Source organism: Colius striatus, chromosome 5, assembly GCF_028858725.1.
Source record: "Colius striatus isolate bColStr4 chromosome 5, bColStr4.1.hap1, whole genome shotgun sequence".
Taxonomy (NCBI): Eukaryota; Metazoa; Chordata; class Aves; order Coliiformes; family Coliidae; genus Colius; species Colius striatus.
In genome coordinates, this window is record NC_084763.1 from 52,987,910 (window position 1) to 53,132,088 (window position 144,179).

General features: G+C 37.4%; 1 protein-coding gene across 1 annotated transcript; it reads left to right on the plus strand.

Annotated features, from left to right (window-relative positions):
- Positions 1–24,418: 24,418 nt before the first annotated feature.
- On the plus strand, positions 24,419–120,797 carry NEBL (nebulette). The gene is given in 28 exon segments (XM_061997097.1): positions 24,419–24,499; positions 24,580–24,651; positions 30,695–30,799; positions 32,888–32,998; positions 39,707–39,817; positions 46,756–46,857; positions 48,750–48,851; positions 56,260–56,367; positions 57,874–57,978; positions 61,186–61,263; positions 61,266–61,292; positions 62,291–62,398; positions 63,125–63,235; positions 66,115–66,225; positions 68,200–68,310; positions 68,715–68,825; positions 69,108–69,218; positions 69,950–70,054; positions 73,171–73,263; positions 78,632–78,724; positions 79,193–79,284; positions 80,667–80,760; positions 83,049–83,153; positions 84,092–84,263; positions 88,502–88,594; positions 89,550–89,678; positions 109,920–110,035; positions 115,548–120,797. Coding segments are annotated over 28 exon segments (2,934 nt in total). The 3' UTR covers positions 115,725–120,797.
- The last annotated feature ends 23,382 nt before the right edge of the window (positions 120,798–144,179 follow it).

Genomic DNA, 144,179 nt, shown 5'->3' on the forward strand with positions numbered 1-144,179 from the left:
TTCTGCAGCCTTTCCTCATAAGAAAGATGCTCCGGTTAGTTTATCATCCTGGTGGCCCTGCACTGGACTCTATGTCTAAAAGTTCCCTGTCTCTTGAGGTGGGGAGCCCAAAACTGGACACGGTGCTCCAGTTGAGGCCTCACCAGGGCAGAGTAGAGTGGGAGGAGAACCTCCCTTAGCCCTGTTGAACAAATGCTTATGTTTCTTGGAGCAAAAGCTCATCTTTACAGCAGTTTTGAGTTTCATGGTGAGAAAATTAGTCAAAATGTTGTAGAGCAGGTAGATTCAAGAAGGGTTTGCCTACATTTCCCAGGAGTTAGGGATGGCAAAGAACAAACTTTATGGAAGTGAAATAGAGATTGTTGTGTATACATGACTGATGATTGACCCAAAGGGTGCAGTTCAGCCTATGATCTGACAGCTATCTTGAGCTGATCTATCTTCACATTGCTGTGTAAAGAGGTGCTACTGCTGTCTTCTGTGACAGTGCCAGTTAGATAGATTCCTATATGTCTGTACTGGAAGGTAACACTTGGGAGTTATGTGGGAAAATGGAGAGGACAGAATTGCCCTTTTAGGTGACAATGAAGTTCTGAGTTGGTTTAAGGAAATCACTCATGTGAAGGAGGAACTAGGAAGATAATGAAGGTGGGTAGCAATGGTACTCATACTGCTTAAAGTGATTTAAGAACCTTCATGCAAAAACTTTTAGTGATCTAACTAAATTAAGTTTTAATTCAGTTCAAGCTAATACAATTGCTGTGTGTCTGGAGACAATTTCACCACAGATGAGGCTGAAGATAATCTAATCCCTTTCTGTAGATGCTGGAAGGCCCAAGAGTCATATCAGACAAATAATTAAAAGTTTACAGCCATTAGTGCTCTTCCACACTTAATGTTCATCCTTGATTCTTTTGTTGCAAGAAATTGTATTAGTGCCTTGAGAATTGTGATTCAAGCTCTGCCAAAGGTGTGGTGCATTTCTGTGTGCAGAATTACTGCTGAAAGAAAAGCACAGCCTCGTGTATGGTATTCATCAAATTCTCCTGAAATATGGTGGGGTCCATTTTTCATTGGTCTGTACACAGGCTAAATGTAGATCCTGCTTATAAGGACTGTGAATTCGTAAGAGTTTTCTTGTGACCTGTCTCCTGTCCTTCTCATGTAGGCAAAATTCTGCCTTAGTGTGACATTGGAGTTCTCTGGTACATGTACCAAAAGCATGTGGAAGTAAAAGAAAACTTCCAGTTTTTGACATTTCTGCAACTTCAAGGGGCTTTATGGCTTCCCAGCACCTGCTTTATAGTGGGCATGATCAGTAGGTCAGTGAAATTGCTTCTCATGGTTACAGGAGATACATTGCTGTACAGGAGTTTGAGGTTGGAGTTCTTCAGGCAATGGAGAGTGGGTCATGGGACAGTAAAGGTAGGGCACTTAGAAGAAAATTGTCATCTGTAGCAAAGTCATTAAAGATTTCAGAGGATGTTAAAGGTGTGAGTACATTTTCAAAACAATTCAGAATAATAACAACAGAAATTTACTAATTACTCATTGTTAAGAAAGGCATGTCTAGTAAAGACTATTAAAATGCTACCTTCATTGTATTACATCTGTGCCTTTATTCACTTGTCTGTAGTATTAGCTTTTTCCATCCTGCTTGCAGAAAACACTTCCGTTTTTCTCAATTTTTAAAAGTACAGTTTTAATAAAAGGCAAAATTAGGAAAAAGTATCCCATTTCCCCTCTCTGGTGACAATCAGGGAGATAAGGGACAACAGAAATAGAGACTGAATATTTTTTCCATATTTTTAAGTGGTAAAACTGGAAATTTAAAACAAATGTTTGCCAAAGACTACACAGTTCCTTCTTCCATTTCTTTGGGTGCCAATTATAGTAAAGAATAAACCAGTGAATTTTAATGTTTAATTGGTCTGTTAAAAACCAATATGTGAGAGAACAGTGGAATTGTATTAAACTTCTTAAATGAAAGTTACGCTGCAATTTCGGTGCATTTTGCTAGATGGAAAAATTTTCCTATTATAATCTGTTTTTATGGAGATAAGGGATGAAAATTATTTTGTAGAGACTTCATAATTTTGTTTGGTATACAAAATACCACTTTGTATATGCCTTTTGGCTTTTTTTTCATGCCAATTACCTTTTCATCAAATGTGGGTTTTGTAGTACGAGCTCTGATTTTCAAAAGATTACCAGTCAGAATAAATGGATGCATAAGTGTTGAATTTGTGCAATTAAAATGTTCTCCAAGAAAAGAGAGGAAGTGTTCTAAGATTGTGCTGAGATGCTTATTGTGCTTATAACTGTTGTAATGACAATAGATGCTTATGTTGACCCTCTGTTACCAATTTAATTGCTCATAGGGGTATAAATTTTTCCTTAGAAAGCAACAAAGACAATGTTTTTATAGAATCAGTGGCAAACATTGAGTCTTGCATTGCATTTTGTCCATAATGCAAAACATTCTCTCATAAAGATTAACAACAAAAAAAAGAACCCAATTAAATCCCATATGTGATTGGAGTTATTGGTTTCTTGTGAGCCAGAATCAGGAGTGGGTATCAGACTATTATTTTCTGCACAGTCAGAGGATGCATCAGGTCCCTGGTGGTTGACACTCTGACTGGTTCATGTGTAACTGTTGCAAAATGCAAGTCAATATTTGGTGAGTCATATATAACCTGCTAGTAGTTGAAATAAGTAGAATAAGAGTCTTACCTTTTTAGAGAGACTTAAACCAGATCTGTTTCTATGCATGGAGCAATTCTGGATAATTCAAAATTATAGAGACAATTTCTAGTAAATAGCAACCATAGACATGCATTTTTTTCCTTCAAACAAGATGGATAACTTGCATTTATCATTTTCTATTGCATATAATGTTGATAATAGCATTAAGAACTGCTTATAATGAAGAAATTCATGTAGGTGCATGATTTTGCCTGTAATGTGAAATTGTTAGTACTTTGCATAAAGACAGATCATTACCTGTGTGGAGTTCATTGCAAGACTGTAGCTGTGAAGAGTGCATTAAAAAATAGGGAAGGTATGGAAACAGAAGGCTTATATAATTCCTATGAGAAAATAGTGTTTTGCCACCTTGTAAAAACAAAGTGGTAACATGCTTTAAGTTGATAGTGGTTGATAGGGCTAGGACAAAGGCTGGACTCAATGATCTTAAAGGTCTGTTAAAACTGAAATGATTCTATGAAGCTACTCTTAAGAGGCATGGGCTGTATTCTATTCTTGCATACTTTTTGATAGGATTATCTGGGAATCCCTGGAATTAAAGGTAATTTGATCTCTGCTGACACATTCACTTCTATATAAGCCCGTATACTTATATAGTGGTGGAAATCCCTAGGGATGTCAAAAGTTGTTACATGGAATTCCAAGCAGAATTGGAGCCATAGGTTCAGTTTCCTCTTTATGAATGTTAGATTTTTTTTTTGCAAAGAAAATACTGGAAAGTGAATGGAATAGATTGAGATTGCTGGAAAATATGAGGATCATGTCATAAGAAGTAAATTTCTCTTGCCTTCACCCAAGGAAAACCTCTATAGTAATTGAAATGGATAGAATGAATACAAGTTGCTCAAATCCTAGTACTCTATGTAGCAATGCCATGGTCCCTGTCACTGCCAGGTCAAAATTTATTAAATGCTGACAAAGTAAATGTAGATTAAAGCTTTTCATTTTCAAATGTAATTACAGAGAAGTGTGTATATTTGTGCTCCATGCTGCGATGCAGGAATTGATGATGAGTTTTCATAGGCCAAAAGTTACAAAGATGTATCACAGTGGTCTCTTAGCTGAAAATTTGTGATTTCAAGATAAGTTTCTGTTAAGTTTAACTGGGACTCTGAGTATTGTATGTTTATAGTGTGAGGTAATTAGAACTACTATTGTTAGGGGTTTTTCTGCATAACCTCCATAAGAAATGTGCACCAGACACAGCCCTAGCTGTTTGTTGCTGATGTTGATGGGATACAGGAAATGCTGCAGTAGGTCCAGAGGTGCAGAGATGGCGTGGAGGTCTTTGGAGAACTGATGTCGCAGCTGGCAGGGGTTGCACGTTCTAAGAACAAAATTCAGTGGGGAAATTGGACCTTATCTTTTCTGCAACTAGTGAAAGCAGTTAACTCCAGTTTAATACGGTTTGTCTGCAAACCTGAAGTTTTTGGTACTATGTTTCTTGACTTTTTAAGAAGTTCTGTTGTTTCCCCCTGCACTTCGGTACATTGACAGGGGCCTGAAAAAATATTGTAATGTTGTTTCCAGTAAGTCAGTAGCACAACCCTCACATAATATTTCTTTACTTTTATTAATGCATGTTGCCTGAGCCCAGGTTTAAGGCTGTGTCTTTCCTGTTGCTCTCGTAGAGCTTTTCAGAACTTGTTTAATTGCACAGTGAAGGAAAGCAATTGCTTCAAGATGCCTTTAAAACAACTCTATAAAGAAAAAGGAAAGTATAATATGTATTTGCTTGTTCAACGGTTTTAAAGTTAACCACATTTCTTTAATATTTTGAATTATGAATGAAATGGAACACATCTTTTGCAGTATTTAGTGACTTCATTAATATTGACCTTTCAGTTGAGTCTGGCAGTCTATGGTCAGTGTTATTTTGGCATCAGCTGGCATTTCTACAGAAAATGTCATTACCAATGGCTCTCTTCCATAAGAGAGATGCCTAGGGGGAAAAGTAAGCCTGCATCATAACTTAAAGAAATTGCAATGACTTCTACAGAGTTTTAGTATCAGCGTGTAATAGTGAATATTGTATATGGCCCAAATTTGTTTTTCTTGGAGAAAGCTTAAAACAAGTCCTATTAGTAAGAGGAAGGACTAGACTGCCTTTTGGGCAAGATGTGTTACTTACATATAACCAGTTCTGTGCAATATCTCCTACTTGGGTGTTCCAAAACTGCTGATATGATAGTCTGTGAAATGAAACATCACGTTTGAGACCCACAATTTACTGATCTTAATTTTGAATTTAACTTCTGTGACATTTCTCTGTTTGATTTGGGAGATGGTCTTTTATATATACTTCATGGGAAAAAAGAAATGTGGTGTTATATGGAATTATGAAAGAAGAAATTGGTTTCATATGCCACTGCTTGTATGGAAAAATCTTTCAAAAAAACCTAGTCAGCAGAGATATGAGATTTATTCTGACATTAGAAGGTTAAGACTATCTCCTTTTTCCCTTGTTTTTTTCCAAGGGCAACCAGTGAAATGCTGAGAAAGCAAAGAGCTGACAGTCGTTTTGTTCCATCCTTTAAAAAATTTTTTCTTTCAGAAGTTTAGAAATGTAAAAGGACAGTAAGTGAGGGGAAATTTGTTTCAAATTCAAAACAGAGTTAGGGCAATAAATCAAAAAACAGAACCCAAAGTTATATGTATTGAGATGCATACACATGGACTTTGTGCTCTGTCCTATTTTGAATACAGCTGGAACTTTGAATTCCAGATGCTGTTGGCCAGAAAGAATAGACTGGGAAAGAGGAAGTGCAGTCCAGTGTTCAAGGACTCAGATATGTTTACTGGACTTCCATGGACTTTTCTGTGACTTCAGACAGCTGATAATCTTCCTAGATGAGGGAAAAACATCTGATACAGAAGCTACCATTCACATCTAGGCATCCTGTTGGCATCCTATGACAAGGAATGCTATAGGAATGTAAATGAATCATTTCACTTTCATGTTCATTCTTAGAAGAACACATAATGTGAAAAACAATTACAGAGTACAAAAGATAGACAGTGGTGAGGTTCAGGATTTGATAAAGACTCATATTTAGAATATAAGCAGTTGAGGGGGAGGGAGTTTTGGCAGCTCATAGGACCTAGCACAGAGGAGATCTGATTGCAGATCAGTACCACTCAGCAATGCCTCAATAAAATCTGAAAGCATAGTTTGCAATTCAGCCAGATAGTATGATATCAATTAAAAAGAACATAAACATAATTAGGGAAATGGCTGTGCCAAAGTAGGAAAAATAACTATATCCGGAGATACTGTGGTGATGTTGTGACATTGAAGCATTTTTGAATCCTAGCTTTCAGACTTTTAATGAAAAGAAAGAAAAAGGAGAGTCATTGATGAAAGATTCAAAGAAGAAACAGAGAGACAGAGATGAAGAAAAACAAAAGCTAGTGAGTCCAGTGCAGAGCCAACAAGATGATCAGGGGACTGGAGCATCTTCCTTATGAGGAAAGGCTGCAGGACCTGGGGCTGCTCAGCCTGGAGGAGACTGAGGGGGGAATCTCATGAATACTTACAAATATCTAAATGGTGGGTGTCAGGAGGTTTGGACATCATTTTTTTCTGTTGTATCCAATAACAGGACAAAGGGTAATGGAAAGAAGCTGGAACACAAAATATTCCATTTAAACATAAGAAAAACCCATTTTGCTGTAAGGATGAGGGAGCTCTAGCCCAGGCTGCCCAGGGAGGGTGTGGAGTCTTTCTCTGTAAGTTTTCAAAACCCATTCAAACACATTCCTGTGAATCTGTGAATTAGAATTAGATTAATGTGAGTCTAGTCTCTTTCTGAACTAATGCTACATTTGGTATTGTAATAGAAGGTACCTAGGAAGCATGAGATCCGACTAGAAGTACAGTCTTCATTTTCTTCACATTGAGAGCAAGGATGTTGTTAACAAGAGAAGGCATCTTCTGGAGTTCTTTTTGTTTAAGAGTGCAGTGTGATAAATGAAATACTCCTAAATCATAGTGTCAGTTTTACTTTTTATATTTTAATATACCCAATGGTGTCAGGATTTTCTTTTATCCTCTCTAAGATTTCATGTGATTTACTAAAAGGCCTTGAATAAAGTCACAGTACTTGCCAAGATTTTATTTTTATTGGAAATAATGGCAGTCAGACAAAATAACATGTATTACTGTTGGAAATATATACTGGTTTGGATAGGAACAGACTACAGTCATTGTGTCTGTAGCTCAGTAAGAATTGAAGGCAAATATGAATTGTATTTGTTTGTTTGTTTTACTGGATGTAAAGTAATAAAATTTAAGTAGTATGTGTGTTCAAAACAATGGTAAGCGAGTTCTTTTCTAAAACCAACAACACAGATGAAAGCAGTAGAGCTCTTCAGTAATGGTGCTCCATATATTTTCCATGTCAAAAGTTATTGGTAGTTTGTAATTTCTCATCTTCGGTCTAGTTTTACTACACTTCTTTTTCCATTGCTGGTAACTGGTCCTTCTTTCATTTTGTAGAGAATTTCCCCACCAACTACAGTAGCTTTTCAGCTTTTTCCTGATAAGTACTACTTATCAGGGAGTTCAAGGATTAACTCTATGGCACAGGTTTTGCAATAGACTGGTTGGAGATGTCTGTTGCATTATTTGTGCAATAAATTATATCTTAAATGCTTACTTTTGTCTGACTTTGCTTGGAACCAAAAACTTCCATGCCAGTTGCTATCCTGGAACAGCTTTTTCAAAGGTTAAGGAAAACATACATTACTTTGTGTATATTTTTAAAATGAATATTATTTTTCTTTGAGTAACTTATCTTTTTTTTTTTTTTTCCTGCTGTATTTGCTATTGTCTGTCCAATTTGCTTTAGGAATACAGCATAGCTAGAATCTGCCTTTTGTACAACTATTGAGGATTACCTCTGCATTTGCTGCTGGATGTTAGATTGCTGTATATTGGACCAAGCTGAAGTATCTGAAACAAATAGGTAATTTCTTCCTTCTGTACCTTCAATGCCTTGATAGTAGATTGGCTGCAATTGATTTGTGTAAAGGAGATAGAAAACAAACTTGTAGGAAGGTGTAAAGAAATGGTTGAAAAAAGCTGAAAAGGAACAGCATTGAAATTGGGACTAGCTATTGTTCAATGGAAATGGAGGAAAGTAGGACAATCTGGACAAGGAAATTGGGACTAGCAGTTGGAAAAGAACTATTAGTGTTAAGGGAAAGATAAAGCAGAAATGTTAACTTTGACAGGGAGCTATTTTGAGCCTGGCAGGACTGGTAGACTGAGATGTGTGGCAAAGGACATGACAGTCTGTTCATAGTTTGTCAGTTCAGGTGGCAGAGATCTGTGTGATGGATTTAAATGCTGCACCTGGGTAGAGATCATGTGAGTGTCAGTACAGTGCTAATGGAATACCTACTTTCTTGGTTTTTAGGAAAACTAGAAAAGTGTATAGAAAACATTTCTATAAATGCATTGTCAAACGCTTGTAAGGTTAGGTAGGAATCACCAAATTTCAGTTTGTCTTGGCATCCTCACTGAGGACCATATGTATGGTGATATAGTCCTAAATTGAGGGGTTGTGGAGTCTATTTCTTTGGAGGTCTTCAAGACTTGCCTGGATATGTTCCTATGTGACCTGATCTAGGTGAACCTGCTTCTGCAGGGGGGTTGGACTAGATGATCTCTAAAGGTCCCTTCCAACTCCCACCATTCCATGATTCTAAATGACAAAACAATATCTTTATGTATAGTATTTTAATGTTTTTAATTGCTTAATTACTGTATGTGCTGTATTTTCATTGCCCAATGCTTGTTTCCTGCCATGATTACATGTGCAAGGCTGACTTTCAGTTAAAAGCATGAAACATGAAGTTCATTACAGCTTCTAACACATCTTGTCTCACCTTGGCACTTGAAATGTGTCTGTCATAAACTTCCTGTTCTTGGCCCATAATTGTTCATTTGACTCCTTACCTGGAAGACTGTTTTTTCTTAATTCTTAGTACTGATTTTGTATCATTTCATAGGAACCAATTAAAAAGTTGACCTAGACTTTTTAAAGTTCTTCACAATATGTAAATTTTCTGGAGAAGTATATTTTCTTTTCACACTGCTTTTCTGAAGGGCTTTTTCTGTGCTAAAAGTAGAGCTCTCATCTGAAGAGTGACAATATAAGACTGACATCCTGAGATTGAATATGTCTACTTTTTATGTACTCACAATCATCTGATTTAATTTGAAAATGAATGCTCACTGCTTCATATCTTTCATGGTGGTGTTGACTCTGTTTTATGAGGTAGAAAATACAAATTCAGCTGAACTCTATAGAGTATGTTTTTCATAAGACAGCCTGCTCTGGTCATGGTCACACATTCTTTGTAGCAGTAGTTCTCTTATTGTATGCCAGCATCTGCTTGTCAGGACCAGTTTTAAAAAGATCATTAATCAGAAAACAGTGAAATTAAACTACCTTGTTTGGCTTTGCACTGAAGTATATTTGATATATAAAAATATTTTGAAGATTGTAGTCTTTATTCTCTCGTGCTCAGGAGTGTACCCTAGCTCAGACATAAGGAGATGTACATTGGCAAGGAGGATAGCAGTGGGAGAGGAATGGGAATAATGCAGGAACAGATGAGAAGGTAGCTTGTGAGAACAGTTGAAAAACTAGTTTGCAGTTTTGACTGTGGCTGTCTTCATCTTGACAGTTTTGTGAGAGGTGGCCTTTCTTTCTCTTCACCCTTTTCATCTCTTTATCCTAGAAACTCTGTGTTCATGCAGACAGCATGCTCATGGTATTTACCATTGTGCTGTGTTAGACCAGCTCTGATTTTCACAGTGTTGTGGGATATGCAAAATGTTTCATGCATAGCTGGTCTCACCAAAATTGTCTCTGAACTGGTGTATGGAGCTAGGGTAATATTGTCTGAGAAGGGGCTAGTAAGATATAGCCCATGACTGATGTTCAGATCGAATGGACTTCAGTAAAGGAAGCATGGAGCTGGTGATTTTTGAGCTTCATTCTGTCTGTCTGTTCCTACTTGGCATTGCTTAGGGTATCTGGAGATTGGAGTCAGAACTGGAGGGCAGAGGCAGTGTAACAGTCACTCTGATGTCTTGGATTGCTTTTGTACCACGTCCTGTGCAAAGTTGAGTATATGGCAGAGGTCTTCAGTAAATAAGATCTAGCTCTAGGATTTAAGTAAAAAATGGTTTTAACTGCACCATACAAATACAAGAGCTTGTTATTGAAAGTATCAAACAGTGCTATATTTTCACAAATGTTTTCAGCTTTAGATTTTGGAAGATGAATAGATGTTCTGTGCGTCCAACTTTTTCTTCTCTTTGTTTCTTCCATAAATCTGAAACGATAGTAGGGACTTTGTGCAGCCAAGCACAGCTGGTGAATGGTTGCTGGAAAAAAAGAATGAGAATACTCAGTGGTATGGAGGAAATCATATGGCTATAACTATCTGTTGGAAAAATAAACACCCTTTTTACCACTTCCCTCAATTTTTTTTTTATATCTTGAAAAAAATAGGGAGCTAAGGTGATAGAATACTGAAAGAAATTAACATCTATACACAAATGACATTACCTGATGTAAATAAAGCATGTAATAAATTATTTCACCTGAGAGGAAAAATTTGTCATTACAGATGAGTTGAGACATAAAATAAGTCTATGGAAGGGAATATTACAATATGCTTGAAAGTTAAATGTAAGTTGGATTTCTTACGGTACTGTGTACAGTGCAAAAAAGAAGGATAATGTGTGGAAGGTAGGAGAAAGATCTGTACAATTAATGAAACAAAATTGTAGATGATGCATGGCTCAGCTAAGGACTGTGCCTAGTTAAGAAATATTTTCTAGGTTTTTGTGTCTGTGAATTCTTTATTTCTTACTTCTACTTTAAAAAAATGTTTGCTGAAATATCTTATTTACCATCCACATTCATCCTTGTCTTAATCTATCTGTAATTTGTATTTTTCAAACTGAGTTTCAAGAGTAGAGGTGCAAAGAGACATTTTCAGAATCACAAGCTGGGGCATGGAAAGCATGTTCTTTTAAGCTTACCATATGAAAAACTTATTCAGAACTTAAAGATGCACTTTAAAGATGTGTATCGTTGTAGCTACTACCAGCTTCTGATTCAACAGGGACATAAGTATGTCTCTTCAAGTGGAGCATGTTTTCCCAATAACACAGCATTCTGAATAAATATTTCATAAAAAACTGAGCAAGAGTCCCTAATACTCACTCAGAACAGAAGAGCTTTAATAATGTCAACTCTCATTCCATTTATAACAAACACTTTCTGGCCATCTTTCTGAACACTCATTCCAGTGGACTACCCAGGGTAAATGCAGAACAAATCCTTCCTACTAATATATTTTGAACAAACATATAGCTATTTAAAAAGACAAAGCATTTAAAAACAAAAGTTAAAGGTGGGGACACTTAGGTGTCCTGAAAGGAGGAGAGGGAAAACTGAGAAACCATGTGGAAAAACACAGAGCTGCCCAGTTAAAACAATGATATGTACAATGTCTTTGGTTTTTCAAATGAGTAACTTAGAAGAGATTTGTGCATCTTTATGAATCTTAAATACTGGCAGACAGTATTTGGCATAATTTGACTCAAACTCTATATAATCTTTCATAATGAGTAAAGACATGAAAATATTTTGTGGTTTTCGGTTCAGATTTGAATCAAGACAAATGGTGCATAGTTCAGTATTTAAACAGGTGATAAAAGAAAATTGTTCCATTCCAAATTATTTTTTGCCATGGACAGAGAATATATGAATAGATTTTTTTTCATACCAATCAGTACATGTACTGTTTTTAGTAGGATATAGTCTGTAATGCAGAACACACTAAACTAAATCATACTATGGATACCACATCCTGTACAAGAAGGAAACCTGGGTGCTAGTTAAAAACTGAGATTTACTTTATGATCTCGTGTCCTAGGTTTGGCTGGGAGAGTCCATTTTCAACAGAAGCCATGAAGGCCATGGCCAGGCTATTCCACACCACTCTGGTGTCACACTCAGTGTATGGGGGAGCTGCTGGGGCACAGGAACTGCGGCTGTTCCACTGGGACCGAGCTTCATGCTCCGGACAGTGGGTGCTGACTCTGGGTAGTGCTTGCTTTGTGTGTTCTTTTACTATTGTTTATGACTGCTTGTTCTCTCCTCATGTTGTTCTATTACATTGTCCTTAGCCCAGGAGGTTTTTCTTCTGATTGTCCTCCCTATCTTGCCAAGGGGAGTAGAAGTGAGTGAGTGGCTGTCAGCTGGGCTTAAACCATGGCATTTCACCTTCTATTTATACCTAGTTGATTCTAAAGTTTAGCTAACTTTAGTCTTTTTTTCCAAGCTCTTTCCAACTTCAAAAGAAATGAAAACAAACCCATTTTTTTACTGTAGAATACCTGTATTGATGACATTGATAATATCAGCTACAGTATGTCTCTCTACAACTTGCCTGAAAAGATCCCATCTTAAGGAGTTCTGAAAATAAGAATTATGTTTATAGTGATTTCATCAGTCTCCTGTCTCAATGCCTTAGATAAAATGACTAACATATTAAACAGGTCTCTGAAGTCTTGTGTTCTTCAGGTTGTTGTGTGCCAAGTGTGAGTTGTTTCAAAGCTCATGTGAAGTTACCCTGTTAATAATGAGAATTGCTTTTCATAGACAAAATGATTTTGTGATGAATTATTGAAAGCAGTTATCTTAATTCAGGGTAGCGTGTGAAAGAGGTCAGGTAGTGTTAAACTGAGTACTGAATTTGTGTTAAACTTTAATACAAAACATTTTCTTTGCAATGTACTACTAAATATTCATGCCCTTGACTAAAGCATAGATAGTGAAACACAGGAAACGATTAGACTATTGTTTCTTCATACATAATAGTGCTGATGCATAGCCAATGACTGTTGAGTGCCTCTAATATTTTAAACTATTTGCAGGTTCTGCTGTTTTAGTACAGGAGAATTGTATGTGGCAGAGAATTTCACATACATTAGGCCTTGAACATACTTGTGATTCAGCAGAGCTGGACCCTTAGGAATTGCTTTTGAGGTCCTTATTGATGAAAAGGTAATGACTATCTGCATGGAGTAAAATCTGTTGGTTTTTTTTAAGAAAATGTTTATTTCTAAACACTCTTCTATGGCTTGATTACAAGGGATGAGTAATGGGTTAAAGCACATGATTAATATGAGTCTACAGCAGAATGAATTATCATTTGTTCAGGAAAGAAAAATCTATGAAGAATGTCTATATTCTTGCATTGTCTGGAAGTCATTTTACACTAGAAGAAACAAATCACAACAGAAATTCTTCGTTTTTCAAACAAAAGTGAAGCAGCAAAGACTGAAGGACTTGAGCAGGAAATTAAGACAACCCAAATTTTGATGTAACAAAACTTGATTTTGATTAAATTAGACAAATTGCAATTCATGTAGATTTCCACATATGGACAAAATTAACTTATCTGTTTGCATAACTTGTATCTGTACGTCTATTAATTCATAACTGGGATAAAGATGACATTTTAGCAGTTAAAATGCAGATAGAAGCAGCCTTCAAAGAAAAAGTTAATTGAAGTTTATGAAGTTAAATCTCATTATTTTGTTTGACTCGAGATGAGACAGGGAACATATCATTCAGGGTCATTATGCCTGAGTGCAGATTTAAAACACTTAGTAGTTTTTCCAGGTTTACCTATCTTTTTGTCTTATCTATTCTTTTAAAATTTAAGAATGATTTAAAAATTCTATGAGATTCAGAAGTTCTGTCCTTGAAGTGACCCAATAGCTCCTTAAAGATGAGTCTCGGAAGCTGGAGTGTCGCTTCTCTAGCCTTGGTGTTCACAAAGTGGTAATTCTTTATTCTGCCTTTTGAGATTGTTGTTATTTCATGTAGGTAGATTGTGGTGTTCCTTGTGAAGTGGCTAACAGCTATATACAACTTTAAAAGCAGTTATTTGCCAAATGATTTAAACAAATTTAGCAAACTTCACGAGCTTAATTTAATCTCTTGAATTTTAGTCTTATAGTTTTACTTTAAATGCTGTTACTCTGATACCTCTATCTGCTTTTAAGATCTATCTTACGAACTTATCCAAATACTGTTCAGAAAAGCTACTGGGGCTGGTCTAGTGGTCCATTATTGTAAAAGCTTTGATATTAGAAATGTTCCATCTGCAGTCCTGTTAGAAAAATCAAGTCTGATAATCTGTCTTCTTAAATTAAGAAGTTGATGATTGTGGCACCCACAAAAGGTTTGGATTCTGAGGTGAGACATGCACAGAATGTTATTTTCAAAACTCTGACATGGATGAGCAGACTTTGTAGATCTGTTAGGGCATCGAGCGAGTATTCAACATCCTCTCTTTGAATGGTCCCTTGTTTGCCCATTGCTTATATCCCATCAGAGCTCACTGTCTGAAGTCTTTAGGTTGAATTTGTAGCCTGCCTGCCACTCTGCAACTGCAGTGTAAGTCACAAGCATGCTCTCTTAGAAACTTGGCCCAGTGTTTGTAGAGGGGAAGGCATATGACACACCTTTCTGTTAGTTGTGACATGATGTTATTCCTTTAGGAAACAGCATATGTTGCTACCAGCCCAACAGGTGTTTGAGCTGACAGTTGAGTTGCCTAATCCAGACTGTGATGGACATCGTGATGGGCATTTTACTGAAGTTGTACTATGGCATAGACAAGAAGAAAAGGTTCAAGGGCCAAAGAGGGTCTTGGGAAGGACCTCGTGCTGAGTCCTGAGGCTATTATGCAGTAGGGACAGAATGTCTGGGTTCTGGCCGCTGCTCCAAAAGCTGTATGTTTAATGATATTGAAACAATAAGATTAAACTCATTATTAGCCTCAAGACAAAATGGGATTAATGTGATTTATGCTTACCTTGATTTGATTTTTAGCTGTAAAAAAATCTAACATCTTAACCTAGTGCTACACTGGTTGTCAGTATCCTAGGATTTAAATATAAGCTTGGGGAAGCTGAGTCTGAAATATTTTGAATATCTACATACAACATATTAGAGCTGAATCTTCATCTTGCAAAGTGATGGTTTAAAATTGTTAGCAGGACGTCAAATGTGTACTTCTGGTGCTATAGAATCTGTAGGATTAGGCACTTCCCGCCCCCAGGGTTTGTAGTTTTGTACTACAGATTATTGTTATTGCATACACTTTTCTGATGAGATTGAGAAATATCTTTAGCTGTATTGTAAAGCTGCCAAAATACATTTACCACAGACCTGAAGGCAAATATAATTCTTCCAGAGGCAGCCTCGGGCTTTGGAGGTTTTTTTGCTGAAAGGCAGGCTCAGACTTCCCATGAGATCATCAAAGAGATAAAAAGTCTAAAAGCTCTTCAAAGCTAGGCCTTAGGCCCTAACATAAATTAATTCTCTGGTGATGGTTTGTGTATGTAAAACAATGAATAAATATTTACAAAAATGCATTTTAAATGGAACCTTACCCAAGTAGACTTGACATTAACTTTTATATTTTACCTATTCTTTTGAATTCAACTTAAAATAACTTTATATTCAACTTTAATATAACTTTAATTTAGACTTCAGAACGCAAGGACGGAACATGGTATTTTCTCTCACGATTTCAATATGCCAGGTTTCAAAGAGGTTATCTTGCTTGTTTCATGCCAAATAGTTACTACTGATATCTCAATAGACATTGAAATTACTTTGCATAATACGTAACCACAGTGTTACTCTATGCTGCACCTTAACCCAGTTGCTTTTAAGTCCTAAATGAAAGACTGCTCAACGTTCTGATCTCCTCCAACTTTTCCCTTTCTTGTTTTTTAAGCTATATTAACACTTAGAATTTGTTTAACAAGTAGCAAAATGTTCTGGAACAAAAACTATCTTCAGTGCTGTAAGTAGAGTATTATAAGTGAAGAGTTTATACTGGAAATGACTTAACAGAAGTATCACTGAAAAAGAGCCAGGAAAAATCCTACTGAGAAAAGCTCTATAATATCAGCATTAAAACTATAGGGCTGGTAGTCAAGAAAGCTTGATTTATCACAGGCTTCCTTTCTTACTACGGAGATGCCACTTTATTTACTTCAGGGCCCCGTGTTCTCCACCTTGTAAAACAGAATTATAGGATAATCATATAACTTTGAGTATATAGCAAGGATCAATTCTGCAGTTTTTTACCTTGGTCTGAATTCTCTTTACAAAGTTCCAGATGTTTGAAGGCGACTTAAGACAACTTATTCTCTGAATCAAGTCTGCTGCACCTCTCAAACCTCTGGCTATACTGTGATTGTCAAGTACATGAGTCAACAGTATGATATAGAGTAGGTTTTTTTGTTGGACTACATTAGACCTACCTGTGGTTGGTCTTACTTAAGCCTGACTCCAGCCTAGTCCTCAAATGCCTGAGGACAGGGAGAGGACTTTACTTGCTCTGTCTTGATATCCCCTGTCAAAGACTCTAGCCTTGTATTTGTAACATTCTTTAAAACCTTTTCCTTGAGAAGCTGTATGAATATGAAGCAACTAATTGTTCTTTAATGTTACAGCAACAAGTGGTCATGCCCAAAGGTTGTATTTCTGGATAACTTGTAGAGTACAAGACATTCCGATATTATTTCTTTTCTCAAAAGGTACTTACTGCATTATTTCACATGGTGTAGGCATTAGCCTTTGTTGATTTGAAGAACTGTAATTCAGTGTGCTTTTAATATGGTAATTTAGAAGTACTGTGTTATATGAAGAGCACTGTAGGGCTAAATTCTTATTATTAATACATAGGAACTATTTTTGCCTATAGTGATGTGTGAGAACTGATGTTTTAATAATTATTATGATGGTGCTTTCCAGAATGAGAAATATGCTCACCTAGAAGTACCAGTATGGAGACAACTGCAAGTTTAAGTTCCAGTGTCATTGGAATTCCCTGTTTACTTGGGTGACCAGGTCCTAGAAATGACTATATAGTAGCTGAAGCAAGAAATGACAACTTTTTATGTCCACCACTGTTTTGAGAAAACAATTCAGACTACATGACAATACTCTATTGTGAAAGCAAATTATGTAACTGATAAAGCAGATCTGCCATATCATTTTTTTGTTTTGTGAGTCATGGAGCAAAATGAAGCTAATGTAAAAATACAGCATTCTTCTGCTAAAATCTGCACTGTTTCTTTGGGAAATGACTAGGTCAGCTTTTATTTGATCTATGCAAAGGAGATTTCCATGGGGGAAAATTTTTTTCGAGCTGAAATTTGCAACTAAACTATGGACAATGAATAAAGTAAATGGTAACTTGCTTTTAAAGACTAAAAATACTAAAATAGTGAATCATTTTAATCTGCTTCAGATATTCAATTAAATCCTCCACAAGCGTGATATGCATTTCTCTGAATATAAAAATATGTTCCTAATGCAAGCTGATACTTCTAAATTAGGGTCTTACCTCTTCAACAGTCAAATAAGCAGAAATATGTATTTCGGTGGATAATGGAAGATTTTTTTATCATCTTGTCACTGTTGTCATGGAAACTTGTGTATATCATTGTTAAACAGAGTGCACGTAAGGATCTAACATTCCTATGACTTATTAATGCCAGCTATTATATTTTTAGTGCAGTTTCTTCAATGCTGTTGTCAATGCTTAAGAACTTGTAAGTTGCTTTCTTGAATTACAACCATGAACTCAATTACAGGATTAGGCTGTCCAGAGAGCCCTTAGTATAGGGTTCTTTGGTATAAAATACTTTCCAATATGGGGTTATTAATGATTGTATTTCCAAATCTATTGTAGCCTATTATAAGCACTTAAAAATAATATTTACTCTATTCAATCAGAGTCTTTTGCCACAGTAGGTTTTTTGAAAGAATGAGCTATCCATCAGTCTTTATAAACTGTCTTGAAAATTTTGGATATTTATGATTGTGCATTTTATATATCAAGAGCTTTGTCTTCAAATACACTGATAAATCCATAGTACAGCTCTAGTATTTAAAAACTTCTTGGTACAAAGTATGTGTAACTTTGTTTTCATGTTTAAATCTTACCATGGGCACAATTCATAAAATAGAAAGTGAGGCAAGCTAGTTTCTCCAATTGAGAACTGTTTAAGAATAAACAATTTTAAGCACAAGAAGGACACTGTATGTTTTACATAATTATGGGATTTTTTTGTCATTTTGAATCTGAGACTATTTCAACATATACCCTCTCTGTCGATTATTTATGACTTGAAATTATTTGTCTTAATCAGAAAGTGGAGCCACTTGAATGAATTTTTCATCATTGAACAAGTGACTTCTGTTACTTCGAGGTGTTAATTTATTTATTATTTTTATTCTGGCCTGTTTGATTTCATCTTTTCTGTTCTGGGAATTTTTCTAAAGACTACTCTGAAATGTAAAAGCTATTATTTTAAATAACTGTCAATGAAGAACTTAGTTTCTCTTTTAATGTTAGCTGTCTGCAGCAATTTGATGCAAATTTAGCTTACTTGAGAATCTGAGTAACATGAAATATTCTAGAACAGTGAAGTTATAAACATTTTTTTTAAAGGTGTTACTATAGTATTGTTCTCTCCAGAGAAAGTATGACTAAAGTTACAGGATAGGTCTATCAAAACACAAGAAGTGCAAAGATATGGAGAAGAAAAACCTTAATTAAATACAAATAAAATCAACCACTGTGGTTTTAGTTTCTAGAAAAATACATTCATTAGGTAAGTGAGGGTTATAGGCTGGTGGATGTAATCGCAACTGAAATGAAACTCACTGGGAAGGTCTAATTTTCTTTGGGAGATTCTGTCTAATTAGGTAGTTTATTTTGAAGTAATGCCACACGAAAAATACTAGGTAAATACACAAGTCCAGTCTGTATGACTAAGAAAAAGTATGGAAGAGTCTGTATATAAGCCAAATATAGCTGTTATTTCAGATTACAGTGAGATGTTTATAAATATGCTGGTAACTTCCTATAGCTACTGAAAGGACAAAGGGAGAATCTTTAGGTTTTTACGATTTATTGAGGAAAACCAAAACTCACTTATCACTGGCTTCATACCTCTTACTTTAAATCATTAATAATTTTAATTGTGATTTATAGCAAGGTAAAATTTCCAGATTCTTAGTTTATATAGTCCTGAATGGAAAACTCCGGTTTATTAGCTGAACTTTCCTCCAGTTGAGGGGTATTAAGAGAAAAGCTGTAACTTCTCTGTTGAACCTGTGTTCTGCTGACTGTAGTTTTGCTTTTATGGATACCTCACACTGTAACCCAGGCAGCTGATAATTTCATTTTCTACCCATCTTATGTATCTCTTTTATATTTCTCTCTCCCCAGTCCAGTTTAGGAGGGGGAGTGATATTACAACTTGGTGGTCATCTGGCACCCAGCCAGAGCTAAACCACCCCGAGGTGAAACGATATATCACAGAATCAGAGAATGGTAGGGTTGGAAGGGACTTCTAAAGATCATCTAGTCCAACCGCCTGCTAAAGCAGGTCCACCTAGATCAGGTCACACAGGAACACATTCAGGTGGGTTTTGAATACCTCCAGAGAAGGAGGTATTCACCCTTACAGTAAAGTTCCCATGTAGGAGATACCATCTTTCAAGGTTAAAAACTGTTGTGCAAAAATTATCAACATGGACAGAAAAATGAAGCCGAGGTTTTGGCTTTTTAAAAAATTACGTTAGTGTTTGAAAAAGCTTTATGCTAGTTTATTTGAATGTATTTGCTGCTGTTGATTCTACAATTACAGCCACTTGGCACAATCTTGTGCCCTGATACCCCTGCTTCTGAATGCATTCTGAATGGTTCTTAGGATAATTAATTGTATGGGAAAGAGTTTAACAGCTCAGGCAGTGTCATGCTGGTGTAGCTACAGTACTTCTGGTATCTAGATTAGTTTTGGAAATCGTTGTTTAAAACTAGTTGTACGATACAGATGTGTTAAGTGCTCCATCATTAAGGTCCATTTGAGGATATGTTTGCAAAATTGCCTATAAATGTACTTATTAGACATTGAAAATTTGTTTTCTGGGATCCATAAATCAGTGTTGTAAATCTCATTTATATTCATCTGTAAAGTTACCGTTGCCACTCTCTGCTTTACCAAAACCTTAAACAAAATAACTTTAATTGAATGAAAATCTTGGCTTAGAACCATGGGACATTTGCAAGTTTTGAAATGTTTATAAATGCAATGTTAATGATACGACAGATCCAAGCTCATGGGTAATCTTTTTGCAAAGTAGAACCATCTCTTGAATTCATATTAATTCATATTTCATGTTCAGGGGAGGCTAAAACAGGCAGACTGGGATCCCTTGCTTGCTTTCTGTTTGTGATTGTGGTGCTGATAGCCTAACTATGAACTTCCTTGTGCAGAGCTGCTAGTGACTTCCAGTCTGATGGATGAGTATTTCTAGAAATGAGAAGTAATTGAATCTCAGCACTTAGAAATGCCTTGTGTGCTTTTTGAGAAGAGACCACCAACTGTGTTGTGTTGAACTAAATGTACTTATTTCAGTGATCTGTGTCTCTGTCCAGTGAGACCAGAAAATAACATTTCCATTTCAAGGGTCTCCGTGTGTTGATTTTTAACTCACGGGAAGCAGGACAGTTAAAGCACTAAACTGTATCTCTGTTCTTACTATGTTTTCGGTCCAGAATTGAAAGGATTGTGTTCATAACAGGTACATACTTCTCACTATAATTCAGTGCAGGTTTTCTGAATGAAACACCTTGGTCCTTCACTTGCAACCTGTGTTCAAGTACTCTGTGAGGAACTCTGCTAAATAGGTTTGAGATGGTAACATTTCTGATGCCTTCTGTAGGAAAATCACCTTTTCTCCTGGTCTGTGAAATGGTAAAGAGGTTCTATCAGCTCAACAGTACATGTGGATGCTACATATCTCAGCAGGTTTTGAGAATTATGCCAAAGAAGTCCCATGGTATTGTTCAGTGACAGAACTGAGTGCAACTGCTAAATTGTTATGTGTAGTAGGGCCAAAATGAGATGAAACCTTTTAACTTACTGGGCTAACATCTCCCAATTGTACTACTTAAAAGATTAATGAAGGAACCAGGTGATGGCAGGGCTTTGGCCAGATGTGGCCACAACTGTGTGTGATCAAAGCAGGAAAGCTGCACAACAGTGTGCCTGAGGCATCTCATGCAGGGCCAACTTGTACCCATGGGACTGTGGACTCCTTTATACCCCATGTTTCTTCCCCTTCTGCCTCCTGAGCAGATATGCATGGAGTGTAAGTACTTAAGTAATGTTCTGTGGCAAAAAATAGTAGATGGACATGAGTGATGGCTGTAAGTGTTGGGAGATTCAACAGTCTCCTTTCATAGGATAAACCATATAGTTCTCTTCTTAAGTCTCTAAAAGTTCATACACAGTGAAAGTTGTGTACTGCAAATAACTGTGCTTCTGTGAAGAATCTAGATAATATACAGTTTTTAAAATTTTGTTGCAGCTTCTTCAACACAGTAGCCTCATTCTTAAGGCTAAATTTGAACTGAGATACAAAACATCCATGTAGGGTGGCTGGAAGTAGAAGTGTAGAGCATGCAGCACTCCTTTACGAAATTTGAGTGAGTTAAAATTGGGTACTTCTCTGAAGAACTCATTTCTCCCCTTCATGTGCATATTGAGGTATCTATAATGCAATGATAAATTCTAACTTTGTCATGCCCTTTGCCATGACACAGCTTAGCATTCCATTACAGTGTTTTCTTAAAATATTGTACAATTGAATTTTGTTTAATCTGTACTGTTTCACACCAGAATGAATAACTATGGATTATTCCATTATAGACAGTGGAAAAGTGTCAGTTTGGAGGTTTTGGGTTTGCAGGTAAAAGGTTATCTTTAATACCACATGCCTCATAGTCATTTTTGGGATCTAAAGCTAGGGATTTTAAACAAACTTTATTCAGATTAGGTTTAGTATTTTTAGAGTAGTTTTAAAAATATTTGTAAACATCCACAAAGATTTGCAATGCCTAATGTGCCTGCTGGTCCTAGATTATTTATTTCCACTATGAAAGTAACTTAAGCTTGTTCTTGACCTGCAGGCTGCTAATAGGATCACAGTGCAATACTTAAATGGTCGTAACAAATTATCCCCTGAATTATATTTGGACATATTTAATTTTCAGGCTTACTTTATTGCACAGTGAATGTTATCTGACAGTGTTCAGTGTTTTGGGGAGGATGAAAAAATGGGAGGCAGGTTTCTGTATTGTATAGTCTCTCACAGCATCTGTTATGGGACAAATGCCTTTTTAAATAATTTATGTATGGTTAGTTGAAATTGGGTTGAGTTTTTTTCCCCTTGTTCACTTTGTGCATAGTATTGTGTTTTTCTTTATTATTGTGACTTATAGCAGCTATCTTGCAATCCTTTTGTTATGGAAGTTACAGGAGACATAGTATATTTGAATACTCATTTATGCCTGACTGAGGTCATGTGAAAATGAGAAAAACTGAATTCTGTCCAAGCATTTAAAGATAATAGAATATAAAATAATGGAATGGAATAGAATAGAATATTTCAATTGGAATGGACCAACAATGATCACGTAGTCCAACTTCCTGATCGCTTCAGGGCTGACCAATAGTGATCATGCCAAAGAGAGGGCAGATCCTTGTTATGCAGAAACCATTGCAGGAAAACCACAATTAATATATAAATTTTGGTATGTCCAACTGCTGAAAAAACATCAGATATAATGTAAGCGAGTGAAAAAGCTGAACGGCTCCCTCATCGCCTAAACCTCAAACAGCACTGACTGTCATTTTGACCATGTTTACTTTCTGGTGCAAAAAATAGCAAAAGATTTTCCCATATTCACCAGGTTTTGCAGCTACTAATAGCTCTTCTCTACACTTTTAAATATTTTTCAATGTCTCCACTTAAGAGAACACCAATAAATGTAGGAAGGAAGGAGAAATTTACTGTGCTGGAAGAACGGTAGGATTTGCCGTATCACAAATATCCTGAAATGAAGCCTTGGTGCTGTAATTCTGTCTGGCACTTTTGTAGGTACACTGTCTTCTTAACACATGGTCCTTGAAATCATGCATGAGTCTGTTGTTTAGGAATATATTTTCTGTGGCAGTAATCTTAAAAAAATGACCTGTTACTGTGAATATCCATCTCAGAAGACTCAACTATTTGTTTCCATGAGGATGAAACATCCTGAGCTCCAAAAGTAGTGAGCATAAATTACAGGTAATTCTCACCTATGTAAAATAAACTTCTAGGTTTTAACTTGAACAGCAATGCAATTCCAAGTCTGAACTTTATGAGTTTATATTGTAAGAGTCTGAACTTTATGAGCTTATCTTGTAAGTGGAATGGAAAATCTTGAAGCTTTCTGTACTATTAACGTGTCCAGAATTCTGTCTCTTGATTGTTATAGAACTGAAGGCAGTTAGTGACTTTGTTCTTCAGTCAGACCTTAACTAAAGTCAAGTGCTCTATTTTTCCTCTTCTTTGAAACATTTCATTTTTTTAAGGAAAAGTATGTTTTAAAATAAGCTCTAAGGACATTGTATTTGTGCCCAAGTACTTAAAATTCTTTGAAGGTTTTTTAAGAGCATACGTTCCTTATACCTTTGCCTGATTACAAAGCTGTGTAGTAGTGAGTCATTTTGCTAGATGTTCAAAATCGTAACCTCTTTAAAATGAGAAGCATATAAGCTGCTGTTTGGAAAGAAAAAGAATTTTAAAATGCTTGTTAGTCCAACTGGTCCTATAATATCTGCTTGCTTGTTTTACAGAAGCAAACATTGTGATACTCTATCCCTCGCCATCATGATGTCTTTCCCTTTTATTGCAGCTGAAGTCAATGACTTCATACCAAAAAAAAGTTGATTTTGAGACTACAGACCATGACAGACTTTAACAGCGAGGGAACATTCATATTTGTGTAGATACATACCCATATATATTTGTAAGTATACGGATGTGTTTGTATATGTACAAGTTTAACCTTCTGACGTAACATCTGAAGCATTTAAAGGATTTAATATGCTTTGTGGAAAAAGAGTATTTCCTGAATAATATACTAGCAGTTACATCTACTGGCAAATTAGAAGACCATGCTTTTTTTATATCAAAAAAGCTGAATTATTGGACCGCAAAATAAAGGTCCATAGTAATTAGTTTTGGATTCGACGATGCCTTGAATCTTAGAACTGGGCAGTTTTCCCATAATCCTTGAGTTAATATTCCCCTTTTAAGCCTAGTAATTTTGTTAAATTACTTGTGTTATGAATTAACTACATCACAGTATTTTAATTAAGTGTGTTCATAATAATTTTAAAAATAGTTGACTGGGATAGGTCATTTAATTATATTTTATCTGTAAGAAAGCATTAGCTGTGCTGTGACTGATAGCTAGCAAGGCCATCTGCGATGCCTTTCAGTTCACTCACACTGAATTGTTCAGATAAAGACTGTCAAGTGCTGCCTAAATAAGGAAGGAGCCTTGGTAGAGTTAAGTGCAGTGGAGAACACAAATGAACCATTGATTCCAGGCAGACTACAGGGACTGAGCTGTTTCCTGCTTTTAGAGTTTTCATTTTTGTTTTCTGCAAAGTATTAAAATGCGAGTATCTGTCATTCAAGATCTCAGGGAAGATGAAAATGAGGATGAGGAAGGAGAAGAAAAGGTGAGTTAAACCCCAGTACCTTTGAAAAGTACTTATTTCCTTTTGTTGTTACCTTTTTAGGACAAAACCCTGGAATGATTACCTTTCTCTTTCAGGTCTTCCTCAAGCCTGTTATTGAGGACAGAAATATGGAACTGGCCCGAAAATGCAGTGAAATGATAAGTGATGTAAGTGATGGTGACTGTATCCTTGCATTTGCATTTCTCTCTTCAATTTGGTTTATATTTACTGTACGTATTTTTTTCAGATATGTACATTGCAACATGTGCCCATATGAGGCTCAAATGTAAAAGCACACAAAATAATACTAAAGAACAGCCTACTCTAGCACCTTAAATTATCAGCCACGGAAGGATGAGCTTTTCAGAGCACTTGGATAGTACGAAGCACAGACCTTAGGAAGGAGAAGGTTCCAAAAAGTAGGTCTTCCAAAAGTAGGACATGGAGGGTGCCTCTCATGGGAACATTTTCCTGATTTCATAAGGAAAATGCAGTATTTTTTCAAGTTATAACCTAATCTTAGGAAGTTTGATTGGTTAGAACAGACTTGGGTGCTAGTATAAGGAGCTGTAAAGGCGGGAGGATAAAAATCAAACAGATGGATTTTGAATGTTATCTATTGGTCTGTGGTGATAAATGCCCAAAACTGCTTAGCATATTACTGTAGACTTACACTTATGGGAAGAATCCACTGAAATGATAGAATGTCTTCAAAAATTATTAAGATAGAAAATTCTTGACTTAGTTACTATAGATTTTTAAAACAGTTGATTGGGTACAGATATTATATAAACCTCATAGATTGGATCCAAGATATTTTTAATTGGAGGAGATCCAATTGCTTTGATGTAACAACCTAACAAATACCTTGGTGGAAGTTTATTTCTGTATCCCTCTGGGAAAACGGGTTTGAAGAGTAACTTTCCCCCTTCATGTGAATGGCAATAAAGAGTGATCTGTCTCCTACAAGGATGGTGGCTGGCAGCAGTAGACATTACTGAGGAGAGAGTGACTTGCTTTAACAAGACTTCTTCTAAAGAATCAAAAAAATAATGTCTGACTCATGGTGTGCTGTAATTTGGTATTTAGATGTGGGATGTTACTGTTCGAGGTGAATAAGTACGTTGATTCCATGAGAATAGAACATACAGAATCTACTCTGAAGGTGTAAATTATTAGAGGCTGCATATCAGAAAAACAATATCTGGGATATGTAGATGTCATAGTGCTGGCTCAAAAGTTTCCTCTTTATGGTCTGGTAAAACTTCAATTTTCACAGAAAGAGTGCTGAAAATTGGATAGATCCTGGAGAGAAGCTACTGAGATGGCTCCCTTGTAATCTCAAACTACTTTAGAAGTAGTAGAGGTTATTAAGGTTTTTACTGATGGTTATCTACATGCTTTCTTTGGGAACACAATGGTGTCTGGTACAATAAATACCTGCCAATTGATGTAAAGGCCAAAATGCAAATGGACCTGGAGCACTTATCTGACCCAAAATACATTTATTGCTTCCATACAACTAGTTTCTAAACACAATTGCTGTTCTTAAAGGCAAAACTCCTTGAAAAATGCTGAAGAAATATTTAATTGAAAAGGAGTCAGTACTGTGCTGTGTACCCATTAGGAGTAACGCTGGATGTGGCTGTTAATTAACTGATAAATGGAGTGGCTATTATTTTCGCTGATTTTCTGCAGGGGCTTGAGAGCTCAGGTGAATGACTGAGTGAATCCAGGTTTGTGAAGCCTATAATGTTTCAGTAGGTGTTTCTTCATTGACTTGAAGGGAATATGTGTATTTATAGGGGATGGATTGCTTTTTGCCAGAATTTTTGGTATTTCTTATGACTGGTGAAGCCCTTTGTGCAGGGGAGTAGGTGTCTCAGCTGCGCACTGCATTGAGGAGGCAAATAAACTGCAAAGAGTTTTCATTCTTGCCTTTGATTTTTGACTTATTAGTGTTCAGAAATTTCTAAATATTCTTTCTCCTTCTTAGCATGAATTTCTGCATGAACTACTGTTTGTGTGGGATGTACAGGTGTCCATTTTATGTGTACAGTGGTTTTGTGAGGCTTGCAGTTTGGCCCTAAGGTGACCTTGAAACAGCAGCCTGTGTCTTTGCTGGCCATGAGACTGAGTGATTGTCATTTTCTACTGGTGGAGCTGTCAGCACAACTCCTCCATCAGAATGCAGCACCAGGAGTGCTTGTGACTGAGATACTGGAGTTGGATTACACTTGCCCTACATTCCTTGCAAGCTGACTTTAATTTGGCTGTATGGTTTTAAAAAAGTTGATAGCCTTGGACCATACAGAGGGGAAGTTGTGAAGTGTCTGTGCTCCAGCTCTTGAGGAAATCCCAGTTTTCATTTGAGGTTCACAGAAGTTTGTTCTATGACTGTAATACTCCTTGGATTGTTTCTCCTTAAAGCCATTTCATTTAATCACCCTCCATTATGCAATTTTATTCCACAGATGTTTTTAAAACTGTCATATGTCATGTGAATTACCTTCCTTTCCAGGCCTTTTCTTTTCCATATGGAAATTGAGCCTGTCCATTTGCTTGTGTTATGTTTTGGTACATTTTCATCTCTTTGTTTTGATTGTGTGGTGTGATGTTGTGAATACTGCTGATAAGCAGAGAAGGGAATTACGACACAAGTAAAATGATCATTGGCCAAACCATTCTAATACTAGTGCCTCTTTTCCCCTGTAGCAAAAAGTAGTACTACTTGCCATTAAACTGTCCTTGTATGGAGTCCAACTTTGCTTTAACATGTCTTTTTCTTACAAAGCAAGTGCCAGAGAGGCCTAGAGTCAAGTGTGGAAACAGAGTGCACCATGTTTCCACTCATACCAGCAGGATTGTGACCACCTAATTAAGGGTGGAGCTTTTTCTCTGGACTCACTATTGCTAGTCACAGCCTGTAACTCAGGAGGACTTTTGAGTACAAATTGCTGGAGACTGGTAAAATACTGTGGGGCGGTAATTCTATATGCTTGCCCTGTTTCTGTGTCCACAGAGAGAGGATTTTGTACTAGGTGGATCTATGTTCTGACACAGTTCTTAGTCTTATGAGAGATCATAAATTAAGAAAGGTAGAATTGGAAAGGAAATCCTTTCTGAAAAAGAAAATCCCTTTTGGTTTAACTTAACAGTTAGATCAGACGTTTTAGACCTTTTTGTGACTTTTCTAAGCTCAAATGGGTCTTTGAGAGTTGACAGGTCTATAATGGATTTTGGTATGTTGACCATGGCATGGGTAGGGTTACATCGTTGATATCAAAATATTGAGAACAGTTTTTTGAGTATATTCAAATTAAAGTTAGATTAATATGTACCCCTGAATACAAAGGAGAGGTGGCTGCTTGGATTAAGCTGTTACCATTGGAGCCTTTCCTTTAGCCCACAGTCTCCTCCGGTGTTTCTCCCATTAAAAAGTCTGATAGAACAGACACTGGGCGAGGTAAATTGTGGTGAAATAGGAAGCTTCAGCCCAGAGATTGGATGTCCTTGTTTCATAAGATTGATTTTGCCATATAACATCCCTTAAGATGAGAAATACAGTTTGAAACTTGCTGTTTTGGTGGTTGTCTAGGAATTTTAATCCACATTTACTGTGTAGCTGTGCTGCTGGTCAGAGTAGTTTTATGAAGAGTCAGAGAGAAGAAAGGGATCAGGAGAGAGCTATTAAAATTTGGGGCTTTAGTGTGAGCTACTGGGCTTCAAAAGTACATTAAATGAGCAGTGGTGGCTCCAGGCCGTAGTTAGAAAACTCTTCCTGTTGCTCTCTCCACCCCCCTCCCTTCCCCCAACAAGTCTTACTAGAACGACTCAACCTAAACAGTGTATTTTGGAGTGAAGGGTAAGTCACTCGTAGGCAAAATTTCCCATTCAATATTTTAGACATTTGAATCTGTAAGCTCAAATGCTGAAGAGGAATTTAAGAAGGCCAATGGCATTCTGGGATGCATCAAGAAGAGTGTGGACAGCAGGTTGAGGGGTGTTTTGCTCTTGCTCTACTCTGCCTTGATGAGGCCTCATCTGGTGTCCTGTGTCTACTTGTGGGCTCCACTGTTCAGGAAAGACAGGGAACTTCTGGAGTCCAGCGCAGGGCCACCAAGATGATCAGGGGGTTGAAACCATCTCTGTTGCATAGAAAGGCTGCAAGGCTGAGGCTGTTTAGCCTGGAGGAGACCGAGAGGTGACCTTATCAACACTTATAGATACCTAAAGGGCAGGTGTCAAGAGGATGGGGCAAGTCTTTTTTTCTGTAGTGTCCCGTGACAGGACAAGGGATAATGGACAAAAGCTGGAACACAGGAAGTTCCCTTTGAACATTAGGAGAAACTTCTTTCCTATGACGGTGAGGGAGCCCTGGCACAGGCTGCCCAGGGAGGGTGTAGAGTCTCCTTCTCTGGAGGTTTTTAAAGCCCACCTCATGGTGTTCCTGTGTGACCTGATCTAGGTGGACCTGCTTGAGCAGGGGGGTTGGACTAGATGATCTCTAGAGGTTCCTTCCTACCCCTACCATTCTGCGATACACAAACCATTGGATTTGTGGGTAAAACCAGGACATACAGTAATTTTACATCCTTTGTTTACAAAACAATTTTTATTTAGAGTAGACTGCAATCCACAAAGGCAGATAGTATAATTCAGTAATGAGATGTAGATTCCTTCACTAGTCCAGAAGTGGATGAATTAAATAGTAACCTAAATGATTTCCTGTGTGATGATTACGTAGTCATCAATTTGACATGAATTTGGCATTATCTGCTCCATTTTGTGGTGGACAAAAAGTTTGCATGAGAAAGAACAGAAACTGATTCTCTGTAAGCTGCCATCCTTCTTATGAATTTTCCAAGTCCTTGTAGAGGAGCATAGACTGGAACTTGTGATATCCATTAAGGATTCAGAGAAAGGAAATTAAGACCACATATTTCTGTAGTGCTCAGATGCAGATCATATTGCTTCTATCAATGCTTGTCAGCAAGTCTAGAGTGCATAAATGCAAGCTGCTGTGGGGCAGAATGTGAAAATGAAGTTAGAGAATGGTAGCAGATAATAACCATGAAAGCTTAAATATAAATAATTCAATTTGCGTTGAGCAAATTGGAGATACTATTCTTTGGATAAAGAAAGAATCACAGAATGGTCAAAGTTGGAAGAGACCTGTGGAGATCATCTAGTCCATTACCCTGCTAAAGATGGTTCACTTTGGTCAGATTTCACAGGAACACATCCAGGCGTTTTGAAAACCACCAGAGGAGATTCCACAATGCTCTGAAACGAATAAATTTCTGCAGGAAATGTCACTAAAAAACATTTAAGGCTATCCATGTAAAGAGCCTGTCTTTAAAACTTACTTAGTCCATCTTATCATAATTCACCATCTTTCTTAATGGAATTCTTACATAATAAATGTCCCTACGCATTCATGGTGTCCATAGGTCCCTTCTTGCAATCTCACTAATACAAACAGTAAACCAGTTAAATGATTGTTATACCTGCCCATGCTGTTTGCTTCGTGGTAGGAAAAAGGTTGATTGCTTAAGAAAAAGAAAATAAAAGGACTTGTGTGGGTGCTTCGGTGTTTGTTTGGGCTTTTTTCTTCAAAATATATCATGGTGTTTTGCTACAAAAATGGTTTCCTTTGTGCATACACATGACTTTAAAAATGGCTCAATTGAAAATCTGTTTGTTCTTAAAGAATTTCTATTATTACTTGCATGTCATGACTATTGGAGTGGCTTGAAGGCAATGATTTGGCAATGACTTTCTGAATTTATTCATGTAATTCTTGAATTCATAAAGCAGTGTTGGATTATGTTATACAGATTCCGTGCCTACTAGACCTGTGTTAGAAGTTAGTTTGACTATTTTGTCTTTGAGATCAAAGATCGAGGATATCAATTATTTGATTCTCTTTTCTTTAGAGGTACTTAAAACATCTGCAACAGTGAAAATGTGCTGTAGATGTAGAGAAAAATCATATCTATTTCATCTTTATTATTAAAGAGTTCTCTGACTTTTATATAGCCCTGGTACTGTCTGTAGGAACCAGGTGTTTCCCTTTATGGCTTAATATTTGCAAGCCACCCAGCATAGTACCCATGAAGAAAATAAAAATAGGAAAAAAAGTTTATTTTTCTGTGTTTTTCTTTTTTTTTTGTTAGAAAATTCAACTTCATTTTCTCCTCTTTGTAGGTACACTATAAAGAAGAGTTTAAAAAATCTAAAGGCAAGTGCATATTTGTACCTGATACCCCACAGCTAAAACATGTGAAAAATCTCAGTGCTGTTATTTCTGAGGTAAGACCTAAAAGACTGAAGAATTCTCTTTGCTTTTCACCCCTCCTAAAAACTATATTGAATATGGTGGTTTTTATCAGGGTAAGAATGGTTTACTTCACAATTCTGTTTAAAGCTGAAGTGACTTAAAGTGCTGTAATTAGTGTATACTGTATATGTGAGTAAAAATAATTTGGAATAACACTACACTGTTACTGTGAGATTCCAGGATATTTTATTAATGGTTATGAGGCAGTCCTAACTATCCCATTTTATGGATAAATAAACTGAGGAACAGGAAAAAGACTTCTTGTTCTGATTAGATTTGCAAGGTACACCTGTGCATTGTTCCCTGCTGTGTAGAGTCCACGGCTGGGTACCAAACAAGAGACAAGGAAACTATTACCCTGTTATGATCTTTGTCTTCCTTCAGTGAGGGGACTGGGGCAGACATCAGGTCAATGCCTTCTGCAGGTCACCTGAGCTCTTGTGTGCATATAAATGTGTACTCATGTCAGAGTTTTTAGGTATTTACATATGCAATAGACACACACACAACTGTAGTGACGGAAAAAAAGAATGGCAAATTCCAAAATACCAGAGCAATTTACTGCCAGCTCTTCATATCCCAGGAGCAAAGTGTCATAGGATTGCATCTCTGATTATTTTTTCACAGGTGACAACAGCAGCATCATTTTACCTTGATAGAGAGTTGCCTTTGTTAAGGAATTGCTGTTTCTGAGTGATTTTCTGTCACTGCAATGCTTGGAAGAGTCTAGATTTTTGGTGCCTTGTTTTTTGTGCTACCTTTATGATTATGATATAGAACATCTCAATATCCCTGTCTGCAGTGATGTAATTTATATACATTCTACATTCTCTTTCTGATATATCTCAGTATGCTGTGTGGCTACATTCAATATAAATGTACTTGATTAATGTATTTGTTATATTTATCTTCATATTTTATGAGAAGAGTGGCATGTCCCAAGGGCCATAAATGTAATGAAATTATACTTTCCAAGAAACAGGCTCTTTTAGTCTACAAAAGCACAACTGAGAATTTGTCAAACCCATCTCTTTGATTCCAAAGAAAAGCTGCTAATTATTAGTCAGATATTTAGTATTATAAAGATATGTCAAAATTTTAATCCCCATGGTTTTTTATCCTACTGGTGAGCACCCTGTGTGCTTATTGCAGCATTACCTGAAGGTAATGATGTGATGAATGGTTTTTATTGTAAATTACTGACCTCTAGTGTCCCGTAACCTGCTTTTGCAAAACTTGAACACTGCAATTCTTAGCAGCATGTCTAGAGCCATGAAAAACAGCCCTGTTTTGGGAAACAGCGACAAATGTTACGGTAAATTATTGCTATTTATTAGATATATGGGAAACTAGTCTCTAATGAACAGCCATATATTGCACAGTAAGTTAATGACTTTAGACAGTATCATTTAAGATATCTTTGCTATTTATGATTACTTTCACAACAATTCTAGGCATTATTGTTCCATGAATTTGAAAAACTTAGATCTGAAGTAAAAGCTGACCAGATTTTTAACTATTATTGTGGACTGTCTCATAAAACCCTTTTATGAGGAATTACTTGTGCTGAATGCTGAAGGAAGTGCAGGATAAATAAAAAGTAATTAAAAACTGAGTTTTTATTATGAGAAGATTATGTAGAAATGATGTCAGATATGCTAACTTCAATGTTCCTCTCCTTTCTGGTTACATTTAATTGCTATTACTTATTAAGCCAACAAAAAATTGCATGTGTTGTGCAAATGTTGGGAATACAAAAAGAAAAAAGGTAATTCTTTTAGATTATTTTAAAAAGATTAGAAAAACAATTACCTTCCTTAGCTTGTTTTATATTTCCCCCCAGATTATTGAATTTAATTAGGAAATGCTTTGCATTGTTTCACGGATTAGATGCGTCCATCTAAAGTATTAAAGTTGCTCTGGTTTTGCTTGAAAGTTTATGACAGCATCACATTTCTACAGTTTCAATGATCCATGCCATTTTATTTAGTGGAAAAAATAGGTTGTACTTACTGTATCTTAATTTTTGCATTGTATGTCACCTTTTCCCCCCCCTCTAGGTGAAGTATAAAGGAGCTGCTAAGAAAGACCTTTCCAACTCTCTTTATCAGCAGATGCCAGCCACAATTGACAGTGTATTTGCAAAAGAATTAACACAACTTCAGAGCAAGGTACAGTTTTAGAATGACAAAAACGATTTTTAGATTAATTGTGTGACAGAATGTGACCCATTTGAGCAGTATGTTTGAGCAGATACTTGATTGCCTGCTTGATTTATTTGGGTGAGTTTATCATCCAGAGTTTATCACCATAAGTTCTCAACTTCAAGAACCACTCATTTTTAAAATGTCAGTAATCCATTTTACTTGTTGTGTTTATTAAATAAATAAACATAAGTAAAAATATTGTTTAAAAAATTAAAAGACTACTAGTGCACTCTTCAATCCAATCAAATCCATTAAATATCCACAAATGCAATAATGAGCTAACAAATTTGGTGACATGGCACTGTGTAGAAGAGGTGTATCTTCTGGAACATCCACTTCAATTTGGATGTTTTATTAGCTTTATAAAATGTTTGATGCTGGAGGGGAAAAACCCCCAACTTTGATTTTTAAGGACGTTTACTGGTAGTAGTAAACCTGTTTCTGATGATCTGCATGCTACCTATCACAACAAACTTTATACAATTAAAAATACAAAATTCAGTATATTGAAAATAGTGTAAAATGTGCAGACAACCAGTAAAATAGTAAATTCCAGTTCTGTTGCCTCCAGGGGCTTAAAAATGTAATACCCTTAATGCAGGCAGGTGACCCTTCACTTCCATTGATCTCAGTGGAATTGTGAGTGTTAAGTACGTGTAATATGAATGAAGTTACAGATTTTCATTGTTACTCATGAGAATTACAGCTGATAGACAGTCAGTCATGGCTTTCTGCTCTCCGAGCATTTCCACATTTTTCTTGTTTTGCCTTTTCTCCCCTCTTGAAGATATTAACTACATCTAGTTTAATACAGCCAGTCTGTGAAGTGAACACACTCTTAAATCCATAGTATTGATTGTATCTCAATATACATTCTTCTAATGCAGGGATTTTTTGTCAAAGGAAAGTATTAATAATAAAAGGAAACACTGAAATCTCAGGTCAGCTTGTGGACAAATGTTTTGATTTAAAACAATGGGTTAATGAAGGCTATATTAAGCAAATATAATAACATCAAGTATATTTTAGTTTTCCTAGTTTGAAATGGAAACATTTATGCACTCAAAGCAGCACAGTAGCTGTAATGACATTATTGTGCCATTTCAATGTAAAGCAAGTGATTAGAACAATTGCAGTAGAAATAAATTGACAATGAAACTTGTATAACATTTTAAAATCATTTACTTGATTTATAAAACATTAGTTAACTAGTTTGCCACAGATTTACTCCTGGATTCATTCCAAATGAGTTCATTCTACATTAGTTTACACAAATGAGGTTAATAAACATCGATGGTATGGCACAAAAGATAAATAACTGAGAGTAGAAATGTAACCATTTGATTCATCAAAAAAACCCCTTTTAATGAAAAAACTGACATTTTCATTTGACATTTTTGAAAGTTTTCTTCATCCATCCAACAGTCATGGAGAAAAAAATACGCATATAGAATGAGTTACATTTAAGCAGAAACTTTTCCTGTAAAATTCATACCATCCCCTTAGGAATAGATACATTATAAATCATAATCTACCATAAAACTTAAAGATACGCTGACACATTTTTCCAACTTGTGGTTACTGTTGCAGTGGACCTGAATTTAAAGCTACTTTGAGAGAGATCCTAGGGGATTTTGTAGTGGAAAATCTTCTCTACGGTATTCAAATCTAATCCATATTGTGCCTATCACTGAGGTACCTAAGTAGCTAATACAAGTATTTCAGATTTCAACTGGGTCAGGATATGGCAGAGGGGATTTCTTCTGCATCTGTCTAGCTAGGATTGTGAATTTACAGGTCATCACTTTAGCAAGAGAAGATGATGCATATGTCGTAGGAAGGAAAGAGAAGAGCACTGTCCACCATTGTGCCAACTCTCCTGCAAAAGAGCTGTGGCAAGCACAGAACTGCAGTCTGTTTCTCAATTATAGTTAGTTGATTTTAAATAGGTGCTGATTTCCTGAGAGGTGGAAAATAAGAGTATGTGTCCTCATCCCCATTCACACTAGAACAAATTTACACCTTTGACTCCCTTTGCATGCTTATATGCAAGGCCAGACTTGAACTTTTTTGTAGCCAGATCGCGCAGATGCTTTCTTTTTCTTACTCTGTGATGCCACGCTCTTGGCAGGATCTGTAGCCTCATTTGCCAAGCAGGTGTGCTGGGACTAGGGTATCATGGTGTGGAAGAAAGAGAGCCACTGACTCTTTGCTATTGCCTGCTGGCACACAACTACTGAGGTTGGTACACCTCTACTGGGTGATCTTCTTACAAAGCTGTGTCCTTGGCAAATCTCTCCACGCTTTGGTGTTTGATCCTGAAATGGTGCTGCTGCACTGCTGCTGCCCAGCACCTTCATTTTCAGCCTACCTAGGTCTAGCCCAATTTATTAGTTCTATATACTCTTTCAGATCAAACTCATGATTTAAGAATTTGGAGGCAGTCAGGGGAAATTTCCCTTTTCTCACAAGAAATTATTCCTCACTTAGGGATGCCCTCCACTATCCCCTCAGGAGAAAAGAGACTACCATAGCACCATTTTACATGCTTTAACTGATGTGACTTCAGCAGAGCCAGGATCTCGTTCTATAGAATTCCAGTAATACAGTGTAAGCACTGACAGGATCTTACCATGAAGGAGAGTTCAACACATTTGTCAATATGATTCTTCTCCTGTGGAGGTTCTCCTCATGTTTACTGTATTGATTCATGCTCAATAAACCAAGACCATCTCTGCTAGCTTTTGCATAAAGCCCATGATTGCTTTTTTGCGTAAAGCCCGTGTTTGCATTTTTGTGTTTTGCATAGAACTGGCATGAAGATGGACAGAAATACCCATAGAACAGGAAATCATGACATTATTTTTGGGAAAAGATGTTTTGGGAGAATGAAAAAGAAGTTTCATAGCCCCATATACTTGGATGGCTTCTGTCCATTTCATTTTTTCCTCCATGCAGAAAATTTTACTTGTTGCCTTCTAAATAGCTTTCTTGAGAGTGAGAAACCAGATTTTCCTCCCTCTCTCTGTTTTGTTGTAGTTGTCTCCAGGGTAAGCTAGAGAGAGCAAGAGAAGTCCCTGACCCCACCAGATAGCTTTCTCTGCAATGAGAAAATGAAATTGATGAGAATATTTTAGACTGAAGCCCCAGTTTGATTTTACTGAGAGGAAGTGGGCATTTTCTGGCAAGATTGCAATTTTCCTGGGGAAAATATTTCTGAAGGAAGATTTCTGATCATTGCTAGCTTTGTGCCAAGTCTTTTTCTTGTCTGAAGACAAGTATACTGAGATCTCCCTTGCACGGAGCAAATTTTTTAATAAGGTGTCACCAACAACGATAAAGGTATTTAAAATTGCTTGAGGGAGAAACAATGTTGGGAAAAAGTATGCATTTCATCACTTTCTTCACCACTTTATTTCTGTCATAAGAAGAGATTGCACTGTTTTTCTTCTTATCTGAAAGGAATAATCTAAAGCAAACTGAAGGCAGTTTAATTTTCTCCTTTGCACTGGGCAATATCTCAAGTAGTAACTGTATGTCAATGCTCAACACTATTTTCTATTCCTTGTTAAAGATGATGAGCCAAGTGAATCTTAAGCAATGTTTTCAACTTTCAAAGAAAGTTTTTGGTGTTTTTCTTACTTGTGGACAGAATCTGTGTTTTACATCTATCTATCTATCGAGATATATATATATATTTACTATGATAAAGTTATTTTTTCATGGTTTACTGCCTCATTTACAATCATATTACATTTTCTGTAATTTTGTATGTTTTTTTATAACATCAAATCCCATTCAAGATGTCTGGGTGTTTTTTCATGGTAGCAGATATTAGTCTCCAGTACTTTGTTTTACACAAATACTTTGGGTAAACTACTTCTCTATCTTGAAATTAAAATGACATTTTTTTGTATTACTGAACATTTATTCCTATAAAATGCTCCAGTATGGATATTAAGTTCAGAGCTCAGCTTACCAACTATAAAGAGAAATCTAAAAAGAAAAGTTTAATTGTGTTGAAAGTATCTCAAAACAGAGGGTCAGTCAGAGGTAAGTTGAAGGAGCACAAAGCCTTCCTTAGTGCAGCTTCCTATTGACACAGTGGTGTACAAGGGAGATAAGAGAAATAAAAAATGAGTACTTACAAATTAATTCAATCTGAAGTCATACCTACATAAATAATTGCCTTCTATTCTCAAGTAAATAAATGGTACCACTACAAAGTAGAGGTTACGACAGTGACCTGTAATACTTGATCTCTCTGAGTAGTTTCATATGTAGATTTGATAAATTCAGTTTAGCTAACACTTGAAAAGTAACATGAAATGAGAAATAAATGTACATATGCTAACATGTAAAACAATACTCCTAAGAATACAGTAGAATCATAGAATAGCAGGAGTTGGAAGGGACCTCTAAAGATTATCTGATCCTTCCTGCTCAAGCAGGTCCAGCTAGATCAAGTCACAGAGGAACGTGTCCAGATGGATTGTGGAAACCTCCTGAGAAGGAGACTCCCCACCCTCTCTTGGGCAGCCTGTGCCAAGGCTTCCTCACTTTTGTAGTAAAGAAGTTTTCCTTTGTGTTTAAGTGGAAGTTTTTTATTCCAGCTTTTGTCCATTATCCCTAGGCCTGTCACTGGACTAGAGAAAAAAGTGTTGCCCCATCCTCTTGACATGCACTTTTTAAATACTTGTATTAATGATGTCCCCCCTCAGTTTCTTCTTTTCCAAACTGGACAGTCCCAGATCCTGCAGCTTTTTAATCTGTGTAAACTTTTTTTTTTCATGCTTCCTTGGAACTGATTTACACATCTGGAAATAGTTCTGCATTAAACTGCCCAAAACTAAACTGGACAGCTACTGAACTCTTCCTAGCCTGTGATTGCATCAAAGTTACTTAAGTCAGTTAATAATAATTAAAGATAGGAAGAACACAGCTGTCAAATAGCAAGTTAAATATTTCTGCATTAAGCTAAAAAAAGTCATCTTTTCCCAAGACAGTGAACGCTCAATTGTAATTTCTGTTAATTTTCTCATGTTGGGAGTTGATGTGCTTTTGTTTATTGCTATATTGGTTGCATAAACAGAAAAACAGAACCAGCAAAGTGACAATGTAATAAAATATCTGTAAATTGGCAGATATTGAAAGTAACTGTATGGATCTGCTTTTCAGAATGGTGTTAAGTGGGTAAGATCTTTTAAGTGACAATGTGAGGTATAAGTAGCAAAAGAGTTTTTATGGCATATATTTATGTAGAAATTACACCTTTGCTAGGAATCATTTGTGAGTGATGCTTCAGTCTTGCTAAAGATTATTTCCTTTGCCAGTTGCAAGATGTAGCCAGTATAGGGAGGTTAGAGACATTATTTTGTTTCAGTTTAAGTTGTGTTTGTATTCCCAGAGGACTGACCATGTTGTATTTATGCTGTATATGGAGATGGCGCATCTTAAGTGTCTGAACATGATACTTTCACTCATATAGTGGCCCTGCAAACACCCCTCTCCCCTCTGCCCTGTTTTGTCTTAATCTCTCAGCCTGTATATCATTTTGTAATCGGAGGTATTCAGGACAGATACTAATATATTGCCTTGGGCATCCTGATCTGTTACTCACAAGCAATCTCACTGCCTTAAATGCAAACAGATACAACACTTTCTCACAATTGTAGTATCCTGTCCTAAGAGTCTGTATCACCATAGTTGAAATTCCCATCTCAAGACTTTCACAGTATTTTATTGTTATTGAGGGTTTTAGTTTCAAATCCTACTCCTCCTGATCAGCTTTCAATCTTATTTAGTATTTGCTGTTTTCTTAGGGATTATTTTAATGCTTGCCTCTGAGAGCTGTTAGAAAATGAATTTTCCTGACACTTGCTGCTTCTTCAGGCCTCAAAACCTGGTGAATTTTCATAATGTAAGCCTAAAAGCTTCTGACAAGGATAAGTGCAAGATCAGCTTTTCAGGCAATTTTAGTACGTGAGTGTGCGTATACGTAAGTACAACACCGTGCACTGAAAGCTGGATGAATGCCCAACATTAAGCTCAGTTTCCATTATAAAAATAAATTTGTTTATAAACTCACAATCCAATTCCATTTTCCTTTACTGTGATGACAACTGAATGTAAATATTATATATCTTTGTAAACCTGGAGGCTAGTCAAAATGTGTATTATGCTAGTAATTTCCTATCAGTGGAAGAAATAGATGTTTGGGCTCTGTTTATTTCATGTAAACCTGTTTGTTTGAGGAATGCATGAAATTCTGAGTATAAGAAAAAAACCCCTCAAACCCGGAATAGTTACTTAGCTGATAGATTCAAGTGTGTTTTGAGGAAAAACCGCTTTCTCTTATGCTTTTCCTTGGGCTCTCTTCCCACCTTGTTAAGGTTAATTTTCTGTTTCTATATATTTCTTTTTTTTCCACCCCTGTGTACTCACACCTCTGGAGCAATAACAGATGCAGAGAAATCTTTCTGCTGACTATGCCTCATGTCTCTGTCTAGGGTGAAAGCTGTTCTCATTTCAGGGTTCTGGTTCCATAAAAGAGCTTAATCATTTATTACATTTGTCCCTGAATAAAGGCACACGATGACACTAGTTTTAACCTAGTTCATATTATTAAACCTACTCAACTGAGGTCACAAAAGTATAATGTTGCTCTTTCAGGTTCTGTATAAACAAAAATACGATGCTGAAAAAGGAACTTCAGATTATGCACATATGAAGGAACCTCCAGATATTAAGCATGCCATGGAAGTCAATAAATACCAGAGTGATGTAAGTATACCCCCATCTGAAATACGTTTACTTGTTTTAGATGGGTACATCTATTATAGCTCACTGAATTGAACTGGGCATGGAATATTTTCATATTTCATGAGCTGATAGTTTCTTACATTGTTTACTCAGAAGTAGTTTGGGACACGATGTGTGTATAAAATATGCTGTGAGTAATGATATGTGACTTCTGTTCTCAACTGCAGTGGAAAGTGGTTGTTATTGCTGATTGGTAGTAATGGTTATTAAATGCTGTTGCTTTGAAATAAAATAACAAACACAGGTTCTCTGAATTCATGTGTACCCACTGGTACTGTAAAAGTGTATAAAGCTCTTTGTTTACATGAACACCAGCATGATTTCAGTGTCTTACACTGTCAACATTTGGATAATTCTTTAAAGGAGTCTGTATAGAGAAGAAAAGGAGATTGTTTCAGCTCTGCTCCTGCACACTTTTATACACATGAATAACTTTGTTCCTATCTTGTGAATACATATGAAATGAATTTCAAAGAACTATGTATGACTTATTTTACAGAATCAGAGCCATAGTATTCAATTCGATGCTTTTTTTTTACAGCTGCTTATTATCTACTTTAAGTTCTTTAGGTGTTCACAATAGAAAAGCTGAATCATAATATTCACATCATTTTTAGTTAGTATGAAGCCAGGTTGGATTTTGTGGTTAAACTTACTTATACTAACTCTACAACATTGCTGGGAGAAGAAGTGCTACCAAGACTAGTGTCTTGAAGGAGACAAACACAACTGTAAAGAAAAGTGTGTGTTTTAGGTTTTGTAAAAGCTGACTTATGAGAAAAGTAGGTTTTAGGAGAAGATTGGCTAAAATAGTGAGATTCTTTTAAAGGATACACACACAAATCCAGTAAGAACAGCTGACATGTAAATACCTTTAAAGTTATGACCCATTTTTGTTCTTCTTAGGTAACTGGGTCAAGTCAGGTAGGTATGTGATTTTGTAACTACTGTTTTTCAGATAATTGAGAAAATTTGTTTCCTGCTAATAATGTAGAAAATGAAGCCTGTGTGTGCATTTTGAATTATCTTAAATTTACCCTATCTTCCCTTCTGACAGTGTGACAAACACTCTTAGGTTATGTGGGCTGAAAACTAAATGTCAATGTTAGATGTATGTCCGTGTGTGCAGAATCTTGACAGCTGGCTGCTGATTAAAAGGCTGCTGGAAAACTTCAGGGAAGCATTATGTTTGAAGAATAACAACTTCTTCTGCTGGGAAATACCTGCATTGGAACTCCCAGTAGTAATTTGCAACCTGCCTTGATTACAGAATTCCTTCTTCCTTTCAAAGTCTATCTGTCTCTGCTGTTGGAAGCATCCGGATAGGAGATTGACGGAGGGTAGGAGCTGGGAACGTGAACTTCTCTCCCTATTAAAAGAGCGTTTTTTACCTAGCAGTAGGAATGGTGGCCTACTAGGGAAGAAAATAATGTTGGGGAGATGGGAAGCTATCTCAGAGAAGGTATTGGAACCAGGAGGAGCATGAGATGAGTTTTTGTGTCAAAATTGTCATGATCTGAGGATTAATATGCTAATGCAAAACCCATCCCCTTCTACAGCTGTACATCACCTGCTAACAGAATTAAGGAGGGCAGGGTATAGATGTGAGAGTAAATGAAATTCAGTTGTTTCATTCTCTTTCACCCTTAAAGCAAGCAGAAAAAAGGAAATGAAGGGAAACGGGAGGAAAAGGTGTTTTGATAAATGAGAACTTTTAACAGCATGTTAAAAATAATGAAAAAATATGAAGGAAATTATTTTCAGCCTGAGAAAACTTAAAAATCAAACAAATGCTTCAACATAAAGCTCTGACCAGTTCGTTTCATCTGTTTAAGAACAGATTCTTTCTGGTTGTGCATGGGGAACTGCAGTGCAATGGGGACATATCTTTATCAAACATAAAGGAGCAAGTTATGTAAGTCCTGTTATTGTTCAGGGGAGGTACAGAGCTCCTGTGAGTAATTGTTTGGACAACATGGTGACTAGCTGCAGATTTCTTGTTTTAAGTAGAGGTTTAATTAAGAGCCAAGTCTTTCATATTTGAGTCAGAACGTGGACTAGTGAGCATCCCATATTGTATTGTTTTTGTCTTTCCAAACTATTTCAGGCTATCTGTAGAATCACAGCTTTGAAAGTACGGGGAAAAATGAGGGAAACTACTGGGGGAGTGGAAGGACAAAGCTCTTTTATCCACCACTCAGTGCAGTATACCTAAGGGAGTAGAATGCATGTTTACCTACAATGCTCTGCCAACTCAATTCAACCTTTACATGCAGGGTTTGCATCTAATAGGATTAGGATGTGTTTAAGACTATTTACTGAGCCTTAAAATAAGGCTGACATTTATACTCAACTCTGTGAAATGTGCAATTTCCTTTAAAAATTAAGACTATATTCAACTTACAATACATTTGTGCTGACATTTTGAAACTGTCATGTGCTGTAGGCCTTCACACCACTTTGAATATCATTAACACGGTCTATGAGTGTGGGCTGAAGCTGTGTAATAGGGAAGTACTGTAAAGTCTCCTGAATAATGTGATCATGTATAAGAAAAACATTTTTATTTTCTTCATACTTATCACTGAAGAAAATTGTTCTCAAAAGAACAAAAGTGACTTTTTAAATGGTAGAGAATTGTACTGGAAAATAATTTAAATACTACATGATGCTTGAACAGAAGCCTGTTTATCCAAACCCAGAGCACTTTTCTCTATACATTGTTTATATTTTGTAAAGTGAGTGTTCATGGTAGTACACGAAGGCATTTGGAGAAAAGTGAAGTAGAGACCATTGCAGTCTGAATGGTGTCAGTAGTGGTAATTTATGTTTCACTGACCATCTAAATTTGAATATTTAAGAAGTGTGTATTGTCTTAGGAGTAAGCTTTTTTTTTTTAATGTTCAGGATACTGTGCAGTCACAATCTGCACATAAGATCTTAAACTTGATGTGCTTAAACATCATCAACAACATACCAAAATGTCAATGTTTGTTTTGATGCAGATCATGTTAAAGCCAAGCTTCTCCTGGTTCTCTGTTCAGCATCTGCATTAGAAAAATCACCTTTCATTGACTAACTTTCTGCTGACAGTGGTTGTCAACAACAGATCCCCCTGGACCACTTCCAAGTGGTGCTGAAAACGATGTGTTTACTCCTGATGTAATTGGGACCAATCAATTTCCAAGCCCATTACCGGAAAGGATGCCCGCATCAATCTGTAATGGGCCAGAAATGTGTTTGTCTCTTCTACATGAGCCGGGAAACACTTTTCAACACCGTTTGAGTGGGGATCAGAAAAGCAGTTGCTGATGATGATTGTCACCAGCTAGTCATTTTCTTAGTGTTGATGGACCCCAAAGTGCAGATGAGAGAAAATGGGGCAGAGACACAGCTGACAGGCCATTAGTTAGTAGACTTGCAGCTCTTAGGAAATACTAAGCAGGGGTGATCAGTAAGAGACAAATTCTCTTGTAGATAGCTGTGCCCAACTCCTTACTGACTTCTGTGTGTGCATCTCAAGAGGGCAAAATGTGTTCCTAGCTGCTTGTGCATGTTCTAGTAATTTATTACCAATAACATGGAATAGTTTTGGAATTGAAATAGGAGAGAAGACAGAAGATTGTAGGAAAGGTCTGAACCCTTTAAACTTAGGTGTTCTGCACCATGTAGCAGAAGTTTCAGTTTGTTGATTGACAACCTGAGACATTTTAAAGCATTATTAGAAGTCTGTCTGCTTTGCAGCATCGTTGTGCATTCCAATGCACTGTCACCATCATGAAAGGTGAAACATTTTCAGGACTCTCAGCTGAAGTAAATAGATCAGCATTTTTATCCTCAGTGGACCTTTTCCCTTTTTATAAGTGCTAGAGGTTTGGCCATATTAAAATTAGTCTACTAATTATGAGCAAGCCCTGAATATTTTGCATGCTTTGCAAAAACTCGTGGCAATTCAGAATATATAAGCACATTTGGGATTAAAGATGAGAAATGGCTTTTGTTCAGATCATTGGTGTTTTTAAGAAATATTCAACAATGTAACCACTGTATATTGTAAATTCAAAGTGGATAGGAAAACACTTTAAATTTGGTTAAAATTTGAAATTTACCATTTACAACTTCAAAACTAGAGATGGTATAATTTTTTCCCACTTTTTGTCCCTGCTTCTTTCACACTTGCGTTTCCCACTGGTCTGCTGTAACTCTCCATTTAGGTCTTTCTCTGCTGCTCTTAAGTTGTCAGTATCTTGGTTACTTTTTCCTATGCAAAGGACAGTTTGAGCAGATGTTTTCTAGACCTGTGGTCCGCATAAAAAGGAACAGTTTGTTGGTGATGTAGAACCTGAGCAACTCTTTAAAGTGGAGACACTGGGTATTGTGCAATGCATGGAGGTGCCAGGCAGGGTTTGAGCCTCTCCAACTCAGAATAAACAATGTCCTCTTCCCTGAGTGCTTTTGCTGTTTCCATTCTCTTGCTTGACCAGGCCTTGTTTTCTTTTCTCCTCTCTTGCAGACTTCTCCACTTTCAATTTTCTTGGTGCCTACAGATGCACACACCAGCCTGGTTGCTTTGCCCCTTCTAAATCTGTTCTCCTGCTCTCTCAGAATAGCTCTGGTTTTACTGTTCTAACATAGCACTATAAAAAAATAAAAAGCTAGATGGAACAGAATAGCAGCTGTGTAATGGAGGCCAGCACACTGTCCCAATGGGAAAGGGTCAGCATCCAGGGATTGAGGTTATTCAGGAAATGGGAAACATATTTTTTCTTTCTTTGGCCTACCTCTGACAAACTACTGTTCTGCTGCATAACATTTTTATTCTCACCGGAGTATGACAAGCTGCAGAATGGAGCAAATATATATTGCAGACATTTGTAAAATGCTAGATGACTTTCCCTCAGACATAAGTAATAGGTATACTGGTTTAGGTGCAGGAAGAATAATAATTCACTCAGGGAAAGCTATAGCAATTGGCCTTGCATCGAATATAATTGGAAATGGTGAAACATAAAGGACTGTCACTGTCTTATCCCCTTGCCCACCCCCCCTTCCCCCTTGAAATTAACCACAATCCATTATTTCTTGTATTATATGATCATGTCATTTGGGAGCAATAAGTGACCACATTTCCTTAACTTTATCACCACTATTCTTGATTCTCTGTTGTTAAATTCACTCCATTCCTAATTTCTATTTTGAGCACATATGCTGGCCTTTAATTTGCAATTTACATGGATGATAGGGTGCTATTCAGAAACCTGTTTCTGCTGCCATTGTGGTTTTCACCTCACCTCATGTGGTCATTAGTATGAACAGCATATAATTAACTAAATTCATGTAAAGCCCTGAATTGCAAATGCTTGTCTGTACCTATAGTTTCTTAAAAAAATAGAGGAAACCTAAACCTAACCAAAACAAAACCTGAGTGGTTTAAACAAGCTGTAAGAGTCAGTTTCTGTTTTCTTGGTTGGTGATACTTTGGTCTGTGTTCATCCAACCTATTTATTTATTTATTTAATCAGCCATTACTTTAGTGTGTCACTGGTAGGTTAAAAATTATAAGGTCTATTTGTGGGCAAATGGCCAACAGTGAAGCCTATTTAGCTTGTCTACTTAGCTGAAGCCATATGGATGCAAAATGACCTTCCTGTAGCCTGTAAAATATTTGCAAAAAAGCAAGATGATTTTTCTTTTTGCTTTGCATTTTATAATAACATTCCTACAAATTGTATTTGTCATTGAGTGCTGCAGTTCCTGACTTGGTTGCATTGTTCCCAGAGCGAAACTTTTACGTTGGAAATAAGAGCTAGATGAGGGGGTTATAAATGAAGCTTCAAGCTCAGGACTTGCTTGATGGTGAAATACTATCTCGAGAGGTTGATTAACATTGTTAAACATGAGAAGAAAAACTATAAGACTGTCCAGTAAAGCAGGAGTTATTCTGATACTTTCTATTTCCTACAGACTTTATTTTGTTTTCTAACTTTTGCCTGAAACTTCAATTTCTCAGGAACTTTTGAACACCAGGGATGATTTTCTTAATCATTCAGAATAATTCAGCAAGACAGCTCTTGGAAATTTACTTATATTGGCACGTATGTTGTAGCAAGAGAGAGGAAAAAGTCTACAGACCCTGAAGAGGGAGAAGAAGGGTAACTTGTGGTCTCGGAGCTCTGTAACATCCCTGGGGTCTATGCTGTTCCTATGATTGCTTTGCTAAATGGAGACTATTTAGACTTTCCTATGTGTGGTTTAGCCTCCTGACCAAAGTTTTCTCAGCCCATTTGTTATAGTATTGGCTTTTGCACAAACATAAAGATCCAGTCTTGCACTCCACATGCTGGAACACTCAGCCTTCTTGTTGCTGTGATTGTGTAAAGGAGCAAATAACTGGAGTTGAGGGAGTGGGGGATACTGAGGTTGGAGATATCTTGTTGAATTACATACCAGCTACACGGCTACTTTTCACTGAGAAAGACATTCACTGTGGTAGAATTACAGTTTCTGCTCAGTATAGGCTGCAGTGCTCAGTATGATAGAGAAGTTAGTTGATTTTAAAAAAGGGTACAGCATAGAAAAAAATGTAATGTTAGAAGTCCTCTGAAATTTAATGATAAAACTCAATATTTGGGTCTTTGCACTGCTTTCCTTTTCTCCTAAGCTAAACCATTTTTCATTTTAATATTGTATTTCATGCTTCTGAATTTGTTCTCCTTATCCTGTTAACTTTTGTGTGGGTCTTACTGAATAATCCCTGTCAAGCAGGACTGTGTTGGAATAAATTAGGCACAATTCTGTTGAATTTGATGGCTGAGTTGATAGGTCATTCAAAGCTTATTTATAAACTTCAAACGTTTGTTTGTTTATTTTAAACAAAATTGGTTTTTTTTATTTGACAGGTATCCTATAAGAAGGATGTGCAAGATATTCATAGATACACTGAAGTGCTGAACAGACCAGACATAAAGATAGCAACTGGGATAACAAAGATAATAAGTGATGTATGTTCTCTTGTTGCTCTGTTTGTATTTTTTTGACGTGTGTCATGGTTTAGCCCCAGATGGCAGTTAAGCACCACTCCTCCCTTTGCTCATAGCCTAGATAGCAACAAGGAGTTCCTGCTGTAGTAATTCCCATAACATGCAACTCAAATTGTGGGTTACAACACTTTAAAGGTTGTTTCTCCACCCTCGGTCCCTTTGGGCCAGACCATCAGGTTTAACATTGCAATGAACTCCTCCCCTTGCCTCTGCTCCAGCTTGGATTTATCTGCAGACTGCAGTTCCTTAGGCGTACCTGCTCCAAGGGGAGCCACTCTCTAGAGATAAATCTGCTACAGCATGGCCTTACCCACAGAACAGACAAAATGAACATGACGTGTTATTTCATTTGTTCTGTTCTCAATCAGATCCTTTAGAATGCTACTGAAATTCTCAAATGCCACAAGCAGAAAATGTGCAACCCTGAGTCTGGCATGGAGGTTTGATTAAAAAAAAGTCTGAAACCCATCCAAAAAACCCCACCCCATATTAACTGTATGACCTTTGCAATCATTGGTCATTGATCTAAAGACAATGTTAGGCTTACCCAAGTTGGTTTTGTTTCAACTTTATTCAAGATAACCATTCTCAAAATAAGTCGTGCTCATGTGCTATGCTGCACATCAGAAGACATACTAAGCCTTTTTGCAGCTCAGTAGAAGACGACCACACATCCCAGGACTCCCCCTCCTCCTCCCAACTTGGCCAGTGGTGACAGGGAAATGCAATTCCCCTCTGTCTTTTGGAGAGCTGTGCAAACACGTTGCTTCTTGCACGGGGGCTCTCTTCCCTGAACTCGCCTCTCAAATTCTTTGCCCTCCCACCGTGACATCCGCTAATGGATAGGTCAAGGAGCAGTTTGAGAAATGAGAGTGTGTCATGCAGTTTAATATTTTATCATAGACAAGTTAAACAATATATATATTAAAAGTCCTGAGCCAAGATTTTAAGTAACTGCTAATAGTTTAATGTGAGACTGACTGGGCGCCTACAGAGAGACAATTTTAAGAGGCTTGAAATTCACCTTTTGAATATTCAGGGTTTTCTGAAAACCAAGAGTTTCTCCTAAATCTTGTGTTCAATACTCAGATTTATTATTTGTTGTTGAAGTCCCCTTAGAGTTAGAGTGACTTTGGGACTTTTGTTTCTCTCGGTCTGTTTTTATGACGTGTCCTTGCTGATTCACAGTGCCTGAGTAATGCAAGAAGCCTATTTTAGGCAATGGGTAATTTAGTTTGTGATAAAGCAAAGCACCTATTGTTATTCATCTGTGCTATTTTCTAATGCATTGTGGAAAAAAATTGCAGCAATTTGCATGGGAGGCTATTCAGATGGAAAATCACATAACATCAGCCTTGAGGGACTAATTCTGCTCTGTTACACCAATGCAACCTCACTGACATCCAGCAAGATGGCAGTGGTAAAACTGTGAGTGGAATTTGACCTTATGTTTCAAAAAAGCTGCCCCACAGCTTAGTTTTGTTTCAAGACTGTTTTCAGCTGCTACAAATAATCTTGTGTAAACTGCAGACCCCTGTCATAAGAAATGCTGAGCCACTGTAACTCATTCTGTCTTGATTGGGAGAACATATTTCTCAGGCTTAAGCCACATTTGGTCAAAGTTGAATTTTGTGAATGCTGTACATTGTGTTTTACAGTAAATAAATACTACATTGTTAAGGAGCTGAGCCTGAGAAAGGCTTTTTTTTGGAACTGACTAGAACAGTAGTGTCAATGCAGATTGCTAAAATATATCTTTTTGTAATAGCTTTAATGCTTACATTTCTTTTGATGATAAAACAAAAGCAAACAATTTAATGGTGATTCATATTTTCTTTTCTTTTTTTTTTAAGGCTGAGTATAAGAAAGGAAGGGGAGAGATGAATAAGGAGCCTGCTGTACTTGGAAGACCAGATTTTGAACACGCTAAAGGAGTTTCAAAACTGTTAAGCCAAGTAAGATTCTCTGTCATTTTACAATGACTTCATTCAGATATCCCATTCCTAGTAGTGCAAGAAAATATTTAGATTTTTAGATGATTGTCTCTAATTGCATGAATATTATGTTCTCAAACTTTTTATACAGAATTGCAATGAGTGGTAAATTTAAGATTCATAGGAAACAGAACATACATTTTTATGCAAAAATACAATGAACTTTGACTGTTACAACTCGTCTCTTGTGGAGATGGTGTATATTTATACAGATTATCTAGGATTTCTAAAATATTAACTGTATGTAATTTAGAGGCAAATTTTGCTACTCATTCATTTTGAGTGGAAACTTACCCTGTGATTAATCCCACTGAAGTTACTGGGGTCTTTTGTGTAACTGCTTGTTAATGTGAGTAATGGGATCTGAATTTGGCCTGACATGTAAACCACCTGCCTTCCCTCCCCCTGAAACTGAACCTTTTATGTACTACTTTCTGTAATATATTAACCTCAAAAAAAAAAAAAAAAGAAGAAAAATGTGGGGATCATATTAGTCCATAACTAAAGAGAAAGCTGGAAACACCAATATTTTCTCTTTTCCTCTTACGAGTCTTCTACTTGTAAGACCTATGCATAAGACTCTACTACACTCAGCTTGACATTGTGAGAAGATATTGTGTTGGATTGTTTGATTTTTGGTTTGATTTCTTTTTGTTAGTTTGGGAGGACTTTTCTTTTTTTTTTTTTTTTGTGGGTTTTTTGTGTGTGTGTTTTTTTCCTTCACTTTTTTTTCTGGAGTAGTTCTTTAACAATGCCTTGCATAATCCTCACTAGTAATCCTGTCAGGCTACTCTTAGAGCTTTTGGAAACTCAGGAACAAATTCTGTTCTCCAGTAGGTGGAAGATTCAAATCCTTTGATTGGAGAAGGCCATGTCTTTTGAGAGCTAAAAATCCCCACCCTAGTAGTGGAACAGTCTGAGTTACCAGTGTTGTGTAACAAATACTTGTGATTTGGCTAGATAGTAAACATCTTCCCTAGAACTAGAATAAAATGAGAATAGTGTGTCATAGAGAACAAGCAGCAAAACAGTGCAGTGTCTGTTTGCAACAGGTTGAGCTCCTTTTGCTGTCACCAAATATTTTTCTTAGATGTGTGGCTTCCCACTGGACCATCACTAAATTTGAAACATTAATAGTGCACAAAGGAATAAAGAAGAAAATACATGGTTTTTCATTGCTTTGTTAATGATATGTTTAGAATCAGAATTAGTTTGTGTTTTACAAATAGATTTCTTTCCTCCATTTTGTAATGGAATGTGCTCATTCCTCTGCTAATGGGCAAGTCTACTAAGCGATTCTTTTGTGTTTAGCATCATGTTGGCTTGGAAGTCAACCTGTGGCTTTCTAGGATGAGTCAGTGTGATGCTGTGTCAACCTTGGAGTGACTTTATAGGAAAGGGCGCTGTCATTTAGCAAACATCTGTAGTGGTTTTTAAAACTGTTTGTACCTCAATTTACTGCTTGTTATCCTTTATTTCTACCCAGTGTCTATCTACACACCCCTTTCCTTGCTGCTTATTTCAGAATCTAGTGGGGTTTCAGCTGCCTGTCATTGCAAAAGGAACCAAAGTGAATCCCTTTCCAATAGGCTTCTCAATCTCACTAAGGCTGGTACCATTGAGGTCATGGCCAAAAATTGCAACAATCAAACAATACCAGCTGGATCATGGGGTCCTGCTGGCTGATGCTGAGCCAGCTGCATCATAGGCTTCATCAATGTACTTTTTATCTCATTTTTATTAGATGTGCTTTTCCATTTGGATAGGATGCATGTTGCATCTGCAAAAACTTTCTAATAGAGTCTCTTCACTGCCAGGGACTGGGATGGCAGCAGTTCTATCTCAGATCTTTCTACAGAAGAGAGCATTTGGTGTACCATTTTAACTTTATAGAGTCCAAATAGTGCAGAAGTTGTGTCAGGAAGAGAGGAGTAGTTGACAAAATGTAGCTTGCTTACATTTTATTTGTAAAGAAGATTCTTGTTAAACCTTGATGTGCCAAACTCTGCAGTCACACTGCCTGGATCAAAGTTTTAGTATCTTTCCTTCTCTTGTTCTTTCCTCAGCCTGCACTGTTGTAGCTGCTTGCAGGGTATGCACAGGTGGCCAGGAAGACCAATAGCATCCTGGTTGTATCAGAGATAGTGTGGCCAGCAGGACTAAGGAAGTGATTGCCCCATTGTACTCGGCACCGATGAGGTCACACCTCCAATATTGTGTTCGATTTTGGGCTTTCACTACAAGAAAGACACTGAGGTACTGGAGTGTGTCCAAAGAAGGGCAACAAACCTGGTGAAGGATCTATAGAACAAGTCTTATGAGGAGTGGCTGAGGCAACTGGGGTCGTTTAGTGTGGAGGAGGCTGAGGAAAGACCTTATCGCTCCTTGCAGCTACCTGAAAGGAGAGTATGGTGAGGTGGAGATCGATCTCTCCTCCCACGTAACAAGTGATAGGACAAGAACAAATGGCCTCAAGTTGTGCTACAGGAGGTTTAGGTTAGATATTGGGAGAAATTTCTTCAATGAAAGACTTGTCAAGCATTGGATCAGGCTGCCTAGGAAATGGCAGTGCCAGGTTGACAGTTGGACTTGATCATTTAAAAGGTCTTTTCCAACCTAAAAGATTCTATGGTGGGCCATGTGCTTTTAGGAGAGGGGACAATGCTTCAGTCTGATACTCTGCCACTAGCCATCTACATGCAGCAGCACAGATGATGTAAATACCAGGCTGCTTTCAGTAGTGGGGAGGTGTGCTCAGCAATTCTCCCCCTCTGAAGGGAAGACTTCGGCCATGAGTTGTCTAGGGGTTTTATATATTATTTGAATCATTATAACATTTAGACTCAGTGATCATAAATCAAGAGCACACTAAAATGAAGATGACCCTTGTGTCCAAAGAGCAAGGCAGTGGGGCAGGATGAGGAATGCACCTGTGCAGTAGGAGAGGAAGAGCCCTAAATATGGGTCAGTCATGTCAGTGCTATTCATGGAAGGATCATGAAGCAGGCTTGTAACAATTACAAGATTAAAAAAATAGTAGAGTTAATGATCTCTTTATTATCTCCAGACTTTCTGGCTTTTAGAGTTTCCGTTTGTTTCTCAGCAAATGGGAGCATCTAAACTTTTTTGTGGTGAAAGTTGATAGTCTCCCTGAATAGCATGAATCTATAAGCTGCGACATACGGAGAAATATCATTGTTTTACACTCAAAATAAATTTGCAAAGTTGACAATTCTGATGGATGTAATGGGAAGAGAAGATGATAACATGTTTTAATGTGGTGCATATGGGTAGGTAATTGAGGGAGTATAGAGAACAGGAGAAAGAAGAGGTCAGGCAGTGTAGGTGTAATGGAGAAAACAATCAAGGCAAGCAGGAAAGCAAACGAAGTGAAGAAAATAGTGTTAATGTTTGACTGGCATTCAGGCTCTACAAAATCGGTGTACTCTCTATCTCTCCCTTTTTTCCCATTTAGTTATTTTTTTTCTTTTTCTTTTTTTTTTTTTTTGTGAATTTAACAAGGCTTTTGTCAACAGCAGCAGCAAAAATAATAGCTCCCAGGACTAGTATATTTACCCACAGCACGTGGTAACCCCTTTCTGTTGATTTTAAACCAAATTTCAAACAGAAACTGTGTTAGGCCTTGTAAAAACATGAAGCTTGTGAATTTGCTGAATGTACATTGTATAATTTGGTTTATTTTTTGTATTTTGTATAAAAACAAGCTCTTGTTCACATATTCTTTGTCCTCTAATGCATTTTATTAGCTTTTTCAAAGAGATGTTGACATGAAGTATTCCCCTTCTGGTGTTTGGTCATTGGTTTTATGATGAATAATTTTGGATATTAGTATTTTATGCTGGATCTGGGGCTTACTGTTTCAGGGATAAAATTGTTACTGGTAAAATGTTTTTCAAACTGTACTGTCTCTGAGATTATCAGTGGCAACACAAATAGGGTTTTTGTAGTGTTTTTTTTCCCCCTTCAAACTCAGCTAGTGTTCTTAGCAACCATTATTTTAATAGCTCCTTATGTTACATTTCCTTCAGTATCTATGTGCTTTGATAGGATTTTCATTTATTTTGGACATATTTTCTGATGAACATGAGGAAATGCTTTAGCTGTATCTGCTTCATCCTGGGATCCTAGTGGTTGAATGATTCAATTTTTGTAGTTTCTTTGTAAATCTGAACAGTGGGTGATGTCATTCACTTCTGAAACTGAACACTCCCTATGTGAACAGCTTTGAACTACAGATTTGATTTAGGAATGTTACTGCAAAGCTTCAAAAGACACTGCTCTGTCCAGCTGCAGTTCTGACTTTTATAGGTTTTGTGCAAGGCCGATGAGAAGTTTGTTTATTCAGGCCTTATTTAATTCCAGTTTGGTTTTTCAAGGATGTTGTTGTGGTAAAAGCCTGCAAAATCTGCTTCTTTTTTCAACACAATTAGAGAGCACATTTCTTTTAAATTAGCCCCCACTACATACTCTCTAAAAAAGTAAACAGACTTAAGACTTTAATTAAGATGGTAAATAAGTAGCCATCATTTTCAACCTTCATTAAAGTTTTTGATTAAGGGTGAAATTTGTAGATAAGCTTCCACTAACAACCATCATCTTTACTCTCATGTGTTCTTTCCTCTTCCATTATGTTACAACATTGCTAAGACCTCACTACTTCACATGTTCTAGAATTCACTGATGAAGTATTTATCTTCCTTATTTTTTTTTAATCAGAACTCTTTCTTTCAGGCATATTTTCCTCCCTTAAGCTGCATTCATAACTTTCTCCTGTTCAAAAGAAAGATAAATACTGTGTATCTTCAGAATGACTCATCCATGGGCTTGCTCTTCTTTCTTCTCCTTCTCCCACCCCATGCTTCCTTTCAAAAGAGAGAAAGAGACAGGAAAATACTGATAAAAAAGGAAAGTGAATACGTGTGTAGCTTTCAATGAGACAAATCCCCGTGACAAGTCAGAGTTAAATTACTGCTGGAAGTGCTCTTGAGATACTGCCAGAGTCATCTGATATTATTGTGTGGCCTCCGTTTTGCCCTGGAGCGACATGTGCAGTGATGTTGAGGAGGAGAGCAAAGGTAATAAGGAGATCAGCCAGATAGGGCAGCTGGGCCTACAGGTACTGAGACATCCTTCACTGCATCAGGAACATTTACAGTCAGATGGGTGGGTAGTCTCCTTAAATTTGGGACCTTCTTGCACATTGGCATCCGAACACACAGCCTTGTGAAGACTGGGTTCACTGGCTCCCCCTCTTTCATTCACTTGCAGTCATGTGATCTGAAGTGACACTAATGAAGATTTATTACTGGAATCTGTAGATTGAAATGTATTGCTAAAAAAGTCTTTTAAAGAAATGTCATGAAATGACTGCAGCTGGAAGATGACAAACCAGTTGTGAGGAGAGATTCCTTTGGCACTGATGCTTTTACACTTAACAAGAATACCAAGGACCATGTTGTTCATTCGGCCTGAGTGCACAGTTTGTGGCCAGTTTTTGATTGGGCAGAAAACAGTCTGCAGTAGCTGGATAATTAAAACCTTAGTGCATGATGCTGTTATGATGTGAGCTGATGCCCTAGGAGTAAAAGACAATTTTGCTCACCATGTTGACTTGGTCCCTGGTTTTAGAGGCTTTTCGAATCCCATCTTCCAGCACTGCTTGGTTTGTATTAGAAGGCAAGTTTTGACTACACCTTTTAAAGGAGAAAAGCTGTCTTATTTATTCCTCATTGCTTGTACAGAATGTGTGTTTGCCTTTGACAAAGACAGTATCTTTGTATTCAGATATAAGCTTCTGCACTTGATCCAAAGCCAAGGCAAATATCAAATAATATAAACCAGATGAATCTACTTGAAAGCAATAGATATTCTAGAGTTAGTGTGAAAGGTTATGAAGGTCATCATGTGTTCAGGTAAAGTTTTCCTTTAAAAGAAACAATGTTTTAGAGTTTTTCTTCCTTTACAAAAATTAAATGCTGGAATCATAATATAGTTCTTGAACCTATACAGCTAGTTTCTGTTTGGGTATCTTAGTTTTGGTTTCTTGTTGTCCTGAGTAATGAAGTATTGTGCATTGTGGTCAACATAAGGGGGTTATGTAAGATAAACCATGTTGAGAGTCTTTTGAGACAAGAAAGAACTAAAAATTTAAAAGAAAATTCTTCCCACAACTAAAGCTGAGAAAAAGTAGTTTTTGAAGGAGATTGCTTGAGGTAGTTTAACCACTTTATCAGATATTCACATGGGAATAGAGAAAAAGGAATAAGGAAAAAGCCACATATTTATTTAATGTTGAGCGCAGTAACTGCTAATGGATGTTGCATAGGCTCAGATATCAGATATCTGACTACTATTCATGAAAGCAACGTAATTCAGACTGAATCTTGTTCTCCTCTTTTATACCCGGCTGTTGGAAAGACGCGTGATGTGTGCAGTCTTCAGATGTTTGATGATTGTGCACAACAAGGGGAGCAAAGGAGGGAGATTTCCTATTTGTTTGATTTCCTATGCTCAGATTCTGAATTCAGTTCTTCATCACATTTTATAGAATTTCTGTGATTTATTTACTTTTAATGTCATTGCCTCAACATTTATGCATCACTCATTCCATCTTCTATGTGTTGTCATTCCCCCTTTTTTCTTTTGAACAAGAGGAAAAAAGAGTGAAGGTGATGGCAGACAGTTATTTAATTATGCTAACGCTGCCATGAGGTGGGCATTGTCCCCAAGAAGTGACTGTAGTACAGAGAGACTCCTTGAAGTCTCATGGGAAATTCCAACCAGAATTAAAAATAGACCTAAGGGCACTGGTGACAACCTAGCGCAGTGTGAGTGACATGTGGACCTGGTGGTGGTGAGACAGCTGAGTAGGAAGTTTGATTCTGACTTCCCACTTGCAAGTGGTTGAAAAATTTACAGGAGATTTATTTGACAAGTTTTACATTTTCTTAATCTCATAATTTTTTTTCATCAAAACCACATTTTTAATTATGAATGGAACAAGTAGAATATTACAGCTGGCTGAACTGTTCTGGTTTATTTGGTTACTTAGGTGAGTCATATGGTTTTATTTCTGTTTCCTTTTTGTAAATCCTTCAGCACCAATCATGGCATATGATAATCTTAATTTTTTACAAAAAATGTTAGTAAAATTTAGATAAATAAAAATTACTTTCAAACTAGCACAAGAGTCACAGGTGTGGCTAAACTGAGCTTCTTTAAACATCTTCATTGTTTAAAGATTTATGGGTAAGGCAAATGTATTTAAAAAGCTCCTTTGTAGTCTGAATTCTCTGTGCCTTCTTTAAGTGCTACATGTTAATATTAGATATGTTTGTTCTGGTGGAAGGTGAAATACAAAGAGCAGTTCAGTAAGGAAATGAAGAGCCACCAGTACAATCCTCTTGACAATGCTTCCTTCAAGCAAGCACAGATTGCATCCACCTTGGCGAGTGATGTAAGTGAATTTGCTTTGTATTTGACATGCATCTACGTCCTGAAAAACCTAATGTATGTTCTCAAGCAAGGGTTTTTTTTTCAATTCTATGAATTAATTTGAGCATCAGTCTCTGCTATCCAGTGTGTCTGTGTAGCAAGTACAGTGTTATTCATTTCTTCCTGTGCATCTGACAAAGCCCTTCTCCAAGGGCCTGTAGAGTTTTTCATCACCATTTTAGATAAGATTCGTTTTTCTTAACTCTATGTGTTAAAAGGTAGGACTGTTTACTCTGAGCTGATAACTTTGTACTTGGTTTCTTTGTATTTGGGAAAGAAACAAGTGGGTCTAGAGGACAGTTCTTTGGACCTGTTGTAGATGCCTCTCTTTAGAGCAGGAAAGTGCTGGCATCTCTCCAGTGGTTGTAGAAGGAGGCTGTGTGAGTAGCTGAGTTTTGGATTTCTACCTTTTATACTTTGTTCTGCCAGCTGATCTTCTGAATGGTGTTACAAAGTACAGCAGTCAGTAGATTCAACAATGGGCACCTGCTACTGGAGCCAGATTGAAGAAGACATCTATATTGAGTCATAATGCTGTTGAGATGGTATATTTAACAGTGTGTCTCATGCTAGAAATGTGAGTTCTTCTTTGAGGCTGTGGCCCCACATAGGCAAGAGACAAGCCTTTATTTTGCAGTCTGGCATCTCCCAAGTGTTGGACACCACTCAATGGAAATGGGAGAGCTGGCACTGGGAAGGATCCAGAAAAATATGTAACTGTTTCCAGAACCTAAATGTTTAGTACAAAATTCACTGAAGTAATTACTAAATGAGTGAAGAACACGACACGTATGTGAATGCAACTAAAGGTGTTGTTTTAAAAGATTTGGTATCCAAGATAGGTAAGGTAGATAGTTTTCTTCCTCTAAAGATGGGCATCCAACTGTCAGAAGTATGAAAAATCCTACTTATAGGCTGATAAGTAATTATCTTCTGCTATTTCATTAAGTGATTTTCTTTTGCCTTAGATGACTATATTGCCTATCCTTGCTGAACGCAATCTGTATTAAATAAAACACTCAGGAGCACTTCAACTGTTTTACGTACAACTTTTTAAGGGTGACAGTGTAATTCCTAAACTAAGATAAAAAGAACAAGAATCAACATTATTTAAAATATTGTTGATTCAAGTTTTCAGGGTCGGGGGTGAGATGGGATGCGAGTGGGTGTTGAGGCCTAGGGTGGAATTTCTTTCTAGTCAGAAAAGCCAATACAAATTGTGAATTTTACTGTGTCTTTTTTGGGGGAAAGGTTTGAGTAATTCCCAAATACTTGCTTGATAGAAGGAATAATTTCTTGTTTAATTCCTTTTTCTCCAAATAATAGTAAATGACCACCATCTAGTGGCTGGTAGAGATTGTTCAGGCAATCACTTAATGCTTTCTGTTTCTGGATGGTCACACTACAATACAAAGCTGTGAATTATTTTGTTAATCTTTACTTTATGTAACCTGAATTCTCTTTCCAGGTAAATTACAAGAAAGATTTGGAAAGCCTACATGATCCAGCCTCTGATCTACCAAACCTGCTGTATTTAAACCATGCTTTAAATATCAGCAAAACCTTTAGCGATGTAAGTTGCCTTTACAAGAATGATCTGAAAAATATATGTAGAGGGAACATAGTACATATCATCAGTGTAGGATGCATGAATTTTTGGTAAGTCTTGTAACCAGTGTGGTGGGGAGATGTAGTGAAGAAAAAAAGGCTTTTAGGGAGAGATATTTCAGCTATTAGAACAACTAATATAGTGGGTTATAGTCACAGAGACTCCTCATACTTGAGGATTACTACTTGTGTGTCTGTTTTCTTCATTTGTTCATCTAAAACACTTCTGTCCTTGCAAATCTTGTTTTGGCCAAGTTCTAACTGCTTTCATTTGCAAGTCTCTGTACAGAAGTAATCATCATGCTAGTTTAATATTTGGACTTTTGCCATAAATAGTCTCTTGAGTACTAACTTCTCTTAGAGCTTCTTTGTGTTAACCTTTTTTCCCTTCTTAATGTCTGAGGGTTTGTACATTGGTTCAGGTAATGAGCACATAGTCCATTCTGCCACATAACAAGACATGCCCCTTGATGGGGCTGATGGTCTAACATAGGACAGTGATGGAGGTTAAAATGAGGGAAAAGAAGTTCTGGCTTCTGAGCAGTGCTGAAGCTTCTCTCTTACTCCAAGGGCACCTATGTTGTAAAAGTGCTGCTTGTAGACTGGTTAGCTGCATTTACTCCAAAAACCATAGAGGCACCACAGATCTGCTGTGGAAAGTTATGAGTGGGTGGTGTTGGGAAGGAAAATTGCTCACTGTTGGCAGGACAAGAGTGTTTCACACACAAAAGGTTAGCCCTAATGGCTTGGAGCATACTGTGTCACCCTGTGAGTCAGTGCTAGCTTTATGGAAGCTTATGTCTGAAATAATTAAATAATCCAGCTTTCTCATCTGCACTTGATTTTTCTGTGTTGCTTTTTAGTCAGTCGAAGCTTGCTTTTATGTGTCTCTCTCTAGTATGTGAAGCTAATACTGACTATGCCCTTTAGTATGGCTAATAAATGAGTTGATAGCTTTCACTTCCTGCATTCTTCATATGCATTTTGGCTTAATTTTAGTTTCCTTCAATGTTAAGGTAAAATTGGCATTCTTTTTGATGATTAAATGAACATCCTCAGAATGAACTTAATCAATTTGTCATTTCTAATGAGGTAAAAACCTGGACATAACCTTAAGGCAGCTCACTTGTTGGAAAATTTATTACTTTGTTGCCCATGAGGGATTGATTCATATTGTCTATGCCCTCTTCTGAGGACTCTGTAAATACTAAGTGTCTGATTTTTGCATTGTCCAGACACTAGTGGATATATTTTCTTGCTATGAGCCAGAGGAGGAATGCTTTCCAGTCCCTAACACCTCCACCCTTTATTTGTCTTGTAGAGAAATCCCATTTTCAAAATCCCTCTCAGATTTTATCTCCCCATGTCATCTCTTTGAATTTAACGTGACTTACTCTCCAGCCTTTCTTCATACTTTTCCGATACCTTCTTTGTGTTCTCCTCCATGTCTTTCTATGGCTCATACCAAAGCTTTAAGTCTGCTTCTATCTTATGAAACAGATTTCCTAATGGTGCTGTTAACTAATTTTCAAAGACTGATTGTAAGCACTTCAGTTTGTTTCTAAATGTACAACACAGAGCTTCTTGCTTATTGCCCAGTTTTGCTGTTTCTCTCTAGTATACCTTTTTCCCTTGAACTTTGTGCTTTTCCATGTCTTTTGTATAATACAGCTGCACATGCCTTGATGTGAAACATTGGAACCTGTATGGTTAATTAAACTCATAAACTATTATAGTTGATTGAATTGGTTTGCTCATTGACCTAGAATATAGAAGTGTGTGCAACTTTATGAAACACATACACTATAATACCAATGCAAAACTGTTACACAAGTAAGCTTCCATGGGCATAAATTCCAACAGTAAGAGGAAAGTTTGATGAGTATGTTTGAACATGAATAGACTGATTTTGACAGGTTGAACTCAGCCTGTTTTTTATTTCAGTGAGGAAGAGAGTTCACAAGGTGGAACTTTTCCCTCATATGGTATACATGTAATTCTCTTTGACCTGAACTCTGGAGGCACAAAATGATAAAAACCTGATACATGTACCCAGCTAGTTTATGGGTTTTTTGCACATTTTAAAATATTATGTTCCTGTCATGGTTTTGTGTGGAGCTGTTTCTGGTAACAGGGAAGAGACTATAAAGATGATTCCTGTAAGAAGTTCCTTGAAACTCTACCCAGCTCTTCTCCACAGGATGCAGGGGTTATCTGTGCTCCAGCACAGCTCCTACTCTATTCACTTGCTGACCTTGGGGTCCGCATGTTCACTTCCAACTCCTTCCAACTCCTTGTATCACCACCAGCTAGAAAAGAAGGAAGAACAAAGCAAGAAGGAACAGGAAGAACTCTCCTCTTCTGGCTACTTAAAAAGTGATCGGTGAGGCGCTTGAGCCCAGGCTATGCTGCAGTGGCTGTTCACAAGTGCAATCCCTCTACTGACTGGCACGGGAGCTTTGACCTGCTCTGTCTCAGACCTGAGCTGGTTCACCCTTCCTTAGTCAACCCGGTAGGCCACGGGGAGCCAAGTTAACCCTATGCCTGCCAAATCCAGGACAGAGCCTAACTGGCTCAGCCCAGAAGTGGGTCTGACTCAAAACTGGGAAGAGTTTCAAAATTTAAGACCCATTGTACAGAGAAGCTATCTTTACAGCCCCTTCCCCATTGCCAGAAACAGCTCCACACAAAACCATGACAGTTCCTTTCATACAATTTTTTTTTTTAAAAGTTTTGTTCCATGAGTTGAGGAATGGATTAAAAGTGTGAAGGCAGTACCTGTAGACTGAGACAACTTTCGTTTTTTTCTGCTACAGAAGTGATTTTTGTTGTGTGATGTTTCTAATGATTTCCACTAGGAGGCAAACCCAGACCATCATATGTGTTTCTGTACTCTTCAAGTGTAAATAATAGTCTTTATTTTCTAGTGAACGTAATCATTTGACTTTTGGATGAGCAGGACAAACATTTTTTCTAGGAACTTAAAAAAGTTGTTTACTATAATATTCTTTTTTATGTCATCACAATATTTTAAATTCTAATTTAATAGTAGAACTGAGTTGGGACAACTAAAATATAGTTGTTTCTCCTATAGTTATTTTAAATTGTATTTAAATTATAAAACCTTCTGAATTTTGTTGGTGAAAATGTTCTTGGGTATTTTGTTTTTCAGTAGGAATATACGAAATTATTTAAGCAAAGCATGGACTTCTATCATTTCACCCCAGATACAACTAACCCAATCCACCACAAAAAAAAACCGCAGTACTTCAAACTCAGGTATACACAGTCATAAATGCATCTTGCAAAGAGAAAAATGCAGCATTCTAATGATGAAATCAGGCACAAAACTGCTTGACACATTACTGCGATGTACAGTACATTGAAGTCCTGTATGAGGAGAGTGTATTTTGCAGGACTAGAACCTAATGCAGAAGCCTGATTGGGAAGAAGGTTTTTTAATACTTTTCTCAAATTCCAACATGACTAGTTTTGCAGATAGTGCTGAATATGATATATATTCTGAATATCATATTTGATTTGTAGCCATTTGCATTCCTTTATGGCTTTTGTGGACTATTCCACCATATCACAGGCTGATTGATTGAGCTAAATAATGTTTTCCCACTCTTTTAAAATGGGCATGAAAAAGTTCAGAAAACTTCTCCAGGTTTCCAAACATTTGGTATTTGCTTTGTGAGTCAGAAAAAGTTCCATGTTGGTATCTTAACCCTGTGTCCTTCAGTGTGGTTTTGCTGCCAGCTTTAAGGTCATGGTCATTAGTAGCTGTGAGGGTAGTGTTGGTGCAAGATGTGACTCTACTGAGGCAGTAGTTTTCCTTCCCAGAGGTATAAACAGGTGTTTCAGAATGGTGCTCCTGAGCCTGAGAGACCTGTGGGGACCAAGTGTGAAACGGATTTTGTTGTTACAATAAATGTGTTGTTTAATGGAAACATGATAGGATCCTATTGAAAAGATGGCAACTCTTCCAGGCATAGTTAATTCAGCCAAAATCATGCAATTAGGTTAAGGATTGTGGTTGATGCTCCTTACTCCCACTGTCTTCAAAGTTCATTGTTTTTAGGTCTGACACTTTGTAGCAAAGGAATAAACGACTGTAGAAGTTTCCTTGTCTAGCTGCCCTACTTCTCCAGCATGTGTTCAGGAGGAGTCTTTGAAGTCAAAACCTGTAAACACTATAGCTAAAACAAGACTTGTTTCTGAAGCAATCAAATCTCACGTTCAACTGTTAACAGCGTTAATTTTCTTTTTCCTAGGTCAAGTATAAAGAAAATTATGAAAAATCTAAAGGCAGATCATTGCTGGAGTTTGTGGATACACCAATGTATCAAGTTTCAAAGGAGGCACAGAAGATGCAAAGTGAGGTCAGTGAAAATATCTGCTCAAACTAGCAAAATTTAGATCAACAGAGAAGCTAATGGTCATCTTGTAGTCAGGTTAAGAAAATGGATAAAGCTGATTGTAAAGGTTTTATAAATGGAGGATATGGTAGAATTAGTACTAAGGAGCTCTCTCTGCTATTCTCTAGCTCAGTTCTTCCTTCAAATTTGTGGTTTATTTTTCAAATGTCTTTTGGTGTTAACACTACTCAGAGAGCATCATTTAATTGAGAAGCGGTTCAAGTGGTCATCTAGATCTGAGATTACTAACTTTTTAACCTTTTCCCTTCTATTCCATCTTCAGTGAGGGAGAGTTCTCAGCTGAGAGTGAGTGCAGTTTGATTCCATTGTTTTTGCTGCGTGTCATGGAAAGTAAATGATCTTATCCTCTTGGTAGAATATTTTTTGGTGTTTATACACATTTCCTTGTGTGCCGTTTGTCCTCTCTTTTCTCTACCAAGCAAATTATTTCATTCATAGATCAGGTTAAGCATTCTCTTTGGAAATATCATACGTATGTATATTTGTCTGAATTGTGTGTGTCTTGCATAGATAACGTAGGTAATGAAATGAGTAATGCAGTTGCTTATTAATGTGATAACTAATTTATAACATGACTCATTTCTTGATCTCTTTACAGTGTTTTTTTTCCTGACATATACTTGGAAGTGCACAGGCATGTACCACTAACAGTTGTTTTTTCTTCAATAGAAAATGTATCGCAAAGATTTTGAAGAAGGGATCAAGGGAAGACCCTCAATGGATTTAGACAAGACCCCAGAGTTCTTGCATCTAAAAGAAGTCACCAATCTTCTGAAAGAGGTAGAGGTTTTCCATTTATTTTTATTGTTTTTAAGACTTAAATGAGTAATAAACAACATCACTGCAAGCCATTGGGTGCTGAGCAACTTAAAGTAAACTTAGTAGCTAAATATAAAAGTGATCTCATAAGTAAAAATTGCAGCATGTCATTTTATATTCTGACCAGTCCTGCAGTATGACTCGGTACTGTTTGAAGTTTTGTTATCAATGTAAGGAAATGAAGCTGAGCACAGCTGAACCAGAAAACCAGAGTTATATGAACAAACCCGATATCTCCATAGAAAATGGCCTGTTGGTAGGACATTCTCTTTGACGACATCAGGTTTGGAATTTGTTCCCATCCACTGTCCCCCACCCCTGAGCTCAAAAAGCCCAAATTTGGTAACCTTCCAGGCATGCTGCAAAAGACATCTGTTTGATAGGGTTTTGGAGAGGGCCTGGAGTTTGCTTTCCAGATAGATGAAGGGGTAGAAAGGAGGATTGCTGTTGGTGTCCAGATGGCAGTTTTTCCTGTTGAGTAATTATTTCAGGTTTATGATAGTCTGTTGTGTCTATATGGATGCCTCAAGCTGTGTGTAGTCACTTTAAACTAATTTAAGTTAAATAATTGTCTGTCAGTCATGTTATGGATGAAAATAAAGAAGACCAACATTTCTTAATATAGCCGTGATATTACATTATCTGCTTTAAGTAAATTTCGTTCTAAGGTGCAGGTTTTCTGTATGCTCACTGTTTCTTTAATATTTATCCAATGTTCTTCAGTTCCATGTGGATTATAAGTTAAATCACTTTCTTCCCCATAACTGAGAATCCTTCTATCTTTGATCTTTTGATATTGTTATTTAAAACTCTTTTCATGCTAGATTTTGATAGGTTGTATAGATTAGGCTTACTGTTTGACCACTTGGACAATTTAGAAGTAAATGTATCAGCAAAATTCATAGTTTGAAATACCAGAGTTGCTAGATAGCCTCTGTTTGATTTTAGACCCAACATTATCTTGTTTATATTTATTGTATTAAGAATTGATGTTTTTGCTGTGGCCCAGATGAATGAATTGAGGAAGTTAGATTTAAAAACCCTTGAACCTTGTTCCTTTCTTTGTCCTTTAAACAATCTATCCCAGCCTATGTCAGATTTCACATGGGTAAAGAAAAGATTTTATTTTGAGACATTCTTTATTATTCATCCTTTGATAAATAATTTATACCAATGAGCTTGGTTGTCAGGTAGACAAGTCTCATACTAGATCTAGCTTGTGCAGCACTGTTCTGTGCATCCATGTGCCTACTGATTAGGGAAAAATGTAAATGCTTGCATTTCATTGACTTAATCTTGCTTCATGCTGAATGGCCACAGAAGTGGTTAGTGCATGTATAGTGACAAATGGACTGTAAATGTTCTTCTTTGAAAAATTTTGGTGTAACTCCTAGTGTGACATGCATGAAGATGTTTCCTAATTCTTACCTCCCTCAAATTTTATGGCATTACTTAGGGAGTAAACCATGCTTGTAAGCCACGGGGAAAGAGTACGAGAAAATGGAAATGGTATTTTAATGCATAACTGCATGAACTTTGGATGATTTAATATCCACATTTAAGGAACAGATTCTAAACCCAGAGACTACATAGGTCAAATTAATTAATAAGTACTTTTCAGGATTCAGCAAAATGATTGAATTTCTTTATATTCAGGGACATAGCTCAGTGTTTTTGTGTGAAGGTTCATAAAACTCAATATTTTTGTGTGAAGGTTCATAATAAACTTTAGATAAAAGCTATGTGGAACAAGGAGAACCTGGAGTTACTAAAAATTGAAATATTTGTTCAATTACATTTTTTTTTAAAAGTGTCAGCTATGTTCCAGCTTGTTCTATTGACTTCCCACTATAGAAAAAACTGCAAATATTTTGCATTTTGTAACAATAAGAACTTTCTTCTTCGGAACATTTACAACTCTTTCAGAAGAGATAGCTGAATTTAATAATTCTAAATTAGCAGAAGTTGTTTGCTCCTTTTGTTGAAGGCAATGCTTCTGATGTTAAAGATAAACTTTTGTTTTGTATACAGAGGCAAAGGAGCTCACTACTGCTTATGAAATTTAATAGATGATTAGGAATAGATATAAATCGTTCCAAAGAAAATATTGTATTTAATGTTTTTCTAGTTTCCTTGCTTAAAAAAACCTAATCCAAACCAGGAGATGGGAAAAGCAATTAAAAATCCTTACAGCACTTAAGCTTCAGCAGGGTTACATCACCTCTGTAGGAGTTGGGAAGAAAAAGAACCAAATGTCCATGAGCACATCCTAATGTGCTTTAGTTTTGAGTACTCTGGAGGCTGCAGTTGCTAAATGTTGATAGATCATATCAGTGCAGTGTCTGAGTGGCACAGAAGTGATATGGTAGGAATATTGCTTCTACATAATAATTTATCAGCCACTCATTTTAAAAGGTCCTAGTACAGTGTTCAGGGTATATCCATCCTGATTGTTATGCCATTAGTGGAACACAGGTAAAAGCTGCAGCATAGCTTGTGTTGGTGTATAAAAGCAAATGCTACTGCAGTTAAAATGTCTGTAGCGAGGCAGCCGAGGTCCCTAGCAATATGCTAGTGCTGTATAGGAGAGGACTCTTTTTCAAGTGCACAACAGGAAAATACATGACTACATTAAAACCTTTCCACTTTTTCAACATTGTACCTTTGATTTTATAATTTCCAATTCCATTTTAACTCTGAAACTTGTACTTCAGCTAATTCATATTTCATAGAAATTTCAAAGTGACCCTTCATACATTTAATAAGTGGCATTTCTTTTCAAGATCTTTTGCACAATATTAAGCGGAGAAATCTCTCTCTCTCTTTTTAAAAATCCTTAGAAAGAGTATAGAAAAGATTTGGAAGAAGGGATGAAAGGAAAAGGAATGACAGTGTTTGAAGATACACCAGATTTGATTAGAGTGAAAAACGCAGCTCAAATACTAAACGAGGTATGTCATGCTAGTCAAGGTCATTGATATCAAAGAAAGTTCACTCTTTATGTTATACTCTACTGATTTTCTTTTTTCTTTTTACATAATCTGCATTGAAATACATAAATAGTGAAACTAAGGCTGTTTCTATTTTGTCTTAAGAACGTGAAAAACCAACTTACAACAGATAATTCATAGTTTCAAGCAATAAAAGATCAATGGAAATTGTTAATGAGGTCAACAGATACAGGATTTGAAACTGTATTTGTTTGCTTAGCTACTATAATAATACTGTAATGGAAAGAGTTAACTGTTAATGGACTTGAAAAGTCAATTAGATAATTCTGAGTTTTTTGAAATGTCATACCTGCTATCTGAAAATAAATATTGGTAATGACTGCCAGGCATCTTGGGAAGGTCTTTTATCCAAACTATTCTACTTGTGAAAACCTTTTCCACAAGTAGAGTTGCTCCTGATGAAATGAATTTTCTTGACCTGCAGTTCATTCAATGCAAATAAACATGGGGAGGCTTCTTCTAGAATATGTTTTTATTTTGATATTAACTGCATTGGTCTAAGTTGCTCTGGACAGTGTGTGGAAGCATGTGTGAGACCTACTTCCATAGTGAGTGAAATTGGAAATTCCTAGATCTCTGTACTGGCTCTTGAAAACCATCTTGATGAACTCATGTGCTTGAGAAGCCTGTGTGCTCAGCAGAGATGCAAGCACCAGTGCTGGCATGGCTGCAGCTCCTGGGGGTGAGCTTGCCAAGGCTGCCTGAGAAGCAGTAGTGGGGCTGGAGGGTTTGGGGAGAAAAGAGGGATAGCAAAGCTTGTGCCTGGACTTCGAGGAGTCAGTCTGTCAGAGCAATAAATATATAGATTTAATTTATTAGTTAATATATATACAGATGTCTATCTGCACACATATACACACATAGCCATAGGAACCAGAGGGAATGCCATACATAAGGCCAACCTTACAAGTGTAAACAAGTTCAGGAATATATAACTGTAACTCCCAGGACTATCTTTTCCTTGGTGTTTTACAGAGTAGAAAGCTAGGTGGAAACATCTACCATTGCACCTTCAGCAGAGAGGAATAGAGAGATGATATCTTCTCACAGATTAACTTACACTTTTTTTTTTCAAAAAATTGGCTTGAAAAGTAGAGAGTTGTTTTATCTGTTTTATTTCCACATAAGAGTGAGACGGAGATAGAAGTATTTGCTCTTGTTCTTGTAACTTCATGCTGTAAGTCATCAGGCCGTTGCATTGAATAGGATGTTTTTCTTCTTCTTTCAAATTAACATACAGCCTAAAAAAAGTTAAGAAACAGAAGTTAAAACAATATATTAAACTATATGTATTTATTTTGGAAAAAAATCTAAAACTGTCTTCCACAGTCCAACTGTAATAGGAAAGAATGATTACCTCTAGAAAGAACATTGCCCGAGAATCTTTGAATTTTTTAGTACAGAAATACAACTGTTGTATACAATAGCCCATTATTATATTTTATATCATTTACTGATGAACAAGACACATATCTTTGCTTGGATAAGCTGAATATTATTTTTTTTCCCTAGTTATTGGTGATTTATAATTTATGTATTAGGGAAAAAAGCAGCAGTCATGGATGAGTACTGCCACATGCCTCATGGCTGTGGTTCAAGAAGGACCAAGTAAATGACTAAATTACAACTTCCTGCTCTGAAAAGTCACTGGAAACAATTCTGGATGGTATGAAATTTCTAACATGTAGTCTTTTCATAGAGAAAATATTTTCTTAAAAGTAAAATGTGTTTCAATTAGGCTGGCAACCAAGTACCAGCTTATTACACTATTTTCTGACTAGCCAAACTTCCCCTTTACTTCAGAGGATAGTTGTTGCAATTTTTTTGACAGACTCTAAATCTTAAATTGTGCAAAAATCTGCCTATAAATCTCTGTCTATTGTGAATATGATGTAAGAAGTTTTATCTTCACAGAAACAATACAAGAAAGACTTGGAAACTGAAATTAAAGGAAAGGGCATGCAAGTTGGTCCAGATACTCCTGAGATAAGACGAGCCAAGAGAGCTTCAGAAATTGCAAGCATGGTCAGTACCATGATGTAAGATTTTTATTTCATAGACTGCAATAAGTAATTGTCATTGAGAATTGCAGGTGATGACCAATCTGGGCAGTAGCACCACAAATTGCACCAAGTACCTATCTGTTGAGCTGCACGGAGTTTAAATGTTCCATAATCAGTGTATGGGGGAAAGTTAAAACTTCCCAAAACTCTGATCTTTCTGTCATCTTTTACAGATGACACATGTTCCTCATGAATGATGCCTGGCCTCAGCTGTGTTTCATATCTGCAAGCCCAACTGCCTTGTTTAGCTGGGGTCAAGTGATAAACAGAGTTAGAGAGACACTAAAGCTGTACAGCCTCAGTTAAGGTGGGAATAATTTAAGAATTTGCCTTACAGACTTGTATTTCCAATACTATTCTTTGCAGAAAGAATACAAGAAAGATCTGGAGAATGAAATTAAAGGAAAAGGAATGGAAGTGGGCATGGATACCCCTGATATACAACGAGCCAAAAGGGCTTCAGAAATTGTGAGCCAGGTGAGTACAGAATAAAATTCTTAAGATTATTTTGGAAGTAAAAAACAATAAACTGTTAAAAATATAAAATCTCAAACATATTTGGGCTAGAATGAATCAGCACTGCACAATAAAATATAAACAATTTTTTTTTAGTATTTCTATTTATTTCTAAATATTTTAGTAGTATTATTTACTATTATTTAGTATTAAGGTCTGATCAGTGCTATTAGAATAGCTTTGAAGACAGCAGGTACAAATATAGTTATGTTTTGGGGTTTTTTTCCTTCTTTTTTCCTTCAGAAAGAATATAAAAAGGATCTGGAGACTGAAATTAAAGGAAAAGGAATGCAAGTTGGCCCATATACTCCTGAAATACAACGAGTCAAAAGGGCTTCAGAAATAGCAAGCCAGGTAGGCATAGTTCAAAGTCTGAATCTTTTAGTTCTGTGTAGCAATGAGTGCCTGACATACATTGCTCAAAATACTTCTGTAGCTGCTTTCATACCCATGTTAAATTCATTTATGTGTGGTAAAAAAATCTTACTGCCTGATTCTTAGTTCTATCTAGACCTGTCCTGCCATGTAAACAATTAAAGTCATCTTACTTGCTCGTCTTTTTACATTGCCTAAAGAGAAAGATAGATATATATGTATCTGTATCTCATAGAATCATAGAATGGTAGGATTGGAAGGGACCTTTAGAGATCATCTAGTCCAATCCATCACCCTCACAGTAAAATAGTTTTTTCTAATGTTTATATGGAACTTTTTGTGTTCGAGCTTCATCCCATTACCCCTTGTCCTGTTGCTAGATGCCATAGAAAAAAGTGCTGCCCCAACCTCCTGACACCTACTATTTAGATATTTGTAAATATTAACAAGATCCACCCCTCAGTCTTCTCTTTTCTAGACTAAACAGCCCTGTATCTATATATCTCTTAACAGTGAAGGGAAATGTGTATGAGAATATACCTAGGTAAACCCTATTTTCACTTTGAGACATAGTGTCAGATATACCCACACAGACAATGTTAATACTCAAGGATGTTGAGGCTTATCAGCAATAGGCACTTCTTGTTGCAGTTTGGATATTCTGTGCCTAAGAAAGCAAGAAAGAGACATTTTAAACTGTTTTTTTTCAGAAAATGTACAAAGATGAAGCAGAGAAGATGCTTTGTTATTATTCTGCTGTCCCAGACACTCCAGAGATGGAGAGAATAAGAAGTACTCAGAAAAACATCAGTTCAGTGAGTAATTGTGCTTCTTGCTTTGTTTGTGACTTTTCAGATATTTTTCAGTTTAAATAGGCTCTCTTGTGCCACAGCATGAAACTGGGAGTTCATGAGTAAACGTCCTTTGAACCATTTGCATAATTTTCCTGGCAAAAGCTGTATCACTCATGTCTTTCGGTAAAAAGCATACCCAGCTTTTCTAGGTGCGACACTGTTATTTTGAATTGCTAAACCACTTACACCACCTTGCCAAGCCACAATTATTTTTAAATGAAGGTTTTTTTTTTCTTTAGTTCTTTCTCAATCAAATCCCAGGAAGTACTTTAATTAAAAGGACAAAAATATCTAAGGCTTGTTACTCTGCATCTAATATTTTTCTTCTGTTTCCTATTGTATGTGCAGAACATCAAGATTTGTCTGTAAAATTAGAACAGTTCAGGTTTCATAAATATATCTGATGATTTTGTGTTTTACTGGAGGTATTTTATTTTATGCTAAATTTACGTTTCAGTTTATGCCTAAATGTGAGTAACAATGTTAAGATTTCTAAAATTGCCCAATTTGGGGTATGTTCAGTTCCCTTTCTGTTTTGGGCCCATTTATTCTGCTGTTTGTTATTCTGCCTTTGCTTGTAATGTAACAAAGAAGAGTAGTAAATATAACCTCTGGAACCAAAGGCTGTCCAGTTAACATTTGGTTTTTATGGCAACTATGTAGTACTAATAAAGGTAATGATTCGAGAGAAAAGAACATAAGTTACTGCAATATTTTAGTATTACCTGTCACAGATGTTGATCTCTAACTTGGAGATATTCTCAGCTTCTCTAACTCCACATGAGTACAAGGTCAATTAGTTTATCTCAAAGGTGTTCACCTGCAGCTATCCCATATGAGTGCAGCTTCACTTGAGGAGCAAGAGTCTGTGGGGATTGGAGAGAAGAAAAGTCTCTGAGGCTGCTCTAGGCAGCGATCTCTCCTGTAACATCTTCCAGCCCTTACCTGCTCTAATTCTCCCCTCAGATGAGAGCCACTTAAAGTTATATCTTTCTGATAGGAGCTGTTGACAGGCCCACTGGCCCCAGTTTTGTTTCCTGTGGTCTGTTGCCTCTTGGTTTTGAATGGTGCATGTTGTGACGGTGATTAGCACAATATCTCGTGTCACTGGCATCCTAACATGCTAGGATGAAACTCTATGTAGCAGAGGGGATCCAAGCTGGCATCTACTGATCTGCTTTCCTCTCTGCTCCAGTCTTGGATAGCTTTTCATTGAGTCCTCAGGTCAGCAGGTCTGGCAGTATGGACTCACTAATGGTTAGATACTGGGCACATAATAACATTCCACTACTTAATTAAGCCCTGCCAAGCCTCTGATGCATCTGAACCCCTTGCAGCCCTGTAGGTCAGTTTGAGATTTCAGTGCCAAGGCCAACAGTCATCCTTTTAGTGTATTAGATAATAGGAAATAAAAATATTTTGTCCTTGAGGTGATTTGTTTACTTTATTTTGTGATCCTCCTTTTCCTGTTTCTGAATTGTGTCCTTCAAATATAGGAGAGCAGTTTATAGCTGTGATTGAATTATCATTTTTTTTCTTTCTCTACATTCTAATCTTTCAGCATTCTGTTCATTTTACAATATAACATTAAGTTACTTTTTAGTAAGTTCAGATATAGCTGGGAACAGCCCTTGTGTTAAAAAAATTAACGACCCTTAATAGGCTTCTGATTTTTGAGTTTTGTCTCAAGTATTTTCCTGCCTTAAGGGACCAAAAAAATAACGTGGCTTACTCTGCAGATAAGATCAGTGCTGCTTTTAGCTCACCAGCACGTTTGGCAGATGATTTACAATAGGATATTTACTGCATAGTCATCTCTTTCATAGAAAAAATACTGACTCCAGCGTTTTTTATCACTCCTTCCTTGAAAGAGGAAAAAAGTATATTTTAGTTCAATCCAATATTTAAATCTTTCTCCCTTGTACTGACATGTTGATGCAGAAGAATTTTCAAGTTCTTACTCATAAATTATCTCTCTTCTTACATGGTAAACCAAAATTCTGAATTGTTGAAGATTTTATGAATATTTAACAATTGAATTATGAGTATAAATAATTAATTCTGCTCTAGAGTTTTTGGCAGTACTGGTCACTCTAGGTTACAGAGGACTTCAAGGAAGTAGAACTATGTCAAGAATGATATTCCACTGTTTAAAGTTTATTGGTAGGAAAACCTAAAAAAAGTTAAATAAAACTTGTTTAAGAAAGGGAGAAATTGTAAATGGTAAAGATTCACTTTACAAACTCCAGGATCAGACTTGTCTTTCAATTGCATGGTGGAATGGCAACAGCTGTGACACCAAATACTAAAGTTAAGGTTTTGCAGTGTGAATTGGTACTCTAATTTAAAAAAAAATTATAGCCGTGTGTGGAATTTGTGGAGCAGTTATTTACTGTTTCTTTCAGTAACTTTGAATGATTAGTTCTACTGATGTGCTTTATGTTTTATCCTTTATTGAAACAATTGAAATAAACATGTGTGTCTTTTCAGAAAAGAACTTTGTTTTTAGTTGCAGTCCCCAGCTTTCTGGCTTGAACCCAGAAATCAATAAATTATATGACTTGGATTGTAGCTCTGGTTTATCTGGTTATTTCATCATGAATATGTAAATTCTCTAGTTTGCTAAATTAGAAACAGTATCTGTTCACTTCTCAGAGCATTTAAAGACCTGAAGATTAAAAAAGCAATTGATATCTTGCATGTACATTCACGTTTCAATACACTGAAATGAGTAAGATTTCTCAAGCATAAAGTTAAATTTGTAAACATTGATAGATTATGATGTAAATATTAATATTATTTCCAAAGTTAAAACCATTATTACAAATACCTAAATTTTTTTGAGGTCAATCTAAAGGTTGAGAATAGATTATCCAGGCTACAGTTGAAAACAAATAGAAAGTTATTGTAGTTATTGATAATTGAACTGATTTATGAAAAATTAAAGTGTTTGCTTTCTTAGCAACATTTTCAGTCAGACCAATTTGGAACTTGGATAATTGCCCATCCTTTTTATGAGAACTTGTAGTTACATTGCTAACAGTCTCATAATTGCTTTTTCTTTTGGGGAAATGAAGGTGTTTTATAAGAAGGAAGTGGGAGCTGGCACGGCTGTAAAAGAGACTCCAGAGATTGAAAGAGTAAAGAAAAATCAACAGAATATTAGTTCGGTAAGTGTTACTAATATTAATTATTCTCGTGTGAGTTAATGGTAGTCAATTTCTTTTCCATCTTGTTTACTAAAAATTCTATATTTTCATATTGCACATTTAATTCAAATATGACTCCACTAGATTTTGGATATAGAGCTCCATTCTGATAGAGTCATTGCTCCACTCTAGTGTAGTTCTTCTCTGTCCAAAGGCAGAGGTTCAAATGGAAGCATGATGAAAAATAGGAAAAAAAATTAACTAAATATTTGAGGAAAGAGTTTTGTTTCTCACTCTTGAAAGACATGAAATGTATTTCTTGAAATGACAGATTGAACAGCAATTATAATTTCCAATTAAAAAAAATCTTACCAGCAAGATAAGAAAGTAAGTCTGTAAATTTCTTGTAGAGTCCTTATTTATTACATGGAGATTGGTACAGTTTGGCCTTCAAAAATGGAAATTATATGTCTAGACTCAAGCTATGTGAAAAGGTCTAGTTTCTGCCTCTCTACATGCTGTTGACAAGATCTGTGGAGCTGATGAAACTGGTTCTGAATTGATGTTGTTTATCTATGGATACCCAATGTCTTTGGCACTTTAATGGATAACTAAAAATAAAACATCAAAATGAGAGTTTCTGACAAATAGAACATACCCTTCTGATAAATACATGGCAAAACTTGGAAAAAAGTGAAAAAGTGACTGCCAAGCAGGAAAAAACTTGTAGCTGTGTTGCTCACTTGTTTGGAATTTTTGATGTGGAGTCGTTGAGGACCATTTTTCTGTTGTGACATGACTTTCTTGATGATTAGATGTTCTTTCAAAGATAAATTTAAAAAGTAATGCATAGACATGACGCTAGATTGTGTTTAAATATTAATTAGAAGTTCAATTGAGGGACTCCAGACATCTCTTCTAGAATTTCCTTGCTTACTGAGAACAGTTAAATACTATATTTCCCACCAAAATTAGGTCAGGTAGGAAATTTCCATAACATTTTTAAAAACTCATATTTTCCTTGGAATTTTTTCTGTTCCATCATCACTTTTTATCGTGTTATTTTGGGTCACAGTGTAATTTGAAGATTCAGTGCAAACCATCATGTGTTGTGAGTCCTGAAATAGTGTTCCTGATTGAGAAGCTGTAGGTTTTCTTGATTTGAAGGTGTGGTGGTTGTTTTTTTGGGGATTTGATTTGTTTTTTTTCCCCCATGCTGTGCAATTATGGTTTTGGGTTTTTTTTAGCCAGATTTGTACTCGTGTTCTAGAAACAAAATCCTACTCTGTTACCTATTTTATTTTCCATTTACCACAGACATAGACTTAGGAGTATTCTCAATACCTTTCAAAGCGAAATGGGAAAACAGTGTAAAATGCTTTTGCTGTTTTAGAAATCCTAAACAACGAGGAGAATGGATCCGTGGTGAAAGGTGGATTAGTATGGTTATAAATAGACTTGAACAAAAGCATATAAAGAGAAACACAAAATGTCTTAGTGGTTTAGTGGCATGATATGAGTAGGATGGCCTTTACCTTGCTTGTCTGTGCATAGAGTTAATATTTTACAAAAGGTGTTTTATTCTATGTAGTGTACTTGAGATTACTTAAGTTTTTTTACAGTATTTATTAAAACTGTAAAATCACAGAATGGTAGGGGTTGGAAGGAACCTCTAGAGATCAGATAGTCCAACCCCCTGCTAAACCAGGTTCACCTCAAACATGAATGTGTCCAGACGGGTTGTGAAAACCTCCAGAGAAAGAAACTCCAGTCTCCCTGGGCAGCCTGTGCCAAGGCTGCCTCATCCTCATGTTTGAGTGAAACTTTCTGTGTTTCAGCTTGTACCTGGTACCCCTTGTCCTGTAACTGACCACTACAAAAAAAAGACTGGCCCCATCCTCTTGCTGCTTGCCTTTTAGGTATTTATAAGTGTTGATAAGGTTCTCTCTGTCTCCTTCAGGCTAAACAGCCCCAGGGCTCTCAGCCTGTCCTCATAAAAGAGCTGTTCCAATCCCCTCATCATTTTGGTAGTCCTGGATTCTCTCCAGAGGTTCTTTATCATTCCTGAACTGGGGAGCCTAAAACTGGACACAGGACTCCAGATAAGACCTCACCAGCACAGAGTAGAGGGGGAGGAGAACCTCCCTCGACCTGCTGGCCACACTGTTCTTGTGGTACCCCAAGATGCCATTGGCCATGAGGGCACATTACTGACTCATATTGAAATGGAAATGATATTGTGTAATTTAGAGGAGTCCCAAAGGAAGGGTAAATTACAGTTTTGTGTCCATTAGATTTAAACATTTTACACATACCTTTGAATTTAGCCAGGAGGACTTAGGACAGCTTTAAAACTATTTGCTGAGCTAAATGAAGCTATGGAATATGAAGTACATCTGCAGTGCAAAAAATTCCATAACACCAAACCAAAATAACACCCACTGAACAACTAAACCATACAAAAACGTCAATTGCATCATTTTCTGAACGTGATCAGATTCCTCCAGATGACATATGTTGTGAGACAAAAATGAGAGTCATCTGTTTTCAGGTCCTAAAAAACAAGTTGGTGACAGCCAAGAGGGTTGAGCTCCTTTCACCTGTTGTGATGATTGATTTGGAAGAGTCTCCTAAATAAATGGAGCCAAAATCTCCCAGAATTTTAAAAGTAAACATCAGACCCATGTAACTGAATCTGAATTGAGGAGCTACAAATAACTAAGGAGTTGCTAAAAAAACCCCACCTGTTTATCTTGAGGGACAAGGAGGGCTGGACACAGTATTGGGAAGAGGGCTTTTGGGGGAAGATTGTAATTATGTTTTTGTTAGTGTGAAATACATGAGGAAACTCCTGTGATATATCAGACAACACCACAAAGCTAAGGTCTGATGAAAAATGGACGTTTTGAAGCATTTTAAGGACTAATAGCACTGCCAATTCTTAAGCTTACCTAATAGTCTCTATTAAAAGATGTTTTTTTTTCCCCAGTGGTTTAGTACTTCTGCCAGTCCTAAACTGTCTGGGCTGAAATTTTCCATTCTTGAACTGTGCTTTGGGCTGGTTTTGCTTTATTTATTTATTTATTTATAAATTTCAGTGAAAGAAGCTTCCAAGTATGAGCTTAGAGAAAAACAACTTGTTTTGTCTGTGTTAAAAACTTTGGCACTCCTCAGAAGTACCATGTCATAGAGTTGAAAATTATCTACTGAGTGACTTTTGATCTGATGGATATGGGGTAAAAAGAGGCCAGGGATGAGAAATTGAAAGTGTAGAAGGGCTTGGTCAAAATGGACAGGCTAAATGTGAGGAAAGATGATCAGGATGATGTGCTCCTGTGCATACGTGTGTCTTGCCAGAAGAGCTGTAACAGAATCCAAGGTTATTTACATTCATCACTGCCTCACTGTCAGGGGTCTTAAGGTGAAGACACATGAAGGAATGTACATTTGTAGTTTGTTAAATCATGAGAAATTGCCTCCCCAAGAGGTACTTTTAGGGTATGTTATTACGGTCACTAAACCAATACTCAAAAGCAAGAACCTGCCAGGCTGCCCAGAGGGATTGTGGAGTCTCCTTCCTTGGAGGTCTTCAAGACCCACCTGGACATGTTCCTATGTGACCTAATCTAGGTGAACCTTCTTCTGCAGGCATGTTGGACTAGATGATCTCTAAAGGTCACTTCCAACCCTACCATTCTATGAATCTTACCTGAATTTAAGTCCCTGTGTCTAGATCTGATGTTCTGTTGTCAAAGTATATGATTTCATACTTTGCCATGGAGGTGAACCTGCTCTGGTTTTTCAATTTGCAGACCACAATTCAATGGGAATTCTCATTTGAATGCAGATGCTGTATAATCCCATGGTTCAAAAAATTGTTTAGCCATATCAGTTGTTACTTGTCTGTGCTGTCTAGTAAAATTAGTACTTCTTGTCACAATTCCATTTTCCCTCATTTTACAGCAAAATTAGTGAATTAAAGTGTTTAAAAAAACTCAGATGCTTTAGCAAGGAGCAAGGTAGAAAAAGAAGAAATCAGTAATTCTGTCATCAAAGCAGGACCTTATATCAGCTAAAGAAATGACCATCAGTCATGATCCACATGCAGACTACTCACTGGGTAAAGGTCATTGATTATGTGTAACTAGTGAGGCAGAATTCTCAACAAAAACAGCTTTTGGTAATAGATAAAGAAGATTATAAAGAACTTAGGAAGAAAAATAATGAAGTAGTATAAAATATATTGAAAGCTGTATATGCAGTGTATTTGTACAAGGGGCAAAACTGAGGATGCATTTAAGTTGTGTTGCCTTCTGATTTTTTTTTGTCTTTTATTTTGCATCCTTAAAATGTATTTAATAGAAGCTTTGTACACCTCATGAATACAAAATTGTACTGATTAATTCATTATGCTGTTACCTTATTCTTGAAGTACTTTTTCTTCCTTCAGCCTTGCTAATGAAAAATGTTTCCAACTATTATGTGTCACTTCACAAAAATATTCAAAATTGTGTATGATTTTGCTGTTTTATTACCTTTAAAAAGAAAGCATGTCATATCACTGTAAAGGGTGACATGGTCTACAAGTATTGCTTATTTCATGGTGGCATAAGAGATTAGAAGTTGAAAGTGCTGAATAGTGGACAGATATTTAATAGAGACAGTAAGATAAAGGCAATGCACAGATTTGTCCAAGATGACTCATTTGGGTAGCATATGGAAAAACGGAGACTGTAATGTCTTTCTTTTTAGTGTTGTATCCACTTAACCTTCCAATTCTTTCTCATTAAGCTGAATTTCGATTTTGAAACATATGGTGTATAACTGAATAAATTCTAGCTCTGTGGATCTTTTAAATTCTGGAGTCTGCCCTATCAACCATAGTGCAGTTTAGAAGAGATTGCGTTTATGTAATCTGCACTCTGCATTCTCCCTGATGTGTCTGTTGTGTTTTTAGAGAACGTAAATGAGACTTTGAAGTCGCTCATTCTCTTCAGAACACATTTGTGAAATGTTTGGTTTCTGAAATGAACTGGTGGACTTCATAGAAAGATAATAGCAAGACCAGGTCATTGTCAGACTGATGCAGATCTCCAAGTTCTATACGCAATATCTCAATTATTCTGAAGATAGCCACAGTCACGTCATATGTTACTCCTACTGTAAGAGTTTTAGAATACTAGGCTTATTACATGAACTCTCTACTGCACTGTGTCAAACCAATATACCTTGGAGACAACCTATTTCAGAAATTAAATACTATTCCTATTCAGGTCTATAGTGTTGATAGGTGTGGTCTAGCTGAGCTGTGTGTGTAACAGTTTATTGTGTTTAAGTGCTGTCTGTATGTTCTTTAAATTGCTAATATTTTGTAATATTTATTGTGCAGATTAAATACAAGGAGGAAATTCAGCATGCAACAACTATTTCTGATCCACCTGAGCTAAGGAGAGTTAAGGAAAATCAGAAGAATATTAGCAACGTGTGTCCCATTTTCATTGCTTGCACACTTTTCTCTGCTGTGTTAAATGTGTTTTTGCCTCAGTGAATGTCAGTGGTGTTTGTGCTAGTTCCTGCTTGTCCACAAAGACTAATTCAGTTAATTAATGGTAGAACTCCTTAGCCTTGCAGTTTGATTAACATTGAATCATAGAATTGATTATGTTGGAAAAGACTTATAGGATTATCGAGGCCAACCATTAACCTAGCACTGCCTTGTCCACCACTAAACCTTAAGTGAAGTATTCCTGTTGAACTATCGATTGTCTGTGTCTGAAATAGAAGAACTGCAAGTGGGTGAGTACCAAGTATCATGTGGAAAGATGTGGAATTTTAGTATTAACTACTGGTATTTTTCATCCAATTGCAGTGTGATTTTTTTTTAATGATGTCTCTGTTTTATATCTGCTCCTTGGAAGTCTCTGTTCATGTCTTCTGCAATGTTTGTTAGGTTCAGTACAAAGAACAGCTCTGCAAAGCTACACCTGTGAGTGTCACCCCCGAGATTGAAAGAGCCAAGAGGAATCAGGAGAACGTCAGCATGGGAAGTTGCTCTCATTTAATCAGTTGTATAATTTGTGGGTGCAAAGGATGAGTACAAATTTCTGGCTACAGAAGCTGCTGTGACTTTTCTTTGGTTAGGTGTAGGCTCAGAAATGGTGTTACTTGAAAACTGCCTTTTAGGAAGCAATTGTAGGAAGCTATTGCTTCATTTGGGAAATCGCTTGTGAAGCATCACATATTAAATGAAAGAAATGGCTGCACTGTTTTGAAATGGTACTCTTCTGTTGTATATTTGCAGGAAATGTCAGATTTTAATTTTAAAGGAATATCCTTTTCTAGCTTTTATTCTTTTCATTTTTTTTTTCTTTGCTTTGAAAAAAAAATGGCTAGAGTTGTACTCTAACTCCAGCTCTCTCACTTGTCTCTTTCTGGTTCCTTAGTAACCTTCCTATGAGAGTGTAGTATTTAGTGGTTGACCTAACCACTAGAATGTCATACTATTTGCAGGAGCACAGGGAAGAAGGTAAGAGCTCTTGGAGGATGCTGTTGCTTTCCTGCATTGCTAAAGCTGTTAGTGAGTCTTTGAGACATCAGCCATTCTTCTCACTGGGAATGGCCATCAGCAGCTCTATTTCATGTGGGTACAAAGAGCCGCAGTGTTTCTCTGACTTTTTTTTGCCATGTTCCTCAAAGCAATATAGAGTTACAATTTTCAAGAAGACTGTCCCTCTGACTTAAATATATGCTATTTATTCCTGGATTTTGTTGATATCTCTCTCTCTCTTAAAATGCACACTGTTCAAACAAGCGATTTTTACAATTGATTCAAGCTGATCTGTGTATTTGTTCTCCTTACATTGTTGTTTAACTTTCAACAGTTTTTGTATTGTGCAGATTTCATTGAAAAGATTAAATTCTCTTTCAGATTACTGCAATAGCTTTGGGTGAAGATTCTTTAATTTCAGAGATTTCTAGAAGCATCAAGTCTTGAATAATCATTTTATCTTTACAAATTTCAGTTTGCAAGTTTAATCCATTTAGTAGTTTACAGCTGTTTTTATAAGATGTTAATTTTTAACTTGGAATATGTTGATGTGGGCAGACCAAAACTATGTTGTGTGGCTTACCCTAGTACACATACAAGATATTTCTCTATACTGCCAAAGACCAGTGTGGTAAATGTCAAGATCCGTGCATATAGGTGTATATATCCACACAAATACATTAATAAGAACAGTGTGCAGAAAGAAATCAAAGTTATGCTTCAAAACCCAAGTTTTATAAGCTTTAATAAACATCAAATGCATTTTAGCTTTTCAATTGTTTCCTGGATGACCTTTTAAGTCATACATTTTAATGTAATACAATGTGATATTGCTTTAGCTGAATTAGTGTGTGCCATTTTATTCTGTCAAATAATAGGTTCACTACAGAGAGCAGCCTGGAAAAGCTACTGCTGTGAGTATCACTCCTGAGATAGAGAGAGTCAAGAAGAATCAAGACAATATCAGCTCGGCAAGTTGTTTAAATCTTTTTGTCATTTAGATTTTCAGTTATTGTAGGAATAAAACAAGCATATACCTTTGCATTTAGATTTGATGTGTCAAATGAATCCAACTGCATCATCCACTGATAGACTTTTTTTTTTTTATCCTTTGAGTACATGCACTGCACATATGTGCAACAAAAATATCCAGACTTGCCTTATTATTCTTGCAAAAAAAAAATGCAGCTTTGTTGGCACCAGTATTTTTCAAGGAGAGAGTCAGTAGAGGTCAGTTGTCCTTTCAAGAATCTTGCTGACTTGTTACCAAGTTTTATTTACTAGCTTGCAGAAGAAAATTAAAGAAGGAAGGAAGTTAGCATTTAGTGTTAGTACAAATTTCTTTTTTTCAATGATATAGTCATCCATTCCACTCTGTGACTTGCCACCTACGTTAGAGCAGAGTAGTCCTAAATAGATCTAAAACACTACAGAGGAAAAGATTGTATTTTTCTTGCCTTTTATAAGACTTAGCCTTTATTTCTTTTTAGTATGTCACACAGTACTGTAAGAAGCAGCAGACAGTTCTAATAAGAAACAAGGAAGAAGTCAAAACAGGATAGTGAAGTAAAGGACCAGACTAGTTACATTACAGCCTGTGTCCTCAACACTGAAACATCAGTGACAAAGCCCCTGCAGATGGTAAACAGAACAGTTTTCATGCAGAGCTGTCTCAAGGTGGCAGAAGAGAATTAATAGTAGAGATTAAGAATGTAGTGGAGGGAGGAAAAATAAGATAGGTTGGGTTTTTCAGAGGATTCCTCTAAGGACGAAGGAACAGCATTGACCTTATAACTATATACATCTTAAATATGTTCTTAAAATGCTCATGTATGTTTGCCAAAGTCAGTTAGTTTTGAGATGTATGGTTTAAAATGAGAGGGAAGCTTGCTAATAGTTCTAGACTTTAAATAATATTTTTAGTTCTGAAAACTAAGCTTTTTTTCCCCCCAAGTGACTCCACTTAATTTCTCAAGATTTACAGGGATAAGCACTGCTCTATGTTAATGAACAGCAGGTGAAACCCAAACTATGTCAACTGTAAGAATTCTGTCCAGAAAATGCCTTCTATTCAAAAGCAGATGTAGCTGAACATATATGTTAAGAAAATTTATTGTTTAATTAAGAAGCATTTGAAGAACATCAAGTACCATATATTTCTGTTTCTCTGTACATTGTTTCAAACTTACCAATGGAATCTAGACACCAAGGCTCATCTTTTCATGGGTATGTTGTGCTTAGCTAATATGTAATTTTAAGGAGGTTTAGACAATTTCAGTGCTTGATTTCTCTCATTAAAAATTCATGTTGAAATAATTTGCACAACTGATTTGAGAGATAATAGTTTGGGTGTGAGTGTAGGTAAATCTCAAATATTTACTAACACTCAGTGCCCAGGTTACAAAAGCAATGTAGAAGCTAAGAGTATTAGTAGAAGAATCCAACCAGCTGGAAGAAACTGTAAGAGTACTCACTCTAGAACCAAAGAAGTAGGATCAAGTACTTTTGCTGTTTTAGAATTTTGAATGTGTATGTTATTTTGACCCTCTCCCTTTTTTAAAGATAATGAGCCTTGTATTTTTACAGGTCTGTAAAATGCCACAAAGCAAGCTAATTAGGAGAAATCTGGCATAGGAGATTCTGTACTTACTAATGCACAAAACACAGAGCCCAAATTTTCTCTTGGAAAACAACATTTTCAGCTGTGTCCAACACATTTTGCTTTTGTGCTGCTAGCAAAGACTAGCTGTCAAATAGGTGGAAGAGGGCTGCCAAAAGACTAATCTGTAAGAGCTGAATTCCCTGGAGACCCAGGATTTCTTAGCTAATCCCAACCTGGAAGCAAACTGAGGAGAAGATGTGGGTCTATCTGGGTAATAAGAAAGTAGTTTATCATCATCACTGCAAATTTGTTTTAAAGATGTCAAAGTCAAAATGGTACTTTCTTCTTATTTATCATCCTTTTCAGTGATAATTGAATTATTTTCACTTATGTCATTTAAACAGTAAAGAATTTCAGCTTTCAAGTCAATATTAAGTGATTGATGGAATAAATGTGCCCTTTGGCCTTATCAGTATACTAACTCATCTGTATCTTCTGTCTGAAATAAGTGTACTGACTAGAAAGTAAGCATAAAGAAAGAAACAAGGACAACTGGACATTGTGCTTTGGAATAGATACCTTTGCATGGTGTGATTCTCATTGTCCTTTCTACTGAAAACAAAAACTTCATGTGTGCTGTTGTTGCTGTTTTTGCAGGTCAAGTACAGCAGTGATCAGAGGCAGATGAAAGGTAGACGTAGTGTGCTTCTAGACACCCCTGAGCTAAGGCATGTCAAAGAAACACAAAACATCATCTCAATGGTAGGGTATTTTCTTCCTCTAGCTATACTAAGGAATGGCACTTGACTTCCACTGGATTTTACCATCCATTAATATAGGTAACTGATCAAACTCTGCTCAGCTGTGGAAGGAATGTTTTCTTATGCCTGTTGAGGGAGTGTTTGCTAACTGCATATGACTGTAATGAACATTTTCAAATTACTAATAAACGGTTTTCTAACAGCTAAGTGTCTCTTCTTTTATTGTTGTTTTTTTTTCCTTTAAAAAAGTACACACTTCATTTGAGCATCACACAGTTTGGCTGGATTAGGTGACACACTTCACCTTGTGCCTGTGCACGTTCCTGGTTTCTGTGTGACTTGTTCTTGGAATGAGCTGTTTTGTGTGCATTTGCTTGTGTGAGAATGTTTGTCAATTTAATTCTTTGATGATTAAGACTATTTAGAAAGTAAATATTCATAATCAGGGATACTACTTCATAACTCTTACTAATACTGGTTTTGTTCCAACACTTGGTTGTATAACAATTTCTACCTTAATGTTATTTGATTTATTTTTACTTTTTTAAAGCAAGCTGATTAGAATAACTGCAGTTCTTCCTAAAAACCTGTGTTGAAAGCCAGCTGGCATAAACTAAAACAAGAGAGCACCTTTTGTATGAAACTCTGCATGTAATCAAAATTCTCAGTGAATAAAAATACTAAAGTTCTTTAGAACTGTTACTGGTGGAACATTTTGTGCTGACAGATGTAGTTGTCTACATCAGTAGAGAGCTATCCTATGTTAGAGAAAAAGGGGATAAACCAGATGACCACCTGAGGTCTTTTCCTGTCCTATGTGACTATAAGATCATGCTTTGCACCTTAAATTAATGCCTCATAAAACAAGCACATATGCATTCTTGCAGGGAATGACTATTTCTGTTATGGAATAAATATGTAATTTCAATTTTTTCCTAGGTAAAATACCATGAAGATTTTGAGAAGACAAAGGGAAGAGGCTTCACCCCAGTGGTAGATGATCCTGTAACAGAGCGGGTGCGGAAAAACACCCAAATTGTGAGTGATGCAGCATATAAAGGTGTGCATCCACATATTGTTGAGATGGATAGAAGACCTGGAATTATTGTTGGTAAGTTGTCAAATACTGTTGCTACTGAAAACACTGTGGGGAAGATGAAAGCCTCTACTCGTGTTCTCCATTACAGCTGAGAAGAGGTGCTCCCAGATTTCGTTTTTACTCCTGGTATGAAACCTGTTTTGAACTATTAGTTCAATGCCAGCTTCTAGTGAAGCAGTAATGGGGATGAACAGGAGGTACATTATTTGCTGTGTAATTTTTTCAAATATGCATATTCATTGCTATTACTTTGAGTTTTGACTCTTCAAGAAAGGTGGAAATAACTGCAATAGTCTTTGTTTTGAACAGAGAGAAATTATTAAAGTTGTGATTCTGAAAGATTTCAATGTTTAAATGTTGCAGGCCAGTTGGATATTTCCCCTTCTGTCAGTCAGCAGTTTCACCAGAGCTGCACATGCTCCATTTACCTCTTGTTTTAAAATTTCACACATCTTTCAGAATATCTCAAGCTGTAATTCATTAGCTACTCATTAGATCTCTGGTAAGCCAGTGTTGAGAAGTGATCTTCTACAAGGTGGTCCAAGATAAGACCAGGTATTCAGGGGGTAGAGTACAGATTGTTTTTTTTATGTAGTGACAGAGTATTGCATTAAGATGTCACTTGGGATATTTGTAATAAACATGATTTCAAAATCAAAATGGATATTTGAAATCTCCTAAAAGTTAGTGAGTCTGCTATGGAAAAGGAAATGGTAGCCTGACACTTTCATTTTTTGATCCTTTTCTTTTGGTGTGTCATTTTTCTGTTGTGATTTTTTTGTTTGTTTGGTTTTTATGTTTTACAACAGTATAGACCTCAGAGGATCTACATGCAGAAAAACATTCTGACATAGCACTCTAAAATCCTTCCTACATAGTAATAATAGCAAGAGTTGACTTTAAGTCTGCTTCTGAAAAACCAAATTGCAGGTCAAATGGACTAATAGGTGGGTCATGTAGTCCATTCTCCTGCCTAAAACAAGGTTAATTATATCTATGTTATTCCTGGCAGATGCTTCTTCATCTGTTTCCTTAAAGTCTCCAAATGAGTCTCCACTACATAAAGAGTTTTTCTGTCCTGTTTTTGTAGCTGTCTTTTCCATGTCTGTAGCTACTTATGTCAGAAGGGATTTCTTGAAACTGAGTGTTTAGAGAGCTCTGCCTAGGAAACATACTGATGCTTTTAAAACCAGAGGTCTCAGAGGGTCACACATTCTGGATCTAGGGCAACAGCTTGTTCAGAAAGTCATTGTCTCTAGTGACCCAAGCACTTGAACTCACTTCCACAGCTAGAAATAGTGCAGCCAAAGAGAGAGAAAAAAGCTCCTGCAAAATTGCAGCTCAATGCATAGTTTGCAATATGCTGTTTACTGCACACTTCAAACCTACTTTTTACTGCATTGCATATATTCTGTAGCCTTATATAAGAATTGTGTGTGCGATTCTGTGTTCAATAACTGAAGACTCTTGAGTTGTAAGTAGCTGAAATATTAGTATTGTTTATCACCTTAAAATACTCTAGTATCAAAACATACAGGAGTTCTTAACTCCTCATCCTGGCTAAACAGCAGAAATAGCACAACTATTTAAAGGAAAGAGGCCATGACAAATCTGTGACAGTAACATCCAGTGATATTTCAGCAAATGGTTTTTCGGAGTGAACTGCAATTATAGTACCTGCTTATTTAAAAAGAAATGCTGAACTCCCTGCTCATGGAATGTCCTTGGTAAATAGAAAAACAAAATCACAGACTGAAAAAACCAATTATGACTCTCTTGAGCTTTTTCCTAGCTGATATTTTTTTCAGCCAATCAGAAAAAGCACCTCTGTGTCAGAGTCCATTTGGTTGTTTTTTAAAGTGTTATTGGTGTGAAGATGTAACAACTCTTTCAAATGCCTGATTGCTAGAATTAATGCCTCTGCTTTAAAAAATAGATACTAGTTGTAACCATACTAATGCCATTCTAAACCCATCAAAATAAATTGATCTTTAGATCTGTGACTAAAGAGGGCCCACGATTCTCTCATGACTATAAGGATATTTAAAATTGGCAAAAGTTACCAGGAAGCTAAAATTAATTGGTGCTATAAATAGACAAGGTTCAGATTCTATGTATGTTATTTCAGGTTACAGAGATGGATAAAATCAATACAAATCAATGACTGCTTCACTGATGCTGCCATGAACCTGTATTTACTATGTTTTTACTTACTGGGGCATGATCAAAGAGGAAAAGTCAGGCATTTGCCAGTTCCCCCACCCCTCTCATACCTGTCAGTACTTTATGTAGTTGCATAATTTATTGCCATTTGGACTAACACACAGTTTTGAGTTGCATTTTATTCATCTTGTCAAGAAGGAGTTAGCACTGTGCCTCACCTTATGGGAGTTGCAGTACCTAACGTAATGTAAATATATTGAATGTATTGTAAAGCCATGGGATTTATTTTAATAGTTCTGCCTGTTCTTTCAGTTGCCTCTAGGCTATTAATCATTTGAAACATGACATATTTGGGCTCCCCACAGTCTTTACCTACCAACCCATTATTTATCTTGGTACCACTCAAACCAACAAAGGACCAAGTTGGAAAGAGAATTATTTTCCCTCTTCCAGTGCATTGAGAAAGTCTTGCAGACAGGTTTGCCCAAGAAGCAAACCACCAGTAAAAATGTGTGATCTAGCAGGATTGTCCTTTAACTGTTTGTACTTCCCACCTGGATTTCATTTTAAACTGATTTAGAGAGATTAAATTATCGTTATATTTTTAGAGACAGGAGATATGAATTGTGTATATTAGACTGATGTGAGGAGATCAAGAATTTATACTGTAGCAGCTTCTGTGTTTCTAGCTTCTTTTTTTCTTTCAATACCCAGTTCAAACATGTGAATTCAAGAGATATTATTAACTTACTTGTATGAATTAAAGCTGAATATCTTACTATTACTACTGTTATTGAACCAATATGTTGAATTCCAAAAATGCTTTTCAATACCCATGTAGTGGACCAACAATAAGTCTCTGTCCCAAGAAACTTAGATATTTAGAGGACAAAGGGAATTGTTAGTTGAGATCAAGAGTGAACTTCATTTTGCAATTTGAATTTCTACATCCAAATTTGTCACTCTAATCCATTTAAAAAATATCAATTAAGATGGATACTTTTGAGTTTATATGAATGGAGCAACTTGTAGGAATTTATTTTGGATTAGATGAACTATGCCCCTGACTCTGCTTATTAGGCTGACTTGATCTCTACTGTACACAAAGGAGGGCCTGTAACTCCTCTGCCAGCTGTAGAGATGTATAATGCCAACTGTCAGCTGTAGGGATATATATTGCAGCATCTCCATGGAGTAGGGATACTGTTGGTGGCCTGGGAAAATAATCTTATATATATTACTTTGGCTTTTCTAGTGGAAAAGAGCTTTAATACAACATACACACACAAAATCTCAAGGACTGGAAGGGACCTTGAAAGGTTATCTAGTTCAACCTTCCTGCCAGAGCAGGACTACCTAGAGTAGGTCACACAGTGTGGTGGTTTAGCCTTGGCTGCGCACCAGGTGCACACCGAATCATTCTATCACTCCCCTTCCTAAACTGGACAGGGGAGAGGAACAAAACCCAAACAAGCGGTTTGTGAGTCAAGATAAGGACAGGTTGATCCATCAGCAATTAGCGTCACAGGCAAAACAGCCTCAACTTTGGGAGAAAAGGGTTTGATTTATTAATAACCTAAAAGAACAAGGAGATGAGAAGTAAAAAGGAATCTTAAAATTCACAGAGGTGTTACCTCAGTCACTAATTGACCAGGCCTTGGTCAGCTGTGTGATCCACCTTAGAATTGACTGGCATTAGCCCTATCAGCTACAGGGGAAGCTTCTGGTAGATCTTAGTTTGAAGAAGCCACCCCTGTAGCCGCCCCTGGCTACCAAAACCTGACCCACACAAAACTGCTACACACAGGAGCTGTAATTTGTTTCCATTTATTTAGACTTAAGAAAATGCTTTAGAAAAGGAAAACAAAAATTGGGAGGAAAAAGTCTCCTTAAAATAATGTCAATGCTTAAAATGAGTGCACAAAGTTCAGCAGGAAATTAATGCTTTCTGGTTCTTTCAGGTGAATATCTAGATCTTTTGGTTAATTTCTAGAGGAAGGAAATTGATTGCTGATCATTAAAACTCATTCTTTTCATGCTTTTACTTACTTTGTTGTCTGTCTTGTAATTTCTGTGCTTTGGGAAAGATCTTAAAGTTTGGCGCACAGATCCTGGCTCCATCTTCGACATTGATCCTCTGGAGGACAATATTCAGTCTAGGAGTCTGCATATGCTTTCTGGTATTGCTTTTCCCCAATTCAGCTTTTTATGTTTATGAAACTAAGTTGATACAGTACATTTTCAGGTCAATGTGCCAGCCATATGTTTTATAAGTATGTTTTCATGTATGTAGAAAAAAAGGGCATTATTTTAAACGTGATGTTTTATAGAAACTGTGGCTGTAGTCACATGTGCGGATAGAAGGAGTGAAATAAATCTGAGCCCAGACAAGAGTTATTCATACTACTTACAAGTAGTCATTTAAAAAGCATTGACCTCACTGTAAGTAGAATTTTCAAATAGTTGGACTTGACTGAAGTGCCAGAGATAGAGAAGGTGGCCGATTTCTGAAACTGATTTCTTTTCTATGCACATTTTGCTTGTACAGCACAAAATAGGATGCCTTGTGCTATTATTTGCAGCACCGTGTTCATAATTTAAGGGTACATGGAAAAAGAGAGGAGGTAATATAATACTAGTCAACAGTATTTTGACTCTCCAAGGTTTTGGGATTTTTTTTCCCCCCTAGAAATGTTTATTTTAAACATTTACTTTTATACATGTATTTTCTTTGCTCCTAATAGTGGAACTTCAGTCTTTTGAATGTCATTCAATTTTATTTCCATATGCATTTGTATGCACACTGGGGTAAGGGAACATTTTGATTTTTCCAGTGGAAATTTTAATATGGTTCATCTTCATTGCTTTTTTTCCCCCCAGTATCTCAATCCTACTTTCCATCTCTGCTGTTCTTTTGAAGCAGAGAACAAGCTTAGTGGTGTCTGATTTTGAAGCAACCATTTGAACTATTGGTGTTCAAAATGGATACAAAATTGTGCACAGTTCACTTTTATAGACTGTTAATACCCTAAGTTTATGGATATCAGTATTAGCACTGCTGAGGTTTCTATTGTTGCTCATCTTTGCACTTCTGTCATCTACTTACTGTGATATTCTTTTTTCCTACCTTTGTAGAAAGAGCAAGCCGTTACAGTAAGCAGTATTTACATTCTACCACTTTGGGAGATTATAAATCAGATGGCTCTGACACGAACCCTACCTTTTCTTACTGCAGTGAGATAACAAGGCCATCTGATGAAGGAGGTACCCCCTTATTCCCACCTTTTTCACTAACGACACTATCGCAGTGTGTTGAGACCTCACAGACCTGTATTAACTCCATATCCTTGTATAGTCACAAATCGTTAGAAACCGTGTAAGCTAATGGCTGACTGATTAAGGAAGCAAAGTAAAATCTCAAGACTGCACAGTTTCTTGCATGCCATATTGCTTTATTGTGTATTCTTTGTCATCATTTTGGTAATGCAGTCAGTCCGAGTGCCCTGCTGACTCCCAGTTACAGTGCTTCACAGAAAATGTGCTGTGGGTGTGAAAAATGTATATGAACCTGTTGTTTTTTCTTGAAAGACACACTGCAACTGAAAAAAATAAACCTCTGAACTGATAAAAAGATAATTGGGCAAATCAAGCACAGAATAGTGGTTTAGTGACTGAAGTACTTTGCCCCATATTAGACTGTGCAGGTGCTTCTAGGTGTCTGTTTCCATGCTCAGCCACTCCCACAAAAAATATGGCAACTTTCTCACATATAAAAAGTATCCTAAACTCACACTCAGCAGTTTGGGAACCAGAGTTAACGTTCATCTGGGAAGCTTATATAGTTTGATATTGTTTAATGTAGATTAATATTAAATATTTTGACAATCCTGTATTCCCAGGTACAAAACCACATGATGCATCTGTTTGATGTCATAGGTGAGACCAAACGATATGAAAATGATGAATAAATGTTGAGTCATCCTAGTGGCATTATAGTATGTACTACTTGACTGGTGAATTGTAAATATTCAGAAATGTTGCTTTCTAAACACCTGTGTTTTTAAAAATAGTGAATTCTACTCCTCAGTGTTGAAGGGAGATGCTTTGGAAAGATGGTGCAAAAAGGTTACTAGTAATTGGGGAATTTTTAAAGAAATTGTGAAAGCTACTGCTACCATTCAGTTTTCTGGCGTCCTTGAATTAATTTTAAGGCATCTTAATCGTAGACTGCACCTGTTTGTGTTCTCCCACTCACCAGAGCAGTTGATTAAAATTAGAGTGGCTAGCGTTCAGGGAGTCTACTTGGTGTTAAGTGCCATATAAACACACACAAGCATTTCTGATTGAGATCAGGCAAGAAGGAAAGTTTTCAGGCCAAAGAACTAACTCTGAACAAAGAAACAAACGTTTTAGACAGAACTATAATTCTTTCTTACATCTGTCCATCTTTATTTGGTATTTTAACTATTTTGCCAACTCTTGTAGTAGATGACAGCAAAAATGCACATCAAGCTGGCTCTTATGTCTCTTCCTATAATGATGCAAAGTCCAGTACATATTGTCTCTCTATGTCTGTACTGATCTTTTTTGGCTCTATTCCAAGCCATTTGAACATTTGCTTCGTCAGATTGATTTGATTGTTTTCAGATAGTTTTTATTACTTGCCATACTGAGAGTAGGAAATGAACTTTATTTTCCTGGTATTGGCAAGCTTGCCTTTTGTGTCTCTATTTAAATCTGTTGCAGTGATGTGTTGAATAGGTCCTTGCCAAAATCAACATATTTTAGCAAGATTTTGTTTTGGTGTTTGACCCAGCTAGCTAGCCAGGGTTTGAACACTTGCAGACAGTTCCCATTGCAGGGGAGAAATAAATGCCAAAGCAAAATAATTTGACATAATCCTAATGATTGACAAGAAAATGCCTTCTCTGTGAACACACTCAGGAAAAAAACAATGGGATAACATCTTTTGTCATAAATACCAACCTTTTTATGCAACATCCCACCCAAAATGTCATGTAGCACATAGCCACGAGGTAAGTTTACCCTTGATTTTTATACAGTATCTTTTATGGCATACCACTGTAAATGAGAACCAAATCTGTTTTGCTGAGATTTCGTGGCTGTTTCTGATGGATTTTGTACTTTCACTGGCAATTATTTAATCTAGTATCATACCAGCATGACAGATAGTTAAAGACCTGTGACCAATTTTACAACTTCTAAGTATCTTTGGTCTTGTCTCATCATTTTTCAGATGTTTCTGTGTTGTTCTAACTTATTTTAGATACATTTACTGATATTTGACCCACAGTCTGAGTCTTCCACTGCCACTGCTGATGAAATTGTTCTTAATCACCTCTCCCAACCTTTAGCTGGGTCCTGCCCTTCATACAAGATGTTAAAGGCTTATTCAGATCTAAATAACTCTCTTGACTTTAGGGTATTTCAGTAAGAAAACCATAGGGAGGCTACTGATATTATTCAGTAGAATTACTTTTTGCTGTTTGATTCCATGAACATTATTTTAGATGAAGTTGGACTGAGCTAATACTGACTCCCAGAAAGTTTTCCTTATGAAATCAGTAGGTTTTTGTATGATGAAAATTCAGGAAAATCCCTCTTGTCCCTTTTAGACTACTACAGGTAAAACTGGGTAGGAAACAATTATTAACACTCTGCAGCAAACTTGATGTAGTGACGAACTCTCATTTTGATATTCCTTTCGAAATTGCTTTTCAGCTTTGTCTGTCCTTTTGGCAACTTCTGTCGCTTAGTGTTGCTCAAGGTTGACTTTATTACTTCATATTATCACTGAATTTTTTTGCAATACAGGACAGAAGGTTTTGCACTAGAGCTTCTCAGTCTGCCTAAATGCTTTGTAATTAATTACTGCCATAACAAAGTTTTGCTTTTTACCTGTAAGCCATTCTGTATCAATTCCCAGAAACAGTTGGGTGCCACATTAGTTCTTGCAAAATGCTCAGCTGTTTTTCAAGTAGTTATTTTCAGCTTGACTAAAGAGGAACAGAAGCTAATGATTTCTCTCTTTTGATCCTGGTTTTAACACTGCTGTGGCAATTTCTCAGACATGGAGCTATTAATTCATTTTTTAGAAGATTTTTCAGATAGTTTTCATCAGAAAGTTGAGACGGATGGATGTCAGATTTACTTCTGTTTATAAAGACAGACCAGAATGTTCCTTCTTCCCAGAACACTGTAGAAATAAAAACATCCAACGTGAGACAGTTCGTTCGCTTTCAATTTGAGTCTTTCTAGTTGACATTGTCTGACAAATTTCTTAACTCATTTTTTTCTTGTATTTCTTTTTAAAGTCTTTTATGTCTGTCCTGATTTTCTGTGCAATTTTACACAGTTTTTCTCAGTTCTTTTCACACTTACTGTCTTGCTCCCCTTCCTCTGCGACAAGTGATGTCCCATCCTGTGGGTTTATGTTCAGGCACTAGGAGAGGCAAATCCAGTTCGTGTGGCAAAACATCTGTTCCAGTCTTGCATTATTTTGGACATTGTGATGAGTTTATGTGGAGCCACTTGTGCTTGGTAACAGGAGTAGGGAGCTCCAGTGCTGCCCCTCTAAGCAGTTCCTGACACTTGCCCTGGCTTCAAGTTGAACCCACCATCAGCTTGGCTGGGCTAATCTGGCACCTCTGCTATCACTATTTAAGAACAGAAATTTGTAGTGTTTAGAAGGAGATGGAAGAGTAGGGCAAGATGAAGGCAACCACAGGGACCCTGCAGTCAGTGGAGGAAGGGAAGAGAAGCAGTACTGGACCAGAGACTTCCCCGCAGCCTGCAGCAAGAATTCAGGCTGTGCCCCTGAGACATATGGAGGGCAATGGCAGGACTAATAGTTGCCAGCAGCTGTGGGAGAACTCCGTGCTGGAGGAGATGAGTACAGAGGACCACAGACCAGAGAAGATGAGAGTTGAAGGCTCCATGTCAGAGGGGATGAGTGTTTTGGACACTGATCCAGAGGAAGTGGAGGGGAGCTGCAGCCCTTGGGATGAATGTACATCAAAGCAACCTGTGCAGGGCTGCCCAGCGTGTGAGGGGCACTGAGCTGGAGCAGGGAGGACTTGTGCGGAACCCATCTGCCCTAAGAGTTGTTTTTACATCTGACCCCCATTTGTGTATAATTATGGGATTTTCAGTGTCTTATGACAGAAAGTAACACAGGTACCACCTAACTAGACTTCTTGTATTCACTGTCTCTACAGTTTTTCTCAGAAGTTGTGTTAAAGCATGTGTTTTTATAAAGATATCTTGTCTTTTTTTGAGATCTCCATGTAAAATCCATCTACTATCTTTTGCTAGTAACTTCTGTAAGGGAGAATGACATTTAGGTCAAGACTCTTTTGTTTAGTTCCATTCTCCCAAAGGCAAGAGTAAAAATGCTTGAAAGTAGCACAAGTTCACAATATTGGAGAATCTTTTTTTTAAAGGCTTATTATTTTGTAACACTTCATATATTCTTCTCAGTATTTCCATCTCTGGAGACTGAGGCAGGGATAGGACTTTTTAACACTGGAATGTTAATATGTAGTACAACATAAGATACGAAATTAATTTGTGGTTTATAATCCAAGGGAAACCAGCTCATTTGCTCAAAGATGTATATGTGCACATTTAGACAAAGGATGGTAAGATAAAATGAAGACTGCAAATAAACTTTTAAGATTAATTAGTATTTTTCTTCAAGCCTGTTGTTTGTAGTAAGCAAAGAAACAAAATACTACAGGCAGAGGAAATTCTAGTTTAGGATTAAAGTGTCAACTTAGTCCTTAAGGGAGCTGACCTAGTGTTTACAGGAGTCACTCAGCTACTGCTGGAACAAATTCAAGGCTTTGCACATTTGTGTGCTGCTAGAACACTGTCTTGATGACTAGCCAGATAATAGCACATGAGCCATAATGCTACTACTAGGGCTACTGTTTGTGTCACTTCTGTTTTGCATCAATCTTTAATTCATTTTGAGGTAAAGAATTCCTCTTAGCGTATTTGGAGTGAGAAGTCTCATCTGCACTAAAGAGTAGCATTGTTACTCTCATTTCACTGTTACTTAGTAATTTTTTCTCTCTCTGTCTTTTTATTATGCAACAATTTGTGTACACATGTTGTTTTCATTATACTTCAGGAAAAATGTTTTCCGTAAGGTTCCTCTCTTTGTTTTGGTTGTTGAAGTCCTTTTATGCTGCTTTCCTCCAATCCTTCTTCAACTGCAAAATGCTTTCATTTCAATTTCTAATACTCTTCCTTCTCTCACTTTTTACTTTAATTACCTTTTCATTTGTTGTATCTCTGTGGGATTTCTGTTTAGCTTTCTCCTGTTCAATTTAAATAAACAGGATTTTATTTAGTTTTACCAAGTTTTGCTTTCAGCCTGATGATTTCTGCTTTAGAATGATTTTAATGAACATCCTGCAATAGATGAATTTAACTGTTTTTGGCCTTGTTACACCCTTTTTTCAGTTGAAACATTTTAGGTTGTTTTTCTCTTTTGCTTTTGACCTTCCCTTTGTCTTCCATATCCTGATTTATTTGGTATACCTCAGCATATATACGATACATACATTTTTCCTTACCACGAGTTTAGAATTTTTCAGTGTATTTAAGTGTCCCTTTATTCTCATTTTAAAGTGTTTATACTGTGTAGATGGAGAGTCAGAGTTGAGCATCAATCCCTTTCAGTTATGGATATATTGTTATTTTGCTGGGAAAAAAACCCACCACAACAACTTGGTTTCTTGGTTGTTTTCTAAGTCATCATCGTATTATCTTAAAAGGTGTTTGTAAGTCAGTCTACAGGAGACGGAAATCAGATTATCTCAACTCCCAAAAGCTCACATTATGTAGGAGACCTTAGTGGATATTATGACAGAATTTTCAAGTGTCTTTTGTTGCATTTTAAAAATGAGTACTAAAATGTCATGTATTTGCTTGGAGTTAGTGTGTTACTGATTGCTGCACATTCAATCTTTACACTTGTGTCCTTTAGCCAAATTTCTTCAGATTTACTTGCTGCCACAAGATAAGTGATAAGAATGAGCATAGAGAGGCCTTGATCTGAGGCTTGAGGTCTTCCTTTCTTTATTCTGACAAAAAAGTTTCTTCTGCTAACACTCAGGTCTCACACTTTGCCTTTGCCTGGGATGTTACTTTTACTCATGCAGTCAATCCAGATGCAAACATTTCAACAAACCATGAAATTCGATTTATGTCTTGATGGTCTCAATTTTTATTATCAGCCTTAAAGTAACCTGTAGGCTGTTATGAGATAACTGAAAATTCCTATTAGCTGCTTCATTGAGACCACAGAACAATTGGTCAGATCCAGAACAGATTACTGCAAACAACCTTTAAGGAATAAATGTGGCAAATGGGGCACGCTGGCAGTTTGACTCCAAGGGTATGAAGAATGCAGAACACAGAGTATTGCAATATTTTCCTGTGGGATATGGGTACTGAAAGTTTTGAAGTATTTTTATAGTTTAGAGTGGAAGTTAAGTCAATGAGAAACAGTAAGTCTTTTTATCTCTTTCCCTAGTGATGTGTCCTCCTTGTGTGATATGAGCCTTCTGAAGTAGAAAAGCTCCAGAGTAGTTGAGCCTATTCCCCTCCCTTTCTCTAAACTCTAGAGATTATCTTTCTCCTTGCCTCACTAAAGCAGGAACATGTTGTAGGTCATTAGAAGTACTAGTGTTTGAAGTGCAGTGTGAACACAGCCCTGCAAAGAGCACATGTAGACTTTCTGTATTATTGTGTATTGCTGGCAACAGCCTCTCACTGTGTACCAGCTCATGGAGGGGGCTTTTGTTCCTCAGCCTGACACTACCATTTTAACCATTGGTTTCTCTCCCCTGAGCACACATCAATGTCTGTGGCTCTATATCTAAAGTGTCTATTTGTAGTATTTCCCTGACACTTCAACATCTACCCTTAAATACCACAGAAAACCCTAGAATGAGGAACTGTGTTGCTTCTACTCCTGACTAGTGTGGTCAGAAGACAAACTAGTCAGATGAAATGGAGAAAAAAACCACCTAATTCCATACACTGGTATTGCAGAGATGCTCCCTGGAACACTGACCAAGGAGTAATACTTGTTTCTTCTGCCAACAGACCGAATAAGAAGGGGAAAGGAAACAGCATTTGGTTCTCTTACTTGCTCTGTCCTTCCCATCATTTTTTACAAAAATGTATCAGGTTCTGAGAATGACTTATCTTTTAATAATGTTGATTTTTCCCAAAGAGAAAAAGAGGGAATAATACCTGACTACTCTTTGTATTGTAATGTAGAGATCTGTCATGCATCTCCAGGTGCAGGTGAAGAATACAGGGCAGAAATCCTTTGTCCCTTTTCATATCCATACTCAGTTGCTAAGCTCTGTCATTTTAAGGAGGTCAAGCACAATGACACAGCAGTTATATTTTCTTCTCTGGCAGCTAAGGAAGAGTGGTTCTTTTATGCTAGGTAGCTGAACTCAGTTTCCATAACATTTTTCCCTAGAGTCCAGTAATCAAATATTGCATTTGGAGGGAAAGGAACTGTAGAGTTCACAGGAAAAATACAGACTTCTGTGGGTTTCTTGTCCTCTCTCAATTGTATCAGCAGACTACAATAACAGAAAGCTGAACACATCAAAACAATGTTCTGTGTACTCTCCTTTGGTGAGGGTCACATCAACACTTATACACTAGACTCTTATATAAGTTTCTTAGTTTGGGTTTTTTCTTTGCTTTGTTTTGAACTAGATGGTGCTTTCATTTTGCTTATTTTATATGCAAGCCCCCAGCACATTTGCCAATCTTAAAGCTAATGTGTGGGGGGAAAAAATAGTCTTCTTCCACTCCACAGCATCATGGCAAAACAGTGCTTTTCCACTTTGGTAATCAGATGATTTTCTGTTCTTACAGGTGTAATTTAGTACAAAGTGCAGTCAAATAATAAAAACATCACCCACAAAGCTCTTGTATTTTAAAACTTAGGTAAAAACTTAGGTAAATGGTTCTCTATGTAGGTAATAGAGGCACGAGTGCATGCATATGTTTGGTACCTACATGGTACCATGAATTATTTAACATTAGCTTTCATTGTTAGAGAGCTTTCACTGCTTCAGAAGTAGTGACTCCTGACCTTACATTCTCAAGTAGATTGGGTTGTTTTTCTGAAATGTTATAGTTTGCTTTGTAAAGATTTCTTTAATGAGTGTACTCTAAAAGGACAATACATGTTCAGGCAGCAAGAGAGCTTTCTTCCTTCTGAAGACTACATCTTTCATTTGAAAGAGATAGTCTTGCTTTTTCAGCTTCTGCCTCCTGTTTTGCAGTGATTCCTGATACTCAAAAGGATACTTTTTTTCTCTGATTTAAAATAATGACATTGCAGACAGAAGAATTTATGAAAACAGTGAGAGGTTTCCTGGTCTTAGAAAGGTGATACTTTATCACCTCTAGATTTGAGGCAAGAAGGAAAATTAGATACAAGGTTAGTTGTGAGAGTTTAGATTTCAGTTAGAAACAGAGTGGGTGTGTTCACAGCACATGCTAATTTCTGTATGAATTTCTGTGAAAAGAAGATTTCTGACTGTTTAATATATCATTTAATCTCCTCTGAATAATTGATGTCTTCTTTTTAATCCATGTAATTGTATAGGAATCCAGAACAGCAATTGGATCACATTTATGCAGTAGCTCAAGCATTATCAAATCAATCTCTCCTAGTCAGGACTGTCCTCTGTGAAGTACTTTGTTAATGCAGAACATGTGAGAAATTAGTTCAGAAGGTTTGCTTCTCTTCCATTACGAAGAGGTATGAAGTATCTGTAAATTCTTAGGTTTTAATGTAAAACTTGAAACTTCATATGGTGTTCCAAGTGAGAGTTAAGCTTTGATTAAGGTTCGATTTAGGACTCTGGGAATAAAACTAAGTATCCCACACTGGTTGTAATACATTAAGGTATAAATTGTGATTCATCTGAAAGCACATTTTCATTCAGTGTTTGTTCACTGAGGATGAGTTAATGTTCCAGGGAGAGCTTTACATTTCACACTTCCAAAATGTTTCTACTTAGATTCCCTCTGCCTCTCTTGGATTCCCATGCTTCTCTCCCACATCCCACATTTGGTGCTTCTTGACATCTGGCAGCACTAACAGGCAATTCCCACACATCCAGATGCAGGAAAGTCCAGAAGAGATACATTTTTCAATTTCTGTAGTGTGGCAGCAGTTCAGGGGATCCCTCTGTTTTACCTGGACAGCTGTCTTGAGTCTTATGTTTCATTTCCTTTAAGAGGTTAGTGAGCAGAAAGCGGAAGCGACATTTTCAAGTGATTCAACAGTTGGAAGTGTTGTTTCAGTTATTCATTGTGGTCCCCTACGACAGCTTTTGATATGCTTCAGAGGATTTTTTTATCCAGTAGACAATAAATATCATTAGTAAAATTATGTGCACTCTCATACTTGATCCTGGTTGATGCTGCCCTTCCACCATTGCTCAGGTGGGTTATACTCACTGTGCAAATGATAGCTGCACAGGAATCAAAGCATAGCTTCTGTAAGAAGATCTTGCAGGCTTCTCTCTTTAATGCAAATAGGTAACAGCTGATGCTCAGTAGTTGTGAGTTCAAATTCTAATGAAAGGTGTGTGGTAGTGTAACATGTTAACAAAACCTTCATTTTACTGTTTCAATTTATGAGGAAGCCTAGAGCAAAAACCTGCCTACTCACAATTTAAGAAGGAATTGCAGCATCCTGTGGTACACTGTGTCCCCAGCAGGACTGAGGATGCCTCAGGCTGACTTTCAGACATTTGGTGCCTTCATAAATAAAAGAATACAATGCAGTGGGTGAGGAAGGGAAAGGCGTATTGTATTGCTTTCTCAGGTGAGACATGCTGCATCTTAGGTGGAATGTCAACCAAAAAATATGAAATTCGTTTGTTAGTGCCACCAAACGTTGACTACAATTTGTATTCAAAACTCCAGAGCAGAATGCTCTGTGGTTTGGTTGTCTTAGTTAAAATACCAATAGAATAAATGGGGATATGTGTATTATGATACACATCAGTTACTAATATATAGACTAAACTCTTTGGACTGTGCAATTACCATTGAAGACTAATTCCAAATTAATATTCATAGCAGTTTCTGCTATAATCCATATAATCTGAGTGGGGGCATCCCTTTGGTATTTGAACTCCTACAACAAGCAGTTTCCAAGTGTCAGATATATGTTCTACATGACATTATATGTGGAAATACACACATTAGAGGTTGTAGAGATGACCTGAAGACCTCATCCTTTAGAAATTATAGTAAAAAAAAAATCATCGTCACAATCCAGATAGGTCAGTGGTTCTGCCAAGGCAAAAACAAGCAGCCAAACCCCTCCCCACTCCCATAGCATCTGTATAAAATGCTCCAAATATACAATGCGTTCTCCTCTAGTCCCGGTTAGTAATTCTTTCATCCTTAGGTTACAATAGAGCATTTGATGGATTAAATCTACTTTTGTGAGAAAGATGAGTTAAACATCTATAAAAGATTTTGTAGTTTGATATTCAAAACATGATTTTGTGTCAGTTGCACTACATTTAATTGGTTTAGAATATTCCTTGTTCATCATCATAACCCTAATGTGACACTTGAAGAATGAAAACTGGAGAAAAATAGGATGCCAGTTGGAGAGTTATAAGCCTAATAGTTGAGAGAGTTTTATTTTTACAATGCTATGTTAAGAACTGGTCAGTGGGATCTGGAAGGAGGATAGTGGTTTGTGTGCTAAGTGAATTAAATTGTAAGTGAAGTAAATTGCAACTGCCCATAAATGTCTGTCAGATGGAGATTTCATACAGTTTTTAAAAATCTCATAAACAGTTCTTCTTAGAAGTCTGATGAAGACAATAATGATTGTAATTCATTCTAAATTGTCATTTTATGTTGTGTTCACTTCCATTTTATCCTGTTTTTTTAATTTAAATCCACAAGAGTGTGTCAGTATGAGTGAATGTTATAAACAGCCTCTTCCTATATTTTTAAAGATTGGTTACCTTTCGAAACATTTTATTTCTGAATTTCTTGGGAGATCATTCAACACACTATTTCATCACAAATACCTTTTAGCTTTTGTGTGAAGAAGCTTTTGTTTTTAGGGGCTGCTATGGAATATTTCTGAAATCTGTTCTTCTGAGTTTTTATGGTCTTACAGTACTAAATGGCCTTTCCAAAGACAGTCTCATGAAGCTGATGGCATTTTCTGTTCATCGAAATCATCTGTGCTGCCAGGACAGGACTAGCTCATGCTCTTTGCCACCCACAACCTCACCGTCCCACAGTCAGACACAGTCACAGGCAGAGACTATGGGATGTTTGATGTCTGTCTTCTCTCCTGTTGGTAGAGCACAATACTATGTGTATTTAATGCTTTACAACTCTGTGATGCTTTACAACAACAATAATGTGTTAATGATGGCAAAGGCTTTTGAGCTGTGGCTTGGTATCTCCCAACCTCTGTTCTTCAGTAGAAATGATGTTCTAAGGAATACCCAAAAGCACTTGCTGGCAAAAATACTTCCTGTGTTACTGTCTTTTATGAAGAGAGTAGATATTCAGTTGACTGTCCTTTTCAATGCTGGCAGTAGAAAACAAGACATCCTGGGTTTTTCATTTCAGGACATCCTTTCATTTTTCTCTAGACTATGACATTTAATACCTGCTTGCAGACATGGCTTCTGGAGACTGTGCCTGTCTCAACTTAATCTGAGTATAGCCCTTTTGTTCAGTTCCTCTGAAGGAGAATGAGTGCTGTACTACTTAAAGTAAAAAACGTCCATGACAGACTGGCTTTTTGCAGCACATTTAGACCCCTCAGGGAGGCCAGAATGGGCCTCAAGAAATGGACTGCACTAAAAAAGAGTATAGTGGAATTGACTGTTGACTGATCCACTCTACCTCAAAATATGAAGAATTAAGGAGAAGGCTTGAAAGACCAGACACACAGACCATGATGTACTCAAGAGGCAGTTTGCCAACTGTTCTTCCACTTGACTAGCTAAAACTTCCCAAATCCCCAGTCCATCTGCTATTGGATGCATTATGGACTTCTACAACAAAGACCAATGTATTAATGATACTGGATGTTCATACAAGTAAGGAATGTTGGAACAGGTGATTTTTTTTTATATGTTTGCTAACTGAAATATGAGATGATTGCCCCAAAAAGGAAAACAAATCATGAATAAAATGCAGAATTCCATGTGGTGTGAGCACTTCAGATATTTTGTCATTCCTTCAAAATTTGTTTTCTTTGACATAGGCTAAATAACTATGTGTGATGTTCTGTTGTAATTTCATTAAAAAGAAAACGTTATTTTTTTAGATTGAAACTACTTTAAAGATTTATAATGGTATGATTCTACATTTCTCCCAATAATCTGCTTCAGTTTACATGGTGGGTATATATAGTTAGACTGAATTATTGCTAGGTGGTGAAATGATGTTTTAAAATAATGGTGCTTAAAACAGCCTAATCATGACATTGATGAAGTTTAGTTTAAAACATTTTAATCTGTTGGAGTATGTCAGTAAGTAGTCTTGAGAGTAGGGATATTTTGATTTTTTTGCATCATGAATGATTAAATACAAGAATACTCATTTTACTGAGCCCCCTCCTATTTTTTTTTCCCCCAAGCATTTGAAGATTGCATGATGTATTTCTTATATCTCTATAATTTAAGTTATGGAAACTTCCTAAGCTTGTAATGTTGTGAATTTGCCACTAACTCCAAGTAGTTCAGACCTTCAATTCTAATGAGGTCAGTGAGCTTGGCATATATTTATTAGCATCCCGTGTGAATTAGGCCATACTTTCAGGTTGTTATTTCAACAACCTAATTATATCTGGGTTTGATATTCCAATTTGCTAACTAATACTGACTCCTCTAATGGATAGTATGCAGGCAAACTGCTGCTTCTGACAGCACTGCTGAGGAACAAGCTTGGTAACTCCGACATTGTGAAAGCAGCCTGACGAGTAAGGGGCAAGTAAAAGAGAAAAAAGGAAATGAAGGGAAAGTTACTGTTACAAGAAAAAGTGCCAAGATGCTTTACCATGTTGTTTTCTACTGTTCTAAAAACAGCACTGTTCTGTATCAGGTCTCAGCATCTGCAGTCTTCAGGTTAGTGCTTTTTATATGCTTATGCAGTCTGACCTATTCCCAGTAAATTTGACTGTGCTGTGCCACTCTTTCTGACTAGAAAATAAAAAACCCTCTATAACAGGTAAGAGTTATAATCAGTTTAGAGAATGTGTTTTCATTTTCTGTCTTATTGAAAAGATAATGCTGAGCAATTAAACCTTAGAGATGGCCAGGAATTTTTCGCTCTTAAATGTCATCAAAAGACTAAAATTTAATGCCAAACTTCTTTGTAGGAGTGGATCACTTGTGATTAATGTCTCAATGCCAACCCCCCCCAAATTTATTTAGTTTAGAGATTGTTAAGGTTGTAGCTTGGCATTCTTAAAACAGAGAATTCACTTTTGGGTTGAAATATGTTTAATTTTGAAGAATCACATAAATGATAAGAAACATTGGGGATTATCAAAATTAAACCTAGGTATTTTGAAATGATTGGCATAAAAATGGGTTTTTTCCCCTGATTTAAAAAAATTCCTTTTGCATGAACTTTGAGGATTTTTTCTTTTATGCTATTTGGGACAGAAGCACCCTTGGCAATAATTTCCACACTGGAAAATTATGACTGAGGTTTTCCTAATGTTATATGTATTTAAAATATCTGCACACTTCTTGTTTGCTCCTGTGACTGCTTTTTTTTCATATCCTATAGAGACTATTCCCTTGTTCTATACCACAGAAATGCTGTGGAGTTCTGTACCTTATCTCAGCCTCTTCACTGTCTCTATCTCTGGGCAGTCCTTGCATGCTCATTTAAGTCCTGAATGTCAGACTTAGTCTTCTCTAAACTTTCACTATGACTCTCTTAAAATACTGTGGAGACCTAGGATACAAGTAGTTGACCAGTACATGCTGCCTGCTAACACACAGGAGCATTCTGCATTATTTAGGATGCATTGTTTGGAGCTGCATGCTGGGAAGTATCTGAGAGGCTTAGGTGTTTTGTGGTTTGAACTCAGAGGGAACTTGTAAAAAAGTGAGATGATTAGGGAGACATACCTTGGGACATCTGAGCTGACAGAGCAGTTTGCTGCCTTCTGCTGCCTGTGGCTTTGGGTATGTGGTCCACCTCCTCCCTTGCACTGCGTCTATTGGTGGTCCGATTTCTTGTTGAGCTGACTTATTTCACCAAGCCAACAGAAAAACAACCCATCAGAGAGGAAGAGAAAGGGTGGTAGGAGTGTTAAATTGGCTCAGCTAGCTCATGGAGTATCAACTTCAAATATCCAGCAAGAATCAGGAATGGACTGCCTATAGCCTCTTTGAGATTTATCACCTCATGACTCCTGCTGAATTCTCCTATCACTCTTAACTTCAGCAGAGAATGATTTTTAGCACATCATCTTTAAAAGCCTGCTAAAAGTTCATCTGTCATAGCAGTCAAATTACTTTTATTCTCTTTTTATGTCTTTCACATCTTAACCTCATCATATCTATCCTACCTTACTTGCTGCCAAAGTATCAAGATTGTTGTTTCTGATTATCTTTCATTAAAACTCTCATTCAATTCTTGGCTGACAATGATTATGTTCCATTTATCTTGCTGTTTATGCTTGGGCAGGATGTGAACTTAATATGTTAACCTTCTTGAAATGTTTCCTTAAAACTGTTTTTCTAAGGATGCTGGTATGGTTAATGCAGTTCTGGGCTGAACTCGTCTCAAGAGTTTGTACAGGAAAATATACAGCACAGGAAAAAAACAGGAGGAATTAAAGGGTTTGTGGCTGCCCAACAAGGTGTAGTGAAATCTCCATCTCCAACTCAAAATTGGCAAGACAAGGGCTGAAAAAACCTAACCTAACTTCAGGTGATTTTAAATGGGTGATGGACTATGTAACTTCTAGAGATCTCTTTGAACTCAAATTCCTTACAAAGTTTTAATGATAGTGAGCAGCAACCAACACCTGAGGAAAGGAAAAAAGTACCAAGCCAGAGTTTGTAACCCAAGTTACATCCATGACACTTTCTGGAGAAGGATTTAAAAATGTATCAGTTGCATTATCCACTATCTTCAAAACAGCAGTAATAGTTTCCCCTAAAGCTGTATTTCTGTAGCTATGTATTCGTGTAACTTGGACTGAGAACTGGTTGAGGGACTTGTGCAGTTTGGGCAGGGACCCATAGACATTGATGACGTGGAATGTGCCCAGGTGTCCCAGAAGTGTACTGTAGACCCACACTTCTCCACAAGTGATTGTATCACTGCTTTTACAAAGCTTTCTGCTGCATGGGACAGAGCTGAGTAATCTCTAAGGGAAGGACAAAAGGAAGAAGGAACTGAAAGCTGTGGGAGAGGCCTTCTGAAGTAAGCCTACTCTAGGTGATGTAACCTGTAGAAAATAAGGCAGCAGAAAGGCAAAACAGCGAAAAGTACTTCAATACATGTGGAACAATGTGATTCCCATAAGCAGCTTCATCTATTTTGGGGGAGCTAGTTATAATGTCAGTAAAACAAAGACATATGATGATGCTGTATTCTGGCCCTGTTGCAACTTTTGTGCTCCTTACAAATATCTACAGCTTGATTACTAGTGTCTTACAGATATTGGAATTAAGCCCATAATAATGTTTTTACTTTCTGCTCTCTCTCTTCTTGTTACTATAAAATATTGCCATATTGTTTATGAGTTTTCTGAAATCTTAAGAGTGAAACTGAATTGAGATAAAATCAAAATATAAAATGAAAGAAATGCCTAAATCTGCATGATATCTGTAAATGGTAAAAGTACAGTAGTTAGCAGTGGGATACATTGTTTTACATGTTTGTCAAGATTCTGCTGTACAAAAGAATGAGAGACTTTAAACATGGTTTTGTTAAAATACCTATTGGAACTGACTCTTTAAATTGTTTTTCTTTTTCTAATGAACTTTTTTTTTAATCTTCTAATTACTCCTTTCCTTTTTCCAACAGTCTGACCTTTTTCTTTCCCAGTTCTTTTCAGAGCATGTCCTGATCAGTACATACTCTGCAGACCTCGTTTTCTGCTGCAGCAAGTTGATACTTGCTATCATTCTTTCAGCTGCTGCTTTTTTTGTGTGCAGGCTTTCTCTCTCTTGCATTTTGTCATATTAATTAATTTTCCTGTCTCTTTTTCTTTGAGGAAGCCTATAAAGATATAGGAAGAGATATATGGTAAATTTTGAGCAGTTAATGTAAAATGCATACTTTGCTTGCTTAGTAAGTGGGACAAGATAAAAAGTAAGTTTTGATACACTAGAATGCATCTGGTAAAGTCTTAATGCAACAAGAGAAAGCATACACCTGTATTTCTGGGAGCAAAAGTCAGCCCTCAACTCCCTCACCAATAAATCTGGCTTCAGCTAAATGAATTTCATGTTCTACCACTGTGTTTTATTGTTCCCTTAGGTAAACTAAAAGTACTGTTTTTGCTGCTGCTGCAGTCAGTGATGTTATAGAACTTTATACTTTGGTCTGAGCCAAAAGACTGCAAAAAAGGGTGATGATGATGAAGAAAAGTAAAACAGATCTCAGTGAAGAGATCTGTTGTCTCTTCACTAATCTGCTTATTTATGTGATTCACAAATTATCCTCCAAGTAGAATCATAGAATGGCAGGGTTGGAAGGGACCTTTTGAGATCATCTAGTCCAACCTTCCTGCAGAAGCAGGGTCACCTAGATCAGGTCTCACAGGAACGTGTCCAGGTGAGTCTTGAAGACCTCTGAGTAAGGAGACCCCACACCCTCCCTGGGCAGCCTGTGCCAGGGCTCCCTCAACCTCACAGTGAAATAGTTTTTTCTTATGTTTAAGTGGAACTTTTTGTGTTCCAGCTTCATCCCATTACCCCTTGTCCTGTTACTATCTACTATAGAAAAAAGGGATGTCCCAACCTCCTGACACCCACCCTTTAGACATTTGTAAATGTTAATAAGATCCCCCCTCAGTCTTCTCTTCTCCAGACTAAACAGCCCCAGTTCCCGCAGCCTTTCCTCATAAGGAAGATGTTCCAGTCCCCTGATCATCTTGGTGGCCCTGTGCTGGACTCTCTCTAGACTCTCTCTCTGGACTCTCTGCCCCTCTTGGGCTGGGAAGCCCAAAATGGCACAGGACTCCAGATGAGGCCTCAACAGGGCTGACTATCCTACTGTCTTTGCTGCACTGGACTCTCTCCAGAAGTTCTCTGTCCGTCAGGAGATTTCTTCAACACTAATATATGTGCTCATTTATATGATACCTAAATGAAGTGCTCGAAGATAATTAACAAAGCTAATCCTAGATATGTCTTGATTTTGTTTGTATAGAATATTTTTCTGATACCTCAGTTTCTAACACTTTCCAGAATTTCTTTTGCTTTAAAAGAAATGCTTTATTTCCCCATGCTTATGATTTCCATTGTTACACATTAATCAACAAACAGGTTTGCTGAGACAGAATTCTCTCAGCTTGTGAGAAGCCGATTGCAGAAGAGGAAAGCACATCTCAGGCCTGCTGCTGACAGTTGTCACAGAGGCAGGAGGAATGGCTGATCCTCTCAAAATAAGCATGGTGATTTAGAGGCTGTGATAAAGCTGACCATCATTAGGCTTGCTGCCTTATACCAAAAGGGAAAATTAGTAGGAATTGAGGAAGATCTGTTAGGGGAGAATGAATCAAGAATAAGTTTCTACCTGTGTCTTCACTTCTGTCAGGGTGTCTGCCCCTGACAGGGACCTGGGAATGGCTCCCAGCCCTTTGTGGCTGCAGAGCGGGCAGGGCACTGACTGGGCAGTGGCTTATGTCAGCTTCAGGTGCGACTTCCTATTATGTTACAAAGTTCAAACTGTGCTTAGTTTTCAACCCACATAACCAATTTACTGCTGGTATGCGGAGATGAGACTTCATTGACTTCTATGAACTGACCTATGGTTACAATGGTGGTGAATTAGGCAAAATGTATTAATTCTGGCTTGATCAGAGAGCCTTTGATTAAATTGTGGTTTTCTCTCTTTTCTCTTGAAAGGCTACATCTGGTCATGTAGAAAAAGCTTGTGACAACACCAAAATATAAATTATTTGATGAACTACTCTAGGACTATTCACTTAATGCATGATAATCCTGTGAACATGTTAACTAACAGCAATTCTCTGATGATTAAACTGCTTTAAGATGTCTTTGTACTCATATATCATTAGAATGAACTTGGCACTTCTAAAACATCCATTATTCATCATGTTCCAGTGTTTCAACTGACCGTGTATCACTTTAATTTCACTCACTTAAAGCAATCTATTAATTACAATAGTTTGAAACATGTTTTCAACATCAGAAACTCTGTTAAATATACAGTATTTACTTATCTTCACAAGTATAGCAGAGCAAAAGTGACATTGCAAATTGTGATTCTGTACTTAGTTTTTAGTTAGCATATTCAAATGCACTAAGTGAATGCTTTAACCTTTGTAGGAATCAATGATTTTGTCAGCTGGGGAAGCAGGGTAGGTAAACACTTACTGAAAGCACAAGGGCAACTTTTCATTCTGAAATACTTCAGCAAACATTTTCCAGAACGTGTTTTTTCTCATGTGCATTTATTGTCCTTGATCACTCAGAGAAAAGAAACAGGGAAGAACTGAGTATTACTACTGTGAATCTGAATACTTCTTATATATATTTTTAATGGAAATTCTCTGCTTTTCCCATGTTGGTTTTTTTTTTCTTAATTTTACAAGTCGTGGGTCCTTCTGTACATTTTGAACCCCATTGAGCATCTCCCTTATGAGGAAAGGCTGCAGGAACTGGTACTGTTTAGTCTGGAGAAGAAGAGAATGAGAGAGGGTCTCAATATTTACAAATATCTAAATGGTGGATGTCAGGAGATTGGGACATCCTTTTTTTCTATGGTATCTAGGAACAGGACAAGGGATAATGGGATGAAGCTGGAACACAAAAAGTTCCATCTAAACATAAGAAAAACTATTTTACTGTTCAAGATGAGGGAGCCTTGGAACAGACTGCCCAGGGAGGGTGTGGAATCTCCTTCCTTGGAGGTCTTCAAGACCCACCTGGACGTTTTCCTGTGTGACCTGATCTAGATCGACCTGCTTCTGCAGCAGAGTTGGACTATAGATGATCTCTAAAGGTCCCTTCCACCCCTACCATTCTGTGATTCTATGAAATCCTACATCGACTTTTGCTGCTTTTTGAATCTTTGTGATGGCTGCTTCAGAAGTGGTTCTTACTTCCCTGCAAGCCCAGGAAGTGTATCTTAGAATGATGAATGTCTCCATGTTTGAAGATTTTCGACTCATGGGCTGCATGGGCTCCATCTCCTGCAAGGGAAAGACAGTTCTCGTCAGAGGAGTTAGAATACTAGCTAAAGGGTCCACTTGGAGAAGTGTTAACAGAAATGTATTTTCAGTGTAGCTAAATGAATTTCCAGCTGAACTAGTAAAGTTATTGTAAATAACAGTAGAGATGGGCTACTACCCTCCATGGAAACCAGAAGTCTTTATTCTCAGAGTGCATGAGTCTTGCAAGACATACACAAATATGTGGTGATTAAGCTTTTAATGTTTAGATCTTGAAAACCACTTCTGTCTCTTAATTTGGCTTCAAAAGTACTTATCTGGATTGCTAGGAAAACAGGGAATAATCACTTACACTGTTAAAACAATGTGAATAAAACATGTGTCAAAGAGAGAGAGTAACCTCTGTGTTGTAAGAGGAAGATACTGGAAAAGATGGATTTGAAAATATTTAAGTAACCATTGGTCTCTCTGTGTTTGTCTAAAAATGTTGATGAAATTGGAATAAACTAAGAAACCCAGCTGCAAGCTCACTTTTAAACATTTCTACCTCTTTCTGCGAATCACAGTCTGCTGTGATAGCCCAATAAACGTTAGTTTGCAATGAGTTAAGAATTAATTGCATGGAGTTTTTCTACTGAAACATTTAAAAACTGTATTAGTAAGTAGATTTTTTTAATCCATCTTTCCTTAAAAAATGGCAATTTATGGCACTTGATATACAGTGCGTCATGTATGGCTCTATCAAGATTGACTAAGTAGTGTCTCAAGCATTCATATGCTTTTATGGTCAGATTTCTTACAGGAAATTAAAGGAAGTTTTCCTTCCAACTAACATTGATAACATTTTTGGATATATTGCTATAGCTTTGCCTATGTTTATGTGTAGTACAACCCGTGAAAAGCTGTATGTTGTAAACAGAAATAATGCTGAACTATTTCAAACTGAGGAACTGTTACTTACAGTGAAAATAATCAAAGTTTCTACAAAATGCTAGAAAAGGACTTAAAGCTTATTAATGTATTTGTATTTCTTTAATATGCAGCCCCTGTTCTCCCTGGGGCATATCAGCAAAGCCAGACCCAAGGATATGGATACATGCACCAGACCAGTATGTCATCCATGAGGTCCATGCATTCACAGCCTCATTCAGCAGGTCTGGTGAGTATTGGATTTAAAGAACATTTTATTTGGTAATCAACACAATCAGCTATTGTGAAATCTCTTAAATATGAGTGAATTTATTCCCTTGAGTTCTATAGTTGGACTATTTGACTGTCCTAGTCCCAAATATAAGTGATAGTCCTCATATATAAAAAAGATTGAGTGGCTGAAGGTAGTATCAAGAACTTTAAGTCAGAATGCATTAAAAAAATTATCTGTGATCTCCAGGAAGCAGAAAAAAACTCACTCTTCTACCTGCTCAAAACAAATAGTAAATGCATTGACAGTATTTCACTGGCTGAACTTTGATGTTATGCTCTGACATGAATTCAGACTCCTAATGCTGGATGAAAACCACTGACCTCTTAAGATCACTCTGTTTGTTTAAATTTGTTTAAAATTTTTGACTTACTGTTTTTGTACTTGCAGGCTTTGTATCTATCCACATTCCTCATCTCTGCTTGTATAAAGCTATCTCAGACTTTATATTGGTGTGTCCTTTCTGTTCAACAGAACAGTCACGCACTCATTTGTGCCTTATCCAAATCAAGTTATACAGGCAACTGAGAAGAAGCTTTGTAGTGAAACCATGGCCACAGTCATGAAATTCTTAACTGTTAATTGAAATTCTTAATTGGGAATGTAAAGTTGGAGTGAATATTTCATTTCAGAAGTAACTGGTCATGGAAGGAGAGCTGAATGGATATTCAGCTGTGGTTTTTAGGAAATATAGCTTTTTTCTTTTGGAACTCTTTGTCTATAAAGGTCAGTTTTGTTGGTTATCATATCTTCTTTAATCATGTCACTGCCTGGAGATTTGATAGTTCAGATCTAATCCCCTTTTATGTTAAAAATACTAACTTGTAGTTCTGAATTTTAAACTATTTTGAGTGGATGTACATTTACTACCTCTGTCACTTTTTTTTTTTAAGATGATGAAGCATTTAGTTATGAACCAAACTCAGAGACTGCTTAGCTGAAAAAACCTGTTTTCAAGATTAGCTGAAACTCCATGGCATTTTATATGGTAAAGATCATGGTGTTCTGTGAGCTTTGGGTGCTTTCAGGCCTACATGTTTCTCAGTTGCTTGGGGGTTGAGGGGACTAACTTGCTGGGAAGTCTGGAATCCAGATACCTGAATCTTTGTGTGAGCCTCTAACTGAAATGGCCATGAGAGGTGTGAGGCAGCTGATACTGGAATCAATAAGTATTTTCCAAAGATATTGCAAAGCACTTAGGAAAATATCTACTTTCCAAAAGAGACAGAGTCTAAAAAGTGGGACGCTTGTTAGCTTGGACTTTGCCAGAAGATTTGATGGTCAGTGGGATGCAAAGCAATGCAGCCTTCAAATCCAGCAGACAGAGAATGGAGATGCCTGTCAGTCTCAAAATGCACTCAGCAGCCTTTGCAGCTATGTGATCATATAGATGGCTGCTATTTTTCCAATATCTCTGTCTCTCAGTGGCTTACCTGGTGGGCTACCTGTTGAAAGGATATAATTTCAATCCTCTTGAGAATCATCATTTGCCTTTCCCAGAACTGGGAATGTGATGGTAATAGGAAAAGGAAAGGAGTGCTGTTAAAACACTTTAAAAGTAAAGGATTTACTGTCTCCTTTCAACAGGCTTTCTTATCTCTTTTTTTTTTTTTTTTTTGAGATTGTTGTAATTTGCCATTATTTTGAGTGACTACAGCTGTTTATCATGGGGAAAAATGAAACAGTGAATGTCATGGTTTCAGCAGATCTTGTTGCTGGTAAAAAGTGAGTGGGTTTCCTCGAAGGCAATAAACCTCAAACATTTTCAGAAGGAAAGAATCAAGGACTGCTGTCCTGATGCTGACTGCTAACTTGCCAGTCTGGTGAGGAAGGCAGAGTGTGATCTTTTCACCCCCGGGGTGATGATTCCACTCCAAAAGAGGCATCTCTGATGCAGCTAGAAAGCTGGCATGCTCCCTTGTCTCTCTGCTTTCACATCAAAAGACTATCTTAGCCTGTGCAGCTTATTCAAGTGTGCTGGGCATGCTACACTCAGCTATTAAGATGATGCAAAGTGGGAAACTCCTGGTTGGAATGTGTTTAAATGTAATGAATTTGCTTAAGACTGATGACAGCCTTGGACTACTTCATTGTGGCCATGCCATGGGAAACGTGACAAACTTAATATTAAGTTTATTGCTTTCAGCTCCTTGTTCAGTTCTGAGCTTGGAGCTGTACTGCTAGAGATGCAGCTTTGTCTGGGCAAGCCAGGCAAAGGCAAAGAGAAGGGGGAAGTAAGAGAAGAAGGTAAGAGGGGAAGGAGTCTGGAGGAAAGAAATCCTAGCCTGAATACTGATTGGAAAGCACAAGCAGTTTTTGAGACTTAAGAACAATGAAGGTGACAAAGTCACTCATCAGTGCCTGGGTTTGGCCAAGGCATCTCTAGGGTGAGGATCTTCAAGATGCTCTGGGTTTTATCAGGATGGGGATGACTGGAGAGTCAGTTGCTGTAGTAAAACCTACCCCTTTCTGCTGTTTTGTTGCATTATTATCAGCTCAGAGTCCCCCAAAAATATGAGTTCAGTTTTATAATCATGTCCACCAATTTCCTGTATCGGTAAACACAAATGTTGGAATTTCCAAGTTGTCAAATTTTGGTTCATTAACTTTGAGCTGTGTTTGGCATCAGGCATGATCCTAACACAGTCCTTATCTCTTTTTTCCCCTCGGATAAATTGCATTCTTTCCTGATTCTTAACTTTTTTTAACTTTCTATGAACAGATCTGCGTAAAGGGCTGAATTAAATTGTTGCTTAGAGTACAGAATGTTATATAACAGACTTCTGAAGGCTCTTGGCTTCTTTGGAAAAGAACAGAGGGTGTTCTCATGCCTTTAGATAACTGAAAGGAGTAGGAAAACAAAACCTAGGTCACAAGTTGACTATCCTTGATAGCTGCTGCATGTGAAGGACGCTGCACCAGGTAGTGCTCTTTGTGAGCGATTCATGGAATAAGTATAAACTGGTGGATGAAGTGGAAATGTGCATCTGTCAGCTCACATCTGGCTGAGGAGCTGGGAATGTGAAAGGTGGGCTTCATTTCTTTATATGCACAAGACTTACTGTTCTGTCTAAGCAATAGCTTCCAGTTAGACCTTTGAGGAGATGGGACATAAGTGAGTATTGGACTGTTTTAGAAAACTCCAACCTTTTCTTGCATTGTGTTGTACTCTTAGTACTTATTAAACTCAGTACTGATAGAGGAATAATTCACTAAATTGCATTAAAAAAAATCCCTGCTTTGAGTCCTTTAAGCCTTGTAATTCTCAATTATATAGCCCAGGCTACACTCTGAAGTGATAATTAGGCGTTAAATACTAACAGGATTACTACCGAGATTTCTCCTGACAGCCATTTAGCACCTAATTAGGTGTTAAGCCCCCAAATTTAGGTTTCTCTGCAGCACTTCGGGCTTTTAATACATTTTTTTTAAACTTTGAAATTACCAGTTGTCTTCACAACTGTGCCAGAAGTGATGTAGTCAAGCTGTCTTAAAGGAGACAGCAGTAGTATGTTCTACACCACGATGCTCTAAGGATGAGGGAGCATCCTTCTGAGCAAGCAAAAAACTTTTGTGTTTTTCCAGTTTTAGGTTAGTTTAATAAAACTTTTAATCTCTTTCCCCAGCCTTTGTCCTTTTAAGAGTGACATGTAACCATGGTTCAGAGGAACTCTCTCCCTGACATATGTCAGATACAGATTTGCTACTGTTTTTCTTAAATGGACCTGTTTTAGAAACAAATTGTGTAAAGGACTAACTGCTGCTGAGCTTGTTGTAACAGCGCTCTTTTTTTCTTAGTTTCAAGGCTCAGTAGAAATAGTGGAAAAATCAGTTGAAATAGTTGGAAAAAATGATTCTCAAAGGCAAAGACCATTCCTTAGGGTCTCCCAACTGCTAGTTTTTGAGTTTGTGGAACTCTAAGGAACTTTTGGTGATGATAGAACCTTCCAATTAGTTGCTTGGATGTAATACATAAACACTTATGTTTTTTTCATCACATTCCATGGACACTTGGAAGGCATTAAGGAACCAACAAGAAACCACATACTTCTAGTTGGAAATTGCTGTTGTTCATTACATTGCAAGGCATGGTGGAGAACAATTGTACAGAGCAAGAGTAGGCTTGCCAGGAAAGGTAGATTTCTCCAGAAATTGATTTCTCTGTAGTGTTTAAACTACCAATGATTAGATCAGAATAAAAAAGTTATGTTTCTAGCATGAGAACAGTAATAATGAGTTGTCCTATAGTGTTTGGATTAGATGACCCCACATTTCCAACATATGACTTGCTGTATGTAGAAGAATCTACATTTTTTCTGAAAAAGAAGTCATTAAAACCCCTCAGAAAACATATAAATGGTGGACTAAAACTAATCCAGAATTGTTCTTAAGGAGTAAAATTTGCTGTTTCTTAAAAGGTTCAGACAATAGTACTAGGCATTAAATCAAACATTGACTGCTTTTACTTCTTTTTTTTCCTTCTTTAAATCATTGTACCAGAAAAAAATAATCTATATATTGTGATATATCAAAAATTACTGGTAGGGAAACTGAATATCATCAGTGTGATGCTTGAACCGTTCTCATCTTGTGTCGAGAGACAAGGTAAGGAAAAGAAAGTACATCTGGGACTTTTAAAATGACATAGTTTTGTTTTGCTATTAAGATACGAAGGGAGCCTATTCCCTCTGAGTTTTAAAATCCCCTTTGAATTCCACTAAATGATAGGATTTTATTGGTTAGAGTGAAAAGAAATACTTTAGGAAGAAAATGGTAATCTTGGCTTACTGTTGACAGAGGTGTCGAGAAATTTCACTTAGCTAATGATAGGACCTGTTTTTTCTGTTTAGATCAATCTTTTGTCTTGATGTGCAAAATTGAATATTCAGAAAAATTATTTCTGCAGACTTTGAAATCTTGTTTATAGATGTATATTTTTTTTAGTAACTATTTTAGATAGTAACACATTCCTAATTCTTAATTTGAGGTAAAATCTTAATGAAATCAAGGATATTCAGTGAGATGGCAAAGTTAATGGCCTGCCTAAAGACTACATTTCTTTTCTGCAGTGAGCATACAGGAGAATTTATTTGCATGATTCTCTAATAGTGAGCAGAAGCTCAGCTAGTCATGGTTGAATGTAATGAACTGTTGCTAGCGAATATATGAAACAGCAGTTGAAATATTTCAAGAGGCGGTGAATGACTTGAAATCTGTTTGTATCAGGACTTTGGACAATGTGAGTTAACAAAAATAATTATTTTGGTACTTAAAAAAGACTCTGTATCCAATGTATATTTGACAGGATGGAGGGTGTACTTTTTCTTTTCAACAGGCAACTTGTGATTTTCCTGTCTGCCTTACTCTGTTCTTTTTCCTGCTCTTTTCATTTTCCTTGTGCAAAGAAGAGAAGGAAGCTGTCTCTGTTTAGACTTGAGACTTTACAGCCTTGTTTTCTTTCCTTCAACAGAGAACATACAGAGCTATGTATGACTACAGTGCTCAAGATGAAGATGAAGTTTCCTTCAGGGATGGTGATTATATCATCAATGTGCAACCAATTGATGATGGCTGGATGTATGGTACTGTTCAGAGAACTGGGAAAACAGGAATGCTTCCAGCAAATTATATTGAGTTTGTTAACTAATTTTTGTCTCTAGTCCTTTGAGCTTTATTATGATTTACTCAAATTCTAACCTTTTAGAAAAAGTCAGAAGAATCTTTTAAGAGTACATGTTCATTTCTTTATCACTGCTATAACAGTCTGCATTCTCTCTCAGAATCCAATTTAGAGTCCTTTAAAGAGAAATAATCAACAAGAATCTTGGAGCTTTGAAAACAGCATTGCTTTTAGTAATGCTCCCTCAAAATGAAAACATGTATGGAAGCCTGGTGCTGCCCATTCTATAAAGATTTCAGTCAATTAGCTCTAAAGGGGAAATGTTTTCCCTACACCTCAAAGATATTATTTCTCTGTAGAGTAACAACCATAAAAACAATTCACATCTTATGGCACTCTGAAATCACAGGAGGTTAACACACTGTGTTTGAACAGTGTGTTTAGATATTAGGGAGGTGTTTAATGTTTGAGCAGTTAGCATCCTAATAAAAATAAAACTGTTGAACAGGTAATAATTCGAAATAATGACAAGTAATATGCTAGTACAAACCAACCAGATAACCCCCCTACTGTTTAGCAGCCTTACAATAAGCAGGTCTAATTTGACAGCAAAATTTTCCTGACTTTTGCATACCCACATGTATTCCTGGATTGCCCATTTTATCCAGTTTTCAACAGTGACCTCTTCTATCAGCTTTGCTTGCATCCCAGTCCGTCAGTTAGATCCATACTTGGATTCATGATTCTTCAATATCTTTTTCACAGAAAATTCCTTGCAAAGACTATCTAGAGTATAAAACCTGTCAACTCTTCTGTTTCCTTCTAGTAATACCTAGCATTTAAATAGAAACTTCCGTTAGGGCAATGTACAACTACTACTTCATGTTAGTTCCTTTACCTTCACCTGTACTGCTGTAAATAACTATCCCGTGTGAGGCCCCAGTGCTGTGCAGTCACACAAAGCCTGCGGTCACATCCCTTCTCCTTACCACAGGTAACTTGCTTAATGGCTGCTTTGCTGATGAGCTAATGTACCTACCCCTGCTGCAGAAATACTTGCACCTCCATTGAGGAGTGGGGGAGAGCTCTGGTTATTGTAGTGCATTTCAGCTCAATGGCCTCTTGTTTCAGTTTCCTCCAAAAATCTTGGTGATCCAACAGTGGGTTGTACGCTTGCCAAATGATTAATGATGGAGAAATAATATGTTTTCTTTCACTGATTTAATCTTTCTCATAACTGACACTGAAGGGAAAACTAACCAAACAGAAGTCAAGCATACTGTATGCCATTATGCTTCAGTTTAGCCATCTGTAGGAAACATGATGTAAAAAATGTACAAATATTTTGCTGACAAACCTTTACATATGCTATTTGGTGTCCTTTAACTTACAATCAGAACTGGAGATCCAGGTCTCAGTCTGTGAGGCTGAGGAGAGGATCAATTAACTGGTGACATGGACCTGTAAGACGGACTGTGTCAGCAGGCTCGGGTCACAGGGAAATGACTTTTGCTTTGACTGGATGCCAGGAGAGTGCCGCGTTCCATCCCAGGGAGAAAATCTGGGAGGAAATACAAGAGTGAAAGGTTCATGTGGAAACTTATTCATGTGGATACATACATGTATAAGAAAGAAAATGTTTTTGTGGATAGTATCATTTGCAGTATCTAGCCATGTACCAGAGCAGTTAGTTTTGGAGTAGCTCACAGAATGTTGAGCCTATGCTGACTTTCTTCCAATTTTTAAGGTAGAATTAAATACAGAATTTATAGACAATTTCGTATTTTTTGTTGCACAAAGTAACCAAACCTGCAATATCTATTTAAAAAATAAAGAAGAAAGGCAGTATGGATTTGTTATGCCAACTGAAAGTTGTCAATGCTAACAGCTGCTTGTTCTATTTTTTCTGTAAAATTAGGAATTGGAAAGCCAATGCAGTTTTTTCTAGATGTCACTGGTGCAGGGCTGATATCAGCTGCCAAATAGGGTGGAATGACTCCATTAAGCCCCTTTCCCCCGAAAAAATGTCCATACTTTCTTGTCAGCTACCTAATTTCAATGGTAGAGCTGACCATGAGCATCTGACTTGAAAGAATCTGGTTTAAACCCAAGGATGTGGGATAGACATACGCAGTCTGTACGGGTGACACCACTGTCTTGGAAATGTTGCATATAGAGCTGCTCCTGCTGCAACAGAACCTTATGCAGTACTGGTGACTTCCACATTGAATTAGCAAGCTTTGCAAGTCAAATGGATTTTTCAAAAGGCTGATGGAATAAGGTGAGTTAGAAGCCCTGGAACAAGCCCTCTGCTTCTGCGTTGGTTTTAATCACCAGCCTTCAACAGCAGGGAAAAGAATCCCATCTTAGGATGGGTGGTAATTTTTTTCTGATGATGCTTGAGACAAAATTGGTGAGCACTTGATGCTATGTTGCTCTGTTAACTGTGTAATGCTGACAAGAAAAACAAATTGTCAGTTTCTTAACCAAATATGAATATAAAGAAGTATAGAGAATAGATCCATTGGATCATGTTGCAATTTTTAATGACCTACAAATAAGAAAGTCTCCACTGATAAATACACTAGAGTTCTTAAAAGAGAAGATGGCTTGCAGCGTTGAACACTGCATGTATAGTGAAAAGTAAATCAGAAAGTGAGCATCTGATGACATTAGAGGACTATGATATGCTAAACAATAGAAATAACATTTCGGGTGTGAATTTGGAACGTTCATTAGCCTGGCAGAGCAGATAGAGCAATTTGCAAAATAAAAAAGGTCAAGAAAACAAAACAGTATATGAATTGTATTTCTCTTGAGAATGGTATGTCAGCAGAATCATTAAGATCTGATTTAAGTTACTCATTCATGTCAGTCACGTTTCTATGTTGTATACGCTCAGTAATTTGTGGTCATATGGAATGGTTCCTGCTTTTTGATATAAACCAAACTTGAGTGTTGTTATACAGGTTTGTTCTAAGCAATGCTAACAAAGGCCCACATTTACCAGAGTGCAATTATAAAAATGGTTTTCAATATCTAAAATTTGTATGGTAGGGAAAGTAAGTGAGCAACCAAATTGTGCTAGCACAGCTTTTATAAGGCATATGTTGAAGCCTGTTACATGCAGTGGGATGTGAATAGGGGTGAATATACTGTCTTTTCATCTTTAAAGTATATATTGTTTTTTAACACAATGTGTTCCCTTCTCTGAACTTTCCTCCTGTAGAAAACATTTTTTTTTCTGGGGAAAGGAAAAGACTTTTAAGGAGCCAGATTTCCTAAGATGTTTCGAAGTTTGGGTTGGAAGTTCATATATTCCCATTTTAAGCATTTTAGAAATAAAGAAGATACAATGTGCTGTAATTCTTGCTAACATGAGTATAAATGTAGGAAACAACATAGAGCATATTCATGCATATATACAAGAACAAATGAGTGCCTTGCTTTTCATTACTCTTTCTTGCCTGGCTAATCTTCATTTTCTAAACAAAGCTACTTACAGATACTACAGTTGTAATTTCTCATTATGGAACATTAGCATTTAATGTTGATGAAACAGGGTTTTCTTGATTATGTTTGACATACCATAAACTACTTTGGAAGATTGGGATTTGACAGAGAATCACCTCCCATGGATTATATTTTTGACAAATGTGTCCCTACCGAGTGTTCCTCAGGGATATGGAAGGTTTCCAATACTTGGGAAAAGTAGTAATTCTAGGATTTTCTTTTTGTATAGTGACTGCATGTCATGTCCAATGCAAAAGAAATTACAAATACAGAAGTCTTTGGCAGAAAGTAGTACAGGGTATAAAACGTTAAATTTGAATTGTGTTGATTAATACTCCATTTAAAATACAGAATAATCTTTAGTTAGCAAATGATTAATTAATATACTGAAACAGACAAAAGATGCTGTTGAAAGAAGATCTCCAAACTGATGTGCTGGCAAATGCAAAGTACTGTTGAGCTGTAGAAGAACAAACCATTTTGCCAACGCTTTAGTGATTTTCTCCAGCTGTATGCCATAGGAACCCCATCTCTCCTTTTGAAAGAAAACCTAAAAGCTATATTTCCTGAACTGCCTGCACTACAAAAGTATATTCAAAGGAATTTCATATGCTTCTTGTGTCTGATCAATAGAATTTGCAAATTGTACTTAAGTTGTAATCCAGTTGTTGTTGACATTTGTTTAATTATTATTATTTTAGGGGGGAAAATAAGCTATACTGTAGCATTTCAATCATGTGTATTTAATATTACTATTAGAAATTGCTAGACCATTGGAAGACAGCACTGACTGTATTGACATTGATTAGCATGATGTGGAAACTCTCTCAGCTGTTGGTTTTTGCAGTGTGATATAAAAAGCAAAAATGAACCGCTGTGCAGTTTGGCTTATGTTTGCTTTAAAGTGTGTAAAATTTGAGTTATTTTGCAAAACTGTACTGTATTTGGGAGTATACAGTTATGAAGGTAACAACTGTTTTTCAAAGGACAGATATACTTACTCTTGGATCATATGATGTATCATCTTAATTTGGCGTTTGTTATGCAGAAAATTAACACCAGCTATTAAAATATATTTTAGTAGAAATGCTTTAATTCCTTTTTCTTCCTCTACACTGTGAATATTTAAGCCTTGGTGGACTAGAGCAACATCATGCTGCCCAAAGTACTAACCTATGCAAACTAGTTCACATTTTAGTTGATGTCACAGTGGATGTAACATAACAGTTTATTTTGCATAACATTAAACATCATTCAAATAAAATGTTAAACCCAGCACTATGTATGTATTATATTAATAAACAATACCCTGCAAAGCTACCATACCCATCCATATAAGCTCTCAAAGAAAGATGCTTATTGTTGGAACTAAAGAAGCTTTGAGTTTTCAAACTTAAGTAGAATATTTAGCGCTATTATCCTTCAGGCTTGATCTCAGAGAATAGTTTCCTAAACCACCATTTTATTTAAGAAGTGCCCTCTCCTCATTTGCTTTCTGTCCATGTGCCTTGGTTTGTTTAAATAAGCAAAGGTAGTTATGTGAAGGAGGTCTTGCTGATTTGACCGATACTGGTTTGCTGGTCTTCGAATGGGCATTTGGTTTGGCCACTCTCAGTTCAACACTAATAAAAACGGATTACTGGCCTCTTTAGGACTGTTTTATATACAAATGTGTTGTTCTTGGGTTATGTTTATTCACTTACACAAGTAAATTATTTTTACAACATGGTAAGAAAGTTCAAGTTAAAATAAAGTCCAGAAGTATTGTGGAATTGCTCTGCCTCTACTTAGAGAAGATTATTGTGCTTAGGAACATGTTTTATTTTTCTATGTTAAGCATAGAGTCCAATGGACTGCGTTAGAGTCTTTCTGTTTTTATCAAGTGTTAGTTTGAAGAATGCTGATAACAGTGAATGATGACAAACTGCAGCTACAAATAGAGCTGGTTAATTCTTTCTAGGTAAGTGACATACAATTACTGCCTTACTAATTTCAATTTTTCAATAAGAAAAAGGTTTAAGAGCTGACAGAATGGACCTGAAGCACTCTGAATGTGTTTTGTTTATAAGTCACTTGATAATCTGCTAGAGCAACTGGAGCACTTGATTTTCTATTGCTATCCCAAATGTATATTTCAGGTGAAGATTCTCCTGAGAGCCACTGATGTGAAGTTGGTAGGAGTCATGCATTTGGCATCTGAAAGATTGTGTCCTTATTCGATAGTAGTGTCATATCTAACAAATGACTGAAATGAAGAAAGCCTTCCTGTGTTTACTGACCCTAGAGAGTGTCACTATCAAAAGGACCTATGTACTGGCACTTGAAAGTCCTGTGGAGGCTCTCCACATTGTGTATTAAATAAGTTGAAAGTCGGTAGCTTTTGCTGCTTTTAGGATGTCATGATTTCTGCTCTGTCAAAGAACTGGGTATTTGATTTTCTCTCTTGTGATAGTTATCAAGAGTAAGCTGATTTTATGGAGAGCTCTCTGTACTGAGGGAAGAGTTGCCCAATGCATTGGCTGTGACATGTATTACCTGCCCTCTCTCCTTCCTCTCAAACCACCAAGCCCAACCATGTTTCCAGTGCTGTCCTGTGGTGCACCTGTCTCTTCTTTCTATGAAGCTACCTGTAGGACACACTGAAATGACATCACCGAATGATCCAGCTTTGTTTTCTTCTTCCAAATGATTTCTTTTAGTGATTCTTTCAGTGGTTCAGTTCACTGCCAGTGAACTTCAAAGCCAGTAGTGTCAGCATAAGGAAAGAGGCAGCGTGGTATGGATGGGAAGATATGGCTGAAGTGAAACCCCACAGATTTCTTAGTTTTTGCTGCAGCATGTAGTACAAATCAGCTGTATGTCTGAGTGTGCCAGTTGAGCAACTAACCTGTAAGCTGAGCAGTACTGTGTAGATGTACTTGAGCTGTCTCTGTGTATGTCTGTGCTGTAGTGTTGGAGATGACTGTGGGTTAGTGTGCACATACCTATTCTAACTTTGAGCAGTTGGTCTGAATCCCAGTGGCAGGCCATCCACTGGCATTTGACATTTTTATTCTTGCAAGGGCAAATTTATTCTTGCAGAAAATGAGACTTCATATGGTAGAGAGAGGATGGCTTGTCAGTTGGTTTAAACTGCACGTTCTTGTGCCCTGGGGGAAGGAAGTCACTGGTATATAGTTAGGAGATTGAGCTCTGTGGCACAGAACTGTGTAAGTACCAGGATGTGATGGTGTGCTGCAAATTTGATACTGCATGACGTGCTACACCCCAGGGCACATTGTGTTTAACAATGACAGCAGAAACTGGACATTCAGATTTATGCACTGTGTCCTAACCAGAATCTAAGCAGTCCTTGATTTGAAGTATTTAAATTCTGAATTCTTTCCTACCTGCCTGCTGTTGATAAAATCTGGGTATGAAGAGGCCTGTTCTCATGCGGAAGACTATTGGCTTTTTTGACTTCTTGTGTTTACAAAAGAGACACCTCCAGGTATTAATATCTGCCTCTTAAAAAATATCATGTGGCATATAAATATCAGTTCTCAATGATTTCACAAACAGCTGGCATCTTTTTTTATTGTTCTTCAATTCAAGCCATAATTTTTCATGTTTTTTCCTCCTCCTCCATCTTTTTTCTCTGGACATGCTTACAGTCTCTGGGACTGTAAGCAGCTTCTCCAGGACTCAAGAGAGATATTTTAAAATATTTATTTCAAGGCACTGAGAGGAATTTAGATTGCTTGAAAAATGCTAGTGTTATCTCCTCATTAAACTCTTCCTTCTCCCACAGATGTACAGTGACTTCACTATACATCTTGGCCTTTTGCCTCCATCCTTCAGCCAGGCTCTAACATCTCTGTCACTGAATCCAATGGGCTTGGGGCCTCTCCAAGTCAGACCATCAGATGACTCTCTGGCCTCTGTATAGTTCCTGCATTCAGAATTGGGACTTAAGTGTGGCTCACCTACCTATTGTCCTGTCAAGACCTTTGAGTAGAACTCAGAGAATATTGACATGTGCCTGTTTACCCAAGGGGGTGTTTATATTGCTGTTGACTTAGCTATGAACTCTGTGAAGAGTCGTTTTGGCTGTGCTTTCACTGTCCCTCCTTGCTTGCTGGGTGCTTCTGACTTCTGACCTAAGCTGCTGGTTTCAGAAAACAAGGAGATCACATTTTTTGCTGTCTTATCAATACCCAAATAATTTCTTATTCATTCTTTTCTTCAAAGAATTAGCATCTTCATTCTATTATCACTAATATTGGACTGGACTCTTGATTCAGGAGTCATTCTCCATCAGTGTTAGAGTGAAGGTCTCGTGCTGTGTAGAGGGTAGTGTTTTGCTCACTGTGGAAGCTGTGTTGATAGGCTTGATCCTGCTTCTTGCAACTTTTTAGTTCCCAGCACTGCTTATTCTGAATTCATCAGATAGGATGTCTGAGACACAGGATTATCTATACCAAAAGACAATCTTTCTATAAATAAATATGTCGTTATAAAATAAACACATTTTCCTGACTTTTATTTCCTCTGACTCAAGATGACACTGACATCTTCCAATTTCATGGCTTGTACTGACCCTAGGAAGCATAGCTCTAAAATGAGTTAGATGAATTGGGCTCTAAGGGACTGTTTGGGCAGATCTTGATGACTGCAGCTGTTACACAGTGTGGATATCTCAAGTTAAATAACATATAGTTGGATAAATAGTTCAACTGAGAACTGAGTTCTTGTATTTATTTGAGTGATCCAGCTACTCAAGAGACTGTCATTTTAATTTCTACTCCAGCAGTTCATAACAAGTGCAAGAATTAGATGACATTTATAATGAACTAAGTAGCTGTGCAGCTTAAACATTTCCTGCATCAATATGGAAGTAGAGAAAGTGGATGGGATAGTTTTGGTAAACCACATGCAAAGTGGAGCAAACATACAGGCTGAGCATCAGGGTAGGCATTTGGATTGACATTCAGCATGCTTGCACTTCCAACTTTTATCTTTCTGCGTTCAAGGTCTTTAAAAAACAAGTTATGGGAAAGCTCTGCCCCTCACAGCATGACTTAGTGTGCTGTTAGACAAGTTAATCTTTAATGGAAGAATAGACTTGGGGCGGGTGTAAGGTCGTGGAAGACATTTTACAGTTATGCTTTCAAAGCATAACTGTAAAAAAAGCATAGTTACTTAAACTTTTCTTTGATGCTTTGCATTTTCTTCTGGGCCTCAAAACCCACTAAAATGATTTGGCTCTGCTCTGCTTTGACTGTAGCATTCCTTGTGGCAGTTACCTTCGTGAGAAGGGAAAAAGATCCGAAACATTGGAGTACTTTGAATAACTTTTTCTTCCTACAGTTTTCCATTGCTATGCTAAATAACATCTGTGAAATATCTTCCATTCCAAGGCTCTTTATTTCACCCTCAAGCAACATATCAAAACAAGTTAACATATTTCCTGTCTAAATGCCACTGGCCATGATGCTCTGTTGCACAGCTGTGATTATTATGAAAGGGAGAACGTGCTACAATGACAAAAGCTACAAGCTTGACATAGAATCATAGAGTCAGTATGGTTAGAAAAGACCTTTAAGATCGAGTCCAACCACTAATCTAACACGGCCAAGCCCATCACTAAACTAAACCATATCCCTCAAAAACCCATCTATGCATCTTTTAAACATCTCCAGGGATGGTGACTCCACCATCTCCCTGGGCAGCCCATTGCAATGCTCTTGGTAAAAAAGTTCTTCCTAATGTAAAATCTAAACATTTGCACTTTAAACCCATTTCCTCATGTCCTATCATTTATGACTGGACAGAAGATTTGACCTACACCTCACTACAACTCCTTTTTGGGTAGTTGTGGAGAGTGATCATGTCTCCTCTCAACCTCCTCTTCTCCAGGCTAGACATTCCCAGCTCCCTCAGCCGCTCCTCAAAAGGCCTGTTCTCCAGACCCTTCACCAGCTTTGTTGTCAGTCTCTGGACATTTTCCAGCACCTCAGTGTCTTTCTTGTAGTAAGAGGCTCAGAATTGGACACAGTATTTGAGGTGTAGCCTCACCAGTGCTGAGTACAAGGGGACAATCACATCCCTGGGCCTGCTGGTCACGCTATTTTTTTATACAAGTCAGGATGCCATTGGCCTTCTTGACCACCTGGGCACACTGCTGGTGCATATTCAGATGGCTGTTGATTAATACCCCCAGGTCCTTTTCTGCAGGACAGCTTTCCAGACACTGCCCCAAGCCTGTAGCACTGCATTGGGTTGTTGTGGCCCAAGTACACGACCTGACACTTGGCCTTGGCCTATTGATCAACCTGTTCAGGTGCCTCTGAAGAGCCTTCCTCCCCTCAAGCAGATCTACGTATCTGCCCAGCTTGGTGTCATCAGCAAACTTACTGAGGGTGCTCTCGATCCCCTCTTCCGAATAATTGATAAAGATATTAAACAGAACAGGCCCCAGCACCAAGCCCTGAGGAAAACCACTGATGACCAGCTGCCAACTGGATTTAACTCCATTCAATATGACTCTCTGGTCCTGGCTCTCCAGCCAGTTTTTCTTCTCCAGGAGGATGCTGTGGGAGACTGTGTTGAAAGCCTTGCTAAAGCCCAGGAAGACTCCATCCATAGCCTTTCCCTGATCCACTAAACAGGTCTTCTTGTCATAGAGGAGATCAGATTGGTCAAACAGGACCTGCCCTTCATAAAGCCATATTGGCTGGGCCTGAACCCTTGATTGTCCTGTATGTGCCTCAGGATGAGCTGTTCCATAACTTTCTCTGGCACTGAGGTCACTAGAGCAAGCATCTAGCAAAACTGATGAGTTTCCCCAGGTCCTCGCTCCTCTGAAAACAGTAACCATCACAATGGTACCAGTGCACTGTGAGATCAGTGCAGTTGCAGCTTTGCAACTCGGTTTATTTTCCAGATGCTATCAAGTAAACACAGCTGCAGCTGCTTTTGAACAGATTGATTTTAGATGTTGTTTTGACTAGTTGCTGCTATGTTTTTGTTGGTATTCTGCTGCTTGCTTTTTCTGTTTCCCATGGTATGATGGCCAAGCCAGAAGAATACATCATATCTGCTCATTTGAGGGCCTTCTGCCAGTCTAGAGATATATTTCAAGCCCTTTTTCTTTTTTCCCAGCACTGCCAAACTGTTCTCAAAGGTCAAGGATATGCACATGAGCATAATCACCCTTCTACAAGAAGGCCAGAACCATGGTCTAAGCTGATACAAAATAAAACAAGGGCATATTCACTGATCACAATGAAACTAATTTGTTCCCTAAGTTGAATATGCAATCCATGAAGTACACACACAGTCCTGTGCCCCTGAAAAATTTTCCTCCTCTATATACTGCTGGTCTAGTGTCAATATACTTTAGGATTATATGAGTCACATAGGAGGAACACACTTAGTTTGATAACTACAGGCTTTTCAGGTCTTATTGCAAGATGCTTTAACCTCCATGACTGTAAGGAAGCTACAACTGGACCAGAGCTTCAGAGCTTAGTAAGGTAGGTAGAACAAGCTTACCTAGTCTCTATATTGTTTATTTTAAAAAGCTTTTTCTTGTTTGAATTCTGTACTGATATGCAGTGAAGGGTTCCATACGAGCCTGAACACTTTTATCTAGTTTCAGAAAGCAACATTGGGAAACCATGGACCATATCAGCGTTAAATGGACCTTGTATCTTGGTCTGCTTCTTAGTCTGCTGTATTTCTATGTCTGTATCATCCTGAGTGTTCACCTGAGACAAAAACAAGGTTAAAGAGGCAGATTTTGTAATATAGTTAGGTTCAGAACCAAGAAGATGAGATGCAAATGAGATTTTCAAATCGCATCTGAAATCACCAGCATTGATTGCAGAATGATGTTGGACATTTGACCCAATGTTTTAACACCCCAATGTGCTTTAAGAAATCATCCCCTAATGACTCAACTGTAAATAGTGAAATATTCACTGAATTAGGGATTGTAAAAAATTTGTTTACCCTTAAAGGAAGTATCTAACAACTAGACTAGAGCTATGTTGACTCTTCCCATCTCTTTAGTCTAAGCAATGTTTAATTAGGGTATACAACATGGGATATCATCTGTGAAATTGATATCAGTTGCAAATTCTCCATTGGTTTGACACTTGGTGATACTCTTGCATGAGATACTTACTCTAACCCCCTTTGACAGTAAGAAGAACAAACAAATCCTGGAGGAGGTAGTTATGCTCTGAATGACTATCCCCTCCCCCCTTTTTTTTCTATAATAGGACTGAAATATCCCTTCAGCAAAGTGTTCAGGGCTGTGAAATATGAGTAGGAATGGATGAATGCTTGTGCCATCCAAGCACGTGTTCCATCTTGGAGTTATTTGAGATGTAGTTTTAGCCTCAGCACTGTCAATAAGTTGTGAAGGGCTAATACCTGTCATAGGAAATCCTCAAGCAGAAACAGGCCACCAGGAAAAAGTGAGGGCCAAATCCAAATCTTACGTTGCAGCTTTGTTAAGGGTATGGATACTCCTCAGAAAGCTCCATGAAAGTGAGGGATTTTGTCCCTGATGAGCTGGTGATGCCTCTCCTCTGTGAGGTCCTGATCACAAACCTCCTTGGGCCAAGTTACTTGAGTGGACATCTTGTGGACACTTTCCTGAGAAGTGCAGCTTAGTCCTGCCATGCAGCATTGACTCAGTACCAGTGGATTTCTGAGGCCTTCTTTCTAAGTCTTTTTTCTCTGTAATTTATTCTTTCTACTTTGTTGCATATTTTAATCTCAGGCAGCAGGACAGTAGGTGTGACAAGGAGGGATGTTGGGATGTGTTACGTGGAGGTGGGATTGCAGCTATGGAGGAGGTGGAGATGGTGTGCTGGGAGGGGATTCAGAGGTGGATGAAGCAGGAAGAGCTGCAGAGCTGGAGGTACCCCAATGGGCTGCCATAGTCTGAGTTGCCTCACTGGGAACTGAGCCTCACTACTGGTTCCTGCTTATGAAGGGCAGGAAAATGTGGCAGATGTTCAAGCACCATTTCTTATAAGTGGATATCATAGAATTGTTTTGGTTGGAAAAGACCTTTAAGATCATCAACCAACCACTAACCTAACACAGCCAAGCTCATCACTAAACCATGTCCCTTAGCACCTCGTCTATACAGCTTCTAAATATCTCCAAGGATGGGGACACACATCCAGTGATATGTGAGCACTTGTGATGAAGATTTTTACAGTCTCCAGGCCAACTATAAAACATAGAGGAACAGAAAGAGCATTCCTGGAGTAAATTTTTGGTTTTGCTTCAAATCAAATTATCCATGAAAGTAATTGATGGCTCCCATGGCCTACTGTTTTCCAAGCATGGTAGTTTCTACCATGAAAAACTGTCTTCATTGTTTCCTTCTTTCTTGTTGAAATGCAGAGCAAGCCGCTTCTTAATGCTTCTTTTATTTGGGCAGTTTCCTGTTGTGATGGAACAAAGGCTTCACCAGGTGCAGTGAAGACATTCAGGGACTGCCACTGGCCGTAGTGTTTTGGTGGCAATCATTCTGATAGGCATGCCAAAGACAGCTATGTACTTGTGTGCATTTACATAAACGTCCCTGCATTTAAATGTCCAGGAGTTGAGATGGAGATGTACGACAATATCTGTTTTCCCCTTTCTATTGTACACTGAAAGGGAAACTGTGGAGCAAAATTCTTGCATGTGAGTTTTGAAAGGGCCTGACAGAGCTGTCTGAGCTGTAGTTCATTAGAAATAAGAAAACCCCCAAACCAACGGTTATGTGAAACGGGCACAAGAGGGCAGATGTGCACCATCAAAAATCTTTAGCGTTTAAAATGGAAACGGTCTTTATGAATGAATGAGCTGCAGGACATTGTCGGGTAACTGTCTTGTTATGTGCATAAACATCTGGTTTTGTGTGTTTTAAGAAAAAAAAATGTACTGTGTATTTAATTAGAATGAAAACTCCTATTTCTACATAAAATCAAAAAGGTCTAGCAATACAAATTGATTTCCCCATTTGATTTCCAGTGCAGATGAATAGCAGAGATAACTGAGGAATAAACACGTGTTTCATTAGTATTTTTTACTGGATCAGCTGAGATAAGCCATTCAACTATTGTTATTCACCACTCAAAATATAAACATGTCGGCATCATATTTTTATAGTCCTTAATGGTGTCCTAATACATACAAATATATATATGCTTCCTAAACAGTAATACTTAGAAGCCTGTGGTAGTGTCTTATGAGTTTGTAGAGTTAAATGTATCTACAAAATGCTGTATATGACTGCAAGAAGAAAGCCAGTGCCAGAAGCATGATCAAGGAAAAGCTGCAGTAAGAGGTGCTACAGCTGCAGAGGTTTTGTTATTAAGATGAATTAATCTGCTACAGAGACAACTACTCATGCAGTGACAGGATTTTCCTCCCCAAACCTCTTCTTGCTGAGATATGCACTGCATCTTCATTACCTGATCTGTTCCATGTTTCATCCAGAGCAAATTAATTGGTTTTATAGTTTTTTTTTAATGAAAAGACAAAAGAGCTAGAGATAAAAGCAGTATTTTTATGTTATGTGATTCCATTAAAATGAACTTTTATCACTGTCTGGACTTGGACTTGGCATAGAACTTTGTTGCTCAAGCAACACCAACTTCAACATTGTCTCCTACTTAGATACATCTGAAATGTTTCCATATGCAGTACACAGAGATGAAGCTTAGTGAGAAGAGGGGTATTTCGTGAGAACTTCACTGTATCTGAGTTGAAATTAATGGAATTAATATAAAACAGTATGCTATTTACACTTACAGGGTGAATCTGCAGCTCAAGTGTTCATTTGGGAGAATTTATTCTTCTGTGAAAGAAAAAGGCACTCAAAACTGTTTAAAATTTCACTGGTTTGTTGTTATAATATCATTGTGCCAGCAGATGATTAAAACTTGCCTTGAAGCAGTGATAGCTCTGCTGAGCTGGAGACAATGCACAGGTGAGTAGATGATGTTTCCCTGATGCCTTTCATATTTCCAAGCACATTTGTTGGATTGTTGCAGGCCAGAAATGAGGATGTTCCTCTCCTCCATCTTGGATACATGTGCCTGAGTCCTCTCTTGACTGTTCCTTACTTTTGGGTATATTGGTCTTGAAGATCCAGCTGATGTGCTCCAAACTAGAGTTGGATAACATAGCAATGTAAAAATAATGTTGATCATCAGAGAATTTGGGATGAAAGGGAATTCAAACTCAATCCAGTGTGAAGGCCTAGATTGTCTGTGTGGCTTCACCTCTCTTAGTAGAAATGAAGGCTGGCTCCAGTTCTTGGAAATAGGCCTCTGGAAAGCTGTGCATTGAAGTCCACCTTCTTCTACCTTTCTGTGTGGCACCTTTATTTGAGAGTGTAATAAAGTGGCCACTAAACGGTTAGTTGCCATGATTGCTGTTTTCCAAGCTTCAAGTGTTGATGTTGCAGTTACTTTTAAGGAATCTCCATGGTCTTGAGTTTTCAGTTGCTTGTTTTTCATTAAATTCCATACTTATGTCCCTAGCTCCTTAGCCTGAATGTCACTGGGATGCATTTTTAAACACCTTTCTGTGCATTCTCTTTTCTAGTCATAATAACTATCAATTTCTACATAATTTTTCTTGTAATATTTCCAAAACTCCTTTCAGCTTGTATTTTTGGTTTTTTTTTTTTTTTCCCTCTACAGGCAACAATTTACCTAATTAATTCTGACTACAGAATTGCTGGATTCCTCCATGGTATTTTGTGAATGTAATAAAGAACAGAGCAGAAAATATGAGAGCTTAAGTTTAATTCCAGATGTTTATAGCTAGATCGTTGCCAAGATGTTACAGGGACACTTTGATTAAAATAAAAAAACCCCATTACTGAAAGCAGGAAGACAGGGTATTAAAATAAAGCTATTTAGCATGTCATAATCTTTTAAATTCTAGTTACCTGCTGTGTAAGCCTTGGCTAAATGTGGTTTCTTTGCAATGTGATCCAGTCCCACAGGAAAGGTGCTAACATTTCAAAAGTAGTTTTAAACTTTGTATGTTTTTTGCACAATAAGATCAAGACCATTTCCAACTACTTTGATGAAAATTTATGATTTGTGGAGAGGAAATGTCTGTCGTTGAAACAATTCCCTTGCTCCATCTTTCAACCAGAGTTTGTTTTCTTTCTCGTGTTTTAGTTGATATTTATTAATCTGCATTTGACAGGACTGCTGGCTTCAGCCAATCTGTTCTTGTAGGTTGATCATCTTTGTCCTGGGGCATTGTATAAGTTGTTTCTGATCTCTGTCCTCTGAAAATAAGGAAAACAGTATTTCCCAAGTTTTAGTGGAAGGTTTGTGTTAAACCTCCCCGTATTTAACAAGTGTTTGTAAAACACCAAATTATGTTCTGCTAATGACTATTTAATGCTGAAGTTTGGCATATGTCACAGCTGGACATTAGCTAATGAACATAAGCTGCTCTAAATGTAATAACTGTTTGTCCTCTCAAGAGAAAAAAAAAAAAAAACCCAAACAGTTTTATCACAGAACTTCTGGGTGAAGCTGTTAAACCAGACAGTTTTACAGACATGCTGTCATTCTTCAAATTGAGAATATTTCTGCACTGCCTGTCCATGCTGCAGGAGCTATGAATGGTGGCTCAGAAAATGACCACGTTCCATGGCTGATTTGTTCAAAGGTCCTGATGTGATGCTGTAGAGCAATCCTATGCCATGCATAAAATCAGCTAATTTAAATAATGCACATGCTCTTAACCTACATTGTATAACAGGAGGAGTACTATTCCCTGTGTCTTGGCCCAATTTCTGTTTGCATCATTATTTTATGATTTCATAATCCTAATTATTTTCCATGTTCATAATTTATTGGTTTCAGTGGAGAGGATCCTGATTTTGTTGGTACAAAGTTTTGGTATACTAGGTAGGATCCAGTCTACTGAACCACCCACATTTTCCTGTTACAGAGTTGGGCTGCTGAGCTGTCTGTTACACTAGAATAGCTGCTGCTTCTCAAGATGGCTTGTTGGGACATTTTGTTTCCTGACTGTTTCTTCTGGTTTTATATCTGTGCTTTCAAAAGCTCTTCCTGAGAAAGCAGACAGGTGATCTGCTCAGTCAGCTTCAGCTTTAAACTCAGAGAAGTGACAGGAGGAAGAAAGGACAGAAAACAGGACAATAGAACATGTATCTGTCTTACACAGTTGAGAAGTTCTCCTGATGTTTTTTCTTTTTTGCCAGATCTTCAAACATCACCTGTCAAATAGTTTAGATGAGTTCATTCTGTAACCCTTGTTGACTCCGTGCATCAGAATTCAATGAGGATGTGACAGGTGTTTAGAAGTTGCACCATAAAGTCCACCTCTTGCTACCCTGGCTGAAAACATTGTCACTGCCAAACAACTATCAGAGGTGGTAAATAATTTTCAGGCTCAGAATTGAAAAGAATATTATGGCCTTGTAGATATCTCTTCAATTTCTTGATTCCAAATATTCAGTGCTTCATTTTGCTCATGGAGTGAATTTGTTGTGAAATGAATCATATATTTACATTCTGACTGAAATCTTACTAGCAGCACTATTCATCAGATGTTAAATACAGTATCTAAAATGGCATAAAAAGGTAATCTGTTGTATATATTGAGGTTCACGAATGCTTAATTTCTGTCCTACCTATAACAAAGGTGATCAGTATCATCCAAAATGAAACCTAAAGTAGTGCCAAAAAGTAAAAGACAATGTCAAAATATGTTTGGATACTTAAGATCAGGAGTGTCTTATATCTTATAAATGCTTTATGACAGCTCTTCTGTGGAAGAAATACGGAGAAGAAGCACAATTAATAGCTTGTTAGTGGCTGAGTAGCTTTTCTTGGGAGTAGGTCATGGATGCAAAACAAATTCCTCAGCCACTAATGTCTTTTAGCTCTCGCTTAAAATCCTTTGTTGAAGGAACATAATGGTGTGAAATGTTGACCTTTCCTTACTTTCCTTAGGTTCTTGTTCCTATCAGGAGTTTGTATACATCAGACTAGTTACTTACTTTTGCATAAACTAGTGGAGAATGATGCTCAATGTTTTTATTTCTAAACAATCTTGTAGTAAAGATGGTGCTTTAGTTGCCATTTACAAGCTCTCACTTCACCTTTTTTGAAGTATGTTCTGATATATATGTGTGTCCATATAGACCTACCTCTCACCATTATAATAGATAAATGAGAAGTTAATTGGGACGTTACCATTTTGAATTTTGGTTATGTAAGACAAAGTGTAAAGCAGAGGTAGCTGCAGCTCTGTGGATTGTTTTACCTGATGTAACCTATGTCAGTGAGAAAAGAAACCAGCCCTGCCTGACCAGCTGTTTGTTCTGCCCCATACCCTTCTCAGTATTACACTAGCAGAAGTGTCTGCACAGACATACAGTGAACCATTGAAAAATCCATTGACTAAGCACTGCTACAGCTAACCCACAAAGTAACTTAACCTTTATCAATTCCCCATTGCAGGTCCTGGCATGGCTGATGAATGCAAGTTGCTACTCAGTAGTAGAGTTCAGCCAAGAAAGAGCAAAAAACCTGTCAGGCTTATTTGTAGAAGATGAATTTCTGGATAGAGAATCTCTTTCAGTGACATTCTAGCATTGTTTTTGCTGCTGTTTCCCTTAGATTTGTGTAGATTTTTTTTTTGTTGTTTTTTTCTAAAAGATTTTTCTTTCCCATTTCTTATGGTACTTACAATAAACAACATTGAAATTTCAGTCTAAGAATCACAAAATGGTAGGGGTTGGAAGGGACCTCTGGACATCATCTAGTCCAGTCTTCCTGCTAAAGCAAGTCCACCTCAATCAGATCACACAGGAACATGTCCAGGTGGGTCTTGAGAACCTCCAGAGAAGGAAATGATGCAGCCTCCTTGGTCAGCTTGGTAAGGAGCTGTAATAGAAATAGTAAAATTTAGACAGCCTACCTTGCTAATAGCAGTTTAATTTCATGAGATGTAGACATACAGGAAGATCTGATGTGGTGTGGTGTTTCACTGGAGATTATCATGTTGCTGTCATGGTACATTTGTCTAATGTTGATGAGATTTGAGCAAAAGCATAGCTGATGATTCACATAGTCCAAAGTCTGTAAGAATTTTAAAGTCAAATTTTGTGTGAAAGCAGAAACAAAACCATTAGAATTTCAATTCTTCTGACAGTGTTTTTAGCTTATTCCTACTTGATAAGCCAAGCAGGCTGCTGTTTGAAGGAAATTTGCTAAGATTGTTAAGCTAAATATGGGATGTTTTGCTATGCAGCTTGGCTAAATGTATTTGAAGTACGTTAAGATAGCTGTCCTGGATCCTACCAGCTGTGATGCCATGATGTGCAAAGTAAAACCTCATTAAGGAGCTAGGTGAGAGCTTCAGTGTTTTGCTATGTTGAACTCTGTGCTACCTTAGCTGACAGTACTGAATTAGCTACATCAAGGCTAATTTGAACATGTTTACCTGAACCATGGGGACTCCAGCAGACGTGCCCATTGTGTACTTCCAGCAAATATGAGAGAAACTATAATGCAAAGTACTCATTAGAAGATAAACAACAATTCAGGTTCTGGTGTCGGCAACATTTAATGGGATTCATGGGTGTTAGGGAAAGCATTGCAATTTGAGGTGACAGTGTGCTAGGAAAAACAGAGACTATGTGTGGGAAATTGTGCCTGACTATTTTGTTTGATTATATCCAAGGGGAAAAACGGAAACAAAGATCTAATAATCCCCAAATGCAGGATAGTCTGGGGCTTGATTTCACTTGAACTATACTGTTGTCAAATACTTCAGAGTGACATTCAGACAGTACTCACCGAGGAATATTAATTTCTGCCCTTGATTTACTGTGTAAAAGTAATGGATGCTTAGGCGAGGAAGACTGAAGGTGTTTTGTTTTGTGGAAAACACACCCATTTTTCTTACTTTTTAAAAGGGAGAAACTTCCTGGGCTACCTGAAATGTCACTGCCCTTCCACCTGTCAGTCTTCAGCTATATCTTGAGCAACTTGTCAGGCTGTTACAAGAAACAGATGGATATTTTTGTTAAGATCTGTCATTACTTATTTATCTATTCTGCATGTGTTGCCTTGCAGCAGAAAAATGTTCTATACCAACAATATCTACTCCTTTGTTTTAAAAATCCCTATAATATTAGTGACATAACAGTAGACTTATCTTTAAAACTAAATAATTGATCATCTTATGTTAGTATTTCTTTCTTTCAAGGTCTGTATTTAGAAAGAAGCATGTAAACCTCCTCTGCTTGGGCTAACAGAGATAAGAATAGAAGAAAATGATAAATATTGTCTTGCATGTATCCTCATGTCCTGTGCAGACCCAAAAAATAATGCAAATTATAGAGCCACGTCCAGAGGTGTTGGCAAACAGGTAGGGCTCTTCCTCTCTGATGATGATTCTTTCCTTTCCTTGTTCCTAACCTGTGGGCATAAACTCATTAACAATAATAGACTCATTACCTTCAGTATTTTTCTCTGCTGGAATCTAAATATATTTTCTTCATCAAAGAAATGATCATGAATGAGAGTGACTGCTTTATAAAATAAGACATTCTAAAAGGAAAGGAAACTGTTTGAATGCCTAAGCTTTCTTCAGGCAAGCCCAATTAGCAAGAAAGGAGCTTTGACTTTATGGGAAAACTATGATGGTAAGTCTATTAGAATGAAAAAAGACAGACTATTTTCAGTCTTTATGCCTTCAAAATTCTTATGGCCATTTGCTTTTTTTTTTTTAACTATTGAATTTCTAACCTATTCATCAAGAGACAGACACTTTACACATTAAATTATGCTTTTGTGTGTGTATATTCAATAGGTCTTTTCAGTCCTGTAAATCCACTATTAGTCCTATTACAGTGTTTGCTTATGTCTTTTCTGTGTCAGGTAGCTTCTTTCTATTCAAGTCTGCATGAAGTAACAACATTTTCTAATTTCATACAGTCATAGTATACCAGAGCAACCCACTGAGCAGTTGTTCAACTGGTGAATTAGCTGTATGAATTCAGTCCTTCACCCATTGTACATGCTCGGGTGCTCAGTGTGGGAGAAGTCCCAACTTTCCCATCACAGCAACCCTTTTCATAGAATCATAGAATGGTAGGGGTTGGAAGGGACCTTTAGAGATCATCTAGTCCAACCCCCCTGCAGAAGCAGGTCAATCTGGATCAGGTTGCACAGGAATGTGTCCAGGCAGGTCTTGAAGACCTCCAAGGAAGGAGACCCCACACCCTCCCTGGGCAGCCTGTGCCAGTGGTCCATCACCCTGATAGTAAAATAGTTTTTTCTTATGTTTAAATGGAACTTTTTGTGTTCCAACTTCATCCCATTACCCCTTGTCCTGTTGCTAGATACCATAGAAAAAAAAGGATGCCCCAATCTCCTGACATCCACCATTTAGATATATGTAAATATTAATGAGATCCTTTTAGGTGCCCTCTTCTCCTTTCTGCTAGACAAACAACACATACCTAAAATGTATTTGGTGATGCGGAAGGCTGCCTGTCTTAATTTTAGACCTGACATACTCAGTGTAGTGGTGTAATTCAGGTCTTGTCTATCACACATCTTGTGGTTTAGGATACAGGAGGGTAAGACTTTAAAAAGTATCGAGGAGTTTTTCCTCTCCCCTCTCCTCCACCATCCTGGCAAGGAAGTCCCACTTATTCATGAATAGTGTATGTATGATTTTTTTTCCAGTTAAGGAATGGCCACAAAAGCTTGTAAATGCATACATTGAAAGAATTTGAAAACCCACTTACATATACAAAGACCCTTGAGAGGGATTGAGTGAGATTCTCTCTCTGGGACAGACTGCAGTTTAACAGAAACACCAGGACTCCATAATAGATTTTATGTCTGAAATGTAAAGTTCAAACTTATTGTGCGTCCCCAGAAGGACCATATGTCATCATTAAAACTGGGTAGATAGTGAGAAATTGTTTGTAAACATGACTTAATTGGATGTACACTGCTGAGTCATTCTTTTATTTTAAAGATTTAGTGAGAGGCAGGCAGCTAAAAAGAGACTGAATGAGCTTTGAAGCCTTACATAATTTTGTAAGGTAGACTTTTTCAAATGGAGAAAAAAAGAATGAACAGCCTATGTCTTTACAAACTCAAGATATGTTGTCATGATTCCTCCAGTTCATCATTCTGATATTCACATAATATAATGGAGTCTCGACAAAGTTACCATCTCTTGTCCCACTGTCACTACCAGCGTTTTGTGTTGTATTGGGTGAAGTTCGTTCAACATAACTGCTGGCCTTGGAGATCAGGCAGCAGCTGGCTATTCCAACAGCTGTTAGTAGCAGAGTTAAAGTTTACAGACCACTCTAAAACCACAACCTTAAATCCTATGCACTTTGGAAGGCTGACATGAGGCATAGTGTATGAATCAAAAGAATCTGTAACCCCTTTTGCAGCAGAATGAACCTTTTGAATGCAGCAGGGGGAAAATTCTGGCCTGAATTTCAATTTTGTGAAGTCAAAATAATTGTCAATAGCTCTAGAAGCACAGCACGCTTTAGTAAGATATTTGAACTACCATAATGACAACATACTTTTAGAGACAGTGTAGGTGATAGAGTCTGCAGGGTAAACAAGTGTAGGAAATACCATAATCTGAGATTTGATGCTGCAGTTTGCTCCAGGAAAAGAGAATTTAATTAAGTTCCAAGAGCTTCAGAACCAAGCACAATCTAAGGCAGAGAGCAACTCTGTCACTATTTTCTCTTCTGCTAGCCAATATTTCATGACTTCTGGCTAAAACATTAATATTCTAGTAATAGGAGGAGGAAGTCTTTTCTGGACAGCTGTTTCCATAGCTTTTGATTCATTGCATCCTCTTTTGATAGTAAATCCAAATGGATCTTGGAAGCAAGATAATTGACATAGTAGTTTAAAAAAGATAAAATAGTAATAATGAATTTATTTTCAGACAATTGGATAATTTAAGCAATACTGTATGATGGTCAGGTATCAGGTTTCACAATGTGCTGGAAATACAAAAGGATCAGCAGTATTGTAATGAATCATAGAATCATAGAATGGTAGGGTTAAAAGGAACCTTTGGAGATCATCTAGTCCAATCCCCCTGCAGAAGCAGGTCCACCTAGATCAGATTGCATAGGAATATGTCCAGGTGGGTTTTGAAGACCTGCAAGACAGGAGCCTCCACAATCTTCCTGAGAAGCCTGTGCCAGGGCTCCCTCACCTGAACAGTGAAATAGTTTTTTCTTATGTTTAAGTGGAACTTTTTGTGTTCCAGCTTCATCCCATTACCCCTTGTCCTGTTGCTAGATACTATAGAAAAAAGAGATGTCCCAACCTCCTGACATCCACCATTTATATACTTGTAAATATTAGTGAGATTCCCTCTCCTCCAGACTAAACAGCCCCTGGTCCCACAGCCTTTCCTCGTATGAAAGATGTTCCATACCCCTGATCATCTTGGTGGCCCTATGCTGGACTCTCTCCAGAAGTTCTCTGACCCTCTTGACCTAGGGAGCACAGAACTGGACACAGGGCTCCAGATGAGGCCTCACCAGGGCAGAGTAGAGGGGGAGGAGAGCCTCCCTTGACCTGCTGGCCACACTTTTCTCGATGCATCCCAGGATGCCATTGGCCTTCTTGGCCACGAGGGTACATTGCTGGTTCATGGTTAGTTTGCTGCCCACCAGAAACGCCAGGTCCCTCTCTGCAGGGCTGCTCTCCAGCAGGTCAATCCCCAGCCTGTACTGGTGCATGGGGTTGTTCCTTCTCAGGTGCAGGGCTCTGCACTTGTCCTTGTTGAACCTCATGAGGTTCTTCTCAAACCGGTCAAGATCCTGCTGAGTGGCAGCACAGCCTCTGGTGAATCAGCCAGTCCTCCCAGTTTAGTGTCATCAGGGAACTTGCTGAGCATCACTCTGTGCCCTCATCCAGGTTGTTGATTAAGATGTTGAACAAGATTGGCCCTAGAACCCATCCCTGTGGAACTCCACTGGCCACAGGCCTCCAACTCGATTCTGTGCCATTGATCACCACCCTCTGGGCTCTGTCATTCAGCCAGTTCTCAACCCATCTCACCATCCACTCATACAAGCCACACTGCCTGAGCTTTCTGATGAGGATGTTAAAATTACTGTTTCAGCTGCTGGAAAGTAAAATCACACTGAGGATGTTACCTCAATGTTACATCTCTCTGACTGTGGTGTTCTGGTTGGTCAGTGTACACTAATAAGCGAGGATCTGTTTTATATTGTCACTTTGATCCATCAGGCAGTAGAGAAGCTAAGATTTTTTTTTTTTCCTCACAGGACTATAATATAGTGGAAATAGCTGAGTGTACATAATGAAGTGTGTTAGTAATATTACAATTCTCTTTCTCATTCTTTTGGCAGCTAGGTTTAGGCTATGGTTACAGCAGGGTGACATTTTGTTGTGACAAAGCCATTGGAAACAGAATATGAGGAGGGTGCCTTAATTACTAGGCTGAGCTGCAGAAAATCAAGTTCAACTCTGTTATCAATGTTACTGATTTTAATGATAATGTTAATTAGATTCACCTGACAAGTATTTTAAACAAGTACAGGGGCCTTTGGTTCCATTTAGTAAAATCCATCACTCTAATAATAACACATATCAGTGGGCCAAAGCCAATTGTTTGAGGTTTGACAAGACTAAGTGCTGGGTACTGCACTTGGGCCACAACAACCCCAGGCAACAGTACAGGCTTTGTGCAGAGTGGCTGGAAAGCTGTCTGTCAGAAAAGGACCTGGGGGTGTTGGTCAACAGACACCTGATCATGACCCAGCAGTGTGCTCAGGTGGCCAAGAAGGCCGATGGCATCCTGACTGGTAACAGTGTGACCAGCAGGACCAGGGAAGCGATTGTCCCCCTGTACTCAGCACTGGTGAGGCTGCACCTCAAATACTGCGTACAGTGTTGCGCCTCTCACTACAATAAACACAGTGAGGTGCTAGAGCATGTCCAGAGACAGGCAATGAAGCTGGTGAAGGGTCTGGAGCATAAACTCTGTGAGGAGCAGCTGAGAAAGCTCCAGCTTTCTTCCTGGAGAAATGGAAGTGGAGGGGAGACATGATCACTCTCTACAACCTGAAAGAAGGTTATGGTGAAGTGGAAGTCAATTTCTTCTCTCAAGTAACAAATGATAGAATGAGAGGAAATGGCCTGATTGTAGCAAGGAATGTTTAGATTAGGTATTAGGAATAATTTTCTTCACCAAAAGGGTTGTTAAACGCTGGCACAGGCTGCCTAAGGAGGTGGTGGAGTTACCAGCCCTGGAGATATTTAAAAAAAATGTGTAGATGTGGCACTTAAGGACATGGTTTAGTGGTGGACTTGGCAGTGTAAGGTTTATGTTTGGACTCAATAGTCGTAAAAGTCTCTTCCAACCAAAATTATTCTATGTTTCTCCTCCACAAATTGCTACAAAAGTGGCATAGCTAAGTTGAACATGGAGATCTGGTCTCTGCCACTTCCCAGAAGGAGAGAAAGTTTACTTTACTTTAGGACTTGATTCAAGTGCTCACAAAAAGCTCACATTCCCTGGGGTTTCCCAGCTGACCTCCAGCTTGCACTGCAGTGAGGCATGAGTCTTAGATCCTTTGTCTTATCTATAGCCCTAAATAAACAAACTCTGCTCTAGGAACCAGCAATGCCAGCTTCATCTGAGTTGATCACCATAAATCTCTCTTTATAGCCAGTGCAAACAGTGAAGCTGTGGAGTGAGATTTGTCTTACCTATTTTAAATGTCTACCTTAGGATGAGAAGAATTGCACCCTGGAGTCTACTGATCATTAACTTGTTTTCCATTGATGAAGCAGACTGGGAAGATTGGCTCTGGAGACATGAGGTTAATCATATGAATTTCATTGAGTGTGACTGAGCACTGACAGTTTGGGGCAGCTGATCTATCACCTTGTTATTGGTTTCTTGAGATACCACTTCGCACTACACTTGAATTTAACTGCAAAATCGCTTCTGCATCCAAGCTGGTGTGCAAGGAGGAGACTTGCCATAAGATTCCCCAGGTACAGCATATTCAGCTGCTCTATAGGAAATTTTCATTCCTTTTTGACCACTGTAGAACCAGATAAATCTGTAGGACCAGATAAATTTAGAATCAAGATAGTTCTCCTGCATAAAGTTGGCAAGAACTTACTATCAGTTCAGCTGCTGTTTTCAGTCAGAATTTGTGCATCTGTACTACTGATTAATATGGCTGCTGACTTAACCAATATTAACAGGCCTTGCTGAAGACATGTTATTACATTAGAAGTGATTAAACATATATTCCAAGAAGCAATGATTCTCAGAACTGTACTTGCTATTGAAATGTTGACAACATTGATAACAGAATTTTAATATCCTGCTTGATAATTAAACTACTATCTGGCTAAGAATTCCTCTGGGTCTGCTCTATGGGAACCAGATATGACTTTGGAGTTACTGAAGAGAATTATATTCGTGTACTAGTCAATGAAAGATTGCCACTAGTCCTTTTCTCCTGGTAATGTTTTGCAAAGATGAGCCTCAAATTACAAAGAGCAGCTGAGGTGAAAAATTTTGTTTCTCTAGTCTTTGAATCTTCCAGCTTGTTTTCATTTTCAGGCTAACATGCTTTAGGGTACTCTGTGTTGTCAGATTTTCATTTGACATGGGGGAGTGGTTAAGCTAAAGAAGGAGGCTTTATAAAAGAAAGCAACATCTAAGAATGATGAGCTCCTTTGCAGGTGTCAATATTCTATGGCACATTTCACATGAATTATTGGTGTTGACTCTCTGCTGGAGTGCAGAGAAGAATGGGCCCTGCTTCAGTTCACTACTCGGTTCTTCACTTAAAATAAATGAAACAAAAGACAGCTTATTAAATAGGAGCTGTTATTTGGAGCCTATGGGGAAAGAGGAGTCCATGCCAGAGCAGGTTTGCTGTCAGGACTTGTGATCCTGTGAGGAACTCAGGCTGGAGCAGTTGGTACCTGAAGGACTGTTTTCCCGGTGGATGACCCACGTTGGGGCAGGGTGTGAGGAGCTGCCCCTGTGGCAGGCCCCATGCTGGAGCAGTTTGTAAAGAACTGTAATCCATGGGAAGGACCCATGCTGGAGAAGTTCATGAAGAACTGTCTCCCATGGGAGGGACCCCACGCTGTAGCACAGGGAAGGGTGAGGAGGCCTCCCCTTGAGAAGAAGCAGTGTCAAAGTCCATCTGTAATGAACTGACTGCAACCCCCATCCCCTGCACTGCTGTGGGGGGAAGGAACATCTCACTGTCCTTATCTTGACACGTAAATTTCTTGTTATATTTTTCTCTCCCCGTCCAGTTTAGGAGGGACAGCGATATTCTGACTTGGTGGGCACCTGGCAACCAGCCAGGTCTAAACCATCACAGCTAGCTGGATTATCTTGGATGAGCATTTTCCTTGCCTGCTACACCACAGGACAGCAGTTATATAAAACTTGTAAACCATACTAACTGAAGTCCTATCCAGAATCCTTTCAAAGCACAATTAGCAAGCTATTGAATAACTGTCTCTAACAGACAGAACTTTATTGGAGATGGAAGAAAAGGAAAAAAAAAAACCCCAGCTATAAATATGAGAATCTGAATGGCTGATGACATGTAGGATTACCAGAGTCTTTGCCCTGTCCCTCACTGTGCTGGAGAGCTGTACTCTTTGGTGTGCTCAGCGCTAACTGGGCTCACCCTTAATTGTGCTGCCTAATGCTGTTCCTCACCAGCTTCTCCTGCCTGATTGCACTGGTAGCTGTTTGTGGAGCAATGCACATAGCCAACCCCATGGTTTGTCAGCAAGGTAAGAAAGGAACAACAACTGGCTGAACAGAATCTTTCTCTTCCCATTTACACCTTCCTATCTACATACCCTCTTGGCGCAGTGTTACTCACCTGAAGGTCAAGGTGTACCTTTCACTCCACAAGAACACACTAGTCATTGGTTAGGTGGATAATCTTAACTTTAGTGAAGCTACTATATATACATGTTTATATACATCAGAGCCAGCAAAAATCTGTCAGCATAACTCTTCTGCCACTAGGCAAGAGAAAAAAAGTCGTTTTCTGACTCCCCAGTGAAACTTGCACAGGATTTGAATGTTCTTTCTCAAACATCAGTACATACCCAGAAATGAGATTAGATACCTAATTCCCATTGATTTCCAATTGGTTTCAGTGCAAGCTTAACTCCCAGACAGAAATTAGATTCCCAAATACCTAAATGAATGTGGACCTTATTTCCTGCTTTTATGAGACCAAGTTGAGAAGAACAGAAAAGGAGAAAAAAATAACAAGTTAAGATTTTTGTTTAGTAACATAAATGTGTTTCCTTAGTTGATTTCCAGGTTATTTTGATTTTTTTTTTGAGGCATTTTAGTATCTACATGTTGAAAATGGAAATCTAAGTGGCTAGTGTGAATTATATTATTCCAGTCACGCATGGGAAAGGCAGTATACAAAAAACTATGCCTATCATAGTTTAAATCTTAATATCATGTTTCTAGAGATTTATGAGTGTCCAGTTTTAATCTTGAAATTGAAGTTCTAATGTTCTCTATGTAGATCTTATAGGTGATTTATAAAGTGATGTATTTTTAGTGGATTGTCAGGCTGGGGCTTTGTAGGATAGCTTGGCCATTATTGCTCAGAGTGACATTGCATAGTTATACAAATTTGAATTCAGAAGGACAAAGTCCATTTTTTTTTTGTCCTTTGATAATAGCATATTTAACAGGTGTGTTGTAGGCTATTAATTCTTTGACAAAAAAATGCCTTATAGCTTTATCTAGTAGTTTTTATGTGTGGCTGAAAATGAATGGGTAAAATTTGAAAGTGAAAAGGATAATGGAGAATGATCATAATTATGCAAATACAACTTTCCAATGAAAGGA